The 121,896-nt window shown below is 47.2% G+C and overlaps 2 protein-coding genes across 4 annotated transcripts in view; one reads left to right on the forward strand and one right to left on the reverse strand.

Moving 5' to 3' along the window:
- Positions 1–22,559, reverse strand: part of Urb1 (URB1 ribosome biogenesis factor) — a 60,426-nt gene extending 37,867 nt beyond the window's left edge. The window contains exons 1-12 of the mRNA XM_021184858.2: positions 22,305–22,559; positions 18,397–18,536; positions 17,451–17,602; positions 16,328–16,460; positions 12,836–12,932; positions 10,492–10,577; positions 8,961–9,095; positions 7,905–8,029; positions 5,011–5,206; positions 3,388–3,525; positions 1,193–1,366; positions 365–494 (exon numbers count right to left, since the gene is read on the reverse strand). Coding sequence (XP_021040517.1) covers positions 365–494; positions 1,193–1,366; positions 3,388–3,525; positions 5,011–5,206; positions 7,905–8,029; positions 8,961–9,095; positions 10,492–10,577; positions 12,836–12,932; positions 16,328–16,460; positions 17,451–17,602; positions 18,397–18,536; positions 22,305–22,446 — 1,648 coding nt within the window. The 5' untranslated portion in view covers positions 22,447–22,559. The remainder of the gene's footprint in view (positions 1–364; positions 495–1,192; positions 1,367–3,387; positions 3,526–5,010; positions 5,207–7,904; positions 8,030–8,960; positions 9,096–10,491; positions 10,578–12,835; positions 12,933–16,327; positions 16,461–17,450; positions 17,603–18,396; positions 18,537–22,304) is intronic.
- Positions 22,560–41,767: 19,208 nt separating this feature from the next.
- Positions 41,768–117,518, forward strand: Eva1c (eva-1 homolog C). Of its 3 annotated transcripts, XM_021185198.3 has the most exons (8): positions 41,768–42,705; positions 80,005–80,201; positions 83,214–83,337; positions 89,765–89,917; positions 104,092–104,235; positions 107,968–108,045; positions 110,398–110,487; positions 116,946–117,518. In XM_021185198.3, the coding sequence occupies exons 1-8, from the start codon at positions 42,546–42,548 to the stop codon at positions 117,320–117,322; spliced, it is 1,323 nt and encodes a 440-aa protein (XP_021040857.1). In that variant the 5' UTR covers positions 41,768–42,545; the 3' UTR covers positions 117,323–117,518. The 3 variants fall into 3 exon arrangements, with proteins under 3 accessions (XP_021040857.1, XP_021040858.1, XP_021040859.1); XM_021185199.3 differs by lacking the exon at positions 104,092–104,235; XM_021185200.3 differs by lacking the exons at positions 80,005–80,201; positions 83,214–83,337.
- Positions 117,519–121,896: the final 4,378 nt, after the last annotated feature.

Here is a 121,896-nt window from a genome sequence, read left to right on the forward strand (position 1 = left end):
GTAAGGACTGCCCTGTAGTGTCTAAATATGGAAAATCATACCTGGCCAATACCATATTTTAACACAAGATGGGCCTTGTAGCCCACTCCATGTGCACAGCAACCAAGAGTCCTTACCCACTCACACAGCATGGGTGGTCAAATCTTCAGAGAGACATGGTGCTGGCATATAAAGACTGAAACTATTTCTGATACTAAAATTTACAATTCTACATAATGCTTCCCCCTAAGCAAAGAAGGATACAAGAATCTTTGTGCCCTCCCAGAGGAGCCTTGACACAGAACTGCTTGAGGATCCTCTGGGGAGCCATCCCGGCTGCCCGACATCTCTGTCCCAGGTCAGCAGAAACAGCTGAGGGTCTCACCATGCTGGACAGCTTTAGAGACAGCAGGCATCTTGCTACTGCTCTTCTTCCCTTTCTCGTGGTCCTCCTTAATCTCTTGCTTTTTAAATGACTGCCAGACCCAAATAACAGTGTTCAGATCTGGCAAAATCTAAGTGTAGAAGAGATGCAAAGATTAAAAATCAATCATCTGAAACACGGCAAGACATCAACGACCTGATGCATTAACAGGGAGAAAGCAAAAGCAAACCAGAGAAGGAACCAAGAGAGGGCGAGAACAGCGCATCCCTGGAAGCTTGCAGTGTATCCCACAACTGCACTCAGTCTTCACTCAAACCAGGCAGTGGGACAGGAGGGACTCTTCTCGGAAACACTGCCAACTACCAACAGGGGCTCCACACTGCTGCCGTGTGTAGAAGCCATGTCTTACAAGCAGAATTAGCCATGGAGAAAACAGATGTTCTCCAGCCACCAACACTCATTCCCTTCTAACTGGAGCCAGAGCACCATCGCACAACATCAGCGTGTGTGCACTTACAGGTAGGGAAAGAAGCACGGCACAGCCTCAAATGCGCCCCAGGTCCTGCTAGAATGAGAACCCCCCCGTTTCCGTGCAAAAGCAAGCCACACTCTGGCCCCTAGCTCGCGCACAGCTCTGTGAGGTCTAAGTGACATCTACAAGCAAACATTTTACCAGCTGCTCCTGGGCACTCCCTGCTAGCCTCTCTATCCAGCAGCTAAGAGGACACAGCCCTCGGCTCCCACCCAATGTCCCAGGATAACTCTTTCTTTCTTCTGTGCTTGGTGAAGGGGTCTGCAGTGAAAATTCAAACCTGGACCTCAACCCACCTTGCCCAAGGCTTCTCTGAAGAGCTGAACAAATTCTTCCATCATCTCAGCTGTGTACACGTCTGAATCTTGCCATGTCTCTTTGTCCAGACAGTGGTCAACTGTTTTTAATGCTCTCTTCAAAATGTCCGAAATAAGGGATAATGCTGAGTGTTTTACAGGTATGCTGTCCAACTGGGAAGAAAAGAGAATTAAAAGTCACATGTGTGTCTCAGGGACAACGGTGCTTGAAGGGCTCTTGCTCTTCAGGTTACTATTGGGGAAAAGCAAAAGAGACGGCAGGACTCTCCACTGAGAAGATGTGACCTGGGGACCTTAGACATCTACTCTATTACACGACAGCAGTTGCCAGCAAGCAGCCCCTGTAGGCAGAGCCCCACAGTAGACCTTGTTCTGCATGTACTTCTTAGTCAGTCCTCCCAGACAACACTCAGCTATTACGTATTATCTGCAGTGACAGCACAGGGTCTCTCCCTAGCAGCCACTTGAGGTCCATAAGAAGCACTCACATGAAGTAAGGCAGAAAGAAGTCAAGAAAACATGGCAGGTTGCTCATGATGAAGACTAAGCAACTTTGAGGACTTCAATAAAATCTGCCCCCAAAAGTATATGCTAAAAGTCTAGTTCCAATATGGTGGTAGTGAGAGGAGGTCGGGCCATTGCGTAGGCTTAAGCTGTGAGTTAACACAGTTCTCATGGCATGAGTTGATTTCTAGAAGCAAGTGTTGTTACAAAAAAAAACAAAAACAAAAACAAAACAAACCTGGGCCAGGATTGGTGGTGCATGCTGCATGCCTGTAGTTCTAGCACCCAGAAGACTGAGGCAAGAGGACCACGTGACCATCAAGAAATCACAAGTGAATAAACAAGTAAACCAGCCCCTCGGTAGTCGCCAGCTCCTTCCTCGCCATGTGTTCCCGCCCACTCGGCAAACACTGTGGCTCTTTTTGCTCATCCATTGCTGCTCATGACACAGTAAGTGGGGCCTCACTAAAGCCTAACTAAACACACGAGGTCACTCAACCTTGGACGTTAGCCCCTAAAAGTTATGCACAATTACACAACTTAAGGCGTTGGAATAGCGACAAAAGATGAGTAACACAAAAGCAACCCACACCACAGACTTCTGACACTAGCCCAGAGCTCCTTAGTTAGAGAACAACCATGAAGTCTGTCAAGGACCTCAATGACTTCAGAGACTCAGTGATTGATGTTCCAGGACCCACAGGTCCTATTAGCAAAAGAGGGTGGGCCCAGTACACTGTGGCAAAAAACAGGAACCCGCAGTGATGTTTCTGATGGAATATGGGGAACGCTACCAGAAATAAAATGTCAATTCTTTTCTAAAGTTTGGTTTGTGTGTGTGCTGTGTCTGTGTGTCTGAGTGTGAGTATAGGCACATGAGTGCAGGTGTCTGTAGGTCAGGAGACAGTATCAGATGTCCTGGAGGTGGAGCTACAGGCAGCTGTGAGCTGCCCAACATGGGTGCAGGGAACTAAAGTGAGTCTTCCAGAAGACGAGCAAGTGCTCTTAGCCACTAAATCATGAAACACACTATAAGTATCACTTTCCCCCAGCACTGCCTGAAAACAGCTGTTCCTCGATGTAAAAGGAAATCTAACCCTGGTCTATTAGGCCCTTGAAAGAATTAAGAGATTGGCTGAAACTTTTGCCACTATTTCCAGATATCCTGAATGAATGAAGTCTTACTGCAGCTTCTTCCCTTCCTCTAACATTTCCCACATCCACACACCCTACAGAAGTGCAGAGAGACAGGGGTCCCCACAGTATGCTGAAGCAGAGCTGAAGACACCATGCTAATCAGTGCCAGAAGAAATGGCTAACCCCAGGTGCACAGTTGCCCTCATTGGTGACTTCAAGCCAAAGCTCTGTCTGACAAAACAGTCATATACCATCAGCAGGTGTTTTCAGGGACCACACGCCGTAGATGGCTCTGCAAGAGAAAGCTGTGTGTGTGTGTGTGTGTGCTTTGCCTGAATGCATGTATATCTGGCACCACATGAACCACATGTACATACACTGACAGCAGAGGCCACAAGAGGGTGTCTGATCCCCTGAAACCGAAGTGACAGATGGTTGTAAGTCAACACTTGCTGGGAACTGAACTTATCTTCTCTGGAAGAGCCAGGCCTCTTAACCACTGACTGAGTCATCTCTCTTTCCCTGTGACTTACATTTAATGCCTGAGTGAACATGATCTTATTGCACACCAGAGGCACTGTGGTCACCATCACCATCGCCAGGAGCCTTGGCAATGGGATAAACTCTCTGGTCCAAAAGGCCGGGGAAATCTCTGGCTGGGCCTCATAGATCTACAAAAGGAAGAGAGAGACTGAGTTACAGATGGAAGAAATACTATGTGTAAGTCCCCCAAATCCACTATATATCACTACACAAACTGCTAGGATGTCAAAGCTGGACCTCCATGAGAATACTAGACACACAGTAACCAAGCTACACCGTAAGAATTCAAGCCAGTCTATAACATCACACAAGTGCCCCTTCAGCAGCATAGGGCTGGAGAGCAATAGAAGCAGTTCCCAGAACAGAGCTGGCACAGGGCAGCTTTTCTATGCTCGGCCAAGATGAGTGCTTCTCACGGGACTTAGGAGGCCTGTATTCACAGGTGCTCTAAGGAAACCATGAGTCAAAAGGCCAATCTGAGGCAGAAGCCAACCATCATGGAAATGTCCCCAACTGAAGACCATAAATCAGAGAGGAAGCGAAGCCACACTAGGTGTCACTACTATAGTTCTACTTGTTTCATTTATAGTTAAGTGTGATCTGCAAATCCAAGACCCACAACTCTCTGAACACCAATATGATGTTCAAGTTTCTTATCTTAGAGCATTTCAAACTTCAGATTTACAGAGCTGCCTCAGTGAGCAAGAGCACTGGATGCAAAATACCACGCATGACTGTGTGTACTGGCTGGTTTTGTGTGCCAACCTGACACAGCTGGAGTTATCACAGAGAAAGGAGCTTCAGTTGAGGAAATGCCTCCACGAGATCCAGCTGTGGGGCATTTTTTCAATTAGTGATTGAGTGCGGAGGTCCCCTTGTGGGTGGTGCCATTCCTGGACTGGTTGTCCTGGGTTCTATAAGAGAGCAAGCTGAGCAAGCCAGGGGAAGCAAGCCAGTAATGAACATCCCTCCGTGGCCTCTGCATCAGCTCCTGCTTCCTGACCTGCTTGAGTTCCAGTCCTGACTTCCTTTAGTGATAAACAGCGGTTTGGAGGTATAAGTTGAATAAATCCTTTCCTCCCCAAGTTGCTTCTGGGTCATGACGTTTGTGCAGGAATAGAAACCCTGACTAAGACAGCTGTGCATGTTCTGCAGCCCCAGTGGTGTGTGGGGAAGACACAGGAGGATTGCCATGCTCGCAAACAAGCTTGTAGAGATTATACTGAGTAACAAATCCCACTCCACCCCTACCCACACAACCCCTCCTGGTCACAAGCATTCAAGAATGGGCTAGCTACCCGGATAGTCACACCACTCAAACACTGCATTACTTCCTGCAAGTTCTAGTGTTCTGTTCAGATGCCACTGATATCAGCCTCAATTGTGACTCCCAAGGATCAGAAATGAGCTCAACTGAACCAAGAGGGAAAATTCCAAATCCTGCTCAGTGAGAAACCAATGCTGCCATAGCCAAGGCCACCAAATCCCATGGTCTCCAATACCCTGTCCCTGAGCCAGGCTTCAGTGCTCACCCCAGCAGACCAGCACGCGCACTGCACTGGCTCCAGTCCTCGGACGGCCCTACCCGCCAACAGCTTGGCTCAGCTCTGTACCTTGTTTAGCAGCTTCACGTTGTTTAGCCAAGTGGACTTCACTCTTGGGAGAAAGGAAAATGTGACTTCCTTGAAGTATTTGGTCAGCAGGTCCGGGCACACCTTCAGAATGCTCACCACAAGTGAGGCCACCAGCTCATCACCAGCTGCAGTTTTCAAACTCAACAAGAAGTGCAAGAGTGTCAGGTTGCCTCCTCTGTTAGGACAGAGACAAGACCAGAAAGGTCAACAAGACAAGTTTAAATACACTGAGCACTGGAGTCACTTTCAGAGACACACAGTCACATGACAGTGAGTACACTCTCTCCAGGGTACCCACCCGACAGGGTATGCCTTGGCCTGAGGGGACACAAAGGGCTTTAATCTCCCTCCTTTACTTCTGAATGGCTGAAAAGGTGTCTAGTTCACCTCACTTGGCAGTTGGAGCCCTAGGGAAGGAATCCTATGGGAAAAGAGTCATGGTGTCCCCAAATAGGCGGAGCATCTTCAAGCATAGGATGAGGATGAGAGTAAAGCCAGGCATGGCAGCACATTTCTGAAACTCACGCTGTTCAAGAGGCTGTAGTGGGAAGGCTGTTTTAAGTGTGCAAGCTCTAGACCAGCCTGGGCAGCAAACAAAAGCCAGCAGGAAACCCTGCTGACACTAAGCCTCCCAGGGAGCCCCGACCCAGGATCTTGTAAGCTGAAGCTTCAGGCTCCATGCTTCATCTGCCCTGAGCCTTAAGACTACTCTCCACAGCTGCCTGACCCTGGGTGGTCAGAGCAGCCAATGTACCCAGGCTTTGCTGTCTGCTCTTAAATGGCTCCCTAGATTGTCATACTATGGGCTACCACCTACCCTTGACAGTTATAGCCATCTGTCTTTGTCTATCATCACTTCAGGTCACAACAGCAGTGCTGGGCAGTCACAGAGACTGGCCTGTCAAGCTTGATCTACTACTTGGCTCCCACAGAAAAGGCTGCCATCCCTCGCTCTATGCTGGCCCCTTGTCTTCAGTGATCACTTACGGTATGGCAGCCACCATCCTGGACAATGAACAGTCTCTGCTCTTACTTCTCATCAATCAGACTATGAACAAAGAAATAACTACACCTGGTGGTGAAAAGCCACAGAAGTCTTGGCTAGGCAAAATGAGTGACAACAGAGGGGCTATCTTAACAACAGGATTATCAGGGTAAGCTTCCCTGAAGTGGTGGCACTTGTATGGGGACCAGAAGAAATAAGGGGATGAGTCCTATGACTGTCGGGGCAACCTGCTTTGAATTCCTCTGCTCTTTCCACTTCCAACAGCGCACTGTTCCCTCCTCAGCCCCTAAATACAACACTTAGTGTCTGCCAATAGCTTCAAAACTTCCACATCAACTACAGTTTTTGCAAACTTATAAGCACTTCAACTGATGCTCTAAATGCTTACTAAGTGACCATCTTTCTCAGGGCATAGTAATAAAAGGGGAATCACCTAGAGGCATGTAAGTAACAGTAACAGTTCTAACATCGTACCAAATCCTAAAATCCTTAAGTTGCACCTTAATAGGAAAATGACTTCATTCTGATGAGGAAAAAAAGCTCCTATTAAGTCAGGGCTAGAGATACACTCAGGTGTAGGGGCCTTGCCTGGAAGGCTTAATGCCCTAGGTGTGATTCCCAGCACACAGAATAAAATAAAAATAGAAAATAATATTAAAAGATAAAATAAATGTAGTAAATTTAATCAGAATACCCTTAAAACAAATCTATAGTCATAGGCAGATTTCCCACCATGCCACCAAGCTGAAGGTATCCGTTATGTCCCTACAGCTGTAACTCCAGTTACAAGTTAGAAGTAACTGAATTCTTTTGTGCTTGTTCGCTTGCTTTTTTCGAGACAGGGTTTCTCTGTGGAGCCCTGGCTGTCCTGGAACTCACCCTGTAGACCAGGTTGGCCTCGAACTCAGAAATCCGCCTGCCTCTGCCTCCCAAGTGCTGGGATTAAAGGCGTGCGCCATCACTGACCGGCTTGTTTGTTCAGACAGAGTCTCTTTACGATATAGTTCAGCCTATCCTGGAACTTCCTATGTAGTCCAGGCTGGGCTTGAACTCAGAGAGCCATCTGCCTCCCAAATGCTGGGATTAAAGACATGCCACCAGGCTAAATTCTTAAAAGAAATGCTCTGTAGCCAGGAGGGAGAAAATAAATCACTAAGGACTAGAAAGCATGCTCATCTTTTATTACTCAACAGAGGTGGGGCAAAAAAAAAAAAGGAGGTGTATATATATATATATATATATATATATATATATATATCTGACTAAAAAAATACACTAAAAAAGTAATACCATTAGATTTGGTCCTTACTGATAAAATCTTGTAACTATGAATGAGGAAATAAAAGCCACAACCCCCCCTTTGAAGTCCTCCCCACTGGCAGCATGCTGGAGGAGCAGGGGCTGTTTAGCTTTGGAATCAGATTTCCTGCACCCAGTGCAGTCTCTGCCACTCACAGGGTAAGTGCTTTGGCCCCTCTGTGGTTACCTTATGCAAAACTGGGCTAACAGAGCTCAGGGTTGCTAATAAGCCTGTGTCAACAGGAGCTTCCCTCCCTGGGAAGGTCCACTCTAGGGGCTCTTTCTCTGATCCAAGGACATTGTTGTCTTTAAATACACACATCCACTACCTTCTCCTTGGTAAATGGACCTTTATCTGTATGCCTGAATTGCAACTGTGAGTCTACTGCCTCCAAGGGCACTGATAAATACACACTCTCTAAATCTCCCCTAAATGAATTTAATCACGTCCATGATTCCGACCTGAAGCACCACAGTTCTATCACTTAGCTGGATTCCACTGGGCCGTCAGGATCTGCCTCCCTTTAAGAAACATACACACAGGGGTTCACAGAGCAATGTACTTTACCTGCCAGAAGTTCCCAAAGAGGCATCATAAAAACTAATCCCATGCTTTCGAGAACAGCAGAGATCTATCAGGAAGTTATGAACGAGGTCCCTCACCATGGCTTTCCCCGCCTCTTCAGCTGGTATCTAGAAGGATTTAATAAACCATCAATCCCAAGGTCCTTAGTGACAGCTACAAAATAAAAACTGGGCAATATCACATGATGATAACAACTCGGGATGTACTTTAAATCAATACTTGAGGTCAATTGAAAAGGCAAACAAGTACCCCAGGCAGTAGATATACACTGATCAGGATGACACAACACTCTTAAGAAGGATGAGATTCAGCTTGTAAGTTTAAACTTTAAAAGGTTAAAAATGGCTAAGATTTGTCTTGTGCTCTTGAATAAAAGCCCACGTTCACGAGTGCGGCTGTCAGCCTGTGGGAATTCCTGGTGAGGAACATACAACAGTGTTTAAAGCAGAGGAGAGGGCGAGTCACCGAGAGAGAAGCAAAAGCAGGCTCTAAAGAGGCAAATGGCCATCAACTTAACAGTGAGCCTGAGTCCTTGCCAGGCTAGCCAAGTCGGTGTTCAGAAGCATCCAAGGAAACCCAAAATGAATGCGGGGATCGGACCAATGTGAGGGGGACGGCTTTAATTTAGCTCATGAATTTACAATCACAACATAAGCAAAAATGTGGGGTCTTCTGGACAGAATTCTGAAATAAGAAAGTTACAAAAGCTGGATATCTTAAAAAGGAAAAGAGCCAAGCAAGAGGAGGAAGAGGCAGCCTGGAGGAGTCCTCTAAACCTACCACAATCAGGTACTTCAGGGCCAGCCAGGGAGTCACTCCACCAGGAGGTAATTGTCTTCTCATTAAAAACAAAATAGCAGTACTCTCATTGTTCCAAGACTAGAATAAAAATCTTACAGGAACTGTATTATACCTTGCAAAGAATTAACTTAACTATATAGCCATAAGTCAGAAAAAAATAGATCAAATGACATTCCCTCAGAGGTCTGAGACAGGGCTCAGAAGTTTTCGTATCCTGACTGTGACTCTGCGACTCACCGCAACGCTTTCTGGCTTTTCTGGAGTGACATCTGTGATCCCATTCCAGTTGTAGAGAGCAGCTATATGGTTCAGAAACTGCCCAGTAAAGAAACGCACCTTCTGGGTTTTCGTGATGTTTTTATTGTGAACCACCTGGATACAGTAAGAAGAGAAAGAAAATGAAAGTCAATCATCTCTATATGCTACCATGATAAACGTATGCGTGCCGAGGAAAGATACTTTACCAAAGAAAAGGAAAAACTGAAAAAGAAATAGAGAATCTGCCAAATTCCCAAGTATCTTAGTGTACCCATTGAGCATTTTGGTGTGTTTCGTTTTTAGCCCCTCCCTCCTACCACAATGCACACTGATTATATTTATTTGTGGTTTGGATGTTTCTTTTATTTACATGATTTAGCTTTTCTCAGAGCGTCATTTTGAAGAGCTAAGCGTCCTTCTGTGCTCTGACTGGACCATAACTGATATCACGGTTCCTGTGGTGTTGGTATTAGGTATTCCCACACTCAGGCTGTTCCCTGCAAAGCCATGACCAGCATAGGGCTACATAGTTTGTTTTGTTTTGTTTTTTAACCACATTTCTGTCTAGGGAGCAGGCATCGGTTCTTACGTATAAGGACCCACATCAAGATCTTAGCACCACCCAGGGCTACCCCCAAACCGCTGTTACTGAGCTTCAGGAAATTGTGTTCCAAATGGGTGGTTCAAGTATATAATGCAATGGCATAGCATGTAAGCATACATAAGACTGACGCTTCATGCCTCCCGCTCAGCACGCTCTCTCGGAAAGCACTCATTTCCGCTGCATCTTTGCTAGCACTGAGTACCATGTGGTGAGCTCAGATTACTTTAGGTGAAGGGTTTCTCAGCCTCTACTCTGGGAGCTGCCCCGCAGGATGTGTTGTAACGTCACTGGTCTTATCCATAAGGGACTGTTGGTACCATGCCACCGTGACAATCAGAACTATCTCCAGACATCTTCAGGTGCTCTCCCGTAGCAGAGAATGGGTCAGTCACCCTGAGTGAGGAGAATCCCTGATGTAAAGTCACCCGTGCTTCTTAGTCTTTTTTAAAGCACTGGGTTCTACCTTTTCTTTTCAGAGGGTCAGTGTGTTCACTGATCACTGAAGGTTTCTATCTATATACAATCCGTGATCCTTTTACCAAGTTTTAAATGTTTCTTAAGATATCTGAAACAGGCAGAATATGCAACATGACTCAAATGAACACTGGGGCAGGTTTGTAAAGAAAGTATCATTTGCAATTTACAGTCCAAACTGCTGCAGCTGCGTTCCTGTGACAGCTTCTCCCTTATCGTCGCAAAGCGGCCAGGCTGCTTGCGTTCCCGCTCTTCTTTAACCTTCCAGCCCCAAACTAACTCCCCACCAATGCCAAGTTTAAGCCTAAGCAGCTCTTGTCCAAGCTACCTCACTGCAGCTTCAGCCCTGAAGCACCCTGGGGGTCGGGGAGTGGGGACAGGCCTCTACTCATCCTCAAAGACAACAAGATGCTCGAGACAGCAGACACGTACCTTTGCTTTCAGTGTGGACAATAAAATGTTGATGGTAGAGATCTTATCCTCCTTTATACCTGAGCTAAAGATGCAGGGGATAAATTCTGAAAAATAAATGTTGCAAAGAACTAAATAAACGCATGGTACTTTGAAATGTAGAGTAAATAAAGCCACACCTGATTTAAGTTCTGTGCCAGGTACACAGTTTCAACAGTAAACTGGCTCCGTGGCACAGGGACTCAAGGACATCTCAAGGTAAAACAATCACAGAACTTTCAGGAAGGGTGGTAGTTGCCCAGCCCCATTTAGTGTTTCCTTGCATGAAGTAAAAGTCACGTGGTGCTATGGGGGGGGGGGGGGGTACAGAGCATGGCAGCAATCTCTTCCACCTCATGAGCTCAGGGGTGCTTGGGATGTCCTGGGCTCTGAGCTGCTTCACAGCGCAGAGGGGGTAGTCTGTTTGCCCTTCTCTCTACCAACAAGACAGCTGCAGACCCAACAATCTGTCTCACTGGCTACACACAAGCCTAAAGAACACACACAATCCTACAAAGAGAACTCGTTCTTTTTTTTGTTTGTTTTTAAAGTCAAAGCATAAATTTCAAGTTAACCATAACTTGACAGAGTTTCGTTGACAGAAACCGAGTCAACGCGGATGGCAAACACGGTGCCATCCGCGTTGACTCGGTTTCTGCCGGGTCCAGCTGCTCTGCCTGATGTTCCTGCTGCTTTTCTCTACTCACCCCCATCCCTGCAACACTGACTTCAGTGGGTACAGGGACACCTAATGCTCCGTCTGCTCACCCATCCCCTGCTAATGGTTAGCTGGAGAGCGATGGATGCTGGCACTCAGCCTGCTTTCTCACTATCACTGAGGCCCATGGGATGGTAATGTTTACATTCATCTCTCTGCTTCCTGACCATGGCTTCAATGTCACCAGCTACTTCACACTCTTGCCATCATGCCTTCCCTGGCATGAAAAACTGTTCCCTAAAATAACACAAGCCCAAATAAACCTCTCTATCCTTCAGTTGCTTCTGTCAGGTACTTTGTTACAGCAAAAAGAAAAGTCACTAATGTAGACCTTATGCAAATGCAATCCATCTCCTCCCCTCACGCTCTGACCAACAGCAACAGAGCCACCACACGGCCCAGGCTGACCACAGACAGTCTCACTTTTTACTCAGACCCTCATCCGTAGCACGAAGCTCAGTTCCCCTGCCCTGGCTGAGGCAGAAGGGTTGGTCACCAACCACTTAGGCTATAGCACATGGGGACTCTCCAAGGACTTAGCCCAGTGCTCTTCTAGGACATAGGGGTAAGATTCTGGAACTCTGAGCGACTGCCATATGTACCACAGGACAGTCATTTACTACCTTTCTGAAGCTCTTAATAAAACACTAATGCTCCTAATAACTGGCAAGCCTTGCTCTGAGGAGGCAGTCACCAGAGGTGGTCAGATTGAAGCTCCCTTACATTCTGTAATATTCTGATAACATGGAGCACAGCCATAATGGCAATCAATTCATCTGCCTATGTTAATTATTATGATGCAGAAATCAAACTCCTTGTATATGTTAAGTAGGCACTATACAACTGAGCTATATCCCAAACCCTTATACTTTTTTCTTTTTTTTTTTAATTATTGCAATTACTGGGTCTGGAGAGATGGCTCACTGGTTAAGAGCAATAGCTGCTCTTCCAGAGAACCCAGGTTTGATTCCCAGAACCTACATTAACAGATCAAAACTGCTTCTAGGGGCTGGTGAGATGGCTCAGTGGGTAAGAGCACCCGACTGCTCTTCCGAAGGTCCAGAGTTCAAATCCCAGCAACCACATAGTGGCTCACAACCATCCGTAACGAGATCTGGCGCCCTCTTCTGGAGTGTCTGAAGACAGCTACAGTGTACTTACATATAATAAATAAAAATAAACTTTAAAAAAAAAAAAAACTGCTTCTAACTGCAGTCCCAGGAGATGTGATGCCCTCCTCTGTCCTCTGCAGGGGCCACAAGCATGAGGTCTATAAATATACACACAGGGGAAACAACAGACACATAAAAAATAAATAAGTAAAAATGTTAAAATATATAAATACTAAGAAAAATCAGAGCTATGAATCTGTGTGTCCTTTGGAACAAAAGCCATAAAGCCTCCTGTCTGCGTCTCAAGGTTATGCTGGGCATTCCAGATGGCCTCAAGGGAACACCGACCAGTGCTGTCAACACACAACTGCTCAAAGACATCCTCCGAGCACTGTAGAACGCACTGCAGCTACAGAGGCTGCAGCGTCTTTTGGAAGAAACCCTTTCGGTAGGTTCCCTGAACTTCACACGTCCCCAAGGGACAGGGCACTCCCACCTTTTATCTCCAGGACTTGTCCAATGGTGTTGTCATCACCCGCAATTAGGAAGGAAAGGGCAAACTGGATGTAGGCCAGCCGGACGTCATGCACTCCCTGTAGGACAAAGGAGACTCACATGTCACATGCTGCCATTACAGAGAAGAACACAGAAGGCACGTACGCCTCTCAGCTCAGTGTCTGCAGCTGCCTGGTCTAATCTCAGGCACTGGCATTTGGAGTCCTCGCTCGCTCTTTATGGAAAGCAAATTCTCCTTGCACCCCATGTCTCTAAGTCTCTGCTTTCCTTCTAGCCAATCCTATTCTCAATATAACGCATGGCTGCAGACAGCTCTGCCCCTCCCCTGACTCACGGCCTAAGTGTCTTTAGTTCACTCTAGGATGGGGACAAACATCCTTTGCCTGCTGGGACCAATCCCCTCTGCTTGCTAATAAAAACAATTTACTGTGTTTTAGGAAAGCCAGAGATAATGGAGACATGGTGCTGCTTCTGATGAGAGGCCAACGTGGTGAGATCTGGTGTTTATTAGGAATTGTAAATAAGTTATTAACACTGACAAGCAAAGGACAGATGATGTTTCATGTTATGAACACATGGGCATCCGGGATACAGCTCACAGGCATGGGTGTGACCCAGGGAGGCAGGCATAAAAGCCAAAACTACACCCAACACTTGTGGAGAAGCCATGGGCCATCTCATCAGCTTTCCCTCCCAATGTTAAGGTATATTCATGTCTCAGCAGAAGGGAGTGAAGGCACAGGTCGCCTCAGCTGCTCCAGCATGGGAACATGTATTTAGAGCCTCCACCACTCAGACGGAAAACCTTTCCAATTCCCAGTTACTCCAACAATTGGAATGCATTGCAAGAATGAAGTTAATATGAGAGAAAGCATGTTCTTCAACACCTGGCAAGACCAAGGACTCAGCATCCCTGCCATCCAGGTCACCCTGGCCCACTCAGGAGTAACACAAGAGGTGGCAGCAGTCACTGTGAACGCAGTGAGGACAATGGTCGTGTGTAATGAGCACCTGCTTCATGCATGCCAGGCTCTATGACAAACTGAATCACTGGCATCTCCTTCAGCTCTCAACAGCCTATGGGAGCACTCACACTCTACAGATGAGTGGAAAAGGACTCATTATCACCATCACCACCATCACCGACCTTCTTCTTCTCCCAATTCAAGTATGCAGAGGCAGTCCGGGGCCCGGAATCCCAGTCCCCAGTTCTGTCACTTGAGATTTTTCTAGAGTATGAGTACAACAGTAAACTTGACAAGATCTTCCTGTAAGAGCTTCCAATAAAGAAATTCTAAATGAAAAAAAATATGGCTACCATATACTAGTTCCTATCCTAGATCACAACCAACCTCAACTCTCAAGTCCTACACTGCAGAGAAACTAGACTGACCAATCTCAGAGACAAGGCAGCCACCCTCCTTAGGCCAGCCACTGCCACAGGCTTCCAGCCTACCCTTCAAAGGCAGCCCACTCCCACTGAAGACAGCCTGTGCCTACTCCTCGTTCCCACCCTACGACCTCACAGGGACATCATCCCAGAAAGGAAACATTCTGAACTTCTCTAGACTTGTTCTGAAAAATACTTTCTAAAATAGACTGAAACATTTGGCAAAGCTGCTCTTTGGCACAAGATTTTAACAATGCTTTCTTTGGCTGAATAAACAGAGACATGATCTACTTTCTTCAAAAACATTAAAATATACCTTACAAAACAGCAAGGACTCCCCACCTCCAACAACTTGGGGTGGGGAACCTCAAATGCTTGAGATATTTAAAGACACCTGACAAACCTATTAACCAAATACAACAAAAATATGGACCTTGTTTAGACCCAGATTTGAACCAAAAAGTATAAAAATGTTTTTCAGACTGGAAGATCCAAAGACCAAATTGGCTGTTCATGGTGAGAAATTATTAATGGTGACTGTCCCATAATACCATTGTGGTTTTGTTTTTAAAGACATTATTTTGCTAAGAGTGCGTGCTGAAATATTTATACTGAAATATTATTCTCTTTTGAGATTTGCTATAAAAGTCAACTGGAAAGGTGGAGTGTAAAGTGGGTGAAGGTGACTGACACTAGCTAAAGCTGGAACTCGAGGTTCCGCGTGCTGCTCTATTTTTAATGCCTCTGGCTTTTGAAAAAGCTTAATGTCTGGCTGTCACTGACCACAATATACCTAAAGGAGCTTATGCAGATCACACAAGGCAAGTACAAGCACTTGCAATGGGACAGAGCCTTCCACTTTGCAGAGTTCAGGGGTAAAACAGCACCCCCTGGAGCCTGGCTGAGCAGTGGCTGTAGCCAGGGTATGGGAGGGAGAGCCCTAGCTGGGCTTTCCACATTGTCCAGGCTGTCTGGGTGGCCTGAATACACACACCTTACTCATTCAGCTTGGATCATTCTTTTCATTATAAGTGCATTTCATGTCCAAAGCCTTACCCACTGATGGGAATCTGTTGACATGTTAATAAAGTGTACCATCTAAGGGACACTGAGACCTGGACTTTCTTCCCTCAGACACTGCCTTATTTAAAATTCTATAAGCCCTTAACACCAGGCTAGACTGGAAACCATAAAAGTTTTGGCATTATTATGAACCTATCAGACTACTTTCTAGCAATTAAGAAATCTAATTGCCAGGCATATTAGGACAAGGAGCTAGCATATTGTCTGTTTTTAACAGAGGACATCCACAGCAACACAGTCGTCCACCTCAGCCAGGTCATAGTATGTGTTCACTGTGTTCTATTCTCAGGGGGAAAACACTCAGGCCTTGGCTGTGCACAGCACTGAGCACCATTAGGAGCCAATCTGGCAAGCAAGAACAGGTGCTACCAAAACCTGCAGCTGGCCCCTACGCTGGGAGCTGAGACATCTGTGGTGGGTTTTCTTCTCCAGAGCCCTGCCATGCCCAAGTGTCAGCTCTAGAGCTATAAAATGAACTCATACACGCTCCTGACATCCAAGCAGTCCTTCTCCACTCTCGCTGGTACGCCCAGCTTCTACCCATGGAGACGATACTGAGGAGCAAAGGTCAGTCCCCACACCTTCAGAAGCCCGCTCTGGTTTAGCGTTGCAAAGGATTTCTCTAAAGGGGACACAATGGCAAGAAGACTGGGACACTGTATAAACTCACAGCGGTGAGGCAGAGAGGGCTCTCCTATTCACTCAGAGGAGAGCTTAAATCTATCCTCCTAGGCAGAGAACAAAGCCACCAAGACAACCTCGTCCCCTTTGGATAGGCCCAGATCTTCTCAGATGTCCCAGTGGTTCAGGTTCTGCTGAGCCACTGGCCCTATCAAAGTCAGATTTGGGGTGAGGGGGTGAGGGAAAGGCTGCTGCCCTACTCAAAGACGTGGCCTTCTGCAGCTCTGTGAGGACCAAGGGAAGGGAGGGAGAGAAACCACCACCAAAGTCTCCCAAAGGGAAGGGAACTACGGACAACCATGACACTGGGGCTCTCACCTTTGAATCCCTCTTGGTCACCAAGGCAAACAAGGCTTTTTTATTCAAATCCAAAGAGCTGCACACCTCTCTGGCAGCTTCGGGACCCTGGGTCACCATGGCAGTCATCAGGTCCAGGCAGGCTCGAGCCATCCTGCACAGGGACAGGAAAGCACGTGTCAGGAATAGGAGCAGCAGTAGAAGGGACCCAGAGCATACCTGCTGTAGGATTTGCTACCCAAAACCAGGGAAGAGGAGAAAGCCTAATGCTCTTCTCTTTCATTTTTTAAAAGCATGACCAAAACATTATAAGGAACTAAAAAAGCCAAGGAAAGATTATAATACAAAAATGAAAAAAATTATTAAATATTATTATTTAAGACAGAGATTCACTATATATGTAGTAGCTCTGGCTAAAATGGAACTCACTATGTAGAGACTGGGCTGGCCCTGAACTCACAGATATCTGCTTGCATCTGTCTCTTGAATTCTGGGATTAAAGTGTAAGCTACCATACCCATTACTAAAGACAAACATTTTATCTGTCAAGTGAGCATCATTGTCCGAGCAGCCACATCCCAGTCACTGTGTTTTGGGGACATAAACTTTAAAGAGGTGTCTCCAAAAGTGCCCTCTAGGCAGCCTTCTTCTCTGAGCTTGCCAGACTTGGTGGTTCCATGCCAGGTGCTATTCTAGACCCTGGAAAATACGATGCTATGATCCTCTGCACACACACTTAGGGGAGAAGACAGTCAATAGATGTAGACCATTGTGTCAAATGCACAGGTATTTGTCTGCATGCAGAAAACTAAAGTGGGACATGGAGACAAAAAAGGACAGTGGGACCGTTACTGGCCTAAGATGGCCGGTGAAGACCATACAGGCCTTTCCTCTGCAAAGTATTGAGGAATACATAGACCATGGTTACTTAGAAATGAAGCATCTAGGCAGAACAGGCTATGTAAGGCATGGTTGAGTCCCAGGACAGTGAAGAGAACAGCCTAGAGCAGAAGGGACACTTGGTGTGAGAAGTCGGCGGTGGTCCCTGCAGGTCACTGATTAAGAATGGGCTGAGTCATGCTCTGAACAAGCTCAGTAACAGCCAACCTAGCGGCTGTCCCCTGGCCACCAACAGACAGCTCACCTGTAACCAGACGCATACAGGGACTCACAGAGGAGCTTCATGTGGTTGTACAACAGCTTCTTCACAATGTTGGCACCCACCACGTGGAAATGCGTAAGATCACTGGCTGTCCTCAGTAATATGGCCTCGAAGGCTTGAAATATTAACAGCATCTGCAAAGGCAGAATTGAACAGTGCCAATCATTTCACTCTCGCCTTAGCTGGGGTTACGACATTAGCCCTTCCCCAGATCTTGAGCCAAAATAACAAGAGGGAAGCAGGCAAGAGTTCACCAGCCTTACCCAGGCTCTGAACTACACACATACAAGAGGCTGCTTAGCTTCACAAGACAAAAGCAAAGGACAAAACTTTATTGAGGATGAAATTCAGTTCTCTGAAGACATTCAGTTCCACAGCCTTACAACTAGGGTCCAGCTCCATATGTGTTCTGAGTCTCTAACACACAGCATTTCCCTCAGCCAACCTAGCGCACTGTAAGAATCCATAATCCCGGGACTGGAAAGACGGCTCAGCAGTTGAAAGAACTGGCTGCTCTTGCAGAAAACCTGAGTTCAGTTCCCAGCACCCACTCAGCAGCTCCCAACTGTCTGGACCCAAGTCCCAAGGAACTCAATGCCTTCTTCTAGCCTCTGTGGCAATAAGCATGCGTGTGGTACACACACATACATGCATGCATGCATACATACATACATGCAAAATACTCATACACATAAAAATAAATGAATAAACACGTTTTAAAACCTCTAATCTTGGCTTACGACATTATCATAATCTATTAGAGAGAAGTTGCTGTTTCCACAAAGGTCACGGAAGCGAAGCACTGGAATAAGAGGTCACTTTCTAAAGGAAGCTGGTAATGACCAAGACATGGATATATCACACTTTGCCAAGCTCACTGCTACACAACACAGACTTTTTCTCATCATGCAAGTAAGAAACAACCTACTTCACTCTCAGGCCGCTTCTCCCCACTCAGGAGCTGGAAAATCTCTGCACATTCCATGGAAATCTTGATGTAGCCCTCGACAACATCACACATGTCTTCCTGCGGTAGCTTCTTGGCAGCAGAAACGAAGGCTTCCAAAGCTGAAATAGGAGTTAAGAGATCAACAGGACAGTCTCCTCAGAAGCCATCACAGCCACCACTACACCATACTCTCCTTGTTCAGTGACTCCCACACACCTCTAATATACCCAAAGAGGCAAAGAACCCACTGAACTGAGGGTTCATGTGAAGGCGGCAACTCCTACAAGGCTATCTGAAGACAGGACTTCTAAGAGACAATTAAGGATGAGTGAGGTCATCAGGTTGATGGCTTAGTTCCACAGGATTGATGTCCTAATAATAAGGGACACCAGAGAGATCTTGGAAGAGGTGAGGTCTTATGAGGACACAGTGAAAGGCAACTGTGTGCAGTTCAGGAGTAGCCTTCATGCACATTACGTTGGGTTCTTTCTACCTAGATCTGCAAGAACATAAATGCTGCTTAGCATCTAGTGTGCAGTCTTTAGTTACAGTAGCCCCTGGCAGATGACCCCATCTGTACATTATTAAAGCATTCAAATGAAGCCAGTGTAAGAAAGAAGCTGCTTGTGGGCAAACTCATGCTGAATGAAATTCTGGCTCTAGCCCTAGAAGATGACTTGATTCTGCAGGTGAGAGACATAAATTGTACAGAATCAACTATATCTTTCTTCTTGGACAGCAGCTCTATGTGGCTGACTCAAGCCAGTCTGCACCATCTGGTCAGGTATGAGGAGCAAGGAGCAAGGCCAGGCACTATGAACACAGCAGGTAAGAACACACCAATTAAAAACAGAAGTGTGTGGCAAACACGTGGACCTACATCCTAGAGTAACTGCCTATTAGCTCCATGGTGGTGGGCAGGTCACTGAATGCTGAGTTCTGATACCTTATCTACAACATGAGCTACAGCAAGGAGCCACCTAACTGGGCTTACATAAAGTCTAAAGGGGCTAATGCTGGTACTGCATACAGCACAAAGTAAACCCTTCAAAGCCCGCTGCACTTAGGTGGCATCTGCTCACATTCAGGCCTCTGCTAACCTCACAAGGCCTTCTCCAACCTCACTTCCTACTGAGTGTAGCGTTTCCCCTGCAACTGTACTGGCTCCTTAAACATTCTCAAGCAGTGCTGCTGCCCTAGGCTCCCGCAGCACAGCCAAGTGCAACAGTGAGCAAGTACCACACCATCTGACAGAGGTGGCCCAGAGTGACAGTGGCTCTATCCCTCAGGTCTCCAAGAGTCACTCGCGATACCAACTCCTCTTCTTCAAGGCAGCAAGCATAGACTCCAAGAAACAGTGAGGGCTGCCACGGCAGAGAGTGGTGCTAACACTTTCTTAAAGAGACACTTTCCAAACAAAACCTCCAGGTAGCGCAGGGTACTCTAAGATGGGAGCTTCTAGTCTATTATTACACTGCCAGCTCTACAGCCGTCTTTCCAGTCACTGTTTTCTGAGCTCTTACCACATACAACAGACCTAGGATGTGCTAGAGAATGAAGTGGAAATGGTCTCCACCAACGTGGTACAACCAATGGGATCCAAAGGTACACAGAGATGTACTAAGGACCTACTAGTTCCTTAGACACATACCACAAACTAGTGAGTACTTTGCAGACAAGAGGGGGAAGAAAAGATTGTTGAGAGGTTATAACTGTAGAATGTGGTTTTGACCAGGGGCTGGGGAGGTGTCCCTAAGTAAGGTTGCACCTGATACTAAAAGAATGAGTTGGGGGGCAGGGGTGAGACAGTGCTTCAAGTCACTGATGTGAAAAGTCCCAGGCCGGGGGGGGGGGGGGGGGGGCACAGTGTGAGTTGGTACACCAGGGTTGGTATCTGGGAGGGAGTAGGGAGGAAGTCTAAGATGGAAACAAAGAAGTAGAAAGGCAAAATGGACTAGTGGTGATAACTTTGGCTATTAAAGTGCACCACAGGATGCCACGAGAGGAGTGACATGAGCAGACTGGCAGTTTAAAAGGTCACCTCGTCTTGCATGTGTGATGGGACACAAGGAAACAAATGTAGAAAAGACACCAAGCCTGGACAGCTCTGGCCATTATCACAGAAAGGCTAATGGTGCCTGGGCTAGAGTGACCACCAAGGAAGTAGATGTGGAACTGCAGACTCCAGAGACACACACAGGAGACCACTGAGCCAAGGGATGACTGAGCACAAGGAGGGAGGAACATGTAGGAGACTGGGCCTGCCTGGTACTGCAATGAGGAACAGGGATAACACTTACCCGTCACCAGTGAAGGGCAAGCATGTTGAAGAACCAGACTTGAGCAGATCCTTTCTGATCTAGAATCCCGACTCACCAGTCGGTCATCTCTTTACTGCTGACACTACTCAACTGAACAGCCTTTGCCACTGAACCCCAAAGCTCCTCTCCACCACACAAAGGGAACAGCAACCTAAAAATCCCCAACACACACCCACCAATCCAATCCTTGATAGCATTCCCATGACAGGAACTCAATGTGTACCAAGGAGGGAAAGGGAGAGAAAAATCCTGACATTATAGTCAAATAAAAATCTCTAAACTCCCACATTCACCCACTGACTTCAGCTTCGCAACATCTTTCAATCACTTCATTAAATCATGTACCTGCCAACCTAGCTGTCCCCTAAAATGTAGAAGCCTTTCAGGAACCGAGTTAGCTCTTTTCTTCTGCCAGGAAGGCTCCTTTCCCTATACCATTCTACAGCTCATGAAAAACCTGCTTCCTTGGGGAAGCCTTCTTTGATTTCACAGATCAAGGTCCCAGGCCCATTAGGCACAATGGATAGCTGGCTCCTTCTGGAAGACCCGTGACTATGTGACTTTGCTGGTCACCTGCTTTCCCAAACTATCAGATTTGCAATGGCAAGACCTGTGCCAGGGTTTTATTCACCCATTATATCTCTACCTAACAAACAGCAGCTTCAATTAAATATCGAATAAGTAAGTGTGTGGGGCGCTAAATTCTGTGCTAACAAAGGTGTCATCTTCCAAGCAAACTACCAAGGCGAGGCACCAAACGTTTAAAAATAAAAATTGTAAGAAAAACATTAGCTGAGAATACTTTTTGAGTCAGGATCTCACTATATAGTGTTTACCGAGTCCCCTGGCTGTAAGTTAGCCCAGGACAGTTCAGGGAGACGGACAGCTTACTCTTGTTTGGACTGGCAGCAGCAGCAGCAGCCAGGAGTGCTCTGCCAACACTAACACTGTTAGGATGACACCAATTCTATCCTTAATCGTCAAGTATTTCTAATGTTGGAAGTCAAGGTGTACTTGGTCTAGAACTTTCTAAGAAGATAAGGCTGGCCTTCAACTGACAGAAATCCTCCTGCCTCTTCCTCCCTCTAAAGTGCTGAATTAAAGGCACGAACCATCAAGCCCTGTGATTAGTTTATTAACTTCGTAGTTTTGTTAACCTAAGAGAAATATTTCACTGTCTTGTTTTTACCACCGCGTTGACGTCTGAACATGGTAACATGTTCAACTGTGGTTCTCCTCACAACCTATGTACTCCTTGCACGATTAGAAGTCGTTGTGAAGTGGTGTCACACTCTGCAGCGAGTGAAATTAAATTACAGAATCTGGCCCCTCTCAGTCACCGCTCCGGACAATCCTAGTCACTCGATTTAGTTGTAGGTCCTTATGGAGCTTGTTACACGTGACATCCCGCCATTAACAGAGTTGACAGTTGGTTACTATGGGAACGGCTACTGACAGCCCAAGCAAGCTATCTCACTGAACTATTCTTGACTAACTCCGAGCGGGGCTCCGAGGCGCGGCTGTGCCGGTTACTGCCCCGAAGCTGAGGAGTCCGCTCCCACTCACCGGGTCCTGGGCCCTGCGCATCCTTCAGCAGGGTCTTGAACCGCACGCCCGTGAACTCCTCCGCTCGCGTTCGCTTGGCTGTGCCAGCGGGGGACGCCGCGCTGCTGGGACCCTCTGACGCCTTCCTCTTGGGGACCCCCATGGCCCAAACCACCCGGCCAGCAAAACGGCACCCTCGGAAAACCCACGCGACCGGAAGCACTGGCGGCAAGGAAGGGGCAGGACTGGAAGGAAAGGCGGAGCCTGAGAGGGGAAGCCGGTAAAAGAGCCGGTCTTCGGGTGAGAAAGGGCGGAAGGGGCGGGGCCTGCTGAAGGGGGCGTGGAGAAGGTAGAACACCTGGGGGCGGGGCCTTCTGGGGCGTGTCTCTGGGTGGTGTGGGCGTGGCTTGGTGCTTGGGCGGGGCCTGTAGGGCCTGGGATTTCCCCAAGGGTTTCTCTGGCTGTGCTCTGCCTACAAAGAAAAATCACGTACCCGCCCTTAGCTGCAACAATCTGGGGCAGATGGATCAAAGTGCTTCTCCTGCGCCCGCAGCTCCCTGAGCAGGAAGAACTCCCAGGCCCACAAAGAGCAGCACAAAGAGCTCAGATTTTTAAAAATCTCTGGGCATTTTAATGGTGTCCTTTGAACAACTCCATGAGATTGATACTTCCTCAGTTCAAGCCCCCTGCGTGAAAGAAGGGTGAATTCCCGAGGGCTTGACATCAGGTGGACTTACCTCTGAGAAGCCCTAGCTTGGGAATGTGCCTGTAACCCTGAATCCCCAATTTTTGTCACAACCCTAGCCAGAAGGCTTAGGCTGGTTAGATGTCATTTCAAGTAACCTCCATCCACGCTTGCTTCCCCCAAACCTTGATGCACTTCTTCTGTGGTGCTGAAGGCCAGGGGCAATCAAAGAAAGCAAGCATTTAAGAAAACCTCCTTGGACAGTGCCCGCATCTCAGCACCCTCGTTAAAAAGGAGACAACAAAGCCTGTTCGCCCCAGTCCTGGGCTGGAGAACGGCAAGTAATGTAATGTTTAAAGAACTGCTTTAAGGGGACAGAGAGTACGATACAGTTTTTATTTGTTGTAAGCTGTTGATTTACAGGCTGCAGTAAATGCTCTGGCAAAAATGTGGGAAAGTAAAAACAGTCAGTTGCATAATTAAAAAAAAAAACAGATCTTATCAATATCTGGGTATGTATTTAAAATTCCAAACTAGCCTGTTAGTTGGGAAATCGATGGTTTCTGAAATTCTCTGTCATATTCTTCTAGTCTAATAAGGCACACTTTTGGAAGCAAGTACCTTTTAAGCATCTAAGAATGTGGTCCCTGTCACTCCTATGATTTTAGAGTCCCTAAGAGAAAAACAAACAAACAAACAACAACAACAACACTTGCCTTTGACTCTGAGCCTGTAGCCTACAGAAACAACTGCATCTGTGGGAATCCCTAGGTCCCAGGCCTGTCAGAAAAATAAAGATGACTAAAACCATGAATAATTTTGAGAGAAGAGGCTAAAGACCGACTTGTGACCAATTGTCCACATTGACACTCACCAGGACCCAAACAAAAAGGCAGCAAGAAGAAGGAAGAAACAGTCTAAAGCCTTGAGTTTGGCTTATGTGATGTTGGGGGAAATTATCATCTCTCTGTACTAGTGGAAGTTATAAATAATTGGGGGTGGGGGTGTGGCTGGGAGAGTGATGGTCTCAGCTCAATCCCCAGAACTCACACAGTGGAAGGAGAGACCTCCTCTCACAAATTGTTTTCTGGCCTCTACATGCATGCTGTGGCAAGTCTCTCTCTCTCTCTCTCTCTCTCTCATACACACACACACACATACACACACACACACATACACACACTACACACACACACACACACACAGCTCACAAAATATTTTTTAAACCCACAAGAATTAGTGAGACCGGGAACTTACCAGGGTACTCAAGATCTTAGCCTCAATTACATAGAAGCTGCCCCTGTCCATCCTAGCCTTAGATAAAGGGATACCCAATGGCAAGTAATTACTCAGAATTACAGATGGATGTTTGAGACTGGCTCAGAGCAGTCCTCTAAATCACTAAGTCCAGGTCTTTGATACCTTGCCCAATGCCAAGCTCACCAGCCGACAGTGAGCTAGCCTGCCACGAGAAGCCCTGTGTTATTTGTCTCAGTGGCCATTACTCATCTTGTGACAGTGACTGAAAACCTGGCAGAAAGGGGAGAAGAATTTACTTTGGCCACAAGTTTCAAAAACTGTCAACGGGTTATGGTAGGGAGGACTCAGTATCTGGGGCAGCTCACCCATGGAGGTAGGGTCTTGCCTCACACTTTTCATACATTGGTAGAAACAAAATTTGGACCACATCCAATAGATGTCACCCTCAAAGCCCACTCCCCGCCTCATTTCGGCTACCTAGGCTACGCTCTCAAAGGTTCTACGTCCCCAGGTAGGGCCAGCATCTGGGGCCCAAACCCTCAAACAGTTCCCAAGTTTTCTCTGTTCTGTTGAAGGCTGAGCATCACTATTCTAGAACATTCTATCCGTTTCAGAGCCTTTGAAACTTCTTCCTGACTTGCTTCTTCAGTGACTCCGACGTTCACTTCGCCCAACTTCCTGTCCATTCTTCACTCTGGCTTTGTACCGTCCTTTATTTTGTTTTGTTTTTGCCTTTCTTACTTATTAGTGATACAGAATAGTCTCTGTTAATATGCACCAAACACAATGACACCAAGCTCAGATGCTCCACCTCCATTTCCTGGAACATATACTGGACCAACAAATGTTTGTTTAGTAAGTATCTGGATATGACTATGAATGAATGCACGAACCTGAGTTTTCACCTTGGTTTAAATTCTAGTTCTGCTCAGTCAGAATCCATAACAAGTTCACATTAAACTGTTTATCATGGATACAGAATAAGAGAGTTATAGCATCATCGTCCATGGGAGAATGCTTTCACGGTATTATCTCTGTTACTGCTTTGAAGTGCAGGAACTCAAAGCCAGAAAGTCAAACATGTTAGGTAAGACCTCTACCAACGACCTACATCCCCGGCCCTGAGCTGAGCTCCTCTTGATAAGCTCAGCTTTCACCTTGATGAGAGCTCACTGGCACAGTCAGAGTGTAGAAATCAGAGGCGTGATGCCTGTCTTCGTTTTGATTCCAGTCCTGGTCTCTTCAGTTGGTATATGTCTTAGTGCAATGTTTACTGAGATCAGGACAGATGGATTTTCTGCATGCTGAGCAAAGAGAACACACATGAGCAAACATCTGGATACTCATTCCAAGTCCACAAAAAGCCAACATCTGCCAATAGCGGCCATGGGCATTGCTTTTTATAATCGGTGATAATAGATTCAAGAAAGCATAACACAGTTCACTTACCCCACTAAAGGGTCACTAAGGATGTAACAAAGCTGGCAAGTTCTGTGAGGACAGACAGTTGACACCAAGAATCCAAGGTGAGAAGTTAAAACATCATATGGTAATTAAGTGAAATATCTGAACAATAAATGCATCATGCTCATAAACTCCAGGTTATTTCATCGTCGATATCTTACTGACATGGTAGTTAAAAAAGAAAGAAAAAAAGGAAAAAGCAGAAACAATTTGTCAATTTTTTTTCCTTCTCTGAGAAAGAAACTTGAGGAGGAATAGAAAATATTCCTATTGTTCTACGTAAATAAAATAACTATGTGAAGCTAGTCTTGGTTTGCTTTTAGAATACTTGTAGTGTAGGTGACGTTTGTCTTCTTAGATTCCTCCCAAGTCTGCTGTCTACTTGTTCTTGTTGCTGTGGTAAAACACTCTGAACAGAAGCCACTTAGGAGAAGAAAGAGTCTGTTTGTCTTACACTTCTAGGTTGCATCCATTACTGAGGAGAGCAAAGACAAGAACCCAGACTAGAACCTGAAGCCCAAGCCATGGAGGAATGTTGCCTGCTGGCTCCACCACAGGCTCACCCAGGGCCACCTTCCTAGAGGCAGTGCCTCTCACCATAGGCTGGGGCATCCTATATCAATTAACACTAAGACAATACTCCACAAACCTGCCCACAGGCCAGTCTTACCCAGGCAAGTTCTCAACTGAGGTTGTCTTCTCAGGTGACTCTAGGCTGTGTCAACCTGACAGTGAAAGCTAACTAGGACTCTACTCACCCGCCCATCTCTGCCCAGACACAGCATCTTCCGGATGCCCTGATTATCTGAGCAGAGCTGACACAGCTTTCCCAGAACTGATCCTTCTGGGGAGTGCCTGGACCGATTCCTGCTTCCACCTCCCTTCCAGTGCTGAGCCTGCATTGTTTCTCCCCATCCCAAACCTCATGTCTTATAAACGTTCTTTGGGATGATTTATCAGAAAATAAGGACATTTGGTATGTTTGCCATCAGGTACAGGCACACAATAACCCTTGGAAACCTATCCACAATTATTTCTCTACTTTAAAAGAACATTTGGAGTACACTACCCCCAGTGAATTTTGAGTGAGTGTGTTTCAGCCACTGTGTCGTTAGGGGAGGTGTAGGTGAGAATGTGGAGCCAAAGAAGAAAAATAACCTCAGAACATTGACATCAACCTACCTGAGTTCTGCCCACATGTTACATGTTTTACCATCTTGAGACTTTTCATAGATGGACTTTAAAATCCATTCAGAGAGTCCACAAGTCTTCTACTACATCCATCTTTCTGGATGTTACATCCTTAGTTAACACATATCCTGTTGATGGCCCTTGTCTTAGACAGGGATGTTCAGAAATGCTAGGTCTTCCAGTTCATGGCCAGAATCTTTGAATGCCAAAGCAGAGCAAAAGCTATAGTAAACTTAAAGATTAAAATAGCAGATACGCTGGGCAGTGGTGGTGCATGCCTTTAATCCTAGCACTTGGGAGGCATAGACAGGCAGATTTCTGAGGTCAAGGCCAGCCTGGTCTACAGAGTGAGTTCCAGGACAGCCAGGGCTACACAGAGAAGCCCTGTCTCAAAAACCCAAACAAACAACAACAAAGAAACCCCACAATTAAATAGCAGATATATTTCAAAGCTATTATATAAACTGTGTTGACATCTTAATTATTAGATAGAAATCTTAAAAACACAGGGGGGCATATAAATAACAGTTTTAAAATAATAGATTGCAAGCGATTTTGTTCCCCCACAGAGAATACACGTTGTTTTTAAGTGAACAAGGAATGGTCGTAAAATCAGACCCTTTTAGGCCAGAGCGTAGGCTTTATAAATTCCAGGATACCCACATCATTACAGGCCATGTTCTTGGACCATCACCTAATAAAATTAGACCTTGATAATTTTTTTCGTTTTAAATCCCATTAGTCTTGGGTGAGGGATACAATTTCTGCTACATCATCTTTGGGAAGTGTAATGAAAGCCGTGTGAGTTGGAATGCAGCGAGTGAACCTTGGAGAGCGATGTCCACTGAGCACAAGTGTGCATGGGAACTCTTTCTGCCTGAAAGCACACCATCAGAAGGCAGGGAAGACCGGTAATGAGTGTGCACTGTGACAACGGGTCAAACCATAAGACTGCAGAACGGGTAAATGGAAATGAGAAAGACAAAGAATAAATTAGTGGAGGAACAAACGTCTTAAAAATATTCACAAGCTCTCAAGGAGGCTGGATGCTTCCCATTTTTATAACAAGTATGCAAACCTGTGACAAGATTAATTAGGAGAATAAAATGGGAGAATAGAAATGATGGGACTAAATGAGGAAATCAGCACACAGACAACATCGGTATTTAAAAGCACGACTCTTTTATTTTATGGGTGTAGCTGTTTTGCCCGCATGTGTGTCTGTGCATCTCGAGCAAGCCTGGTGCCTGCAGGAGCTAGAGGAGGGTACCAGGCCCCTGGATTATAGACCCCCTGGTTATAGACAGCTGTGAGATGTCATATGGGCTCTGGGAATTGAACCCTTGTCCTCTGCAAGAGCAGTCAGTCCTTACAAATGGTTAAAACCACTGAGCCACTTCTCCAAACTCAATATAGGCCTTAAAATGACAAATAATTACTCAAAAAATATTAAAGCTAAAAGAATGGGGTGAACATGCCATTCTGCTAAATGGATGCAGGATCAAATCTTCCTCCAAATGTATATCTCTATATAAATTTATAGCACGGCTCTCAGACCTTATCAGAGAGGCTTCTCTGTGCAGTCGGCAACAGTTGATGCAGACGCTCACAGTTATTCAAAGTGCAGAGGATAAGTGTCAGGGGGTGCTCCATTGGAAATGGGGTAACCACACGACATGGTCTTCTCCTAAGACCATCAAGGAAGAGAGGCTGCAAAGACTGTAAGAGCCAGAGGTTGGGGAGAACCAAGGTGAAACAGTAGCTCCTGGACCTGACAGGATAGAGATCCTGATGAACTCTCAGCAGCTGTGGTCAGCTGCCCAGGATTAATCCAGTTAGCATTCCAGCACAGAAGTGGGATTCATGACACCCCCAACACACACACACACACACACACACACACCTGAGAAACTATTGACTTTTGGTGGCTGCTTGAGAGAGAGAAAGGAAAGTCAGTTTTTGTTAAGGGTGTGGCCCTTGGTCGATTAGCCATGCTCTAGTGAACGGCTCCCATCCACTACACACTCTAGTGGATAGCCCACTCCACCCCCATCCACTTCTCACACGCTCATGTAGGCAGCACAGATTGGACTTAGTAAATTAGAGAGACAGAAATAAGGGAGGGAGGGGGAGAGAGGGAGGGAAAAAATGGAGGGAAGAGGAGGAAGAAAATAAGGAGAGAGAGAGAGAGAAGTCAGGGCAATGAATGGCATATGCTTTAATCCTAGCACTTGAAATGCAGATGAAAGCAGGTATTTGTGAGTTCAAGGTCATCCTAGTCTACGTAGTGAGTTCTAGACTGTCTGGGGTTACATAATGAGACTCTATTAATAAATAAATAAATAAATAAATAAATAAATAAATAAGAACATAAAGTCAGGAGGGGTTATGGGGCAGGGGTAGATCTCAGAGGAGGATTTAGGGGAGGAGTGGGTGGTAAATGATCAAAATACAATGTGTGTGTTTATGAAATTCTCAAAGAATTAATCAAAACATTGTATACATTTTTAAAATCCATCTAAAGGAAATTCAGAGTTGAAAAACAATGTTCTTACTTCAATTATGGACAAAGATTTGTATAAATAAAGCATTAGCTAACTGAGTCCAAGACTGCACTTTAGAAACAGGGGATGATTTAATATCTTGTTTCTATGATTTGCCACATTAATGGACTGAGAAAAACAACTGTATTGAGGGGCAACAAGGATAAGCATTTGAAAAACTGTGACTATTTCCAGAACTCACACAGGACTACGGCTTAGAGGAGCTTCCTGTGTTTGAATGTGATTCTATATCCCCAAACATATATCAGCCATCATGAATAATGGAAACCCTTGAGAAGCACTTGAATTTTGATCCAGGATAATAGAAAAGACACTGCTGTATACGGCCCGTGCTATTGCCTATCACCAGCAGTCCTAGCTAACGAGATAAGCCAAGAGAGACACGTGAGAGAACTAAGACCCAACACCATCACCTGCCCCTGAATTTCAAGAGAGATACAAGCTAAGGGTTCATCAAAGTTGTCATATACCAGGTCAAATTTCTAAAATTGGTAGCAATGCCTCTTTTCTGGCATTTCAACTCATAACAGTAGCAAAATTATAGTTATGAAGTAGCAACAAGAATAATTTTATGGTTGGGGGTCAGCACAACATGAGGAACTGTGTTAAAGGGTCGGGGCATTAGGAAGGTTGAGAACCAGTCCAGAGGACCCAAGTTCAGTTCCCAGCACCTATGTCAGATGCATCACAACCTCCTATAACTCCAGATCCAGGGATCTGACACCCTCTTCTGTGCTCCAGAGACAATGCACCCATGTGCCCAGATAAACATATGCATGCCATTTTTAAATAACACAGACGAAGGCTGAAGAGATGGCTCAGCGGCTCAGAGCATGGCTGCTCTTCCAGAGGAGCTGAGCATCCTTGTGGTGGCTCACAACTATCTGTAACTCCAGTCCCAGATAAAAATAAGTAAAGTTTTAAACAATAAAAACATTTTAAAAGTATACTAGAAACCAAGACAGCATTAACAAAAGATGAAAGCTACAACCTGTAAATTGACTCTGAACTTAAGAATACTACATGCCACTTATAAAGAGAAAATTGTATAAGAAACTCTGATTAGATAGATATACTACATTTATGGAAAATGTCTCCACATTATAAACTTGTAAATTCTTTCTAAATACAGCCATAATTTTCCCTATCAAAGTAATGAAACAAAAAAAACCCCACATTGATTTAACTTATATGGAAAAATAAAGGTTTATGAATGGCCCAAGTCAACTTCAAAAGAGTAAAAGACATTTTGTCTCATCACGCAAGAGGAATGGAACATGTCTTAAAACCACGAAGCTAGAATGTCATGGCAAAGAAATAGAGAGATAGTTTAAAAGAACGAAATATAGACACAATGTCATGGAAATGTGGGTTCGTGACTTGGAAACATGCCATGTATTCTGGGACCGAAAAACTAAGTCAACAGCTAGAGGGTGGAGAGAGCCACCTTCCTCACTGTGGGTAGACACCCCTGAGCCAGAGAGCAAGGTTGGAATTTACCCTTTATACTGAATTACAGGAGAGATTTAGCATGGTGACCACGTGTTCACCTTAACATAGCAAGAGCTGTGTCGACAGAAATAAATACAGCTATGCCTTCTGCCTAGGTTTATGCCTATGTGCATATTCTCTTTTGGTTTGGTAGACCTAGGAGCGGAGACATCCCAGTAGCAGACCATGGTCTCTGTTTTTGTTTTGTTTTGTTTTGTTTTGTTTTGTTTTGTTTTGTTTTGTTTTGTTTTGTTTTGTTTTGTTTTTCCAACACAGGGTTTCTCTGTATAGCCCTGGCTGTCCTGGAACTCACTCTGTAGACCAGGCTGGCCTTGAACTCAGAAATCCGCCTGCCTCTGCCTCCCAAGTGCTGGGATTAAAGGCGTGTGCCACCACCACCCGGCCGGTCTCTGTTTTTATAACTGTACATTTATTTATCTATTGCATGTATATGTAGGGGGACATGCATGTCATGGCTTGCATGTTGAAGTCAGAGGACAACTGTAGGAATCCTCTGTTAAAGTATAATTGATACGTAGTCAATTGCACATAGTGACCATGCAAATGAATTTTGAGCATTAAGCCATCTTACCCACTGTGATGGTTTGTATATCCTTGGACCAGGGAGTGGCACCATCTGAAGGTGTGGCCTTGTTGGAATAGGTGTGACCTGGTTGGAATGGGTGTGACACTGTGGGTGTGGGCATAAGATCCTCACCCTAGTTGCCTGTTCCACTAGCAGTCTTTGGATGAAGACATAGAACTCTCAGCTCTGCCTGCACCATGTTTGCCTGGATGCTGCCATGCTCCCACCTTGATGATAATGGACTAAACCTCTGAACCTGTAAGCCATCCCCAATTAAATGTTGTTTTTATAAGACTTGCCTTGGTCATGGTGTCTGTTCACAGCAGTAAAATCCTGACTAAGACACCCACCAAGGTAAAGCATGTCTGCCACCTCTCAGCTTCCCTGTGCCCCTGAAGGGTGGTGAGGGCTGTGGGAATTTTAAAACTGACTTTCATAACCCCAGCTTTATAAACAATCACATCACAAACTCCCATTTCCTCTTCTGCCTGTGAGACAGTCTCCCTAAGCAGTTCATCCTTGCCTGAAACCCAGTGTGCATCATAGGCTGGCCTCAAATTCATGGCGATTCTCCAGTCTCAGCTCCGGAGTGCAGGGATTTCGAGTGTGTGTCACTACATCAGGCACGGACTTAGGCTTGGTTGTGTAAGCTTTACCATTTCAAATACTGCATGCAAGTTTAATAGCAGTGCGGCATCTGTCCTTTAGTGGCTGGCTTATTACTCAAGAATGGAAGTCAGGATCGTGAGGCCAGATCTATACTCCTGGGTTCATGATAATAATATCACTTACAACTCGCCCTTCAGAAGCCAATGGCTGGATGATCGTATAAAGACAATATAACAGACACATTCAATGAGATATTATTCAGCCTTTTAAAAGAAGGAAATCTTGTCATATTTGAGGACAGAGAAGACCCTGGAGGACATTCCAGGTGTTTGGTAGATGATAAAGACAGCGCTCAAAGTCCAAAGAAGTTGCTGTGGGTGATGACAAGACACAGACATAAAGTCCTCCCACCAGGTCACATATCTCTTTGCATCTTTACCTCAGAGTTCTTCCTTTAGGGTGTGGCAACATCTCTTCACTTGTAGGGAAGCAGCCTGGACTTGTGGCTCTCTGGGAGTCGCTCAGCAGCAGCCCCAACACTGCCAGCATCTCTCCTTTGGCTTCTTTCGACGCTCCTGGCTTGTTTATTTAAATTCCTAGGATCCCGTGAATTTACATCATCTTCTGTGTTTACTATGGTCTTTACTGTTCTGCTTCCCTTTTGTGCACTGATATTTTAATAGCATCAAGTTTGCCTTGTTATACTGAAGAAACCCTGAACTTCTAAGTCCAACTGTAACTGTGCTTCCAGGCGGGGTTGGGCAAGGTGCAGGAAGGTTGCTAGAACAGATGGGCGGGTCACTATGAGTGCTCTATAGACAGAGAACGTAGTCAGGGTGACTAGGATGAGCAGCCATCAGACACCACAAGTAGTTTAGGGAGACAGACGATGGCAACCCAGAAAGCAAGAGATCAAGATGGAGCATGACCAGACTGGGGCAGCATACAAAAAGACCAATGTGTTTTTATGTTGCTATAACAAAATACTTGAGGCTGAATAGCCTATAAAGAGGTTTCTTTAGCCAACTGTTTTAGAGACTGGAAGTCCAAGCACCATGACACAGATTCTGGCAGGGGTTCCTAGACCGGAGCCCACCATACAGGTAGCCCATGTCACGGGTGCACGTAAGATGAGAGTTCACCTGTTGACACAGATTGGTGAGAGAAGCAGACATGAGATGGCTCACACAGCATCTTTGGGAGAAGATAAGGCCTTGGTAACATTTGAATTATTTCGATTTCTATTTCCCAACCTGAGAACCATAAGGAAAAACCGCATAGACTGTCCTAAAATATTTGTGCATATCAAAAGAGACTCAGCAGCTCTTTGACATCTCCTTGTCCTGCACGCACTGCTAGTCCAAGCTGGCTCTGTTTCCACACCCTGAACTACTTCCCTGCCAGCAGTGCCACAACCACCAATCTGGAATTCAGTGGTGACTGTGATTCAAAAGGAAGGGGGAGGCAGACAGAAGTCAACATGGAACAGGAAATAGGAGAGTACTATTGCTCCATAGGACCATGATGTCCCCAACAGGCACACACACACCCCAAGAGTAAATAACTATGATTGTTTAAGAATGAAATAAAAATATCTCTCCTTTCAATTTACTCTACAGTAACATTTTTCAGATTGCTACATAGTTATTATAACACAAACACTCACTAAGCTCTTTGGATCTGTTTCCTAAGCATAAAAAGTTCAGTTTGTCGTTGGGTGTCTGTGTGTTTGACTAGGGGCACCATGAAGAATTATCAAGACACAAAGAGCAATTGGGACCTGGGAAAATGTGAAGCCTTCTGCTCCGTGCCCTTTGCCCGACCAGAGATCATGCATTTGCTTTTGAGTTGCCTTTGTCAGGCTTTGACTGACTTTGTTCTATGTACTTTAAAGTCTTCCATTGAGAACAACCACTTATAATTTACATTTTTTTGTACACCCAGTTCCATAGCAGGATTAGTCACAGTGATCAAAATGCAGAAACACCCCACTTTGCCAGTGAGGGATGGATGGGAAACACAGTGCGGTAACAGATCCAAGGGATGCTTCTCAGACTACGTGTGTAACGGCTGTTGTCCACCTTGCAAAGGAATGAAGCTCTAGTATGCTATAGAATGGATGGCTCCTGAAGACACTGTGTTTGGTGGGAGAGGGGCTACTTACAAAAGGACAACCATTTAAATGGGGTCCATAAAGTATTATCTCAAATTTATAGACATAGGAAGTATTGACTAGGGACTGGCATTTAGAGGCATGTGGCATTATTACTTTATTGCTTGTTATGGTTTGAATGTAAATGTCCCCCGCAGGCTCATGTGATTGGATGCTCAGTTTCCAGCTTGGTGGTGCTGTTTTAGGATGCGACAAAGCCTTTCAGATATGGGACCTTCCTAGAGCAGAAGTTGGATGAGGATTTAGGAGTTAGAGGCAGGCTCAGATTCCCGCCAAACTCTCTGCTGACTGATTCTCAAAGATGTGAGGGGAGCTGCCCGCCACTCAGACATTTAGTGACCTGGATGAGAAAGGCAGGGAATGCAATAGGCACAGATCTAGGGAGATGAGGAGCCATGGAGGCAGACTGTAGCTCTGGGTACTACTCAGTGTGCACGGACTGAACACATGTCAAAGAGTTTGGGTGGATAATTTTATACTATACGTATGCTGCCATCATGTTTGAACTCATGGCCGCTGTAAACATCTGTGAGACAGAGATTAAGATCCCCACCCACGTAGAGCCCCGCTGGAGGTTCTTGACAGCATTCACGTCCCTGCTGTGTGCAGGACCCGCCTGAAAGTCATCTTCACCTACTACATCCTACCTGAATCAGTCACAGCACTGTTAATGGCGTCCTACACTGTGTGGCTATCATCAGTAGCACCATGCATATTGTTTATCCCTTAGGAAGGAAAGGAATCCCAGAATGCACTGTAACAGGGGTGAGCTGAGAAATGACACCAGTCAAGGATAGGCAAACCTTGGGTGGATTCTGTTTACATGAGGCTGCTAGAGTTGTTACGTGTAGAGAGACAGAGAGGGGTGGCGATTGCCTCGGGCTAGAAGGGAGAGCAAAGCTACTTTCCATTCTGCATGATGAGTCATGGTGTGGTTTGCATATCGATATAATTTAAATACCTTTGGGGCTACTTTTCTCTTTAAGACAGGGTCTTGGGTATCCAAGGCAGGTCTTGAACTTGCTGGGCTGCCCAAGGATGGTATTGAACCCTAATCCTCCTGCCTCTACCTCCCAAGAGCTAAGAGTATAGACACGCATACTTAAACTGTTTCTGTGGTGCTGTGAACGGAACCCAGAGCTTAGGAGTGAAAGACAAGCCCTCTCCAAACTGAGCCGCAATCGCAAATATTCATGATCAAATAAAGATTTCTCTTCTTAGGCAGTTATGGAAACAGCTTCCAGATGGCTCCTCTGTGCGCAACAGCCCTGATTCTCTGCTGGACACGGGGAGTTTTGTTGTCTTTCTGGTTCACTCTCTGGGAACCCTGCCTGACCCTGTTTCTCAATTCCCAGTTCTGACCCCCTCCTTCCCTCCTCCCCTGCTGTCTTCCTCGGTCCAGACACACTTCTCAACCTGCTCCTTTCCCCAGCAGCTTCCCTGTCACCTAGATTTCTGAGTTTCTAGACCCTAGCTTTTCTTTGAAATGTCAGTTTTCAAGTCCCACAAAACCTGAAAAAAAATAATACTACACCTTAATTTTTTAAAAGATGCATTTGATTTTATTTCACGTGTTTCTCTGAAGGTGTGGGTGTATACTCCGTGTGTGCCTGGTGTACTCAGAGGCCAGAAGAGGTCATCAGATGCTCTGAAACTGGAGTTACAGAAAGTTGTCAGCCACCAGGTGGATGCTGGCAAGTCCACGTGGATCCAAGAGTGGCAGGGCTTTGAACCACTGAGCCATCTCTCCAGCCCCTAAACCTTTAAAGCAATGTTTTCATTACCTGTATGTGCATGTGTCTGTATGTGAGAACATGTCCTCGTGAGTTCAGGGGCCTGCACTGGAGCTAGAATTCCAGGTGGCTATGAACCACTTGATGTGGGTGTTAAGAACTGAACTTGGATCCTCTGAAAGAACAGTGTCTGTTCTTAATTGCTGACCCATTACCTCAGCTCCACAAAATGGATTTTTATAATTAAAAAAAAAACAAAAACTAAACAAACAAAAAAACGAGTCTGTTGTAATCCAGGATGGCCTTAAACTCATGTTGTCGCTGAGAGCGACCTTTAACTTCTGTTATTCCTAAATTCACTTCCTGGCTGCTGGGATTATACACACACACACACACACACACACACACACACACACTGTTTTTAAAGCAGTGCTGGGTAGTAAATCCATACATGCTAGGCACGAACTGTACCAACCGAACTACAACTTTGACTCAAAATAGACCTTTTGTTTTGCACATTTAAAAATACAAGGTGTGGGCAGTGGTGGCACATTCCTTTAATCCCAGCACTTGGGAGGCAAAGGTGGGGGATTTCTTGAGTTCGAGGCCAGCCTGGTCTACAGAGTGAGTTCCAGGACAGCCAGGGTTACACAGAGAAACACAAACAAACAAACAAACAAAAAACCCAAAACCCAAAAAACCAAAAACCAACCAACCAAACAAACAAAAACAAGGTGTGATGGGCATAGATGCCACGGTTGGTGTTCAGTATCACAGCTGGGAATGAATGCACTGATGGCCTCTAGAAGGGCTATTTGATATCAGTAGATGCTATACTTTTGGGCCCTATGCATTTGGCTCTAGATAGACTATAGGTACAAATACCAATTAGCCACTACATACATATGTTCTTTCTTTCTTTTCTTTCATTTTACATGTATGGGACATTTGTCTTCGGGTACATCTGTGCACCAGGTACATCCTAGTGCCCGAGGAGGTAGTATGAGGGCTCAGGGTCCCTTGGGACTGTAACATTTGTGAGCTGTTTATGAGAGTGCTAGAAATTGAACCCTGGGTCTCTGGAAAAGCAGCCAAAGTGCTCTCTCTTAACTGCTGATCTATTTTTCTAGCCCCAATATGTACCTTCTTTAAGACCTCCTTCAGTAGACTTTGAGGCTAAACATTGTCTCAACAAACTTTCTAGTGCTTTCTAGCTTCTGTAGTCCCCACTACTCAGGCTGTCTGCTACTGATGTGGTGCAGCTCTAAAACAAACCACCATTTGTTGCTTTCTAAAAATAAGCCCTTTTAGGCCTGGAGGATATGTGGCCTTTCCCTCCTGAGCTGAAAGTTTGGTTTCTTCAAGGCTGACAAACAGCTGCTTATATCTTCTCAGAAGAGCCACAGCCCAGCTTTATTGGAAACAGGAAGCTTGAACTTGACAGCCCAGGTGAAAGGACTCGATTAGACCTGAAGTTCAAAGCCCTCGACCTATTCTGAAGCAGATTTAGATATGTGTGGAGCTAAATAGCCAAGATCTCAAAGGAGCTGAGCAACAGTGCTGCACCTCAGAGCGAGGAAGAAGCACAGACGAAGAGACACCCAACGTTCAAGGACCCTTACAGATGCCTCGCCCCATGAAGGTCTTGGATACAAAGTAGCATCTCAAACTCACTCAGACTGAGGCAAGCTTGCCCGCTGGCACACAGCATACAGAGGGGGCGCTGTTATGTCAGCATCTATTCCTAAAGGCTATGCCTGTTAGTGCAGGGGGTTTCCTTCAGCTCCTGGCTCTGTCTGAGCTAGTATCCGCAGTGTCTCTAGTTATCATTTTATAATGGGCAGATAAACTATGTCTTTTATTAGTAACTGTGTATCTCAAAGGGTGCGGAACAGTTTATCCTTTAGCTCATTCTTCCTCAGACTGCACTCACTCTTCTTCTCTCCAAGCCTAGGGGGAAACTCAGGTTCTTGTACACAGTAGGCAAGCGCTGGAGCACTGAGATGCAGCCCCTGCCATTCACACTGGATTAATGTTTATTGCAGTGCCTGTAATCTGGCTGGATAAGCAAATGGTTGGAGCCACTTCTTAGCTTCCAAGTTCTATCATAGAAGAAAGAGCATGGGGGAGTGCTACCTCAGCTAGTTCATTTATTTGTATGTTTTCTTGTTCCTTTGTTATTTATTTATTACTTATTTATAAATGAGTAAGCAAGTGGCTTACTGAAGAGTTTACTTGGCTTGTTGTTCCACAGGGAGAATTGAAAATGGCCGGGAGCTGTGACAGCAGGCAGCCGGAGAAGGAAGCTGAAGGGTCACATCTTCAACCACATGCAGAAAGCAGAGTGAGGAAACCAGAAGCTGGGCCAGAGGATGGATGGAATTTAATTTTTTCCAGGGCTGGCCTGGTAATCTAGGGAGCACGAGAGTAGGGAGTCTCCTGCACTGGCCCAGGCTGTGCTCCCTTCTTCTAAGGCAGTCACTCACAGGTCCCTCTTGGGGGACAAATAGAGAGTGGAGCCATTAACTGGAAATCTGGACGGACCTTCACACGTGCCTTTTGGCCCACTTGGGAATCATACATGTGTCACAGAAGACTGGCTCCCTATCTAGAAAAGAGCAGCTGAACACTGGTGCCCATGGAACCAGCTAGGGCTGCCCTTTGACAGATGTCCACCATTGTCAAGAGCAAAGCTCGTGGGACAGTGGGATAGCTTAGTGGGTAAAAGATCAATCACCAGGACTCCCGGGGTAGAAGTTGAGCAAGAGCTCCCCCAAGTTGTCCTCTGACTTCCACATGTATCCATGACACGTGTGTGTGCGTGCACAGACACACACACACACACACATGTAAATTTACTTTTTCTGCAAATTAATGTTTAAAAAAGATGTATTTATGGTTAAAACAATTCAGTGTGCCTTTGTTCCTGTGTGTGGGTGCAGTTGCTCACAGAACCCAGAAGAGGGCGTTGGACGCCATGGAGTGGAAAGGATAACAGTTGTTCGATGCGGGATGTGAGTGCTGGGAGCCAACCTCTGCAAGAGCAGTACTTGCTGTTAACTGCTAAGCCATGTCTCCAGCCTCTTGAAAAGGAAATGGAATATTCCATCTTACCAAAAAAAAAAAAAAAAAAAAAAAAAAGGCCAAGAGGCAAAGCAAAAGAAGCCAGGGACTCACCTTCAGCCCCTCCCTCCTCTTCCTCCTCACAACTGCCTATTCCCATGTGTGATCGTCCATCCTCAGAAAAGTCTTCTGTTCCGTTGATGAAGTGCTTGCTGTGTAAGTATGAAAACTCACACACCATCCCAAAAATGTGTGTGTGTGTGTGTGTGTGTGTGTGTGTGTGTGTGTGGTGGGGTGAAGACAGGAGGACCCCTAGGGCTCACTGGGTAGCCAGTCTAGCTGAATCATGAGCTCCAGGCTAATGTGGGGCCTTGTCAAAAAATAATGGTGAATGGCACCTGAGGAGCAACACTCAAGGTTGACCTCTGAACTCCTCATGACTACACATACGTGCACTCATATGAACACACTCCTACAAAATACACACAATATTTTCAATTCTTCTATGGCTCTTTTTCCCTCTAGACTCTCTCATGCCAGCCTGAAGCAGCTCTGTGCTTTCCTCTTGACCATCTCCCTAGACCCACTATCTCTGTATGATTTTCAAAACAGCTTCATTGAGAGATATTATGCATACTATTTACTCACTGGTTTACAATGTGTAATCCAATGGCTCAGGGAGTATTACATCATCATGTTTTAAAACTATGATGCACTGATATATTCTTTTTTTTTCTCATTTTAACTGTTTTTCAGTGTACAACTCAGTGCCTTTAATTATGCTGTTACTACATATCCCAGAACTTACAAAAACAAACAAAAACAAAAAACTTAGACTTAGACTTCCCATTCTTCTGTGGAAGCATGCTCCTCTCAGAGTTTAACCTTCAGGTCCCTCTTTCTTCCTTTTTTTCATTATTATTATTGTTGTTGTTATTATTATTAATGTGTACATGTATATGTATGCACGTGAGTGAGGAAACAGAGAGATATCCAATTCCCTGCAGTTATAAGCAGTTGTGAGCTGCCAGATGTGGGTGCTGGGAACTGAACTCAGGTCCTCTGTAAAAAACAGTCAGTGCTCTTAACCACTGAGCATCTCTCCAGCTCAGGTTTCTCTTTCCAAGATCACACACCTCAGATCGCTGGTCTTGCTGGCTCGAATGTTGTAGTCAACTCTTCCTATCTTTTCCATCTGTCTAATGATAAACATTTCTCTAATGTCTACACTCCCCGCCCCCAGCCTGCCTCTCACTCTCCTGTGCAAGATCTTTAAGCTCCTTGTCTTTTGTGAGCATTCATTCACTTGGTGTGGTGGGTCCAAGGTCTTGTCTTCCCTGGTATAGCGATGACTCCCGTGGACCGAATACCTTCTGTGTGTCTCAGGCTGTTTCACACACATCTCCTGCATCACCTGGTCACAGCCTGACAATATGGACACATGGAGATGCACTCACAGTGTCAGAGGCATCTGGAAGCTTCTACAGCCCCAACAGCACAATGCTGCCTGCCCCCATCCCTCAGGGAGCACGGTTCCCTTACTGGGCCCGCATCTTCATGCCCTGCCAAAGAACCTGACACACACTGGTAGCCAATCTAGATCTAGATGAGGGGATAAGATAGATGAATAAGAGGGACCTGAGGTCTGCACACTCTTTCTCCAGTGGTCTTTGTGAATTAAGCAACCTTACCTACTCTTCCAGCCTTAGTTTATCCAACATAAGACGTTCATATTAAACTTATATCCCATGATTATTGAGGCTGTGTTTTTAAAAAAGATTGTGTGTGTGTGTGTGTGTGTGTGTGTGTGTGTGTGTGTGTGTAGGCCAGAGTAGAGTTCGAGTTCGGGGGTCCCCTGAGAGAGATTCAGGGTGGTTGCAAGCTTCCAGCGCTGGGTACTGGAATCTGAACTAGTGTCCTCTGGAAAAGCAGCAAGTTCAATTAACCGCTGAGCCATCTCTCCAGCCCAAGGCTATGCAAACTGGATCTCTCCATACAAACACCAATATTTAGCATTTTCTTCCCATCCTCAGGATTTCAATTTGGGCGACCTAGCCCCTGAAGGATGTGTGGCTGTCATCCTCCTTGAATCTAGTGGTCCAGCTCTGAGACAGTGCCACAGGGAGGCAGAGTGTCCTCTTGTTCTGCTGGCCTGGCCTCCGCACTCTGAGCTCTGCTCCCAGAGCCGGGCGGGGCTGGAAACCTAGACCCGCCCTTGGGCCTCGTTATCTACGTTTCCGCGTCAGGCGCTGGGTGAACTTGGCAAGCCCTCCCGGCGGTGGATGGGGAACACTTTGTGCCGAGCGCCCGCCCGCCCGCCCGCCCGCCGGGCCCTTCTCCTTCCCGCCGGCGCCGCGGGGCCTGGATGCCTGCGCTGTTCTTAGGTCTGGGGTCTCTCGGAGTGCCTAGCACCTGGCCCAGCAGCTCTGGACTCCCCCTCATGGTCCCTAGTGTCATCAACGATCTATTGGTCTACGGGTGTCCAAATGCGTAGACACCTCATGTAGTCAACAGGGTCATATAGATGCCATGGCCCATTTTAAAACAAAGCTCGATTATAAGCGCTCAGCCGCTGTTTATTCCAGCCCAGTTTCAGATCCCCGAGGGCTGCTGTCAACTAGCACCCACAGGAAGCTCCATCCGGGCAAAAGGAACCTGGCTCGGAGCCTCGTGACTGGTTTGAGACTATCAGCTCGCTCAGGTCCGGACTGCTAGAGCCTAGGCAGATTTCTATGGTGGAAAGAAAGTTGAGGACCCAGTCTCCCATTCAGTGGGATAAGATGTACTGCGTGCTTGGTGGCTGAACATCAAGCCCTGAAGGTGGCAGAGACGGTAATGCTTCTATTTCCCGGACCTCACCTCCCACCTCCCTTCCCACGATCTCCGCTTCCCTCTAGCCAGGGCAGTACGCTGCTGCCTTGGTTCTAAAGTGCGTCACGGACGGGCACCAGCCGCGCTGCTCCACCAGCCTGGGTGAGGTTGGCGCCGGGCCAGCGCAGGCTGAGCCAGCAGCTCTTGACCATCACCCCGCTTAGAGACACCGGCGTGGAAAGCGCTCAAGCTGCGCAGCATCGGGGTCGCTGCTGGAGACGCTCTCCGCTTTGGGCTCGGCGCCCCCCGATCGGCCTCGGTCATGCTCCGGAGCACGAGGTGACACCCCCTAAACTCCCTAGGCTCCCTAGGTTCATGGAGCCAGGAAGATTTCTTCTGAAGAAACTACGCCTCGGCCTCCCTGGAATCCTCGCCCCGCCCCGGGTCTCCGCCCCCTCCCCTTGGCTGGGGATCCCGGACCCGGCGGCGACCGCCTAAGAAGCTCCAGCAGCCTGGACAAGGAGGCGGCAGGGGGCCGGGAGCCGGTGGCTACGGACTTGCCCCGCCATGTGACGCGGTCCTCCTGCCTGCGATCCCAGCGCCAGCGCCCGCGCCCAGCCGCGCCGCGCATCATGCTCCTGCCGGGACACCCGCGTCCGCCACCCGCGCCCCAATCGGCGCAGAATCAGGGCCTCCGCAGGCAGGTAGAGCCTCCGGGGCAGCTTCTGCGCCTGTTCTACTGCACGGTCCTAGTGTGCTCCAAAGAGACCTCCGCGCTCACCGATTTCTCTGGTAAGAGCGCTCTTGCTTGCCTTGAGCTCGCGTTCCCCTAGCTGTTGCCCAGGTGAATGGCCTCTGCATGGGGCACTACCTGGTTGGATTAAAGTTGAAGTGTTCTCCCTAACTAGTTGTCTTGCCTCATGGGAGCCCTTGGCATCTAGGTGGTGGTAGCAGGGAAGCCAGCCCTTATTAAGGCTGGACTTATTTCGAGTTTCTCGAGGCTCTCTTGACTTTTGTTAGTTTCCTGGGCATCAGCGACTCAGCCCTGACCTTTGTATGTTCACCAGAGGACCCCTAAGCTGAGCCCGGTACCACGCCCAAGTCTGGAAGATTGCCGTGTTCTGGACGAAGAGTTTCATTTGGCTGGCCACCCACACGATAAGGGTGCGTCCCAACTAGACTCCAGGGTACCCATGTAAGGAGACTAGTCCAGGGCACGTTGGACAGAAAGTCCAAGCCAGCCTCGAGGGAGGGAGCCTGGGAAGATTGGAGGTCTGGTGGAGATGTCCTGAGACTGATAGAAGCTGACAGAACAGAGACTATACTCAGAGGCATGACTCTCCAACAAAAGGTGGCAGCAGCACCCCCCCCAACACACACACACACACACACACACACACACACACACACACACACGACTTTCTCCTGCCAAGTCAAAGATCAATGTGCTCTTTGGCGAATTCCTACCTGACCTCTGAGCAAAATATCTTAGCAAGGTGTGAGGCAAGGCTGCAGGTGGCAGTTGTGGGGATGGTTTTTAGAACCCATGCTCAAAGTGACAAATGTCTTTACCACTGCCACCGCCCCGGATCTCCATCTGCTCGGCATCTTTCTCCATCAACCCCAGGAAGCATCTCTACCTACATCCTTTCTCTTGGGACCTTCTGCCTAGTTCAGGCTGGGCACAGACTCTAGCAACCCCCTTGCTACCGTTTTTTTCTTTTCTTTTTCAGCATAATTGTGGTAACGTCACCTGTCTGCTCCGCTCTGCTCTGCTCCTGTGACAGACTACTAGGCAAAGAAACTGGAAGTGCAGACTTGAGCTGGGTTTCTGGTTTGCTTAGAGAATGTCATTCATTGTTAGCTGAGGTCAGAGGTTCTTTGCTTAGAATATTTAATATCAAGGCAGTGTTCTTGCCCGGCCAAGGAAGCCAAGATATGCCTGTTTGGCAAGCAAACCACAGTCCTTAAAACCAAGCTGCAGAGAATCCAAACTCTGGTAAATGTGCTGAGGAAATTCATGGGTTTTTTTTCTAAGCACTGTGGACTTTTTTTTTCTGTGACAGAACTGTCTTGGCTTCCAGAAACTTTCTGTGTTTGCTGATTTAAGCTATAGCAAGCAGCTCCGAGTTCAGCCACTCTCTTGCCCTGATTATTGTACGGAAAGAATTAAAAGCTGACAACCCCTCCCCACCCCCAACCCCCCCCCCACCCTCATCCCATGACATCATTGCAACTGAACAAATATTGCTTTAGACAAATTGTAATGAAACTCCCCCGCCGGCAGATTATAGACTCTTAAGCGTTTGTTTCTGGAGGGAAGCAGTTACAGTACTAACAGTGTGCAGTTTAACACACGAGTCTGGAAATTAACTGTGCTTAGCACCTTGACATAGAACAGATCTAATCTACAAACCGGGAGGCAGCATCCTGTGAGAAGCAGGTGCTTTGGTTCTTAAGTGGTGAGATTGATGGATGGCTTTTCCTGCTGTTTTCCGTGGTTTCTAAGTCTCAGAGCCAACAGCAGGTGGTGGCATTGCCGGGCCATTTCAGCCTTCCTCCTTACTCTCTAGGGACAGAAAGAAACATGTGGTCCTGTCTTCCCAAACTGTAGGCCCGCTCAGGTTTAAACCCAGGTTCTATATAATGTGGGACAGGGAAAAAAAAGTCCATAGTCTCAGCGAGAAAAGTTGGCCCATTTAACTTTAAATTGCAGCTGCGGGAGCAGACCATGCAATCATGTGGTAGCATACAGGGAAAACCTACGCTCCCAAATGGACAGTTCGAGTGTTCAGTTGAGAGTGTTGGCCTCTTCTTGTGATTTATTTCCTGTGGCCTCTAAGGGTACTGCCTGATTTCCTGGGGACAGGCAGGCCTGTTCCCTTTTGGGAGTTTGGCAAGTGTGTAGCCAGGGAGCAGACACAGCAGGCTCTGCCCTGCAGAGCCTTACCACAATAGCCCAGGGCTGGGAGCATGTTTGACTGTTTTCTGAATAAAAGAAACATCAAAAAGGTGTGGAAGAGAGAGGGGGTTCCCCCTGGGCTTGTGAAGAAGGACAGAGGAAGTGTCCATGTGAGAGAACATCCCAGAAAGTAGTGGGGCCCCACCAGAGGGCCCCTGTCAGAGTCATTGAGTGCAAAGAAAGACTCACGGTTCATCCCTGCAGTTTGAGAACATTACTTATGTCCCCTCTCCTTTGCAGCTTTCCCAGGCTTACGCCTTAGGCTGTCAGCTGGTGTCGTTTTTTCCTGGGTCATTGATTCCCCCCACCCCTAGAGATTCTACCATCAGATCTCTTCATAATCCAGAGGCTCCATAGCATCCTGTCCTTCCCCTGTGTGCTTGTGACTTTGGCTAATCACTCCAAGACTGCTGAGGCCCAGGCTCTCCCACGCCCTCTTCTCACTGAAGATTTTGGGCTTCCCAACTGTGATGGCCATGGAAAGGCTACCATCCCTGCATTACAAATGTATCCCAGGGTGGGCAAATGGCTCAGTGGGTAAAGAAGCTCACCACCAAGCTTGATGGCCTCAGTTTGATGTCTGGACCCACGTGGTTGAAGGACAGTTGTCCTCTGATCTCCACACACACATACACATTGTGGAATGTGTGTATGTGCACAAACACACAAAATAAACAAATGTGTACATTTTTCTCTACATAAATATATATTTATTTTTATAAATTTATTTTCGTATGTATTATATATACATATATATACATGTATGTATATACACACACACACGTGCATGCACACATACACACACGAGCGTGCATATATATGTATATGTATATGTATATGTATATGTATATGTATATGTATATGTATATGTATATGTATATGTATATGTGTATGTATATGTGTATATATATATATATATGTATGTATGTATATATATATATATATTCTCCATTAAAAAACAAGGCATTTGCCTACTGAGGAACTCCATCTAGTTCATGGGGCTTCCGGGTGTCTCTCTCAGAGAGAGTGAACAGAATATATATATATATATTCTCAGGGAAAACAAGATCAGTGCCCATGACCCTCAGCTCCAGCCTTAAGTGCCTGGCTTTTGTCCATTTTTTCCTCCTTCAGGTGAAGTCCTGAACTTTATTCTAAAGCCCTCAAATACAGGAACAGGCTCAAGATGTCCAAAGTGACCCCAGATTATCTCCTTTTCCTTTCTTAGGAAGCAAACAGAAATGAGATGTCTTTCTAACACTTTCTTTCTTTAGAGAACAAAGCAGGGGGCTGGGGTGTAGGGTGGTGGGGTGCCTTTTGGAGTCTCAACCATTAAAAAACAAGGCATTTGCCTACTGAGGAACTCCATCTAGTTCATGGGGCTTCCGGGTGTCTCTCTCAGAGAGAGTGAACAGTGCCCTTCTGCACTTAATGAGTTGGTTTTTTTTCTTTGAGTTTTATGGATCATTGTTTGTATACATGTGTGTATGTGTGTGTGGTGTGTGTGTGAGGGCACACAGAGGCTAAAGTGCATCTGTGGAGGTCAGAGAGCAGTCCCCCGCGCCCCACCCCCCCGTCCCCACCCCCTGTCCCCACTCCAGGTTCTGGGGATCAATCACAGCAAACACTTGAACCTTGAAGACAATCCATAGGGTAATTAGAGGAACTCTAACTCTCCGTCACTGGGAGACAAGTATGCTCCTTAAAATCAGGAGGAATATGGACCGCCTGTCTGGGCCATTTGTTGAGCTGTTTTGCGTGGCCTTTCTGTTGTTTCTCTGCTGAGGACAGACAGGGACGGGGTTCCTTTCATCTTAATTTCTTTCCTTTCCCATTTTCTTTTCCCTTTCTCCTTAAAGAAGTTCGGAGGCTTGGGCTGGGGCCAAGTGTGGAGAGAAAGAGAAGCCAGAGTCTTGGTTGATACAGTGTATAGGTTTGTTTCCCCTGAGCTTTGGTATGTTGTTCTTGGAACTAGAGCTTGTTCATCTGCTCAGGTGACCATAACTAATTACTGCAGAATGGGTTTCATGAACACAGACATATGCTCACAGTTTGGAAGGTTGGGGTCCTGGGGTAAGATCCGTGGGGTAAAGACACTTGGTACAAAGCCGGATGACTTAGGTTCAACCACCTGGACCTGCATGGTGGAACGAGAGAACAGACTTTACCAGTGAGTTTTCTGACCTGCAATTCTCAGATGCAGTGACACGTACGCACGTCCTCCATAAACTGTATCAAAAATGTAAAAAAAAAAATTAGGGGCTCAAGAGTTTGCAAAACAGTTAACAGCTCTGACTGTTGGTAACACCTACCTTTGATCCCAGCACTTGGAAGGCAGAGGCAGGTGAATCTCTGAGTTCAGGGCCAGCCTGGTCTACAGAGTGAGTTCCAGGACAGCCAGGATTACATAGAGAAACCCTGTCTCAAAAAGCAAAAGCAAAACAAAACAAATCACACAAAGAAAAACAAAACAATCAAAAAAGAACACTGCTCTTTAGAGGACCTGGGTTCAGTTTCTCATACCTACATGTTGTAACCGCAGTTCCAGGGCACCCAGTGTACTCTGTTAGCCTCTTCGAGAGTCAGACATGCGTGTGGTACACACACATACATGAGGAAAACACATATACACAAAACACTTTTCAAAATCCCTTTTAAAGCTCTTAAAACAAATAAAACAAATAAAATAAAAATTAAATAAATAAAGAAGCAGTTTGAGAGGCTGGGCCTCTAACACCAACATTTGGCTCTGTCCTTGATTTAGAGGCAGCTGGCTTCTCATCTATGCGTTCATCCTTCTGTGTGTCTGTCCGTGTGCTCATTTCTTCTTCTAAAGCCACCAGTCACACGGATCAGGGCCCACAGAGTGCCCTTGTCTTAACCTAACACCCATTTTAAAAACCATATACCCACTTGGGAGGCAAAGGCAGGCAGATTTCTGAGTTCGAGGCCAGCCTGGTCTACAGAGTGAGTTCCAGGACAGCCAGGGCTACACAGAGAAACCCTGTCTTGAAAAACCAAAAAAAAAAAACCCAAAAAATCCTTATACCTCCTAGTTTACTCCCATTCTAACGGGAATCCAGGTGGCACGCAAATCAGTCTGTAACACACATCATCTGGAATCCAACCAATCGTCCTGCCTGGGTGCTTCATGTTTCACTGGCCAGAATTTCAGGATGTAATAACGGCGGGTCTTAGAGGCCAAGTCCTGAGAAGGAGATAGGGCACACATAATTGTCCATTTTTAGGAAGCAAAATTGTCCTGTTTTGTTCCCAGACAAGCAATGTGTAACCCTAACTGTATAGAATAGCCTTTATACCCAGGGATACAATTCTAGGAGAGCCGAATGTCTGGTGTCTGGCTGCATTCTAGGCTTTCGGGTTGAACTAACCCGTAGAGTGCCAGGCACTGGGTTCTTTTAAGGGCTCCCTAGGCAATTCCAAGGTGCAGCCAGTTGAGAAGCACTATGTCAATAGTCACAGGACAGACCTACTTCCTGTTCATGTATCAGTCCACCAGAACATGGCTGAATGGGTTCCCCTTCCCCATTAGCCCAAGGTGACCCGCCAGGGATATCGGGCCTGTGTTTCTCCAGCATATCACCATCTCACAATACACATATTCTCTATTCCTCCATCTCTCTCTCTCTCTCTCTCTCTCTCTCTCTCTCTCTCCCTCTCCCTCTCCCTCTCCCTCTCCCTCTCCCTCTCCCTCTCCCTCTCCCTCCCCCTCCCCTTCTCTCTCTCTCTCTCACACACACACACACACACACACATACACACATGTACACACTCATACTCAAATACAAGTACACACACGCACATGTACACATACTCACTCGTACACACACACGAACACACACACACAAACACATGCCATCTGCATTTTATCATGCTTCAGTTACTTTACCCTTTTACCTAGGAGTTATTGTCACTTAAAAAAAAATTGTTACCTCGTGAGACGCCAGCCCATACCAGAAGGACACCAAACTGAATGTCTGAAGTTGTCTGGCTCTCACAGAAAGAGAGAGGAGGAACGAGGCTCTCGAACTGCCTGTCCGTTTCCGTGGAAAGCAACTGCACTTGAAAAATGTCCTGCTGGCCCCTTCTGCAGGGAAGAGATGTCTCAGCTCACAAGTGGGCCCCTTATGGATGGCTGTGGTCTCCCTGGTGCTGTATGAAAAGGGCAGCCTAGCAGCGGTACCGGGGAAGAAACAGCAAGAAGGGATTGAAATTAATTGAGCTCAGTGCTATTTGATTTCAGCCCTGTAGCAACCCCATGGCGAGTATTAGTCTCATTTACAGACAAGAACTCAGCCTCGTACAGGGAAACTAACTTACCCTAATGCCTCACTGGCAGAACGGGAGCTACCTCCAACACTGAACTTCGGCTAGCCTAGGGACATGACCTTTGATGGTGTCAAGGGAACAAGGCCAACAAAAACGTGTCTACGTTCACCCAGCCTTTTTAGACAGCTCGTGGAGTGACACTTCCCTTCACAGCTTCTCATGACACTCATTGGAAAGAGGCTGTGGTCATGGGTGACACAGATGATCATGCTCGTCATCTCTCAGTATCTCTTGAGGAGTCACCCCAGGACCTCCATGGACATCAAATGTTCCTTTCTGAGTAAATGACACATGGTCTGAGTGTTAACCACACAGCTCCTGTTGTAGGCTTTCAGCCATTGCTTATTATACCTAAAACAGCCCAGAGCTATATGCAGATAGTTGCTATATTGTTTAGCAAATGGACCCAAGGAAAAGGAGCCTGTACCAATTCAGAGCAGGTACAAATTGTGTATGAGTTTGAGAGAGAGAAAGAGAGAGAGATAGAGAGACAGAAGAGACATGCATGTGTGTGCATGCATGTGTGAATGTATGTGAGTACATGTGCGTGTGCACATGAGTGCTTGTGTGCATACACATGTGTGTGTGTGTGTGTGTGTGTGTGTGTGTGTGTGTGTGTGTGTGTGTAAGAGTCTCATGTAGCTCAACTTGCCTCCAGCTCACTGTGGAGCTAGCTGAAGATGCCACTGAACTCCTGCAGTCCTTATCTCTGCCTCTTGAGTGCTGGAATGACCCAAGCTGGCAACGGCAGTGAACTTCAGGGGTGCACAGGCATAATTGAAGGCCAGGTGTGGTAGGGAACCCCTTTTATCCTGGCACTCAGGAGCAGAGGTAGGCAGACTCCTTTGAGTTTGAGGCCAGCCTGGTCTATATAGTGTGATCTGGGCCAGCCAAAGCTCCATAACAAAGAAACAAATAAAAATTAAAACCTTTCGATCTGGAGTATGTCCATAGGCAGTGGTTCCCGTGCACAGGGAGCGCAGGTCATATTTGCTGTTTTGTCATTGGCATGTACATTCACAGTGGAACAGTGTATAATTTATAAATAAATGTACACATGTTAGAGGTGGTTTATTTTAGATATTTTGATAGATGGGTCATTACAATAAAATGTGGACATCACTTATCTTCTCTCTCATTTTGTCAGCCCAGGACTTAGCATCCCTGAAAAGGAGCCAGCTGTAGGTTAATGAGACAGCATCTTCCCCTGGACCATCACTCATCCCTTACTGCTTGCTTTGCCTACTTCTCCCCTCCTGTCAATAAAACTTAGAGTCAGGATTTGAGCCCAGTACTCATCTGGTTTCAGAAATCCACACACTTATCATTTGAGCTAAGGAATGGCTTGAAGAAAGAAGGACAAAGGTTTTTGAACTTTTATGGATGGCGGTTACTGTTTAAATGAAGTTGGGATGTCTGTGTCTCTCGGTAAGGAAGTAGCTTGCAGTAGGAGCATTGATCATGGAGTCTCTAAGATTGTTAAGACTGTAGCACTAGCCGGGCGTGGTGGCGCACGCCTTTAATCCCAGCACTCGGGAGGCAGAGGCAGGCGGATTTCTGAGTTCGAGGCCAGCCTGGTCTACAAAGTGCGCCAGGACAGCCAGGGCTACACAGAGAAACCCTGTCTCGAAAAACCAAAAAAAAAAAAAAAAAAGACTGTAGCACTATGAGGAGATGCCCAGATTGGCCCAGCTATCTCTCAATTTTGCCTGCCCTTAGAAGGGGAGCCTGTTACTGGTCCCTAGGTATGGCCAACTGCAGTTAAAACTCTGCCTTAGCACATAGAGTAGCCTCCTCACGTGGTCTCCTCATGTGGCCTCTTCACATGGCCTCCCTCAGTGGCCTCCTCATGTGGCCTCCCCACGTGGCCTCCCTCAGTGGCCTCCTCACGTGGCCTCCCTCAGCACAAGTGAGAAACACGGATGAGTTGGAAACACCTCTGGTTTATCAGATGAGAAGCGAGTCAGAGACCTCTATCTCAGATGCTATTCCACGAGTTTCACATTCAAGTCTCATTTACTCCTTATAATTCCATTTTAAAATGAAGAGGTTTTAATCTTGACAATTTTCTAATATCAAGGGAAGAAAAATAACATAAATTCCAAGTGACTTAAAGTAAAACCACTTCCATAATGTTCATTGCTGATTTTCCCAGAGCCAGCATTTACCCGTGTTCTTAATCCATGTTGTACCTAGAAAAAAATAAATACATAGATGTCCCCTACATGGAAACATTAGCAACACAAGTCACTCAAGATTCATATGAACGCCCCCTCAATACACATACAATTTAATTAAAAAAGATTCGTGTAGGTGAGAGTCTGCCGGTTGTGAGCACACAATTGAAAACGGCATTATACAAGCGATACTCAGCAGTAGCAAGAGAGCTCCCGAGAAGTGAAAGATGGGATTCCCTGAATCAGAAAAGAACAAAAGTCCATCAAGAAGAAGAATGTCCAGAGGAAGGGTAGCTAAGTGTAGCTCCGGATGTGAAGAATACACTGACGGAGATGAACATCCTTGTAGACAGCTTGGTGAGCAGAGACGCAGCTGAAGAGAGAAACAGCGATATGGAAATACTAGAGAAATTACTTAAGATGAAGCAGGAAGGATGGAAGGGAAAGTTAGCACACTGGAAAATTCTCCAGAAAGGGAGAAAACAAGACAGGTGCACACTGAACATCACAAAACCGTAGTATGATGGGTATTCAGGAATTTTTGTGTTTGCTTTTTGTTTTCCGAGACAGGGCTTCTCTGTGTAGCCCTGGCTGTCCTGGAACTCACTCTGTAGACCAGGTTGGCCTCGAACTCAGAAATCCGCCTGCCTCTGCCTCCCGAGTGCTGGGATCAAAGGCGTGCGCCACCACACCCGGCAGGAACTTTTGAAAGATTCCGTTTTAAGCAACTCATGCAAGGTAATTGACAGACATATCAAACCTGTAAAATACTAAAAACAAGCAAACTGAGGGGAAAATATTATCTATAAAGTCCCTCTCCCCATCAGCAGCACCGGGAGACAGAGACAGGGAGATAAATCGGGGTGCTTCTAAGGAAATGAAAACCCAAATGACCGTCAGTCTAGGGCTGTAGATACGTCAGAGTAGTTACAAAGATGAATATGAAGTGAAGACCTTCGCCAGTGATGAAGCTTCGCTGAAAGGGCTTCTACAGGGTGCCCTTCGCAGAGGACATTAGGTCCAGGGAGGATGCCTGAGAAAGAGCAGTGACACAGAACACAGACGCCTTGCAGCATTCGATCCATTCCCAGGGGACCTGCTCTGTCTTCACACTCTGTGGTGGTGTCTGAGTTACTGTTGTAGGGCTGTGAGGCGATACCACAGCCAAGATGACTTGTAAAAGAAAGCATTTAATTGGGGGCTGGCTCACAGTTTCAGAGAGTTCGTTCATTATCATCGTGGTGGGAAAGATGGTAGCACCCAGGCAGGCACTGCATGATGCTGGATGCTGGGGTACTATCTTCACATCCTGATGCAGAAGCAGCAGGGGTGGGAGGAGGGAGGGGAGAGGGAGGGAGACTGGCATGGGCTTTTGAAACCTCAAAGCTACAGTGACACACCTCCTAATCCTTCTCAAAACAGTTTACCAGCTGGGGATTAAACATGCGAATATAAAGGGCCTATGGGGATAATTTTTATTCAAACCACCACAAGTGGCTCCTCCCCCTTTTTCTCCTCCTCCCCCCTCCTCTTCCTCCTCCCCACTCCTCTTCTTCAACAAAGTCTCACTAAGTAGATCTATTGGCCTGGAACTCATTGTGCAGGTCCGTCTTGCCTCACAGAGACCTGCCTGCATCTGGCTCCTAAGTGCTGTGGTGAAAATTGTGCGAGACCATGCCTGCCTTGCATATCTTTATCATAAGAGAGATGTTCTTCTGGGTCTCTCTCTCTCTCTCTCTCTCTCTCTCTCTCTCTCTCTCTCTCTCTCTCTCTCCCCCGGATATTAAATCCAGGACTTCACACATGCCAGGCAGGCAGGTACTCTGCCTCCAGGTTGCATCCTCAGCCCAGATATTTTCTTCTTTTGTCTAAATTCACTGGACCCTTTCGTGACAAACTCTAGCTCTTCCACTGACTACCAGCCCGAGACACTCACACATCCCTCCAGGGGAGGCTCAGTTCCAGGGGGACCCAAGGGAAAGGAAAAGTCTCTCAGGTTCCAGCGGTGACACATGACTGCCCACTCTTGTGAGCCAACCACTCTTGTCCTGTTCTTGGTTTTGATGGATTCATGGACACGCACATCCTTAGGGAGGAGTTTAGGGGATAGTCAATAGAATTGCCAGGCCTCTGAAGTCATAATCAAACCACAGAGCTACACATGAGTGTTTCATTCTGTGCCACAGATAGATAATAGAATTTCCATAGCCTCTGAAGCAATAACCAAACCGCAGAGCTATACACGAGTGTTTCATTCCATGCCACGGACCTGGCAGACGACTCCGCCTGTGCACAGGTTTACATGTTCATAACACCTGACTCACCCCATCTCCAACACCTGTACCCCTACAGTACTCAGGCCCCAACACCGCACCTTCTCTGCATTAACAAGTTAGAGGCTGGCGTGGCGTGGTGCTTGAGGCCCGTAGTTTCAGCCCCGCTGCCAAGCTTTGCAAACACAGTGCAATGTAAGTCCAGGCAACCAGGCACCATTGAAATTCACAACTCGGGCCGCTGAATCTGAACCATGTTTGCGAATGGTCTGATTTCATGCGTGCCTCAGATGCCCCGTGAATACAAATAGCCTCATTTGGGCTCAGAGGAACAGGGAGGAGGGAATCGAAGAATGATCTCCAAAACAAATCTTGAACTCGCATGAGTATAATAGAGTGTATTCTGTCAGCATTCCTTTGATGATTACAAACGAGTTTCTTTTCCCGGGCCATGTGGGGAGGAATCTGGATAAAATAACCCTTTTTGTCTGCAAAGGACCGTGTGGCGCTTACGTGTGACAGCTGTCACAGGAGTGTTTCGGAGTCTAAGGGCACTCACCGGGCCACTGAGCCATTTCCTTTCTTCCTCATGACTCAGACAACTTTTCATGTTTGGCCGCTTCTAAAATTCTCAGGCTTGAAATCATAAATCATTAATTATACTGTCCCGAGGAACAAGAGACCTGTCACTGGCCCCACCCCTCCCCCTCCCCTGCCTGTTGGACGGACAACAGGTGGAAATGAGAGCGAACGATCTTATCTGGAAAGCCAATTTGTACAGCCACTGAGGGATCTGCTTAAAGAGATGCAGACAGTGTGGCAGCCCCTTTCCATTAGAAGAAAAAAGAAAGGATGTCCAGCCTTGTAGGTCTCTTTGGTCTCTTTGGATGTGAAATAGAAGGCACACCCATGTGTAACCCTGCTTTCAGCTTTCTGAGACTTGAATGACTAAACACTTGTTCCAAAGCAGGTGACCGAAATGACCTGTGGGCAGGTCAGAGTGGAGGCAGAAGCTGCCCCCAGCATAGGAAGGAGGAGGAGGGATGCTGCAGGCCCCTCTCTGTGGAACACTACACATCTGTGAGCAGAGTAGATCTTGTGGTCTCTTGGGCCTGATTTATCTCTTCCACTTCCAGGGTCAAGTTCAGAGATCCTTCTGTTCTGAATCCCCCTTTTAAGTCAGAGTCCACGGCTGTTCAGCTTTTTGAGGTGGTTTAGATAAGAAATGTCTCCTCTGATGCAGGTATCTGAGCACCTGGTCTCCAGCTGGTGGGGCTGTTTGGGAGGTTTAGGGAGGTTTAGGACGAGTGTCACTTTCTGGTTCCCCACTCTGCCTCACACATGGCTTTAAAGATGTGAGCCCTCCATGTTCCTGCTGCCATGCCTGCAAATTGCCATCCCGTCAAGGTGGACTCATCTCTCTGGAACCATAAGTCAAAATAAACTGTCTCTTCCGTACTGTTGCTTATGCTTATAGTGTTTTATCACAGCAGCAGAAAAGTCACTGCCACACCCCTTGAAAGCATTCGCAGATCCCCATAAGGCCGAAGGACTCCCCTTGCCTGGGGCCTCTGTGGTGCTGGGATTCACAGCAGGTTGTTTGAGGTCCCCAGCACTCACGGAGGTGCTGCATAGTCACATGGTTGCAGCCAGTGCTTATGTATGCAGGGAAAGTGTGCCTCCCTAGAAGTTTAATGGAAACCAGAAAGATTTTGTGACTAAGTGATGTTTGGCAGAGTCTGGAAGGGCGCTTGTGGAGCTGAGCCAAGACACCCAAGGATGCTGCTAAGCAACTTCCAACGCACAAGGTAGCTGTGGGGATGAAGAGTCACCAGTGTCCACCCCACCCCACCCCACCCTGTGTCTATCCCTCCCCTATTACCCCTCCCCCTTGCAGGCCTAGGAAACTGGAGCAGCGCGGTAGCCTTGTCCCTGTCCCCGTTGGAACTTGAAGAAACTAAAACTGTTAAAAATTTTGTTTTACATTATTTACTTATTACTGTGTGTGAACGCATGTGTGTGCTATGCATGCAAAGGTTAGAGGTCAATTTATAGGAATTGGGATCTTTCTACCTATGGGTTCCTGGGGATCGAACTCAGGTCACCAGATTTGGTTGCAGGTGCCTTTATCTGCTAAGCCATTTTGCTGGCCCTTAAAATATTTGAACGAAGAGTTCTAATACACTCTCATGGCCTGTGTCCTGAAGCCCAGAATGCCTTCTTAGACCAGGGAACTTTCAGGTCCTCCACAGGAGGAATGGAGAGCCTTCTGTGAGGGCGTTTCTCCATTCTGTCCGGGGCGGGGATTTTACTCAGCCCCCCCACCCCAACCCCCTTCCTTCCCTCTGAGGGACTGGCTTGAGCCTTTTCCCCTCCTCATTCAAACGTAACCATTTTCCATAAGCAGGAGTCAGCTACAGTCCTGTGCTGCAGAGATGTCCGGGCTTGAAGCCTCTACTTGCTCAGAGCAAGGATGAGTTTGCAGCATACCTTGGCTATCTTAAAATCTCAGGGATCAATGGCATGCAGGGTTCCGTTCCATCTGAGTCTTTAAGTGGAGAAGGAGAGGAAGCCAAAGAAATGGGTGCAGGTCTGCTTTTCCCTAGGGTCTCCTTGTGGGCTTCCTTCCTCGTTCCCCTGTGGCCATCCCTCCTGTCTCTCTGCCCACGACCCCACTCACCTCTGCACACCCACGTGCAGTCAGCCCCTGGCACTCACACACAAACACACTGCTTTTAGACAGCAGCATCTTTACTATTGTGAGGCCTGGCACTAAGCACTAAGCGACAAAGTAGGGCCCACCTTGAGTAGAGGGGAGCCCTCCACCACCTCCTACCCAGAAAGATGGTTCCCGCTTTCAGACCACTCTCAGCCCTGTCGCTACTTTTGTAGGCAAGTCACAACGCTACCCAAAATATTTCCTTCTGCCAGACACTGAAAATCAACTATTGTTTCAGAGAGAGAGAGAGAAAGAGAGAGAGAGAGAGAGAGAGAGAGAGAGAGAGCCAGCCACTGGCAGGAACTGGTGTGTAGCATTTGCACAGCTCCATGACTCAGTCCATCTGAATTTCCAAGTATTTTAAGAGCTTTGTCCAAAGAGGGGGGAAAAAGGTCTATTGTATGGTTCCTGGCACCAAGGAAAATAGCAAGCCTGTCAGAACTCTGTTTCAGATTTGATTTTCAAGTGGGTGATGTAAGAATGCCGTCCGGCAGTGGGGAGGCTGCTCATTTTTCTCGTTCCTATTCTTTTAAGGCCCAGTAACTTAAGTTTTCAGAACCAACTCATCTTGGGATCGAAACATCTCTTGTTAATAAAAAAAGCATTGTGTCCTTAGGCAAAGATGAGGATGTTTTTAGATGCATGTGGCTTACTGGGCAAAAGGAAACACACATTTGAGTGTGTATCCAATGGGTATTTATATTTATATAGTGTAGCTCCCTCTCGGCAGCCTTCCTCAGACCAACCCTGAGGATACTCACATTTCTTCTGTAATGTACCAGAGGCTTCCCATGTAACCTGCACACACACCCCCGTCTGCTTACAGATCATTCAACAACACGTAGTGCAACGGAATGCTGCAAACAACTGCCATCCCTTATTATTTGGAAAACCAGTCTCTAATATTCAGTTTAGACACTATTCACCCCGCCCCCGAGTGTTTGCCCTGCACGGTTGGTTGAGCCCATGAGTGTGGGATCCATGGTTACAGAAGGCTGGCTGCATATATTTTCAGAGTTGGGGCTTGTACAACTTTATACTTTGTTTCTCCCTCGGGGCCATTGGAAGTCGCCTGCCCTGCGCTTTCCTGATGCCTCGTAAGTTCAGTGTCCACTTCTGGATATAGACATCGTAAACATAAACAGGACAAACCTGGTGTGAAAGCGAGCTCTTTATTTTCTTCCCTGGATTGGAAGAGTGAGTGACTAGTGATTGTTTTCAGTGTGTGTACATTTGTGAGTACATATGTAGCCTCTCTCTGCTCTGCCTTTTATTGCTGTTAACTGTTATGTACAAAGAAATAGCACTCCACGCTCAGCCTCCAGTCCCTCTGAGCCGTGAGGAACTGGTGACATGCTGGATGGGGAATCTTGTCACAGCGGGGCTGGGAACCTATCCTTGTGACAGGAGTAGAAGGGGTGTCTCTCTGTTCACTTGAGCCTTCCGTTTAGCAAAACAACTTGGACATCCTTCTTCCTGATTTTCCAGAATGTTCCTTATAGCTTCAAAGGAGGTTTTAATTTTGTTTCTACAATAGAAAATGTAACGTGGTGTAATATGAAAAACCCACGATACATCAAGAATTGCTCCAGACTGATTCTCAGATAGAATAAGACCTTGGACAAGATGAGTGCGTGGAAGGAGACACACACACACACAGCCCTCCTGGCTGAGGTCATTTACTGCCAGACAGGCCTGACCACAAAAAGTGCCTCCGGCCACTACTCCTATGTGAGCAGATAAACATGATGAAGCCTGTATCTTTAGAAGACGTCCAGTGATGAGCTACTGATCCTACAGCCTTCTCTGGAACTCTGTGGAACTTTCTGGAATGTGACTTATTACTGATGAAAGCCTAGTCTGTACCACTTACCTTCACGGCCCACGCACCTTCTTTTCAGTGAGAAGGTAAATTATTAGGCAGGGCTTAGGCAGACTGATGTACTCATTGAGAGTTCTACTTTAAAGAATGTTAAGTGTTTGTGATTCAGCCTCACAGGCTGGGATGAAATTGCAGTGTTCGAAGGCAAGGTGTGCATTAGCATAATTATCATCATTATTACTATTCAAGCAGGCGGTGAGAAAGGAGCCCTAGCTGACCCTGTGTGAACTTCAGCGAACTGTCAGCAAGGGCGAACTTGCTATAGTTATGGAGGGCAGAGGACCACAGGGGCAATCCGCAGAACAGTCGCAGCCTTGGCAAGTTTCATCAGCCACTAAACCCTTTATCGAAGCTAGATTTTAATAAAACCATCACCGAGGGAATCATACGTTAGAAATGTAGCCAGCTAGCGGAGGTACAGAACAATCTGTTGATGGAAAATCAGATATTATAATGACCACTATAGGCAAAGTAAAACAAGAATGAGCATCCACAGTAAATGTCCTTTAACTCGGTATATGTAAAATACAGTCGCCTCGACATGTGTCTCGTACCATGTAGCATGCAGCATGCCTGCTCCAGCAGCACACATGGGAAGGTCAGAGGGTAACGTCTATGGTAGTCCTTGCCTTCACAAGTGTCTTTCTAGTTGTCTGTGGCTCTGTACACCAGGCTAATTGGCCCACGAGCTTCCTGGGAAGTCTTCTGTCTCTATGCTATAGAACTACTGGGATTACCAACATGTGCGACTACTCTTGGCTTTGACCTGGCTTCTGGGATCCAAACTCTGGCCTGCATGCCTCCCCAGAAAGCACTGAACCTATTGACCTACCTCCTTGTGCTGGTCCTGGTGTCTCTCGAGCATTTCTGTAACCACGAATAGCCTTGACCATCTATAACACTGGCATTTGCGACTGTCCCCTAGAGTCCCCTGTGCTGACAGCCGTTGTCTCCCTGTCACCCTGAAGAGAACAGTGTTTGATTAGGGCTGGGAACGAAGTCTCAAAGGGTCAAGAAGCATCACCAGCTGTTTTCACTCCAATGAACTGACCCTTTTCCTTAGACTAGACTGGAACTGTTTCGTTTAGGAAGCATTAAAGAAGAGGAGAAAGGAAGACAGCTCCAGAAGTTGAGGTTTTGGGTTTGGGGAGAGCGAGTGAGGAGTCGACCTCTGATTCTCTGTGGCTCTGCCGAGGGCTGTACTGTGCCCACAGAGTCCACTGCCTACTTTAATTAAAATAATTATTACTTAACTTGCCTACTGTGCACGTGTGCACACATGTATTCTGTGGAGGTCAGAGGTCAACCCTGGGCACCGTTTCTCAGGAAACATCACCTTAGTTTTCCTGGCTTGTGTGTGTGTGTGTGTGTGTGTGTGTGTGTATGTGTGTGTGTGTGTGTGTGTATGTGTGTGTGTATGTGTGTGTGTGTGTGTGTATGTGTGTGTGTGTGTATGTGTGTGTGTATGTGTGTGTGTATGTGTGTGTGTATGTGTGTGTATGTGTGTGTGTGTATGTGTGTGTGTGTATGTGTGTGTGTATGTGTGTGTGTGTGTTGTTCTTTTTTTTTTTTTTTTGAGACAATTTCTTTCCGTGGGACCTGGGACTTGCCAGTTTGGTTTTAGGAGCCTTCTGCCTCTGCTTCCTCAGTGCTGGGATTGCCAGCACGTGCCACCTGCCTGGCTTTCCCGCAGTGTTTCATGTGGGTGCAGGAGAGCAAGTTCAGGTCCTCACGTCAGCTTGGCAAGCTCTCCCCCACGAGGCAGCCCCTCACGGCTCTCTTTCAATGTCTCAGTCCTCTCATCAATTGAGCACAGCAGCTCCCTCTTTCTGAGTCTTGCCTCACCCCACAGCTCCATCCATCTTTTCCTATTGGAAAAACAGCTTCCGGATCCAAGGAAGATTTCTGTTAAGGTGATGTCTGACTGGGCGCGTTTGATAAACCGACCTGTTAACTCCTACTGCTCAGCCTCAGGTCAAATGCCAGTTCATGGTTTCCAAGAGCCCTCGAACTTGTCAACAGGAGGCAAAGACGATCACCCCTATACAGGGACTTGGATCAGTAACTGATCCAACCTGGCTTTCCTTCTGTGCGGGCGGCGCTGTGTGTCCGTCCGTGCGGTGCTTTTCAGGTCTGCACACTTGGCGTCCCAAGCCTCCTGCTGGCCCCTGAGAGGCTGCAGAGGCCGACTGGCTGCGAGCAGTTTCCCTCTCTGCACATTGCTGCTGGCATGCCTGCCCGTTGTCTTAGCAGCTTGGCGGAATGCGTTTGTTCCCCTTTCCGTGTTCCCTCTTCTTACTCCATTTGTTTACCCTCACCTGGGCCCCAGGTGCTGCTGGGAAACCCTGGTTGATTGACTGTGGAGATTGTAACCACAACAGATTCAGGCTCATGGCCTCGGCTGTCCTCCAGTGGCCTCTCCCACATGCCTGTGAAGAAATCGACAAGCAATTGGGGGCCAAAACAACAAAGATGAGCCCTTCCACAGAGCTGGGGCAGGCAGGCAGCTGCTAGGCACTGGATGGTGTCTCTCCAAAGAGTCACGGTCTCCTACTGCCCAGTGCCGCAGAACGTGGCCTTATGTGGAGATGGAGCCTTGGCAAAGGTTAGACTGATGTCATTGGGGTGGGCCTTCCTCTGACAAGACTGATGCCCTCACACAAGGGAAACCTAGAGACACACATGCACACGGGAACACGGGAATTGTACTACCATGAACAAAGGACCTTCCAGAAGGTGGAAGAAAGGCTCAGAAGTGACTCTCCCTTAGAGCCTTGAAAAGAAGCATGGCTCAATCACACCATCTCAGACTGCTAGTCATAAGCCATGCCCACCCACCCTCCCTCCTTTTCTAGTACCTTGTTACAGTAGTGAAGGAACGCGAATACTGTAAATTTCTGAGGACTGTACGTAGCTGCTCGTTTGCTTTCCATGATCGACTGAGACACATGCTGTTGTCTTTCTTTGATAACTTACGTCACTGTTGCAAGGGTTGAGCATTTTGTCCGAGGTTACATGAGCTGATGGTCACGCGACCCCCACCCTTTGTTCCTTCCCGGCCCTCTCATCACCTATTCCCCTTACAGTCTTCTTACAGTCTTCTCTGCTGAAGCCATCTTTGTTGTCCTATCTCACACATTGCCTTCCCAAGTGTCCCACCCAAGTCGTCACAGTAGCTATCCATCCGCCATGGCCCAACAATCACTAAGATCCATCATCATCTGTCTCAGAGCTTGGGACTCTGGACCTCATGGAACATCCTACAGGCTCAGCCTGGGCAGGACAGACTCGCAAAGCTTGGTCCTTGTGTTCGGGCTTTCAAGCGCAAATGATACCACTGAGTTAACCCAGCAGCTGTCCTGCCTGAAGGCTTCTCTCTCCCTTACGCCCAGGTTCCCACTATCCCCTCCAGATTCGAGGGCTAAGTTGCCGTCTTTACAGTCAGGACCAGCTGTGTAATTTATGGGACACTGTGCAGAATTAAAATATAAACTCCACATTCCTAAACTAGAGAAAAGAGACGATTTTTTTCTTTTCTTTTGTCTTTGTCTTGTATATAATATATATATAAGTATATATAAAATATATTTTAAAATATATAACATACATACATAAACACACAATCACACGGTTTCACTACGTAAACCAGGCTGGGCTTGAATCCACAGAAATCTGCCTGCCTCTTCCTGGAGCTCACTAAGTAGGCTAGGTTGGCTGGCCAGAAGGCTCCAGGGATGCCACTGCCTCTGACTCTCCAGCGCTGGGATTACAAGTGTGTGCCTGCCATGCCTGTGGCTCGAACTCAAGTACCCATGTTTGTGAGACAAGCATTTTACCCACCAAACTATCTCTCCAGCTTTAGATGCAGTTTCCCTCCAGCTTGATTCATTTGTGCATGATCCCTATCCCCCACCCACTTGCTGAGCATCAGAGATGCTCTGGTCATGCCATTGAAACAATCTGTAAAGGCAGAGAGAGGTAGCTGGCGACTCCTATTAGGAAATCCTACTCCCGGACCTCTGTGAGGAGGCTGGACCAGAAGTCAGAATTCATTAGAACCTTGTCTACATGAGGCTGCTTGAACCTGTAGCCCCTGCCAGTCGTGCCATTGTTGTTTGTCTGCTATGCCGGCGGGGTTGGCTTCTTGACATCACTTGGGATGTGTGCATCACTTGGGATGTGTGCATCAGGAGGTTCTGAGTTGTCATCTCTCTTCCCATGACTAGGAAATCCCTGGAAGTAATTCAGTGAGTGCTAGAGTTTGTGAAAGACAAATCCATGAACACCGTAGCATTATGGGGCTCACCTGAATATTTATTGGCAGAAAGGATCTGGTGTTCATTCAACATATCCAGCCTGAAGGCGGCCAAGAACCAAGACTTGAAAACAAACTCCTTGGAGTTGGTAGTGGATAGAGCTGTCAAGGCAGGCAGGGGCTCAGAGGGGAGGGGTGTTGGTCACTCAGCTGTCACAAAGTGAGGCGACAGGTGGAGAACAGTGAGCATTGATGAGGACAGCCAGGGGAGCTGAGCAAGACTGAAAGAAGTGTAGGATCCCGGGGCCAGCTCTAGTTTGTGTGCCAGGGAATCAATTAAGGCTGAATACAGAGCTCCAGGCCAGCCCCGCCTAATTACTGTGCAGGCGCCCGTATTTCTTTTCATTTGGTGACTACCAATCTAGCCGCCCAAGGTCTATGAAATACGGGTGGGGGTGGAGGATGGGGGGGGTGAGGGGTGGAGAATGGTGGGGGTGGGGGGGAGGTGGGAATGCAGTGGGTTACCCAGGTTCTAAAATGAAACAAAAGAACTGAAGGCTGGATGGTCTACCCAGGTCATCCATTGAGGGAGCCCAGGTGGCAGGTGTGCCAAACGCAGCTGGCCATCTAAGTTGTACTGAGGCACCCTCTTTCGGATGACACCACTTAGGTCAGATTCAAGCCTTAGGAGCCACGGGATGTTGGGTTTTCATGGTGTGTCTGGTCAGGAGAACAGGAAACTTGACTTGCATCTCTCATTCAATAGCCTTTTGAGGTTTATAATGCAACGGTCTAAGCATCATCATCCCTGACATGCAAAGACAAAAAAGAAAACCCAAAACAAAACAAAACAAAAAAACTACTGACATTAACTTGGGAAGTGAGATAAATTTTCAGTTAACTGAATGAAGCCCAAAATCCAAGCGAGTAAGTCTGACTGTCTCTCTTGATCATCTTACCCATCCTGAGAGTGGGCAGAGGAAGAAGACCCATCAGAACGGAGAGCGCCTAGGAGATCGGGGTGAGCGGGGGTGGGGGTGGGGGGGTGGGGGTGGGTTGAGGCTGAGCCTCCCAGCCATGGCGTCTGGCTATTAGGCTCTGCGGGTCTTGCTGATTGGCCAGTGACCCAGAGCGTTGCTTCTGAGAGCTTTTTGTTGAACACAGAGAGAGGGCTGCAAGTTCGGCCAACTCCAAGCAGAAAATGATCGAGGGTAGATTTCATATCTGGGTTTTAAGTGCTGGTAAAAGGTTGCATTAAGTTATCAAGTGCACTACGAACCCGGCTTCCTGGCCAAGTGGCTCTGTAGCTGGGGGGATTACTCGGCGACCCGAAGAAAAGAAAAAGTGTTTTGTTTAGATGCTGCGGGGGGGGGGGGGGAGAAGTGGGGGGTTGATCCAGTTTCTCTTAAACTAATCAAACCCAGATGGTGCTTGCTGAATAACTCTCTGGGGTTGGTACCTGGTAGAAAACAAGGTGTTCATTTTATAGGGACTAAAGCCTTCCATTGGAGAGGTGCCGGGGGGGGGGGGGGCTCCTACCAGGCCTCTAGGGATCCAATAGTGAGCGTAATCTAAAGATGGTAATTTCAAACTAACACAGTATGTTGAGAGTAATTGTTTAGGGTAATAATTTAATTGATTGATTCATATCCTCTCCCCTGCCACTCAGAGGCATTCCTCCACATTCATAGTTCCCTCGTCTGTGGCTTCCACTAACACTAGATTGAAGATAAAACAAAACAAAACAAAACAAAACACCAACCCCAAAATCCGAGTATGTACTGAGCATGCACAGGCTCTTTGTCCCATACCTCTTAGATGACACAGTATAACAACTAGATACAAAGCACCTTGGTTCTGTCCTATAGTCAGCATCCTAAGTGATCAAGAGGTGGTTTATCACATACGGGAAGACTGCAAGTGTTATACAAAGATACACGGTTTTGTTTGTTGCTTTGCTTTTGGAGTCCCGTCTTGCTACATAGTTGTAACTCCCTGGCTTTAACGCCGCTCTGTGGCCCTGGCTGAAGAACTCATGACCAGTTTCCTTAGCTCTCCGTGGTTTCAAATAAAGACCCCGAGTTCTGAGGACTTTCATATCTGCAGACCTTTCTGGAGCTATTATCCCGTGTACACCCAGGGATGGGTGTTCGCACATACATGCAGCACACTGTAGAGAGAACTCTGCAAGTTGTGACGGCTCACGAGGACTCGGCCTGCTGTGCGTTCAGCTCTGGCTTGGCTAGTCTTCCTCCCTGGCTCTCTTACTCTTAACCAAAAATAATTCACTGGGGCTGGAGAGATGGCTCAGCCAGTGAGAGCACTGGCTGCTCTTCCAGAGAACTCAGGTAAAAGTCCTAACACCCACATAGCAGCTTACAACTGTTTGTAACTCTGGTTCCAGAGGACACAGAAATACACGTAGGCCAAACACCAATGTACATAAAAATAATAAATACATAAATAAATAGAAAATTAATTCATACACCTTACATTTCTAGGCACTAGAAACCATGGCCATATGACAAAGGGAAAAACTAACTGTGTCCTCAGTTGTAATTATAGCAGATTTGGGGTTGTGGCTAACACTGACCATATGCAGAATAACTATGGCAGAGTTGGGGTCATGGCTAACAAACAAGCATAAGGATCTGCTCTCCACACAGATGAATGCACTCACATTTCACTAGATGACGTCAGTCAGCAGTGGCCTGCAGATAGGACAGTGGTGCTGTGGCTAGGTTGTCGGAGCTACGCATGCTGTGTATAGGTATACTCTATGATGTTTGTACAACTCCGAAAGCACCAAACGACACGATCCTCAGTGTGTACACCTGTATCCACAGAGGCTTTGGGTTAAATTTAAGTTATGTATATTTGTTGAGGGTAGGGTGTGTATGGGCACATCTGGTTTGGGTGGCTGAGGAGTTCAAAAGAAGGCATCAGATCCTGGGAGCTGAAGTCACAGGCAGATACGAGGCACCCTACTATACAGTGCTGAGGACTGAGCTCGAATCCCCTGCATGGGCAGCACATGGTTGTGACCAATGAGCCATCTCTCTATCCACATTTTAGAGTGATGCATAATTGCATATATGTGGCTGTCCATGCAGAAAAAACATCCACTTAAGACATATGTGAGAACAGAGGGGAAGCATGTCCTTAAACCAGTGGGTCAGTGCACACAGACACAGAAGAAGAAACCGACAGAAGTGTTAGAAAGCCTCCGGGTGGGGAGGCAGTGCGGCTGGCTGTGGCATGCTGCCCCCTCGGCAAAAGCCACAGAACCAAGAGCTCCCATCACGGGGAAGCCGGTAATTGTTACGATTATTCTTTCCACATTGAGACATTTGGGAATACTTGAATTTTGAGTGTTATTGAGCAGCATATGGGGAAGGTCCGTGCCTTTGGCAATAGGATTGTTTGGTTTTAAGACAACCAAGCAGTTTTATTGTCAAAGGAAATAGTTGTTGTGTTGAAGAAGGGTGCCAGAGAACTGACATCAGCCATTTGAAAACCTCATACCTCTCTCCCTCTCCCTCTCCCTCTCCCTCTCCCTCTCCCTCTCCCTCTCCCTCTCCCTCTCCCTCTCCCTCTCCCTCTCCCTCTCCCTCTCCCTCTCCCTCTCCCTCTCCCTCTCCCTCTCCCTGTCCCTGTCCCTCTCCCTCTCCCTCTCCCGCTCTCTCTCTTTCTCTCCCTCTCCCACAATCCCCCTCTCTGTGTGTGTATGTGTGTATGTGTGAATATGCATGTCTTCTCAGCATCCCTAAACTGGAGGCAAGTGGCCCTTGACATCATTCCCTTGTGAAGCTGAGCCTCTCCTCCTCTCTAAGATGCTGTGTTCCTGAGTTCACACTAAGCCTGAAAGCAGAACATTTAGGATATTGGTTGTTCTTCCCCCTCTTAGGTTTTCTCTTTTCAACAAATCTTGGCTGGCCAATCTCTTTGTTTTTCAGTCTTTATCTTACTAGTTCATTTTTAAATATTGTCACCAAAATATCTCAAACTGGGTATAAACATATACAGAAAAAAAAATTTAGATCGATCGTAGTTTCAGTTCGAGGTCAAAGGCCAACATCTGGTGCTAACATCTCCTTTCTAGAGGAAGCTTGAGTTGCCATCGGGCATCCCAGGTGCAGGTGCATCTGCTCCATCGAGCCTCATTGCCTTCTTATATAGCGGCCAGTATTGCATTCAGGAGGCGCTACTGTGATGAGATTACCTAAGCTTAGTAGCTGGCCTCTGAACACTGTGGTCTGATTCAGTTTCTAATCCCCTAAACCCTGCAAATCATAATTTAGGTTTCACTTGAACCCACGGAGGCACATACAGACCCTGTGCAAACCATTGCCCTCATGTGCTGGGCCCCTGTCACTCGCCTTTCTCACCACCTGTGGGCAGCTGTAGAGGAAGCACACCCCTCACATTATGCGGAGGAGGGAGTGGAGAGTCACAACAGCAGTAGTGAATCTTCTCATCAGAGCTGACTGGAGAAGGTTCTAGAGCTTTTATTCCCTCCATGGAACTCACAGCCTCACTGCTCCCTGTCTGACTCCTTATATTCAGGACTGGGGCTCTCCAGAGAGTCACCCTAGCCAGTCCTCAGTCCCCACTCCTCTCCATGCTCAGCATGTTTCCTTGGCATTCCATCAGAGGTTCAGGTCATGATTATACTCAGCTGCATAGTGAATATCGAGACTGGAGGCTAACATGTGAAACCTCGTCCCTTCTCCCTCCGCTGTAACTTAACTCCTTTCATCTGTGGCTCCCCCGCAGTACGGTCTTTGTTGCTGTTGTCTGTTCTTTTCGGTTTTATTTTCAGAAGGGAGCTTGCTGCGTGGCCCCAGATGGTCTGGGCCTCACTGTGTATACCTGGCTGGCCTCAAGCTTGCCGAGTTCCTCCCATTCAAGCAGGGTCTACGGGCATATGCCAACACGACCCAGAAGCAAGCTGTTTTAAAAATTCACTTTTACTTTTCATAGATGTATATGTGGTTGTCTCTGTGTATGCGTGTGGGCATCTGAGGAGGCCAGAAGAGGGAGTCAGATCTCCTGGAGCTGCAGTTACAGAGGTTGTGGACTGACCAGTGTGTGTGCTGGGAGCCAAACTTATGTCCTCCACAGGAGCAGCCTGTGCTCTTTAGCCAATGAGCCATCTCTGCAGCCCCCTGTCACAAGTCCTTAGTTCAAAGAAAAGTCTTCCCCAATGAGGCTTTGGAAAGTGTTAATCCTGAGATTTGCCGGAGAAAACCCAGTTCCACAATTTGGAGTCAATTTTGAAGCAAGCTTTAGTTAAATACTGACCAGGATGGGTTTTGTTAAGGACCACTCCCTGGAATTTCCAGTTGAGTGGCCCTGGGACATGTGTTACGGAGGCTTTTAAGGACAAACTAACATGGCCACCCTATTTTCCCACGTGGCTTTGTTATTTCCTAAGAACTACAACTCCCAGCATTCCAGGAAGTTACTAGTCCTTGGGCATCCCAGGAAGTTACCTGGTCGTTGGGTGGGTTATTGGTTAACGTCTGGGCTTGACAGGAGTTAGTGGAATGGGGATCTAGAACACCATTACAAAACAGTAACTTTTCAAAGTCTCACCTATCTTTCTGTTACTTTTCAAAATCCGGCCAGCGGCTTACTTAAGGTAAGCGGCTGCTGTAAGGATTCCAGATTCTTGATACAAAGTAAGCTAGCTGTTGCAACCGAGGACCCCTGATGGCAGTACAGAGTGGAGGGTTAGTTCCTGCTCCGCCATTGCTCTGTGAGACTGGAAAATCAAGGAAACTTTACTCTGTGTAATCAATCACTTAAGGATCCAGGCTCCTTCCCTCTTGGTACAGCCCCATCCTTTGGGGTCCCAGTTAGCTTTTGTCCATGTAGGACAGCAAGTAGGAAAGCAAGAACAGGGGTGTCCCATCAAGACAGGTTTCGTGGCTCAGCTTTCCAAGTGGCAAACATCTCCTTTGCCCTCTTCCCATTGCCCCAATGTTTGCTGGCCAGTTTGATGACAGACCCCCTGACCCCTAGAAACCACAAGGCGGGTTTCCTCTCATGCCGAAAGCACCTGTCTGTGCTCCAAGCTTCAGGTGTCCTCTTCTTATCTGGTCAGCTTTTTGGCCAGGACTGAATTTAAGAATTGTAATTGCTACTGTTGCTGCCCATGGCCTCGTGTGACATCTCCTTCAGGTAGCTAAGAAACAAGCAGATGGATGTAGTTTCTTTATCTTCGGACCTTCTTTCTAAAGGGTTCAGAGATGGCTCCCAAATGGCTTCAACCATGCTAGGCAAGTACTCTGCCACGTAGCCACGGTTTTTGTTTGTTTGGGGTGATGCTGGAACTTGAAGCCATGGCTCTCTGTGTGTGTGTGTGTGTGTGTACGAGCAGCAAACACTACCTCTAAGTAGACATTCCTAGTCCACCCCTCCCCCCAAGCTTCCTCTTTGGTCTTGCTGCTCTTGGCATGTAGGGCCTAATGGTGGTCTCTTTACCTGTGGAGGAGCCTTCCAACACCCAAAAGACGCCAACTCTTGGCTCTAAACACACTCAACAAACATGAAAGGAAAACTATGTTTTTCTGGAAATGAACTTCAAACATGCAGAGACACCTCTGGATTGTGTGACTAGAAGGGTGTGGTCTCTTATCAGGAGAGGAGGGGACCACTTCAATTGCTTTTTTTTAAAGAGATGAGAGGAAGGCCAGGATAGAACAATTGAATTCCTTTCTCTTTCCAGAACTGTTGTGAAATTGTGACATTGTCCTCTGGTGACTCAGGACTTTAGCACCTGGATGTGGAGCCAATGACATTGCTCACTGAGTGACTTAGGCAACTTTAGCCCTCAGAAAACTTGGAGTATCTCTGACTTCAAAGGAGAAAGAGGGAAAAAGGCTTGACAGCCCATTTGGCCCCCTCTGCATATGTGTGTGATAATTATTTTTGATTCCAAATCGACATAATCTAGAATTACCTCCGGTGTCTACGTCACAGTTTGTATTGCTGTGGTCAAACACCATGACCAAAAGCAAGTTGGGGAGGAAAGGGCTTATTCAGCTTACAGCTCCACATTATAGTCCATCATTGAAGGAAGTCAGGACAGGAACTCAAGCAGGGCAGGAACCTGGAGGCAGGGGCTGCTGCAGAGGCCATGGTAGAGTGCTGCTTACTGGCTTGTGTGCCTCATGGCTTGCTCAGCCTGCTTTCTTACAGAACTCAGGACTGCCAGCCCAGAGATGGCACCACCCACAATAGGCTGGACCCTTTCCCATCAATCACTAATTAAGAAAATGCCCTACAGCTGGATCTTATGGAAGCATTTTTCTCAATGGAGTCCCCCTCCATGCAGATGACTCTAGCTTGTGTCAAGCTGACATAAAACTCTATACCCTGTGAGCATGTCTGTGGGGTTTGTCTTGACGGTGTTAACCGGTGTGGAAACACCCAGCCTGAAAGTGGAGCTCCCATTCTCTGGCTTTAGGCCCTGAACTACAGAAAGTAGAGAAAAACCGTAGAGAACCTAAGCGCACTTTACTTGTTTCTCTTGGCTGGTGACTATGGCTGTCCTGTGACCTGAGGCTTTAGGTTGCAGGGTCCCCGATTTCTCTGCAGTGACCCACTGGAACCTGGAACGCAAGCAGAAACAAACATTTCTTCCTAAGTGACTTTTGGTCAGTTTTTGTTTTCTTTAGCCACAGCAACAGAAAGGAAACTATATAGCAATTAGGAATGTTTAGACAAGACTTGAATACTGGACCAAGAAGGGGGAAAGCAATGGAGAATAGAGAGAGGGCAATCATGTCTTCATAGCTCAGTGGCTAAGGTTCTGACCCACAAGGGCAGCTTCTGGGCTGAGTGCTTATCTCTGAGCTGTCTAAAGACCAGAGGGACAGTGAAAGGCTGCTCTGGATTCCACCAATGAGAACTCTTCAAGGCGGATGTGAACAGAAACGCGCCAGAGTCACACAGCAGCTTATGACAGGTAAAGGATGCTTATACCCGAGATACTGTTAGATTCTCACAACAAATCTTGGGCATCAGTATTGAGAGGTGAGCATCACAGCCAGACGCTGTTTAAACCTTTGACTTGACTTAAATCCTCTGCCTCCTCCCACCTTCACTGGCCCGCTCACAAGGGTTCCAAAGCTTTACGGGACTCTGCAGTCATCCCAGTTAGATAGATGTAGGTCTTGGCCCAGACTGCGCTTTAGGGCATGCAAGTGAAAAGCATTTAAGAATGATGTGTTCCATACACTAGCATAAGAATGGTGCATTTAACTCACACATATACCCGTGTTTACACACACACACACACACAATGTATTTGATGCACAAACACACATACGTGTGCACACACAAGAATGATGTGTTTAATTGAGTCCTCAGACACTTCCTGCAGCTGGTGTGGTTGTGTGTCTGCTCTGATCAGGAATCTCAGAGCATGTCGCATACCTGGCTCTGAGGAGTTCTGCAAAGGAGCACTGTTTTGACCCTGGTTTTGCCCATGATGCCCAAGCTTTCCCTGTGAACCCCATCCCCTGCTACCCCATATAACCCCTGTAGAAATCAGCCATTCCTATGATGCTGGTCTCTGTCGATGCGTTCTTTATAGAGAAGTGAGTCTTCCCTGTCAGTGTGAAGAGGATGCTCTCAAGAGTGACTTTCAATAATGAAGGCCTGACTGCTTCATATCTTTACTTAGTATTTTCACTACATTTATTTCTTAGTGTGTGAGAGGCATGGGAGCGCCACGGTGCTTATGTGGCCATCAGAGGACGGCTGGCAGGAGCTGGCTCTCCCTGTCCACCACATGAGTTCTAGGTGTGGAACTCAGGTCATTAGGTTTTGTGGTGGAAGTCTTTTTATTTTTTGATTTTTATTTTTTTCAGCTGCCTTCCTCAAGGAAGACGCATTTACTCTTTTTGTCTTTTTTTTTCTTTATGAGATATTTTCTTTATTTACATTTCAAATGTTATCCCCTTTCCTATTTTCCCCTTTGAAAACCACCTATCCTCTTCCCCTACCCCTGCTCACCAACCCACCCACTCCCACTTCCTGACCGTGGCATTCCCCTATAATGGGGCATAGACCAAGGGCCTCTCCGCCCATTGATGCCAACTAGGACATCCTCTGCTACATATGCAGTTAGGTACATGAGTCCCACCATATGTTTTCTTTGGTTGGTGCTTTAGTCCCAGGGAGCTCTGAGGTACTGGTTTGTTCATATTGATGTTCTTCATATGGGGTTGCAAACCCCTTCAACTCCTTGGGTCCTTTCTCTAGCTCCTTCATTGGGGACCCTGTGGTCTGTCTAATGGATGGCTGTGAGCATCCACTTCTGTATTTGTCAGGCACTGGCAGAGTCTCTCAGGAGACAGCTATATCAGGCTCCTGTCAGCAAGCTCTTGTTGGCTTCCACAATAGTGTCTGGGTTTGGTGGTTGTATATGGGATGGATCTCCAGGTGGGGCAGTCTCTATATGGTCATTCCTTTAGTGTCTGCTACATACTTTGTCTCTGTAACTCCTTCCATGGGTATTTTGTTCCCCCTTCTAAGAAGGAATGAAGTATCCACACTTTGGCTTCCTTCTTCTTGAGTTTCATGTGCTTCTGGGCTAATATCCACTTATCAGTGAGTGCATATCATGTGTATTCTTTTGTGATTGGGTTACCTCACTCAGGACGATATCTTCCAGATCCATCCATTTGTCTAAGAATTTCATAAATCCATTGTTTTTAATTGCTGCGTAGTACTCCATTGTGTAAATGTACCGCATTTTCTCTATCCATTCCTCTGTTGAGGGACATCTGGGTTCTTTCCAGCTTCTGGCTATTATAAATAAGGCTGCTATGAACATAGTGGAGCATGTGTCCTTATTACATGTTGGAGCATCTTCTGGGTATATGCCCAGGAGAGGTATTGCGGGATCCTCTGGTAGTACTATGTCCAGTTTTCTGAGGAACCACCAAACTGATTTCCAGAGTGGTTGTACCAGCTTGCAATCCCACCAGCAATGGAGGAGTGTTCCTCTTTCTCCACATCCCTGCCAGCATCTGCTGTCACCTGAAATTTTGATCTTAGCCATTCTGACTGGTGTGAGGTGGAATCTCAGGGTTGTTTTGATTTGCATTTCCCTGATGACGAAGGATGTTGAACATTTTTTTCAGGTGCTTCTCAGCCATTCGGTATTCCTCGGGTGAGAATTCTTTATTTAGCTCTGTGCCCCATTTTTAAATAGGGTTATTTGGTTTTCTGGAGTCTAACTTCTTGAGTTCTTTTTATATATTGGATATTAGCCCTCTATCAGATGTAGGATTGGTAAAGATCTTTTCCCAATCTGTTGGTTGCCTTTTTGTCCTATTGACAGTGTCCTTTGCCTTACAGAAGTTTTGCCATTTTATGAAGTCTCATCTGTCAATTCTTGATCTTACATCACAAGCCATTGGTATTCTGTTCAGGATATTTTCCCTTGTGCCCATGTCTTCGAGGCTTTTCCCCACTTTCTCCTCCATAAGCTTCACTGTCTCTGGTTTATGTGGAGGTCCTTGTTCCACTTAGACTTGAGCTTTGTACAAGGAGATAAGAATGGATCGTTTCACATTCTTCTACATGTGGCAGGTGTCTTTATCAACTGAGTCATCTCATCTCCATCCTCTACTTCTGCCCAAAGATGGAGGGCAACTCCCAGCTCCGTGGCTCTTTAGCAAACTCCCCATCTCTATTTATAGTACAAAAACATAAAAGCCCTTTATCTAGTCTCACTCTTAGGTCTCCTCAAGACCAGCCTTTCAGTTGTTCCTTTGAGGAAGATTCTGGCTGGAGAAGTGGCCAGAGTTCTGGTAATATTGGGTGGCCCTTTGCCAGGGATAAGAGTCTGAATGATAATCACAAGCTGTGGCCAGGCTCCCAGCCAGCAGGAAGGTCTGCACCTACCTTATGGTAAGCCCTCACTCACCAGTTTAACCAGCAAAGTCTCTCAGGTAACTTACGCTGGACTTTAAAGACAGATTTTTAAAAAGAAAACACATGTCTACTTATGCTGGGCATTGTTGCTCATACTGTAAAACCCAAAATTTGGGTAGCTGAGGCAGGAGGATTACCAGAAGTTCTAGACCAGCCTGGGCAACATGGTAGGTTATGGACCAGGGTGCTGGGATACAACGTAAGAGACCTGTCTCAGCAGGGGGGGGGTGGCCTCCCCTGTGATCTCAGCACTTAGACTGGGAGTTCAACATCAGTCTCATGGAAATAGCAAGGTGGAAGCCATCCTGGGCTGCTTGGGGCATTGTCTGAAGAAACAGGACAAAGCAGTTCACTTCAGTCTAAGATGGTAAGCAGAGTTAGATTGTAAAACCCTGGGTAGGGACCATGACAATATAAAGCATTTGACTCATCCAGTATGATCCAGAGAGAAGTCATGACCAAAGCCAGCACCCGTAACTGTTTCTTGACGAGTGTTAGCTTTTGAAGCAGCTGAGAAAGCAAGGTGTGGGGAAGCCAAATGTGATCACGGAACAGCACATGCACATTGGTGAGAGCGGGCTCTCCCTCACCCCAGAGAACTGGATGCAGGTGGACAACCCCGGCAGCAGGCTGCTCTGCTCCTCTCTCTTTTGAGGTGCACTTGATTCTGAGGGGATCCCCACTTATTGTACAGAAACCTCTCCACGTTTAGTAGCTCTTCTAGACTGCTCTGTGATATTTCTTTTTCTATTATTATTACATTTATTTATAGTGTGTGTGTGTGTGTGTGTGTGGTCTGTGTGTGTGTTGTTGCAGGTATGTGTTGTGTGTGCCGTGTATGTATGTGGTGTGTGTATGGTATATGTGTGTGTATGTGGTGTATGTATGTGTGTGATTGTGTATGGTATGTGTGTATCTATGTGTATGTGTGTGATATGTGTGGTGTGGATATGGTTTTGTGTGTGTGTGTGTGTGTGTACACCCACGTGTGTGCATTCTTGCTATGGCATTTGCAGTAGAGGTCAGAGGTCAAGCTGTGGGATTACTTCTCTCCTCCTTCCACCTTGTGGTCCCCAGGGATTGAACTCAGGTTGTCAGGCTTGGTGGCAAGCACATGTATACACTGAGCCACCTTCTTGTTCCCTCTGGGGCATCCTATTGCTCTGCCTTCAAGGGACTTTTGGCTCACAGTTGTACTTCCCCTCTGAGCTTATGATGCCTCCCGGCGGGACCTTATTAGTTCCCCTGGACTTTGGTTCCTCCCACACACATCTCCTTTGCTGTATTTACACTGGGACCCATGATCTCTCATTCTAAGCAGTTTCTTGTCAATATTCACTTTCAAACTTATTGGCCACATCTCACAGTAAGAAGCATAATTTGCACATGATCTAGAACTTATTCGATGTCTGTTGACATATACAAATACATCCATCCATAGGTTTTCCTCACTTTAATCCAAACATACTTATCTTTAAAATCTTTTCCTAAAAAACCATCCTTAAACCTCCAACTCCGGGTCTCTCGTGTGTACCAGGTCGTTCAACAGTCACCGAAGAAACCAAATTGCCACAAACTTTAGCCTCAAAACAGCACAGAGGGGCTTCTGGGAATGTCAGCTGTAAAGCTCTCGCTTAATTCCTGAGCAGGCATGGAAGAACAGAGGCATGGTAGAACGGCTTGTATTCTGGTGATGGAGAGGTGGATCCGCAGGCAGATTGGCTGGCCGTCTAACTAGTAGCCCACTTGGAAAGCTCTGGGCAATGAGGGACCTGTTCTCAGTGAGAAAGGTGGCCAACACCCAAGAGAAGACATCAGAGGTTGCTCTCTGGCCTGCATGAACATGTGAGCAGACGTGCATGCACTTGTGCATGTGTGTGCACACACATGTATGTATGCATACGCATGCACCCACACAGAACACAGATCTGTATTTCTAGAGGATTAAAGTCGGATGTGGAGGTGGCTCCATTCTGAAGCCTGTGGGCTTCTCTTCTCTAGCTTCTCCAGTTTCTTAAGGCCACCGTCACCCGTAGGCCAATGACTATATGTCTTCATTCCTGGACTCACTGTCTCAGCATCTGTTTCTGCTGTTGTCCCGCCCCCATGCTTCCCTCCTAATAACAGTTCTTGAGGGTCAATAATAACTATGTTGGGCTGTCATAGATACTATGTAGCTCAGGCTGGCCTTGAATTCTCGATGCTCCTGCTTCTGCCTCTGTAGTGCCAAGGCCACAGCTGGGTTCCCCCAGTATCCATAGCATCTGTAGGATTCACTCTCAGTGGTGTACATAAGAGTTTGGGCCAGTGTGAGTGACATACATCTACAATCATAATTTCAGCATCAGGTAGTAGTTTTACAACCCCGGGTGTTCACTGTGCTCTGCCTGTTCCTCCCTCCCTTCCTGTAACTCCTGTCAGTGGTGATCTTTTGTATCCGCATTTTAATCTCTCCCAGAACATCATATAATTATAACTGCATGGTATACAGTATGTTACTTTTCAGACTAGTTTCTTTCATTCAGTGATGCAGAATTAAGTTAAGGTACCCCTGTGTCTTTGTGTGTGTGTGTGTGTGTGTGTGTGTATGTGTGTGGTTTGATAATTCATTTTCAAAGACAAGAGTTCAAACCTAATGTCTCTAGACCTTGGTTTAAAAACCAAGTCTGTGGACCCAGTTTTGAAACAGGGACTGGGCTAAATATAAGACAGACTTTACTATACAAATGTCCTCTTTATAGCTCAGAGTAAGAGGGCCTGGATTATCTTTCATTAGTCCATTCTGAGCACTGCCAGGATAAAAATGTGGGTCAGAGCACGTAGTTTGGGTGTGGCATATACATGTGTGTTTTGATGGAAATGGTCCCACAGAGGTCAAGCTCTGTTTCACAGGAAGAGAACATGGTTCATAGATTGAGGAGAGGTGCTAACCCAGCATGGGCAGGGTTCCCCTGTTGCTCCTGTGATGATCTGTGCGGCAAGCAGTTTGGATTTGTGTCTTTCCTCATTCCTGTGGCCAGCGACCCAAGGAGGAGCAAGGCCAGGAGGGAAGGTTTATCTTGGCTCATGGTTTGAGGCTAGAGTCCACTATGTCAGGAGTGCACACTGTGTCTGGTCAGGAGGCAAAGAGATGTTCTAGACCCATCTTGCTTTCTCTTCTTTCCTCAATTTAAATTTATTATTATTATTATTATTATCAGTATTGTTGTTTTGTTTCCTTCTTTGTTTCTGTCTTTTTGTGGAGGGTCTGGTTCTGTGTGAGTTTATGTGTGTATGTGCATTGGTGCATAAATATGTGTGTACGTGGAGCCCCACGGAAGAGGGCATCAGGTTGCCCCCTCTACCTCTCTCTACTTACCACTCTGAGGTAGGGGACACAGGGCTCACATTTTCTCAGCTACCCTGGAAGTCAGCAAGCACCAGGGATCCTCTGGGCTCTGCCCCACTTTGACCTTTGGTTACAGCATGCACGGAACTCTGGCTCCTTACACGGGTGATGGCATCTGTGCTCTGATCCTCACGATGGCACAGCCAGGGCTCATCATCACCGAGCCATCTCCCCAGCCCCTCCTTATCCACTTTTCAGTCTGGGACCCCGCGGCCATGGAATGGTGCCATCTGCATTTAGGGCGGGTCTTCCCTCCTCAGGTAAACCTTCCTGGTAACTTCACAGACAGCCCTTCAAATGATCTCAGTTAGCATCAAGATGAACTATTACAGAGCGCTCTGTACAGGCATCCAGGACCAGAGCTCTTCTGTCTCAAGACTCCACCATCCTTAGAACCCTGTCCTGACCTGTAACTATCAGAGTAGCAAACCATCGTTTGCATTAAACAATGAGCCTTAAGCCAAAGGCATCCTCTGAGAGTTACTCTGAAGTTGCAGTCAACTGGCCACTCAGCAGGGTTCTGGGAACTGGATGGACAGGAAGTTTTAAGGAGACATCTAAAGGGATCAAGTGGAGGGGGTCCCTGCCTAGCAAATTTCAGAATAAATGCTGGCCCTTCCAAAGTAACCACCCTGATTTCCTGCAGACAGAGTGTTGTACCCTGTAGTGTGTTGAAACCCATAAAGAAACCCTGAATTACTGGTGCTTGTCACTAGGTCAGAGGCTCCCCCTTCCCTGCGTGCTGTGCAAGGAGACACTGACCCCCACAGCCTATGAAGTTGAGGGCTGGTGGTAGAGAAGCAAGAATCAGATTCAAACTTATGCCTGATTTCCTTTTGCTGTTCCTATTAGGCATTGCTTCTCTGAGCAAGGTAGCTTCCCAAAAGGAAGAGGAGGAGGAAGAGGAGGAGGAGGAGGAGGAGGAGGAAGGGGACACTATGACTAGGGTATGCCTTCCAGAGGGCACTTGCAGCCTTCCTCAGAACACTCACGTATGAAGAGAATGACGCAGGCCAGACTGCATGTGAGTGTCCAGGAAGCCTAGCTACTTTTAGCCGGGAATTACACATCTGAGAGATTTTGAAACCGGAATGAGACCACATAGGCATGGGTCGGCTGTGTGGGAATCCGAGACTTTAGGGACTGCCCTTCTTCCCCTGAGGCTTCTCTGTCAGTCTGTCCAGCAGATCCCACACACACCTCAGCAGAAAGCCCCTGGCTCTGATCCCAGGAGCCTCGCTGTTCACCTCATGAGGTGTGAGAAGGAGGGAGAGCTACACTCTGGCCAGATCTTACTTCTTCCTTTCTGAGAACCAGCCCAAGCTCCGGGCATGCCAGGTTGTTGGTCCCCAGAGCTTCTCAGAGCCCAGGCCCAGCCTGACTCCCACCCCCACCCCCACTGCTTGAGAAGTCACCCGGGGAGAAGGGCATGTGGGGTGTACTTTTGTTCCTGTGGCTGCTGGGAACAGTTTCCAAGATGGGTGGCTGTGTACCTCAGAATCCCCCATTCCTATAGTCCCAGGGGTCTGAAATCAAGATGTTGGCAAAGCTATGAACCTCAGTTTCTCCTGATGGCTGGCCATTGTCTTGGCGCGTGTACATCCATCCCCTGTCACTTGGCTCTTCACATCATTGTCTGCTGCCTGCTTTCTTTCTTCCTTCCTCCTTTCTTTCTTTCTTTCTTTCTTTCTTTCTTTCTTTCTTTCTTTCTTTCTTTCTTTCTTCCTTCCTTCCTTCCTTCTCTTTCTTTCTTTCTTTCTTCCTTCCTTCCTTCCTTCCTTCCTTCCTTTCTTTCTTTCTTCCTTCCTTCCTTCCTTCTTTCTTCCTTTCTTTGGTTTGTTCTTTCTTTCCTTCTTTCTCTCTTTTTCTCTCCCTCTCTTTTTCTTTCTCTCTCTCTCCTTTTCTTTCTTTCTTTCTTTCTTTCTTTCTTTCTTTCTTTCTCTCTCTCTCTTCCTTCCTCCTTCCTTCCTTCTCCCTCCCTCCCTCCCTCCCTCCCTCCCTCCCTCCCTCCCCCCTCCCTCTCTCTCTCTCTCTCTCTCTTTCTTTCTTTCTTCCTTCCTTCCTTCCTTCTCTTTCTTTCTTCCTTCCTTCCTTCCTTCCTTCCTTCCTTTCTTTCTTCCTTCCTTCCTTCCTTCCTTCTTTCTTCCTTTCTTTGGTTTGTTCTTTCTTTCCTTCTTTCTCTCTTTTTCTCTCCCTCTCTTTTTCTTTCTCTCTCTCTCCTTTTCTTTCTTTCTTTCTTTCTTTCTCTCTCTCTCTTCCTTCCTCCTTCCTTCCTTCTCCCTCCCTCCCTCCCTCCCTCCCTCCCTCCCTCCCTCCCCCCCTCCCTCTCTCTCTCTCTCTCTCTCTCTCTCTCTCTCTCTCTCTCTTTCTTTCTTTCTTTCTTTCTTTCTTGTCTTGTCTCCTGATGGGGACACTCACCATACAGCATTACAGGTTTCCCCTGAGCTCCAGATGCCCTCCTTTTAACTACTTATAACTGCGTTCCAGTTTTCAAATCAAGTCACATTCTGAGCTACAGTAGGAACACGGAGATACATTATTCAGTCCACAACAAAGCTCTACTGTATTTCCCACCACCTCCTTCCGCCTGCCCCGCTGAACTTCTTCCCGGCAGGCCTTACCCTATGCAGGCTGCCCCCCACCCCCCAGCTTTCCTCTCTGGGGTGAGGCAGGCCCAGGAGTGGTTTCCTGAAGTTTAATGCCATCCCCTTACTCCAGGAAGGCCTGGAGATTAGAGAACTCTAGTCGTCCTCGGGACGGGTGTCCACACGCCCAGGGACACCCACTCAGCATGCTTTACTACTTCTTAGGCTCTTCCAGATTCCCTGGGCTCATGTCCAACCCCTTAGTGTGCTGCCTGAAGGGAATGGAGCCATCCAGCCTTGCACCAGGCCATCACAGACCAAGGTACCTGGCCCAGGCAGGAAAGCCAGCATCGGGCCCCACAGCCCCCTGTGGCCTCCTTTGGTCACCAGCCCCAGGTCTTCTGCAGAGGCTATATATGCCCACACCTTCTTAACTCAGCAGCCCCTGCCTCAGGGCCACTAGCATCTCCTTGCTCTGAAATCTGTGCAGGGACGGGGAAGGGGGCTTCCTGGGGCTCCTGTAACCCAGCTGAATATTTTCCAGGTTACTTAACCAAACTCCTGCAAAACCACACTGCCTATGCCTGTGACGGGGACTATCTGAATCTACAGTGCCCTCGGCATTCAACAATAAGTGTCCAGTCGGCATTTTATGGGCAAGATTACCAAATGTGTAGTTCCCAGGAGCCCACCTCCCAGAGGGAAGACAACCTGACCTGTGTGGCATCCACCACTTTGCAGGTATTGCGTTTTGTGGGTGTTCTAAGATCATGAAATAGGTTTTTTCCCATCTCTCTTTTCTCTACCTCTGTCTATCTCTTTCTCCCCTTCTTCCCTGCATTCATGTGTGTGTGTGTGTGTGTGTGTGTGTGTGATTTTTACAGTTTATTCAAAGCAAATATCCATGAAAACCCCAATTACTATACATCATTCATTTTTGCAGGTGAGCTACTACTTGCTTCTCAAAATGAGTCTTTGTCATAGAGTACAAATGGAATCCCTGTGAGATAAAGCGTTCCCTCTGCACACGCTCAATATGAAGTTGGTCACAGGTGCACTCATTACTGCAGTGAAGCAAAACAGCCATGCTGGACTTCAACCTACAGGCCCATATCACTGATAAATGCCCCCGTGGGAAAGGTGGAAACCCCACATGTCTTTCTGATACCAGGATTGGCGGTCACGAGCTTCCTAAAGATTGGCCCAAGAGTCGTCACTAGTTGTCTTCTGTGTCTCATGGTTTGCTTCTCCATCTGTAGACGACCATGTTATTCTCACTTGGAGAATATTTTGAGTGGTCTTGGCTGAATTTGTTTTTCTTTTGAACAATGCCAGGGAAAACAACAACAACAATTTCACAACAACAACTTCTTCTTCTTCTTCTTCTTCTTCTTCTTCTTCTTCTTCTTCTTCTTCTTCTTCTTCTTCTTCCTCCTCCTCCTCCTCCTCTTCCTCCTCCTCCTCTTTCTCCTCCTCCTCCTCCTCTTTCTCCTCCTCTTCCTCCTCCTCCTCCTTTTCTTCCTCCTTCTTCACTCCCTTCTTCATTCTCTTCCTCCTACTCTTCTTCCTCTTCAACCCCCTCCTCTTTTCTCTCCCTTCTCCTCCCCTTCTTTTTTCTTTTCCTCCCCCTTGGGTAATTTTGAGAAAAGAATGGTACACACACACACACAGATCAATTTTTTTCACTGGTGGAATTAGCCCATTTGTGGCTTATACGTGCAACTTTTTTTCAGTACTGGGGATTGGCTGAACCTAGGATCTCCTGCACACTGGACAAGCATTATAGCCTTAGGCAAGCTATAGTCTCAGCTCCCTTCCCCCCACCCCTTTTTCATATTTGAGACAGTGTCTTGCTAAGTTGCCCAGGCTAGCTTTGAACTTGCTCTGTAGCCCAGGTAGGCCATGAACCTCCACCCTGCTGTCTTTGTACAAAAGCTTGGATTACAGGCCAACTTTATCCAAGTAATTTATAACCTGTTACCCCAACTGCCTGGCTAAGATTACTAAGTCACTGTCGTGGGATGATTTTAATGCCTCTTGAGTTCTTTGCAACAAATGGTGTTAGAAGTCAGCTTGATCATGCTCAGCATAGAATATGTGGTTGAAGGTAAATTTACCAGAAGGTCTAAGGAGCCTTCCGTATAACTTTTCTAATGCCCACAGAGAAGAAGCAAAAATATGAGATGACACAAAAGTTCTTCCATTTTTTATACCATGTATTCAGTCCAAAAACCATAGCATCTGGGTGTGTGACTGGTGAACAACAGAAAAGAATGTCTGGCTGATGAGTCCCTCGTCATGGCTTCTGTGCTGTGATGAGCGACAACATGTTTCTTTGCAAGTCAAGCGTAGAGTCTTGGAGTGCCCCACCCTGCCCCAGTCCCTCCCTCCCAGCCTCCCTTCCAAGAACCACAGTCCTGTCGCCCATTCCCCTCCCTCCTTACCCAACCCGGTGGCCAGGCCCTCTGCTGCCCTCCAAGGTGCATGAGAGGAAAGCTGGCCAGCACCAGGAGCACAGAAGTACCCAAGGTTGAAAGTGTGAACTGCTGGCACCCGCATCCTTGCTCCAGCCCGAGGGAAGAGGAAGTTCATTTAGGCTGACTTGTTAGCATCTGCGAACACAATCAGAGGCTGAGGCTGCCAGGAACAGCCCTGCGCAGCTCAGCAAGTTCCTGCCCCCTGGGGCTTCACACTATACTGAGTCAGCCAGTGTCCCCGAGGGGCAGCAGTGTTTAAGATAGGGACAGGTTAACATCTGCCAAGGTAGCCACCATGGCGCCTCTCTGCATTTTGCAGTTGGTAACGTGGTTTGAGCACAGTCTGCCTCAGAGCCTGCTCCAAGGCCATGATGGAAGAACCTTACAGAAACATCCAAAGATTCTGTAGTTTACCAAGACCAGTAGCCATGCCAGGGTGTGCCATCATCCGAGAGCTGTGCCTCCCAGGGGGATAAAGGGTCCCCCCTGGGAGTTCTTTCTGATCCATATCTCCTAAAGTCCTAAAGTTAAGTCCTTGAGTACAGTTCCCTTTCTGGGTTTGGTCTCTCTTTCATTAGAACCAAGGCTAGGACCTGAGTTTATTCCGGGTAGGGCGTTCTCTGGGAGCCAGAGCCCAGAGGAGCAGCAGAACGGTGTGGATCTTTCCATGAACAGTGTAGGGTTTTCCACAAGCTTCCAGAGGGGCTGGGGGAGAAGTTTGTTGACTGAGTATTCCACTACAGAAACCATTCAGCAGCAAGGTCACAGGCTAATGCCCTTGAGTTCGTTAAGAGTGGGAATCGCCTTTATTTTATTTGGTGGAACAAGCTTTGGGTGTTTGAAGCTTTCCCCAGGTTCCTAAAGCCTGTCCGTGGCCTTTCTAACAGTAAGGAGGTATGGCCATAATTCCTGGCCATAATGTCTCAGCTTTAAAACTTGAATTGCCCCCTTGCTGAACAATCAAAAAGTGACTTGATCACACTCACGTGCCCTGGATTCTCTGAGGGACCGCACTTTTAAAAGAGTCCATCACATTGCCCACTGTGGCTGGTTGGGCGTGGCTCTCCCATGGACCTGCTTCTCTGGACCAAGCCCTTTCTTCTGGATGTTATGGGGAGATGCTCCACCCCCACCCACCTCATGTGATTCCATCCAGGACACAGCTCAGGCCAGGCAGGGAAGCCTCATTCCCCTAGGGCCCAGATCAAGGCAAGTTTGGGGTCCAGCAGACACCTGTGCAGTTTACAAGCCTATCTTTTTCTACCCCTCCTTCCAGAAGGTGCTGGATGAGTGCCAGAACCAGCGGGCCTGCCACCTCCTGGTCAATAGCCGAGTCTTCGGACCTGACCTTTGTCCAGGAAGCAGTAAATACCTCCTGGTCTCCTTTAAATGCCAACCTAGTAAGTAACTTCTGGGGGGGGGGGCAGTGTGTTTGGGGTTGGCCCCTGATTTCATGGACACTCCTGACCAAAGTCCTCTGCCTATCCAACCCTAAATCCCCTAACATGAAAATCAGAGAGAAAGACGCACACGCACACATGTGTGCTCCTACTTACAAATCTTTCAAATGTAAAAATCTTTCTCAAGGTATAGAAGTCAATTGCATGGATCCTGAAAGTATCCACGGGGTAGAGGAGACACAAGTGTTACTAGGCTTGATTTTCGCTGGGCTCAGAGGCATGGGTTCCACCAGAGCCACCAACCACCACCTCAGGTGTGTGTGAATTGGCTGTCCCCAGTTTCATGGATGTGAGGTGTGTGTGCTGGAGTAATCTCCACCATTTTGGTTCTTGTGTTTTTTCCCTTTGACTTTCGCCATCCACAGTGCCCAGGACGTTATGATCAGCCCTCTGAAAGCTCTTTGTAGTCTCTCTACATGGAGCGGGTCTCATTTTCAGACACTTGGGATGCACAGCAACAAGCCCAGGGAATAGGCCACTGGAGACTTTCTTTTCTTTGTTTTAAATTAACATACAAAGTAACAGCATTTTCATGCATACTTTTTATTGATCTTCTCCCACTGCTCTGTCCCCCATCCCCAATCCCCCATCCTCCATCTCCCATCCCCTCTACCCCCTCTCTCACCTCTCCACTCCCAGTCGTTCCCTTTCCAACTTCACATCACATGAATTATTATTCATTTTCCTTTACTTCCTTGAAATCTCTGCTTTTCTCTCTTAAGACCCTGTCTTCGTTACTGTTTCTATTCCTGCACAAACATCATGACCAAGAAGCAAGTTGGGGAGGAAAGGGTTTATTCGGCTTACACTTCCACATTACTGTTCATCACCAAGGAAGTCAGGACTGGAACTCAAGCAGGTCAGGAAGCAGGAGTTGAGGCAGAGGCCATGGAGGGATGTTCTTTACTGGCTTGCCTCCCCTGGCTTGCTCAGCCTGCTCTCTTATAGAACCAAGACTACCAGCCCAGAGATGGCACCACCCACAAGGGGCCTTTCCCCCTTGATCACTAATTGAGAAAATGCCTTACAGTTGTATCTCATGGAGGCATTTCCTCAACTGAAGCTCCTTTCTCTATGATAACTCCAGCTGTGTCAAGTTGACACAAAACTAGCCAGTACAGGCCCCCTCTCTACTTTCACATCCACACAGACACACTAACATAAAAATTAACAGCTGGATTCTCACACCAGGCTTCTCACACCTTCCTTCTAGCAGGCTTTGCCTGAACAACGGGTTGAAAAGAAATTGTAGCAATAATATGTAACAGGATGTCAGGAAAGATAGTTTGTTTCTACAGCTCCCTCTCTGCCAGCCTAACTCAACTGTTTGATTTTTTGCTTTTGATCTCTGTCCATTGTAAGACACTAGTGGTCTAAGACTCGGCTCTATTGCCTGTTGGGAAAGCAGTCCCCAGACCCTCTCAGCAGACAGCAGACTTCTCTCCAACAATCTCCCAGAAACAGCAGGAGTAAGATAGAATGGCCCCTTGGTTCTGTACCTGCAAACACACTCACACCCAGACTTGTACATGCACACATCTGTACACTCACAGCATGCAAGAGACTCTCCTATGCCTCATCACATACACCTTGCTGTAGCCTTATACCCCCTTATACATACATACATACATACATACCCACTCACATGCATGCATGCTGTCTCACACTCTATCGTACATGCACACTGCACACACACTGTCTTACACACTCACACGTACACGATTGTAGAGTGTAAGAGCCACAAAGAAGCCTAGACATTGAAGAGCGCCTGATGAGCCCCTCACAACCCCCCCCCCCAGCCCAACAACAGAGTCCTCTCTCAGGCAACAGAGAAGGACCATCATCACTTTGGGGTCTCTGCATCCTTCATCCTTCATGGGCCTCCTGAGCTGACTCTGAAAACCTTGACTGGGCCCTTGGTTGCCCTTAGGTTTGGCTTCCTTTTCTCTACCCCTAGTTCCCACCTCCGTAATGAAAGCAAATATTCCTTTCAAAAGCAGTCATTCCGACTGCCTGCAACCGGAGAACTGGGTGGTGAGACTGTGAGTGGTATAGACTGGACACACAGAACACGGATGTGTCCCAGCCTCGCACCACGGTGGTTAAGCCTTTTCTAGTCCTAATACTTAAAGGTCCCCTCTCTAAACACCACAGTTACATTAAGTTCCCGCCGTCCTATAATCCCAATGGGAATTGTACACAAGCATGAATTCAGAGGAGACAAACCAGGGCAATGTTTACACCAGGAGGTGCAGGGTAGGTAAAGCCCCACTCTGGCTGCCCCAGGGGGATGCATGAAGCCTGGAGACTATGTGGCCTGGTCCTTGCTCTGCTTTGATCCTTGCATCACAGCTGCACCCGATGCTGTCGTGCAGAGCGATCCATGAGTCTGGTGCTGCTATACAGAGCAGTCCGTCTCTCCCCAGTTTCGTGTTCTGAGAAGTCCACATGACAAGGTTATTGACATCAGGGAAACTGGCAAATGCTACACACCAGTGTTGCTTTTCTTTTCTTTTCTTTTTTTTTTTTCTTCTTCTTTTTTTTTTGTTGTTGTTTTTTTGTTTTTTGTTTGTTTGTTTGTTTGTTGAGACAGGGTTTCTCTGTATAGCCCTGGCTGTCCTGGAACTCACTTTGTAGACCAGGCTGGCCTCGAACTCAGAAATCCACCTGCCTCTGCCTCCCAAACGCTGGGATTAAAGGTGTGCGCCACCACACCCAGCTCGGTGTTGGTTTTCTAGATGGGTTTTGGAGTTAGTTTACCGGCAGGCCTGCAGAGTGTGCCACCTCCCCCAGCTCCCCCCCCACCTGCCCCTTCCTTCACTCCTTCAGGGAATTTGGCCGCAGGGCAGCCTTATATCTAAGCAGTTCTGGATAGGTTGCTGTGTGATCTTGGGCAGTTGCTTTCAGAAGACTCCATTGCTCAGCTGTGCAGTGGAGAAATGTCCCTGACGTGCAGGCTGCTGTTGTTTGTAACATGCCTAGCACAGGCCTGTGATGGAGTTGAGCAGAGTCACGGCTGGCTAGGATGCCAATAAACAGGCTAATTAGTTCTGGTTGCTGATGTGCATTCAGACAAGCAGTGAGGTTCCTAGGGCAGAGATGGGGATGTGTCCTGGGAGCTGGTGATGACGTGGTACACTGTCAGGACAGAGGAGTCGGAGGACACACTCTGAGTCACCAAGCGCCCGCCCGTTTCAATTTTAACATCCCCTTGCAGGGGCGGTTGTGAGCAAGGCCAGGATCAAGCTAGTCCTGTCAACTGCAGATTGCTGCCCCTCCGACCTTTGACAGCCCAGTGCTGAGATGTGAACGTGAACTGGTCCAGACGCTAAGTGATGTGCGTTAGGGGAGGGCGAGACTTGAATATGTATCTATTATGTATCTATTATGTATCTATTATGTATCTATTATGTATCTATTATGTATCTATTATGTATCTATTATGTATCTATTATATATCTATTATGGTGGTAGGTGATTGAACCCAGAGAACTGTAAATTTTTGTGTTTCCCTGAGCTATCTACATGCAACATTTTCCTTCCTAGCAACACTTGGCAGGAGCTTCTGGCTGCAGCTTCCAGTTGGCCCTTTAAAACCATCACTGGAGCGAGGGGGAAGGGAGCATGCCAGGGTAGGTATGTGGAGGGCAGAGAATGATTTGCAAGAGTCGGCTCTCTCCCTCCAATGCATGGGTACCAGGGATCCATCTCAGGTCATCAGGCTTAGCATCTCACTGGCCTCCAATTGGTCATTTGATCGAGAGGAGAAGCTACAATGTGTTTGTAGCTTAGGTGTGTTAAATGTATCTTTTTTTTTTTTTAAGGAAAAAAAACTCTGGCAAAAAAAAAGTGACATCTGTATTTTCAACCTGATGACTTTTTAACTCGCCGTGGGTTTATTTGGACATAGTTCTTTTTAGGCCAGGGCTGTTTAGAAGAAAGGGGGTGCGGGCATGGCTCTCTACTTGGCTCTGAGCAGAGTCCTGCCTCTGCCTTCCCAGGCTCCTGCAGGCTCTTAGCAGGTGTGTCGGTGACTCACCCTTGGGAGGCTGTTCAGATCTCAGAGCAGCTCCAACCGGAACTCTGTTCCTCTTAGAGAGCAGCAGTCATGCTAGGAGGCCCCTGCTCCTTTAGAACCCAAAACTGTGCTCTTAGGTGACAGCCTACACATTAGCAAAGAATCGGGAAACTCCATACAACACAGTAGGAAGCAACATGACATGCACCGGTCTTCTCTGCTGTAGGACATGTGGTTGGAGCAGGGCATCTGGTGGCCTTACACATGGGTATCCTGTTGCCTCCAGTGGGGTTTGCTGCCATTGAATGACCGAGCTTTTGTTAATCAAAGAGCCATGGCTAATATTTATTCCATGGTGTGCTTTTAAAAGTATTGTAATAGCCGGGATTGGAGAAATGGCTCCACAATTAAAAGCACTGTTGTTCTTCCAGAGGTCCTGGGTTCAATTTCCAGCACCCATATGGAGACTCAGGACAGTCTGTAACTCCAGTATCAAGGGATCTTCTGGACTCTGCCGGCTCTAAGTACACATGTAGTGCACATACATGCATGCATACATACATACATAATACATGCATACATGCATACATACATACATACATGCAGGCAAAGCACTCATACACATTAAATAAATAAAATAAACACTTTGTAATATTTTTAAATGCTAACTTATAGAAAAAGAGTCAGAGATATGAAAGAGAGGGAGGGAGAGAAGGGAAGAGAGAGAGAGAGAGAATGAATTAGTCTTATTTTTAAAGCTGATATGGTAACACAGGCCTTGCATCTCAGTACTTGGGTGGTTGAGGCACAATTCAAGGCCAGCCTGAGGTACACAGTGTGTTTAAGTCTAGCCTGACCTATATAGTAACTATCTCAAAGAAAAAACAAACAAGCAAACAAAAAGGTTCATGTTGAAGTTTGGTGGTGCCAGTTTCTTCCACCTCTGCTTTGGAGGCTCTTTGTTCCTGGCAGGCATTCTGAACACGTTCTGACTGCAAAAGCTCTCAGACGTGGCTCCCATGTTTTATGCATCAAATGTCAGCTGTCACCCTGGGTCTTTGACGTCAAGTGAAACGTCAGTGTTAGTAAGATTGAGCACGTACTCAGACACAGTGCAGAAAATACCTACCACTGGAGAGAGACTCGGCTCACCAAAAAGACAGCACCCCAAGTCCGAGAGTCAGTGGTCTCTTTATGTAGAAGGAGACAAACTTTTCCTCAGATTTCAGTGTAAAATCTCACGCTGAGACTGCAGTGAGCCGGTCAGGGGTCTTTCAAACCTGTGCTATGACCTTGCATTCCTCTGCCCTTATTCACTGGTTCTTCCTGGAGAAGATGGGAATCTTGTGCACACCGACAGCCTGGCTATTGCTCTAATTGTGTGTCAATCACACTCATAGGCATGCTCAACCTTTTACAACTGCAGCATGACATTATCATCTGCAAAGTGAGCCCTGGTTTTGTGTCGGCTGCATTCGTAACTAGCTACGTGTGGCCTGTAGGGATCAGGCTGGACAACTGCCTGGAATGCCCTCCCCGCTAAAATTTATAATCCTTTCCTCTTATCCGGAGGGGCATGCTCCAAGTGGACTTGTGGATACCTGAAGCCACAGATATTATCAAACCCTATGTAGACTATGACTTTTATATAGATACACAACAATGATAAAGTTTGTAAATTAGGCACAGTGAGAGATCTGTAACAACTAATAAAAAAAGTTATAACCATGGTTATAATAAAATTGCCACCATTAACATTTTTGTACTTTGGGGCTGTTAGGAAGTAAAATCAGGGTCATTTGAATATAAATATTTCAATATTTTGATAATAGATCTGATAAGTAAGACACTAAACCAAGGGACTAATGGTCAGGTAGCATACACAGGGTGGAGCTGCTGGGCAAAGGCAGGACTCATGTCTTGTCTAGACAGAGCCCAATTGCAGAAGAGTGTGGCATACCACTGGGAATAGGGATGTTTGTAATTTAGGAAACGTTTACTTCTAGAATTTTCTGTTTATTATTACCAAGCTGTCGTACCAATCATTGGTTGTGGATTACCTAAAATCACAGAAATCCACCTGCAGGTGAATTAGGGGGTTGATTATATTAAAAGCCATCCCCCCACTTTAAAAAAAAAAAAGCAGAGTCTCATATATTCCCACGGTCTCACGCGTGCTGTACATCTGGGAGTGTGAGGATTTTCCTGGGCTTCCGGTCCTCCTGCAGGCACCTCCCTAGTGCCGAGACAGTGGGCATGCGCCGCCAGCCCCGCTGCGCTTGCTGTTGGGTTCGCTGCCATCCCTCCTCAACGAGGCTAATCTGTCACCGGGTTCTGCTTCCTCTCCAGATGAGTTGAAAAACAAGACAGTGTGTGAAAACCAGGAGCTGAAGCTACATTGCCATGAGTCCAAGTTCCTCAACATCTACTCCGCCGCCTATGGCCGGAGGACCCAGCAAAGAGACATCTGCTCCTCTGGGGCAGAGCTGCTGCCCCCCTTCGGTAGGTGATTATATTTGGCTGTAATTAGGTTGTTGTCTGAGTGGATTGTGTTCCTGGGTCAGTAATGAAATGTGGCTTGTACCGGCATGAGAGGGGAAGTCAGGGGGCTATAAGGGCCTCTCTACCCCATAGTCCTGAATCTCTTAGTGGTTCAGTCATGCTACACAGAGAAAATAGTGAGCACCTGCTGTATGCAGGGCCTGTTCTAGGCACTGGGAACTCATCGGCCAATAATCTACACCGTCACAGAGTGGCCTTCCAGCACTGCAGAAGGAGGCCATAAGTAAACAGAAGAGGAAGGAGCGGATAAGGCTGGCTCTCCGTGTGCACAAGTTCTGCAGTTGCGAGTTAGCCCAAACGCAAGTGGGAAATACCTAGGGGGAAAGTTCCTCTCTTCAACAGGTGAAGGTATAGTTCCTTTGTTACCAGGAGTGTCCACCTTGATGTCCATCAGCCACACACATCCTAATATAGATGTGAAAAGGGCCGAACACATCTGTGGACATCAATGCCATGTCCCAGTGTCAAAAGATTGTTTATAATACCTTCTATAATATTACACCTATAATATATGCTATAAACATATAGCATACTGTATTGTTGCTAGGAGCACATGCCTTGAAGGCCTTTATGGTATGGTGTTTGGATGTAGCTTGTAAGTCTTCCAAGGATCATTTGCTAAAGTTTAATCTCTGATGGGAAAAAATATCCATATTAAAATGCTAGGAATATGTTAATAGAGGCATTTGGAGGCCTGAATTTTGGAGGTGATTAAAAGCAGATAAGGTTATCATTATGGAGCCCCCTGCATCCTTTATAAGAAAGGTGAGAGGGGCTGGAGAGATGGCTCAGGGGTTAAGAGCACTGACTGGTCTTCCAAAGGTCCTGAGTTCAAATCCCAGCAACCACATAGTGGCTCACAACCATCTGTAATGGAATCCAATGCCCTCTTCTGGTGTGTCTGAAGACAGCTACAGTGTACTCACATTCATAAAATAAATAAATAAAAAACAAGAGGTGAGAGCAGAAGAGACATTCCTGTCTCTTGTTATGTGGTACCCCGTGCTGTCTAGAAACTGCCAGCAAGATCATTGTTAGATACAGGCTGCTGCCCTGGGACTGAAGCCATGAGCCACAATAAGCCTTTTTTCTTTACAATGTTACTTGGTTCAGGTATTTTGTTACAATAAAATATGAAGCTAATGCAGAAACTCTGCACTGAAAGTATATGGGGTTTTTACTGTATCTATATCTGAGAATGTGGAAGTAGTGTTGAAACTGGATAATGGGCAGAGGTCAGAGGAGTCTGGAGAAATGGGTTGGAGAGAGTTTATATTGATATAAGGAAAATACTACTGGCCTGTTCTTGGAGATGGTTCAAAAGAGACTAGCAAATTAGTTCTAGATGGAATCGGGGAGCCTCTTAGAAAATAAGGATGTAATTCTTATATGAAATAGCAAAGGGGGCTGGAGAGATGGCTCAGCGATTAAGAGCACTGACTGTTCTTCCAAAGGTTCTGAGTTCAAATCCCAGAAACTATGTGGTGGCTCACAACCATCTGTAATGACTGACTCCCTCTTCTGTTTTGTCTGAAGACAGCTACAGTGTATTTACATATAACAATATATCTTTGAAAGAAAGAAAGAAAGAAAGAAAGAAAGAAAGAAAGAAAGAAAGAAAGAAAGGAAGGAAGGAAGAAAGGAAGGAAGAAAGGAAGGAAGAAAGGAAGGAAGAGAGAGAAAGAGAGAAAGAAAGAGAGAGAGAGAGAGAGAGAGAGAAAGAAAGAAAGAAAGAAAGAAAGAAAGAAAGAAAGAAAGGAAGGAAGGAAGGAAGGAAGGGAAGAAAAAAGGAAGGAAGGAAGGAAGGAAGGAAGGAAGGAAGGAAGGAAAGAAAGAAAAAAGGAAGGAAGGAAGGAGGGAGGGAAGGAAGGAAGGAAGGAGGGAGGGAGGGAGGGAGGGAGGGAGGGAAGGAAGGAAGGAAGGAAGGAAGGAAGGAAGGAAGGAAGGAAGGAAGGAAGGAAGGAAAGAAGGAAGGAAAGAGCAAAGAACCCCGCTGTATGGGGTCCACCCCCTAAAACTCCATGGAGCACCATGTGTAAAGATGATCGTTTATTTGCTGGGATTTCAGATCAACAAAGATTCTTGCTGCTGTGTGGCCATTACTAGCTGCTTTTAGTCAGATTTATAGTAAAACTCAGGACCAAAGGGAAAGATTTTTAAAACTCTCAGTCTGGCCAAGGAAGAACCAAAGAACAAGCTATAAAGGTGTGGCTGGAAAAACACTTGCTAGAGAGATTAGTGTGGACAGAAGCCAGCCAATTGCTGATGTCAGAACAACTGGAAAAAGGCCTGGAGTCAAACAGGTCTGTGTGCAGCTCCTGGGTGCTGGCCCTTGGCATCCGGGCCAGGCTGGCATTTCAGGAGTGCAGCTGTGGCGCCATGGTGGCTTCCCCTGAGGTTTCAGAGGGAACCCTGGGAGAAGTGACCCATGGGGTTGGAGCCCCCGTGGAAAGCCCCCAGGTGAGGCATGGTCTAATGTAGCTGATATTGATGGGTGCAGGAGTTTGGTGGGTATCTGCTGGGGTGCCCTGCCTCTCATGTCTGGAACAAGGATTTGGGTGTGGTTAGAAGCAAGCAAAGTGAAGGAATTGATTAAGAATGCATTCAACTGAGCAGGGGCAGTGCACGCCTTTGATCCCAGCACTTGAGAGACAAAGGCAGACAGGTTTCTGTGAGTTCAAGGCCAGCCAGGGCTACACAGAGAAACCCTGCCTCGAAAAAAAAAAATGTATTCACAAGAGAGGAAGCCAGGAGGAGCCTCAACTGTACAAGTCATGTGGACCTTTACACCTCACCATTGAGAGCTCTGTTAATTTGCAGACTTTCTCACACACTGTCTGTTAGGGGTAGCTTATAAAAAGCCGCAGTTCATCTCAGACTTTCTGGAGTGCCTGTAGGCAGTTCTAGAGGGCCTCCTCTGGTCTAAGTTTTTGTCTACCCTGTTTTTTCCTCCTTTGCATAGGCCTCCCAGGTCTCATTCAGTTCTACTCTCCCTCGCCTTCCTCAGAGTTTGGGCTGTGCGTATCTGAGAAAGGTATATTCATGGGTACCTGCAGCGTTCAGTGAGGAAGGCTGCAGGAGAGCAGTCCTGTGGGCAAGAAGCCATGGCAAGGCGCAGGAACCTCCTCCCCTCACAGTATGTGAGAGAGGCTGGTCTTGGCACGTTAGGGTTTAGTGTTTGCCCTGCAGGATTTCAGTCTTGCTTTGGGCTGAGTATTCTTCCCCACTTTTCCATCCCTTCCTTTGGAACAGCAACACTACCCCTGTTTCACCCTTGGAAAATGGAACTTGTTCTGACTGTACAGGTTTACAACTGCAGAGAGTCAGTGTGAGTCTCGGCTGAGCCTTGGGGCTTTTAAACGACTGTCAGACTAAGCTAAGGCTATAGGACTCTTGTGGACAGGAGCATGGGATTTTGCATTGTGAGGTGGACAGGGAAGGGTTGCTGTGGTTTACATATAATTTCAGTGTGCCCCCTCAGGGCTCATATGCTGAAACTCCCCACTGGAGGGGGTCAAGAAGGAAGAGGGTGAATCTCACTATGCTATTTAGAAGTGGACCTTTGGACAGTGTTTAGGGTTAGGTAGAGTCATTGGAGTAGAGAGAGTATATGATTCAAGGCTGGTGGCTGTGGAAGAGGAAGGGGAGAGAGAAAGAGAGAGAGAGAGAGAGAGATCAGAAGAGGCACACACTTGTGTGTGAAGCTGTGTGAAGCCCCATGCTTCTTCATGCCATTAAGAAGGCTATAATTCAGTATGTACCTTGCAGTTGGGCTGTGAATCAAAATAGACCTCTTTTCTTTAAAGTTACACCATCTATATTTCATTATAGTCGCTAAAAATTGTAATAAGAGTGGCACATATGCAATGTCCTGGGAAATCCCCCTTTCTTTCTTATTGTGTCTAGTTATATGGGAAGGGCTATTTGCATGGGCCCCAGTAACTAAGCTCAGGTTGGCAGGCTGGGCAGCAAGAGCCTTTACTTGCTGAGCCATTTCATTGACCCATATGCTTTCCTCTTGAGAATGGTGGACATCTGTCACGGGGCAGTCCTGGCAGGTCACAAAGGCACCAGCGCTCTCAGCTATTCTTTTCTAGATAAGGAGCCAGCCTTCTGTGTCACCTGCGTGATTCCCAAGTGGGCCAAAAGGCACCTGTAAGGGTCAGTTCCGATTGTTAATGGCTCCACTCGCTACTCCATTGCCGAGTGATCCCTGAGTGACTGATTCAGCCCTCTCTCTCAAATCACTTTGACCATGAGACAGGAGATGTGGGAGTTTCTCTCTTCAATGTCTCCATGCCTATTGAATTAGAAGATGGGACCATGGCCTGGGCTGTGTAGGCACCTTCCATTCTTAGGCTTGCTGTTAAGGATGAGCTACATCCTGTGGCTGGACAAGGGTACCCTTAATATCAAAATCCTCTCAGCTTTTTTGCTGTTCAAGAGAGGATTCACAGGCAGGATGCCGTGGGCTCTACCTTTATGCGTTCTCCCAGGCCTCTTTCCATACACCGTTTCTTTTAAAGAACATTTTCTACATTTGTTTATTCATTGTATAATTGTGCATTTGCAGTGGTAAGGAGCGGCGCGTGGGCGTTGACTCCCTCCTCCTACCCAGCGGGTCCCAGGAATCAAACTCTGGTCATCAGGCTTGGTGACAGGCCCCTTCACTCCCTCAGCTACTCCAATGGCTCGACATCATTTCTTAACCTGGGTGAAGGATGCCCTGTTTCTCAGGCTTATTAAATCTAACATGTGTCTTAGGGATCCACAGCAAGCAACTGCCCCAGCTGTTCTTCAGAGCACACAAATATTCAGCCAAAAAGGCAGATCCACTGGCTGAAGGCTCTGTGCTCGCTAGGTGGCTACAGACATTCAGACATTCCCGTTCCAAGGGAGCTAGGTGGGAAGCACACTGCCTGGGAAGAGAAACCAACCAATTGAAACAGTAGACCCCAGGTTCCCCTTAAGAGCCGGAGGAATCCTCAGGGCAGCCCAGAGCTGCAACACCAATGATAACCTGGCAGATACAGAAGATCTGTGGCTTGAAGATCTTGCCCCTGTTTAGAGTATGAGAACAAAGACTTTAAGCTCTGGCCAAAGTGACCCGTTGACCCTGTCCCTCACCAAGTTCTTGGGCACAGTGTCCCCAGCACATGCAGCAATGAAGATGAAGCTCGCAGCTGCACCAATGACCCCTAAAGCCTTTCTTCTCTCAGTGCTACAGTGGGAAGGTCTCCAAGGAAGGTAGGAGCTCCTGAGGACTAAACATGGAAGCCTCAAGTCTGTACTCATCCCTCGGGGCAGAGCCAGGCATGCAAAGCTGGGGAGAAGGCTTGGTGGTGAAATGATACGCAAGCCTGAGGACCTGAGAGGGCCTGAGTTCTGGTCCCTAGTAATCTCATTAGAAAAAGTCAAATGTGAGGGTGCACCTCTGAAAGCCCAGGACTGGGAGGCAGAGACAGGAGGGTACCTGGGCGTTGGGGGCCAGCCAGTCTAGCTAACTGATGAGATCTGGATTTAGAGAGAGAGATTTTGTCAGAAAGACACCTAATGTTGACCTCTGCCTTTTCAGGCGTGCATCTCACCCCTCTGCCCACCTTCCCCAAATTTAAAAATGGTGTTCATACATGTATTCATTTTGACTCACATTCGTAAAGTAAGAATAAATAAATCTCTTAGAAGACACTAGCCTTTGCTGGCTAATACATTTCTTTGACAATCTGGATGCTAAGAAACCTTTGCTTTTCGGACAGGTGTACTGTTCATCACAGTTCATCACAGTTGCTGCATGCACCTGGAAGATACTCCCTAGAAACTTCTCAGTTTGTCCCTTTTGTATAAATAAACTTTGTCACCCAACTGACAAAACACACTTCCTGTCCCCAGGTGGCCCATCCACCTCCTACCTGACCCTAGTGACTGCTTATCTCCAGTCTGGCCTCTTGACTCCCAGCCCACTCTGGGCTTCTCTCATCTGGACCATGGGGTTCCCTCCCTTCTCCAGTGAGCAGCATCTGGAAGGTTTCACCTAAGTTAAGCAGGCCACACCCCCACTGTGTAAAATCCTGTACTCTGCCCATTGTAACTAGACACAGAAGCCAGCTGTGGTCCTGTACCTCTCTATCCCCTTCCCTCATGACTTCTGGCTGTTCTGTCACCATATGTAGCCAGCTCTGTCACACCTCTTTGGAGCCACCTTGACGGACACCAGAGAGATCTCCCTACCACCTGCCCGAACAGAGCCTTGTTGTTACGAACTCTGCCTTCACAGTAAAAACTTCCATGGAATAAGTAGGTGGCTCTTCGTCCCAGAGGCTGAGCTCTGCAGGGACTGTGTCAGCAACCAGAGTGTCGCCTGTCACAGGATGGGTGCCCTGTGAACCTTTGGTGGGTGAATGAATCAGGGCCCCTTGTAAGCCTGGCTCGGTGCCCATTCTTGGCTCTGGATTACAGGCTGGGATGTGGGCTCTGTGTTATCACAGCCTCTAAGCTCTTCTAAGATGCTGGAAATCCAGTTGTTGTTTTTTAATGTGAAATGTTCCAACTTTTAAAACACCGAATAAGCCAAAGACAACATGCCTACAAGGCCACATCCGGGCCACAGGCTGTCAGTGTGTGTGTGTGTGGTGTGTGTGTGTGTGTGTGTGTGAGTGTGTGTGTGTGATCTCCGCTCTGTTCCCAGACATTCCTGCAGCCCAGGCACATGGCTTTGAAGAAGGGGGAAGGCGCATTTGGCCTTTACCCTAGACCTGGCGCTGGCTCAGAAGGATGAGTGCAGGAGAGCTGAGAGCTGGTTCTCATCAGGGCCCTGTAAAGGGGAGCTCTGGGGTTGGCGTCCCAGAGCATCTGGCTTTCCAGATTCATTTGTGTATTTTCCTATGCATATGAGCTGAAGTCTGGCAGGTCCATGTGCTTTAGACTCAGCACACCCCTCTGCGAGCCCGTGCTTTGGTGGAGATGCGATGGCCTGTCAGGCACATAGTGGTCACAGACCATTCTGGCTTCCCCAATAGCTCAGCATGGCTTCAGCATTCAAAGACTCAGAGGAAGATACTTCTCAGACTTTTAAAAACATCGTCATTGTCTTTGGCACAAACACAATAGCAACATCAAACAGTAATAAATAGTAATAATAAGACTCAGCTACAGCTTTGACCATCAAATGACAAGATACTTATTTTTCTGGATTTCTTCTAAGTCCAGATGGCTAAGAATAAAGTTTGTAATTATCTTTTGGCCTCCTTTCCCTTAACTTTATAGCAAGGGTCTTTGTCCATGGGGCCAAGAAGGCACCAACACTGCCTACCATCTTGCTTAGAGGGTTGATTCCTTGTGGGGAGGGTTTTGTGTTTCTGAGTTTCAGAACACATTTTGTAGGCGAGTGTGTGCTGGTAGGGTTTTTTTTTAATGGGCTATTTCTTTGGAATAAATTCCCACATGTTTTATATCAGAAGTGGGTGGGGCTTGTTTATATCATCACAGTGTTTCCTGCCTTATATGTATAAACTTACCAGTTTGTTCTGACAAGCACTAGTGTACCAATTTGCATATGTAAATAGTGAGGCACAACTTTTGGGTTGCCCTGCAACTTTGGTGGTCGGATTTTCCTGAAGGTTTCCATAGTATCGCTTTAATTTGCTTTCTTTGGATTATGGATGTATATACAATGTGTACATTGTACTGGTATACATTGTTTCTAGCCTTTCTCCTGGTTCCTCCCCTTGATTGACTGATTGACTGATTAATTGACTGAGTTCATAATTTTTTAAGCTCTTGGCAGAGTAGAGAGTAAATGACCCTTGAATGGTTTTTCTACTATAAATATCCCACATGCTACATTGACCAGGCTATTGGCTTCTTTAAATAGCATTTTTTTTAATTATTTCTAATGTTCATACCCTTGTATACAGTACATTCTGATCTTATCCACCCCATGCTGCCTCCATTCAACTCCCGCTGGATCTCCCAACAGTCTCACTCCCAACTCAAGTCTCCTTTTTAAAAATACTATTATTAGTAGCCCTAAGTTTTATTTGTGCTGACCACTTTGGTTCTGCGTGTGTCATTTGTAGACTGGTTTTTAGAGGAGCTGATTGGGTGACTGAGAGAGACCTCCCCACCCCCATGGTAGATTTCAGTATGTGTGTGTGCCACACTTAAAGCCATAGGATTGCTTCCACTGTGCTGTGATACGCACCCGCAGGGATGCCCAGTACCTGGCAATCAATGGAACACACTCTCTTAGTGAGTACAGGGGCATGAGAGTGCTCACTCCTGCAACTGTGCTCTGGGACCACAGAGAAGATGGTGGCCAAGCATGGAAAGGCAGGGGCCGAGGTGGTCAGAGTTGGTTGCATAGCCCGGGTTTGTATGGGACAGAACTTCCCACTACTATGTGTTTCATGCACACAGATAGTTGTATTCATTTGGCATAGCATAGAGAAGGGAAACCGGGTATTGCTTGATGCCAAATCAATGGCTGGGGCATGTCAGGCGGGGACATCTAGCCTACTGTATCCATCCAGGGTTAAACTGGGGCAGCCCACACTGGAGCCTCTCTTGACTTGAGGGTATGAGGTCGCTGGAGACTGAGTTTTTTTTTTACCAAACCCTTTTAATTTTCTCCAAAATTCTCTGCAACATCTCTCTAAGTCCTGCCCACCGCTCAGTCCCAAATCCACTACCTCAACCACACATTCCTAAAAATCAACCTGCATATTCACTTCCGATTGCTCTGTAATAAAACACTCCACCTCTTAATGGGCTTCGATAAAACACGTATCATCTTGCAGCCTCGGTGGGGCAGGGATTCAGGGGCAGCTGAGAGCAGAGTTTCTGGCTTTTAGTGCGGGGAGACCTCCCGAGGTTACGTCTCTGGTTGGAGGGCTGTACTCCCAAGGTGGCCAACTGATAGGGGGAAGTTGGCACCGATGGGGGAGAGGTTGGCACTGGTTGTTGGTCACAGGCCCAGGGTGCTTTCGTGAAGGGGTAGCTGCTGGCTTCTTCTGGGAATGGGTGTCTATGACCAACCACCTCCCTTCTGCCATACTGTGTAGACCAGGCTTGGTGCCTGTGGGAAGAGGGCGTTCATGGACATAAATTCCTGGCGAGTACTCTGGCTGCAAACTTGAGGACTATTTGGAAGACTCACTCTGAAACCCCTCCTGCCAGTACCTGAGATGTGCCTATATTTACGGAGAGGACCTTTAAAGGAAAGGTTAAGTTCATGTGGGGTCATTCAAGCGGGTCCTGAACAATCTGATTTGTGCCTTTATAATAAGAGGAAACCAAGATCCCAGCATGTGCAGTGTGACAGCCACATGAAGACAGACAAGCCAGCCAGAGGCTCCATGGAGCCAGCCCTGATGGCACCTCAGTCGTGGACTTCCAACTTCCACAACTGTCAAAAAGCAGGCTTCCGGGTGTGTGCCTGGGGGGAGAGGTGCACTGCTGCTACCCTAGCAAATGAATATTAAAGAAGGAAGTTGCAGCTAATAACTGACAATGGAAAGTGACATCTTAACAGTTCTGTGGGGTCAGACAGAATGAGGTCTGAGTTCTCTGTGTTGAGGGTGGCCCAGCCAGAGGCATTTCTGAAAGATCTTGGAGTGAGCCAGTTACCACTAAAATTCATCTGGTAGAAGGGAAAAGGAAAGACAGGGGTGAGTTCAATGAGCCATCGCTGGCCTTCTGAGCGCCAGCCAAAGCAGCCCTTTAACTTGAGCTGGGCTGGGGATAGGGGAGCCTTCCCAAAGAACGGGCACCAGGGTGTGCCTCCGCCTCGGTGTGTCATTTCCTGCTATGGTCACATTTTCTGGGTGGGCTCCAGGCATTTTGCTACTTCCTTAATAAGAGAATGAAAAACCACACAATGGACCTCAAAGGCTGGGCTAAGGCTGTCCCAAGGCCAAGTGTGGGCAGGCCTGGACTTTTTAGCCAAGATCAAGGTGCCAGGAACTCTCCACTGCCAAGACAGGGCCACTTAAGAGCAGCCAGCCCAATTATCTAAATAAACACAGGCTTGCAAGAGTGATTAACTTCAGACCCAGTGTTAAACAATTGCCAAAAAAAGTAAGAATTTAAATGGTGGAATATCTTGTTATCACATGTATTGGGGAGGAGGGGACCTGGCAGCAACAGAAGCAAAACCCATGTGGGCGGGAAATAACCACCTTTAAAGAAACGACAAAATCCTGGGAATGGTTCGGAGCTCAGCATCAAGAAAGGCACAGCCAGCCAGCCCTGAGTCAGACCTGAATTACCTTGGCCACTTCCTGAGGTCACGGCTAGGATAAAGTCTCTGGAGATGAGATAAAGTCTTTGGGGGAAAGTTCTGTGGCCTAAGCACCGAGGACGTTGAGAGTCTGTCAGCAGTGGTCCTCACTGCTTAGATCTGGGGGGTTGTTTTCTTTCTTCTACCAGTCTAAAAGTCTATATCCAGGATGGACGACGGATGGAGCTCAGTGAGGGGAGCTTGCCCAGCACGCACCACGCTCTGGCTTTGATTCCAGCATTGCATAAACTGGGCACGTTGGTGCATGTCTGTAATAACAGGACTTGGAGAGATGGAGGCAGTAGGGGCAGAAGTTCAAGGCCATCCTTAGCTGCACACTGAGTTTTATGCCAGCCAAGGCAACATGCAACCCTGGCCAAAGAAAACTCTAGGTTTTTTTTCCCCACAGATGGTCAGGCATCCATGTCTTCATCGCTCTAAGAGAACATACACTTTCTAGAATATTCATTTCCATCAGCAGTACACAATGGTCCTGTCTCCCTAAATAATAGCCTGTCAATGTGTCACAGCATTCATGCCTTAGATCTTTGACAGAGCAATCGATGAGCACGAATTCCCATGGAAAGTCCCGTATCTGCCTACAAATATTTAGCTCTAAGCAGGTTCAACGTGACATTGCTTACTGTGTTAAAAATTGGGAAAACCCCCAGATGTTTCCCCTGGGTGTTACTAGTGGATGAAAATCAGGGAAGCCTTTAAAAGCAACGCTGATGAGGTTAGAGAGAGTGCCCAGTGGTTTGAGCGTGTAAGGACTCAAGCCCCAGGACCAGCCCAACCCCTCTGGCCGCCACAGGCACCAGCGTTTACACGCACATACCTACACGCTGACCTTCACACATCCACATAATTCAAAGTAAAAGCCTGAAATTAAATAAAGCTTATTTGCATATTCCCAAACATGTTAATAAAGGGGACGAGCCACATGCAAAGTTACATATGTGTAACCCCATTGAGGGGGACAGATATTTACACAGAGAAAAGTGGCAAAGAGAGTGCTTTAATCTTTTTATATTTATCTATTTTAGTTTATGTGCACAAGAGCTTTGCTTGTGTATATAGACATGTTTGCTTGGTACCTGTAAAGATCAGAAGAAGGCATTAGATCCCTGGAACTGGACTTACAGATAGTTGTGAGCCACTGTGTGGATGCTGTGGGAACACAACCAAGCTCCCCTGCAAAAGCAGCCAGTGCTGTTAACTGCTGATCTGGCTCTCCAGCTCCACCTCCAGGGTGCTGGGATTGTGAGCCTATGCCTTTACACATGGCTCAGAAAGATGCTCTTAAAGATGAACTGGCGGGGAAGGTCTCCTTCCTGACCAGTAGTATTTGCTGGGGATTTTCCTCTCCAGTGTTGTTTTGTTTTTATTTTAAAATATGAACTCTTGTATAACTTGTAAAAGAAATAATGAGACTAGTATATTTAAAACCTCTGATTAAGATTTTAAGCTCATACAGGCACAGTCTTCCTTGTATAGGCAACTTCTGCAAGGATCACATCTCTCTGTGCCCTCTGGAGAGTCATAGCCATTCATGTTCTCTGGAAAATCAAGGACTTTACTAGTGAGAGAGGGGAAGTTAGAGGAAAGGGGTCTGGTTTTAGTCTTTTGTGTATACATGTGAATTGTGGCTTCGAAGAAACAACTTCAATTTTTTAAAATTTATGTGTATCTCTCTCTGTCTCTGTGTGTGTGTGTATGTGTGTGTGTGTGTGTGTGTGTGTGGTGCCATGTGTGTGCAATATCCAAGAAGACCAGAAGAGGGTGTCAAGGTCTCAGTGTGAGCAACCAAACTTAGGTCCTCTGGAAGAGCAGCAGAGACTCTTAGTTGTTGAGCCATTTCTCCAGTCCTTGAACAATGTTTTTAATCTACCTACTAAGCTTCATGCACACAACTCACAAAGCAACAAGAAAGTAGTATGGAAAAACACTGAGAGGGTTGGAGTTATTCTCCAGACAAATGCTCTATAGTGACTGGGAAAGCTAAGTTGTCCCAAGAATAGTTTGAATAATGCTACAGAAACTTCTACATTCTTAAAAAACATACCTGAATACTCTCACCATTTAAACGCTGGCTTCTGTTTCAATACAGATTTGATTTTTACACTTATGGAAGTGAGCCAAGCCTATAAAAGCCAAGATTCAGGAGGCTGAGGCAGGAGGATTACCAGTTCTAATCTAGCTTGCCATATACAGTGAAACCTTGTCTCAACTATGGAATAAGCAGAACATGTAAAGAACGTCACCAAGCCTGAGGACTCACCCTTAAAACCTCAGCATTCAGGAGGACTGAGTCAGGAGGATTGCCACAAGTTCAAGGCTAACCTGGGCTACAGAGTGAGGCACTATCTTAAAAAAAATTGTTGTTGTTGTTGTTGTTGTTGTTAAACCAAGCAAGTTTGCTTATACTTTCCATTTAAAAACTATGTTATGTCATATCATGTTGGAAAGGATTAAGTATGTTGGGGTGACAAACCCTACTTTCCCCTACTAATCACAATGGCCTCTGCCACCATCCTTGTGACATCATGACCACGGCTCCAAAAAGGGTGGAAGAGGAAGAGACCAGGGTCCAACACCCCCATCGAGGTCACATCCTTAATGCCTGAAAGAACTTTCTCTAGGCCTGTCTACTTCCCAGGAGCACCAAGCTGAGGAGAAATTCTGTACCAAGGTTGTGGGAGGACACTACTGATGGTGACCAGGTCCCTTGGATGCCAACACTAGACACTGTCCATGAAGGGTTTCAGATGATAACCACACTGGCCCATGGACCAGGGCATTTGTTGTCTGGCTGGGGAAACTGAGGCTTTGCAAGGACACTGGCTCACCTGACGTCATGCTTTTACTCACGACTCCTCCCCCTAAGGCTGATATTGTGTGGCATCTTAATTAACCACGGCAGCTGGGTTAGCCTATGATTTTAGCTGTAGTCAGTGTTCTGTCGCTACTAACGAAAGAGCAGCAACAAAGTAACATAAAGAATGGGAGTTTATTGAGCTCTAAGTTGCTAGGGCCGAGACATCTAAGAGCACCGCCCTGGCCTCCCAACAGCATTGGGGGCTTGCGTTTTGTCATTGTTCAGGACATCACAAGGAGAGACGGAGCCAGCAGCTCTTCAGGTCCTCTTCTATTATTTTTTGTGTGTATATTTATGTGCCTGTGTGTGTGTGTGCGTGCGCACACGTGCTGTGTGTGGGTGCACATATACATGTGTGTGTGTGTGAATACACATGTGTGCATGTGTGTATATGGGCCAGAGGACAACTTCCTGTGCTGCTCCTTAGATGCCAGCCACCTTGTTTCTTGAGACAGAGTCTCCCTGGCCAGGAGTTTACTAAGTAGGTAAGGCTGGTTGGCCAGTGAGCACCAGGGACTTACCTGTCTCCTCTTCCCAGAGCTAGGATGGTTTACCCTGGAGGCCAGAAGAGGACACCAGATCCCTGGGACTCTGAGCTGTTCCGTGTGGGTGCTGGGAACAACTCAGATGCCCTGGAAGAGCCATGCTCTCCAGCCCTTGAACTTCTGGGAGAGCATCAGAGCGTAGCATAGCATATCCATCCACTCTAGCGATGGTATCGTGAGCATCTATTTACTAAAAGCAGGACCTTGAACTCACTAGTTCATTCAAACTCAGGGCTCCCTAGGTACTGATGGCTAAGCTGGCGCAAAGCATCTTGGGTGATTCCATGAGATAGATCAGCAGAGAACTGGACTCTGTTTGATCAGCCCTGTGTGTTTATATATAGCAAGTGCTCTAAACTGTGTGGGGTGCCAAGTGCAGACCAGCCTGACGCTCTCGCTGCCCCTTCCCTTCCAGACTGCCTGTCTTACACGGCTTTACAAGTCCTGTCCAGGAGGTGCTATGGGAAGCAGAGATGTAAGGTCCTCGTCGATAATTACCACTTCGGAAGCCCCTGTCTTCCAGGAGTGAAAAAATACCTCACTGTTGCCTACGCATGTGGTAAGAATAAACCCTCAACCAGCTCTGGGAACACGTACCTGGTAGGGAATTGGTAGCCGTGTGCAAACGGAAGTGTGTGACACTTTTAATTGTACATAGTGGGCAGGGCACAGCCAACAAGCAGGACCAAGAGAGGGAAGAACGGAGAAAGGTTTATTGCAGTGAGTCAGGAGTGCATTAGAGTCATTCATGCCTACACACAGCCACCTAGAAAAGTGCCATGGGGGGGGGGGGGGCGGTCTGCAGTGCTGCGCATGCTCAGTTTAAGTTCCTCATGCAAGCAGAAAAGGTAGCTGAAAACATTCATAGGTTCAGCTCAGAGTCGTGGAGTAGACATTTAAAAGGTGAAAATGATGGACGAGGACTCCTCTGGGCATGCTCAGTTTATGTCAGACAGGAAATGGGCATATCAGGGCACACTTGCAATCCCAGCTCTCAGGCGGCTGAGGCAGAAGGATTGCTGGGAATTCAAGAGTTGGCCTGGGCTATATAGAAGTTCTTATCTCAAAAGAACAGCAATGATAATGACCAGCAAGAATATTATTGGATGTACATGGTATCTCTTTCTCAGAATGGTTTCAGCTGAAACCAAAGGGACGGACACTATGAAAGTCTAGTAACATAAGCGCTTGCCCCTAAGGGTGCCTGCCCTACTGTGCTGCTGACAGAAAGAGCCCATCAGCTCAGTTAGTTCCTGCTGGCTTGCCTCATACACCCCAGACGCTTTCTCTCCATTGTCCTAGTTTATGGCATCCACATCAGATAAGCAATAGGGTTTTCTTGGGCCAAATTTGTTTTGAGAGCACCTCAGGCAATCAGATTAGCAGCGGATGGAGAGAATAGGGATAGGACAAGCATCCTGGGACAATGCTGAGGTTACAGAGAACAAATGATTTCTATCTTGCTTCTTATGAAGCCCTGAAATTCACTGGCGTCGTTGTGCGAGTTCACAGAAGTATTGTTTGGCTCCTTTTTAGCCCTCTGGGTCCATTTAGAGGCCCTCAGTGACTAGCCCACTGTGCTACCCACAGCTGTCGTGTCTGCACGCCCTCAGCAGGCATGCAATGTAGTACGGGCTACCACGTGCTGTTCCCGTGTCTTGAGAAATCTCTGCTCCACTTGGCTTCTGTCTTCAGGAAGCTACTTAAGAGCAAGTCAGCAGCTGTGTGCAGGGGACCATGGTGGCCTGATGTGAAATCTTGACACATGTGTGCTCTTCTGAAATGAGTATGGAGTTGGAGGGAAAGCTGGATGTTCAACAACGAACTGGCTGCCTTCCCCCTCCCCGCCCCCCCGCAGAATAGCATTCATTAGACTTTGCCCAATTTTATCTCAAGATAAAATTTGTGGAGTGCCTGGTCAAGCATACAATCTAGGCTTTTTATTTTTTAAAATATCCATCTAATTGTGCAGGCATTACTATTGCCAGCTCAAGAATATTACCTTCACCACAATCCATTCTGAAGCAGTTTGAAGAAAGTTTTTGTAAACAGGGTCTCGTGTAGTCCGGGGTGGCCTTAAAGTTACCGTGTAGTCAGAGATGACTGTGAACTTTTGCTCTTCCTGTCCCGACTCTCAGGTGCTAGAATTATAGGCATATTCTGTCTCACATAGTAAACAGACAGGTTCCTATGGTGACCGATGTCTCACAGCTCCATGATCTGGTGGGTTGCTTGACAGTTCGTCCCAGAATGCCAGTCTGCTGCAAGAGTCTCTCTACAATTCTGAATCTATAAAGCCTCTCAAATTTGTGCAGAGCAGGAGTCTCATCTCAACTCATCTCATCTCATCTCATCTCATCTCATCTCATCTCATCTCATCTCATCTCATCTCATCTCATCTCATCTCCTCTCGAGAATTTGTTGCGAGAGAGACAGAGAGAGAGAGGAGAGAGAGAGAGAAGAGAGAAAGAGAGAGAGAGAGAGAGAGCTCAGGGAAAGACAACACAGAACACTGCCTGGGCTTTACTTCTGTCAGGGACTCGGAGAGAACGTTCTTGGAGCCCAGGGAGAGCGAAGGTTATTGAGCTAGGAAGCATTTGTCCTGGTGCAGCTGTATTCTGGGGTCAATGCAGTGTCTCTCCAGCACCTCTGCTGCATCTCTCCGGAAAGCCACCCTCATCTTGGTGGCACAAAGGCGCCCGCCAGGGTCTCCTGGATTTGGGGGATTCACAATTTATGGCTTGTTCTCTGCTTGTTGGCCCTGGGATATTTCCAGAAGAGTGTAGTTAAGCACCCGGAGACGGAAGTGGGGTTTGCCTGTAGCTGGGTGACTTACAGAGTCTCTGCGCCGCGAATGTTGCTGCGTTTGTGTTGGCTTCACTTGCTCTTCCTGATGCCGCTTCTCCCCGATACCATCTGGGTTGAGGCAAAAAGAAAAATAAGCAATTTTCTGCAGCTAGAGTACTTGGCATCCTCCCCCTTCTCCCAGCTGGCAGCTGTGTGCTTCGCCTCTGTAACTGTATCTCCTTTCTCTCGTCTCTCTATATCTCTGTCTCTTTTTGTGTCTGTGTCTGCCTTACTCTCTGTCTCTCTCTCTCTCTCTGTGTGTCTCTGTGTCTCTATGTCTCTCTCCCTCTCCTGCTCTTTCTTCTAGCCCAGGCTAGTCCTGAACTCCTTACATAGCCAAGGATGACCTTACACCTCTGATCTTTCTTTCATGCACCATCCTTCCTTATATTTGGTGAACCATGTGAGCCCTGATTGCTGGCTCCTCTGGGTTTATAGTAAAGACGTGGTGTTCAGAGAAAAATTGGAAGAGGACGGAGCAGGAGGGGGCGGTGAGGTGGGGCGGGGGGTGGTGAGGTTAAAGCTGGTCCTGACTGGTTCGCTTGCTTCACTGTCTCTCAGATATGCTAGGATTCCCCTGAACAGCTTTCTAAGGCGCTCCCGACTGCGCTCACCCATGTGAGATGCCTCAGTGGCCTTCATTACACTGAAAGCTGTGTAACTGCCCTCACATTTTTGTGACCCCCCCAAAGTTTCTCATGCTCTCTAGCCCCCCCACACACACACACTAATCAATTTCAGTCTCTAGATTTATCTTTTTAGGCAGTTCATATAAATATCATTATGCACTAGATGGGGTTTGGTAACTGCCTTCTCCCACGGAGCGTGCTGTTTTGAGATTCATTCTTGAGTCCTTCTCATTACTCACATTTTCCATTAGACGTGTGTGCTGCGGCTTGTTTACTTTCCTCGTTGTCTGAGATGGGGTCTTGCTGTGTAGCCTGAGCTAGCTTGAAAGTCGAAGCCCTGCTACCTCAGCTTTCTCCATTTGAAGATCCTTTGAAAGAAAATATTTGCTTTGTATTAAATTTATGTGCATAAAAAGAAATATGTCTGTGCAGAGGTATGTGAATACAGGTGCCTACAGAGACCAGAAAAGAGAGGTGGGTCCCCTGGAGCTGAGTTTACAGGCAGTTGTAAGCTACCCAATGTATTGCTAGAAGCAAACTCGGGTCCTCTGCAGCAGCTGATGCTCTGTGCAATCTCTACAACCCCAGCTCCTTAAAAAAATAGTGCAAATAACATGCCTAAGAGTTCACCTATCTTGAGCAATTGATGATCTCATATTGCCATCTGTGTCAGTGTGTGTGTGTGTGATAGGCCATAAGTCATTTAAAAGTATTTTGTAAATCTTTATCTACATTGTAACTTAAATATATATTAAATGCAAAGGTGTTTTTTTTTAATATACCATGTTTTAAAAATACTTCTTTTTGGTTTTTAGTTCCCAAGTACATACTCACGGCAGTTGATCCAGCTGTTGCTAATCTAAATCCTTCTCTGAAGAAAGACGATGAATACGGTAATTTCTATGGCTTACCCCAGCATTTCCTTTGAAATGAAATCAAATAGGCACAGAAGACCAAGGTGGTAGGAGGCCACAGAGATGTCGGGATGCTCTGCTGATACAACGGGGTTATGGCTGGTGGTTACATACATGTGGCAGCCAGTGCTTTGTTTTAAAGAGAGAGAGAGAGAGAGAGAGAGAGAGAGAGAGAGAGAGAGAGAGAGAGAGAGAGAGAGAGAGAGAGAGTTAAAATCACAAGCAGAATAAGGTTACCCCCATTCTCTTACATTCTTCATTCATTCTTTCTTTCTTTCTTTTTTTTTTCCTAATGTAAAAACCACTTTGAACAACAGGTCTTCTCAGAAACAACTTGGGTTCTTGGTGGTACAAGGAGCTTGCTACAGAGCTGGGCTGGAGCCAGCTGACTATGTCGTCCCTTCCTTCCCTGCTTCCCACGTACCTTATACGAATATGGGCACAGCTGTTCTGAGTTTATTTTGTAAATGTTGTATTTATGTGTATATGTATGTGGGTGTGGCCGCATGTGAGCATGGGGTCAAGGGACAGCCTGCAGGATCCACTTCTCTTCTTTTGCTCTCTGGATCCTGGGGAGTGATCTCCATCATCGGGCTTAACAGCCTTTACCCACTGAGCCTTCCTGTCAGCCTGGATTATTTATTTTTTTTAGTGACACATAGAACAAATTTAGCCCATGAAATTCCTGATAGAAACTGTAGAAATCCCACAGAATATACAACTTTGGGTAGCAAGGGTTTGTCTTGTGCTATTTTGTTTTATTTATACACACACACACAAACACACACACACGCACACACACATGCACACACGCACACACACATACTGCACACGCACACACACATGCACACACGCACACACACATACTGCACATGCACACACACATGCACACGCACACACACACACACACACTTGTGAAAGTAAAGTATAGCTGCTCTCTATCTTAGGGATTGAGGCTAAAACTGCCCATGCACTGTTGAATCAGCAGGTGTTCAAGCCCTGTAAACAAAGCAGCTTGGTATTGGCACAGAACCCACACGGTCCCCCTGTGCACTTTAATCTCTAGGGGGACTTGCAGTCCTTAACACAGCATCAATGCCATGCACATGGTCACTGTACTGTGTAGTTTAAGAAACAGTGACAAGAAAGAAGTCTGTACACTTTCCAATTTCTGCTGAGCAATCCTTCCATCTGTGGGTGAATCCATGGATGTGGGCCTCGCTGACACTGAGGACTGGCTCTGTGCTTGGCTTCTCTGTGGACTTCTTGCTATAGAAAACACAGCGTCTAAGACATAAGAGCCCTTACCCGGAAGCTAGGGCTGAGGACTGGAAACGTCCTCCACATTCCAGTTCACGGCCACCCTGTCTACCAGGCTCTGCATCCCAGCCTCCCTCTGCCTCTCACTTGGCTCCCCCCAGGTCCTGAAGGATTCCCATCATCCTTCAGTGCAACCCTGAGAGCCACAACAACTCTCTTAGAGTCATCTGCCCTGGTGATATTCTCAGGGCTCCCTGAACTCCAATACTGCTCCATCAGCACTTGCCAAGCGTCCACCAGGGTCCTGGCCTCTCACATCTGAAAGCAGACCAGCCACACAGTGTGTGTGTGTGTGTGTGTGTGTGTGTGTGTGATCAGAAAATCTCACACACTGCACCCAGGCCTGTCCTGTCTCTGGTCCACAGAGCAGACATCAGTTCCACGGTAAATTGAGGGATTATTTACTCGGCCTGACAGAGGTCATTGTTGGGACGGAATAGAGGCTTCTGTTCTGGACGAGGGCACATGAACTACACCTGAAGTTGGAATTGAGACTTGGAACTGTTTTGGGTCCCTTTAATGATTTGATATTTTCAGAGATGGTTTCGGCATCAGCTGCTTTTCCTGTTACTGGGACAACACGCCAGAGAAAAGCAATGTCAGAGAGAAAGGATTTGTTTTGGCTCCTGGTTTAGGAAGGGAAATGGGCCATCATGGTGGCCGGGCAGTGAGACAGTTAAGAACCAGAGGACACATAGGAAGTGGGCCCAGGTTACAAACCTCAAGGCCCATCCTCCATGACTCCCTTCCTCCAGTGAAGACCCACAGCCTCCCAAAGTGAACTGAAAGTCTTCAGACACGTGAGCCCACGGGGACACGTCACTTTCAGGCCTCAGCACTGGGTGTTCTGATCTCCTATAGCTTAGTCAGAAGCCCGATGGTTTGACATCTGGGACTTTCTATTCCTAAGGCAGGCCTGGGCGGACATCGGCGGGACACTCGGGACAGGCACGCAGCTCTGACCCTCAGGACAGGCACACAGCTCTGACCCACTGCCTTTGCACATTGCAGGTATAACATTCAACCCAAGCGGATCAAGGGTTGTGCGGAAAGATGGTGTTATCGTCAGCAACTCTCTGGCCGCGTTCGCTTACATTCGAGGTAGGTGAATGAGTGGGAACTGCTGGGGGATGCAAAGGGGTTTACCCACCACCTCACTCACAAGCACTCCGGTGACTAAAGGAGCATGGCTTTAGCTGTCCTGGCAACTGCAGCATCAAGATATCCCGAAGGTACAGGCCTGGGGTTCTAATACAGTGGCAGCCACAAAACTAGGGGACCTACAAGAATGAAGTTGAGTGACTGAGGGTTTCGTCTCCAAGGGTAGCTCCCCCTCGTGAAGTAGAAGTGCTTTCATCGTGTCTAAAACTCTGGATGACTGAATCTGCCCAACAACTGGAAACAAAACAAGGCAGATCACACAGAAGTGAAACAGGTTCTGCCATGGGATGGCGCCGTGACCTCAGGAGGCCTGAGAGTTACTATGGCTGCCAAGATTTCCTGGTGACTGTGCCCAGGGCTGAAGGCTGGCACCAGGCCTGGCTGAGTACAGTCCTCTCTGTGGAGGAATGCCCTTGTCACCTTCTGAGTTTCCTAGGATGGATTTTATCTCGGAATGTTGACTGTCGTCTCAACACTGCTCCAGGAGGGCTTGCTCTGTCAGTCAGCTTCCCTTCGTCATTACTTAATCCAAGTCCCAGGCTACTCCTGAAGTAAAACGAGGTATATTTTGGCTCATAGTTCTGGAGATCAAGTTCAAGATCCAGTGACTCAGTCAACCAGGGGGTTGAGGGGACAGTGAGGCATCGAGAGTGATCACATTTTGAGCCAATGGAGAGGGAGAGAAATTTATAGAGCCGAGTCCTACAGCTAACTCCCGTGGATGGCACAGGCCTAAATGACATAAATACTCCTCCTCTTAAAAGTCCACGCCATCCCCCAGGGCCACCACCATCAAACCAAACTCATACTTATAGCTCTTAGGGGAAGCAACACTTATCAAAACCGTACAGAGGCCAGAAACTCTGAGACCTTGGGTAACGTGCACTCTGACAGGTGCATGGATGCTGCTATTCAGGCCAGCTGGAGCTGGGCTTGTGTGGGATAGAGCTTCCTCGTAGGGAAATTAAGACTTAGCCCTGGCTGTCCTGGAACTCATTTTGTAGACCAGGCTGGCCTCGAACTCAGAAATCCGCCTGCTTCTGCCTCCCAAGTGCTGGGATTAACGGCGTGCGCCACCACTGACCTTTGAGAGACATCTTAATACAGGAGCTGGAATGCCTGGCCCAGCACTCTGTCACGGCACCGTCATCCCATCTCAGCCTCCAGTGGGCTTGCCATGTGCTGTATAGTTATTGGCCTCTTTTTTTCTTACCACCTCTCCCCCGTTTCCATTCTTGAGGCTCCCTATGACTGCCAAAGTTAAAGAATACGAAGATTTAGGTTTTAGAAGTGTGTCCACGGTTTCAAAGCCCCTTCAAGTGGAGGACAACGGTGAAGAGGATCAGAGGTGCTGCTGACTGAGGGGCAGCCACACTGGGCCCTCTGTTGTTGACCTAACTTAGCCTCCACAACAAAACGCTGGAGACTGGAGCTTAAGAAACAGTTTCTATTTTGTAACAGTTCTGGAGTAGGCTGGAGTCCATGATCAAGAGCTTCCTTCTGTGTGTGTGTATGTGTGTGTGTCTGTGTGTGTGTAGGACAGTGGTGGTGGAAAGAGACTAAGAAAGAAAAGAGAGAGTGTGTACTTTTCTAATACCTCCAGTCCTATCAGATGAGGACCCTCTGGTGAACACAGTTAAACGTAATTAGCCCTAGAAAGTTCCACCAACAAAGTCATATTAGAATTTAGGGCACCAGCATGAGTTTTTTTTTGGGGGGGGACACGGTCAGTACAGAGCAACAACTCTGAGGGATGGGGTTTTGATCCCAGATTCTGTGCTTAAGGGAGCTGAAGGTCAGAGGAGCTGGACATTTGCCAAGGGCACCACGGACAGCGGCTGGGTCCAGCTTCACGCTGGGCGAAGGGCAAAGCTGTCCATCAACTTCTACAAAGAACCTTGTCTTCAGGATTTGAATGGCTGGAACCTCTTGACCCTGCATTATGTAAATACCCCTTCCTCCAGCCTCCATGTGTTCATCCTGCTACACGTCTAGACAATGTGTTTGCCTCTCTAAGCACCGAGAGTCTCGGCTCCTTAAGGACAGATGACTGTCATCTTGTTTATCTCTGTCATATCTCTGTGTCTAGGAGAGTTCTGGAGCAGACAAGGTTACAGAGAGTAGGCAACAGATGGCTAAACAATAAATCTGAGTTGACATTATGACTGTCTTATACTCCGTTATCATCCATGATTTATGCATTTTATTTATGCATCTGGAAAGATTGCTCAGTGGTTAGGGGCGTTTGCTGCTCTTGCAGAGGACCCTAGCCAGTTCTCAGCACCATGTCTGGAGGCTTACCGCTGCCTGTAATTCTAGTTCAGGGGACCTGACACCTTCCTTTGGTCTCTGCAGATATCTATACACATGTGGTATACATTCACATGGACACACATACATGTGAAACGTGTCTGTGTGTGCACGCATGTCATGGCATGCATGTCAGAGGACGACTTTGTGCAGCTGATTCTCTTCTACCATGGTTTACATTGGTTTGGGGATCAAATCTGGGTTGTCAGGCTTATGTGACAAATGCCTTTCTCCACTGAGCCATCTGGCCAGCCATCCACAAGCCAGAACTGTGCTCCGTCCTTTTGATATGAGGACTGGATGGGATGTCATATGATTTTTATCGTGAGATATTCCAACATGTTCACCCTGGACATGGACCCCTGGCACTCTCTGACAGCGAGGCCACTGGCCAGAACAGCCGGGGAACCAACAACTTGAGCAGAGGATATTCCTGGGAAATTGAGGGAAGCCGAAAGACAGTCCTTCATCAGGCTACCAAGTGCCTTTGACCCATGAATGCAGTCACACTGATGGGGGACAAGCAGACAGACAACCCAAGGCAAAGGGCTCTGTCCTCCACAGGGAAACTTGAAGGTGAGCAGAAAGGATATGTTCAAGGCTCTCAGATAAACCATATCTCCTATGCATATTTGCCTGATCTGCAAGGGTATTTCTCATAGAAAGGGGAAGAGCGTGTGTGTTGTGTGTGTGTGTGTATGTATACTATGTGCGTGATATGTGTTATAGGTGTGTGATATGCTTGGTGTGTATGGTACGTGTGTAGTGCATGCACATTTGTGGTGTGTGGCAGAGTGGTATATGTCTATAGTGCATGGTATGTGTGTGTGTGTTATGTGTTATAGGTGTGTGATATGCTTGGTGTGTATGGTATGTGTATAGTGCATGCACATGTGTGTGCTGCATTTGTGGTGTGTGGCAGAGTGGTATATGTCTATAGTGCATGGTATGTGTGTGTGTGTTATGTGTTATAGGTGTGTGATATGCTTGGTGTGTATGGTATGTGTGTGTTGCATTTGCGGTGTGTGGCAGAGTGGTATATGTCTACGGTGCATGGTGTGTGTGTGTGTCTAGGCCGGTGGCGCTCGTTTATGGTATGGGGCCTATGGGTGGAGGTTGGCATGTGTTTATGTCTGTATGTATAGTTCTGGGGAACACAGTTTGTTAGCTGCTTCAGCAGAGGCCATTGCGCCTTGGCTGAGGGACTTCTTAATTTAGTTTTGTTGTCTAAATAAATAACATGACTCCTCCCAGACCACCAAATTAGTGTCATATTGGCATCTGGCTTTCTGTGTTTTCCTCATCTGTGCCTACGGGCCTGCCGATGTGACTCAATACTCTGTCACTACCTCTGTTGTTTGGGAGTGTATGTGTGTGTAGTGTGTGTGTTTGTGTGTGTGTGTGTGTTTGAGTGTGTCCAGTCTCAGGCAAACCTGAGAACTTTGGGACCATGGCCAGAGCAGCCTCGGTGGTTCTAAGACAGGAACTCTAGGATATCCTATGAGCTGTGCGAAGGAGATTTTAACACACACACACACACACACACACACACACACACACACACACACACACACGACAAAGTCGGTCACATGACCCTTACAGGGAGGACAATCAGAACAGCACAGCCCTGTCACGTGGGTGGGCTCTGACATGTTCCCAGGGTCTGCAACTCTGACAGGAAGCCCTGTCATACTCTAAGAACCATCAGAACTAGTTAGTTCCAAATACGTTGTGCTTCTTCCTCCTGGAGGACTCTGGCCACAGTCCCCCCGCCCCCCCCAAGAGATAGACCTTTGCTGGTGGCTTCTGGTGTCTTATCTGGGTGTGACTAAATTTGAACTGGAGCTTGTATTGGCCCCAGACCAGGATCTAAAGAGCAAATGGGGCCTAAAGGCCACTGGCCACCCATCCTGAGGCTCCTGGAATCGTAGTACAGGTGATAAGTCGTTCCCTCTCAACCGTGATGAACCGAAACTAAAGTTAGAATAACAACAAAAAACACTGTGGGAACTCTGCTCAACCACAGCAAAACAAATGCCTTGTGTGTTCAAAAGAGATGACAGGAAAGGGGTCACAACGGTGCAAAGTGGTCCAGTTGGCTCTAGAAAACGGGGTAAACATTATTTTGCGTAAATTCAGGGGCAGTGGGCGGAGCCCTGGCCTAAGCCCAAGTTCCAGTTGGTGATGGCTTTGGAAAGTGTCATCAGTAAAGATACCGGCTCATCCCTTATGTGCCGTCTACCTACAATCTGGTGACTGTGTGACAGTCACTTCCTCTGAATAGGAAGTTTTCATCCCATGGGACTGCTGAGCACTGTTTGGCTTCCTGGACCACTGGGTCTCAGTGGCAGTGACGTGAACGCCCCCACGGAGTGACCCTGTGGCAAGAGTTACCTCTGAACCCCAGGAGTTGAACCAGGAGCCTGATACCTGGAGAAGGGGGTGGGGATGCTGACTCTATGGTAGCATGTGATGTGCCCTAAGGTAGCATGCGATGTACCCTAAGGTAGCATGTGATGTACCTTAAGGTAGCATGTGATGTGCCCTAAGGTAGCATGCGATGTACCCTAAGGTAGCATGTGATGTACCCTCACTTAATTAAGGATTATGACTCACTTAATTCAATTAATCTAAGTTCTTCAAAAATGGAGCTGAGGTATATGTGTGCCGCCCTAACGTTCAGACTTGAGCATGGAAAAAAATCCTTACGAATAGAGAAAGAGATAAAGTAAACAAATCAGTGGTGTGTTTAGAGCAAAACCCTGATCCAGAGTAGATGGAGCCTGAGGATCTGGTCCACCGCTACTCCCTCCTTGGACAGGGCAGGGGCAGGGTGGGGTACTGGACAACAACTGTGAGTGTGCTTCGTTCCTCAGAGACTTGATGTCGCAGTGAGTTTCTGCCTGGAGCTGGCCCTGTCCCCCACACAAGTGGTCAGAAAACGACTAAGGCTCTGGCCTCTTCATACCTCACAGGAGGTATCAACTGCAAGACATAAAACTATAAAGGGCGCACAGTCTGAACTATGTCAGAAGTGAGAGTGGACCAGTAGAACAGGCTGTGATCTGCAAGAGAGGGGAGGTTTGACTAGATGTCCTGGGCTTTGTATCACAGTTTAGTGACTTTGGTACAGTGTCAGTGTAGTCTCCGGATAGCCCATTCCCACCCCCACCCCCCTACTCCTCGTGAAAAGGGCGTGTGGCTCTATGAGTCCTTTACATAATTCGTCTCTTCAACATTGTACTGATTGGATGACAGGAACAATCTGCTGTCCCTCCCGAAGCCAAAATAAATGTTAATTCAGACATCTGCATCTTAAAGAGAGCGGGGAAACATCAGGCTGCGGTCAGGACATGCAGCACAGATGAGTAGAGCCACTCTAGGGACAGCTTGGGCTGTGGGAAGGAAGCTGGCCAGGGAGGTATCCACTTTCAGAAAGATAAAGTGTCCTGGTTCCATCTCTCCCTTCAGATCTCAGCTGTGAGGTCCCTCCCTGCAGAGGAATGGAGTTTTGAGACTCCAGCCTAGACCCCTGGGGAGAAACAGCAGTGGTAAAGACAACAGCTTTCATTGTCTCTCCCAGAATGAAAGACTTGACAGTGTGCCCTGAAGGAGGCTCCCTGAAGTTGACATCTACTGAGAAAATGTTGGGGACAGCAAAGTATATCCCACAAGGAGCTCCAAGATCCAGCCTGCTTCTACCCGGAGAGGCTGCGGGCCTCTGCAGCTTTCCTTCTGGGCCTCAGTTTGTTCATCTATAGGTGTGCTCAACCAATGGCCCCCAGCTCCAATCTATAAATAAAGTTTTATTGGGACACAGTCAGGTCTCATGCTATGAACATGATCAGTGGCTGCTTGTTATAATTTGAATCTGGAATGTCCTTCATAAGGTCATGTTTTGAATGTATGTTCCCCACTAGTAATGCCATTTGGGGAAGAACCTTGGGTCCTGGTCCACTGTGATGAAAACAGACTTTACCACATGAGCCTATCGCCATGCCTCCTCTGACAGGAAAGAGGACAAGTCTTCAAAACTGTGATCCCAAATTAACTCTTTCACACCCTCACATGTTGTCTTCTTCTTGCAGCCCACCCCGAGAGAGCCGCTCTGCTGTTCATGTCCAGTGTCTGCATCGGCCTGCTCCTCACGCTGTGCGCCCTGGTCATCAGGGTGTCCTGTAGGAAGGACTTCCGGGAGCTGAGGCAGGGGAGGGAGCACCTGGTGCTAGGGAGCGACAAGGCGGAGGAGGACAGTGAGGAGGACATGGAAGAGGAGGACTCCTCGGATTCTGAGTTTCCCGAGGAGTTGTCCAGGTTTTGTAGGACTTCATATCCAGCCTATAGCTCTATAGAAGCCGCCGAGCTGGCGGAAAGGATTGAACGCAGGGAGCAAGTCATTCAAGAGATATGGATGAACAGTGGCCTGGACTCCTCGCTCCCCAGGAACGTCGGCCACTTCTACTGACAACAGAGGCATCTGGAGGAGATCAGACTCTCTGAAGAAGGAAGGGTCCAGAATGCGCTGTCTCCCCAACCCTCTCCAGTTCCACTTGTACCTTCTGTGAAGGAGAATCTGTCTTGTCACCCGAGATGGGTGAAGCCAGAAAGCTGTCAAAGGGACGTCTCACTGTTTACAGCACACCCTGGAATAAATTGGGAGGAAGCCGTGGTGTCTTGCAATCCTATCTGTACATTAATAATTCTATACAGACTTGAGATTCTCATTTACTCAACATTTACAATGCCAGGTGTCATCTATACTTGTGACCTAAGTAAATGGGGGCGGGGCACACATATTCATTAAAAATTATGCTGGCGGGAAGCAGTGAGATGGGTCAGTGGGTGAAAGGTGAGTGCTAGCAAGGCTGGCCACCTGAGTTCACTCCACAGTGTGGATGGAGGGAAGCAACTCCTTCAAGCTGCCCTCTGACCTTCTTACATGTGTCATGATACGGAGACAAAAACCTAAGCAAGGAGTAATAGTGGTATGTGATCGCAAAATCCACAAACGGCCTGGGAGTGTAGAGAAAGCAGGGAAGAAATTCTGCATGTCAGAATCAAGGAGGATAAATGCCGGCCGTGATGCTTGAAGAGAGTTGGTTGTTTAACTGGGGTATTGGTCACTAGTCTAGTTTCTATAGCGAAATGTCTGATGGTGCATGTGTGTGCCATGCACACACACACAGACACACACATGAGCACACAGGCACACACAGAGACACACACACAGACACATACAAACACAGACACACAGACATATATAGTCACACACACACAGACACACAGAGAGGCACACATACACACACGCATACACAGACACATATACACAGATACACAGACACACACAGATACACACAAACATACACAGGCACACACACAGAGACATACACACATTCACTCACACAAGCACACACACAGACACACAGGCACACACAGGCATACACACAGACACACACAGATACACACATGAACACACAGACACATACACACAGACACATGGACACAGGCACACACACAAACACAGACATACACAGACACACACAGAGGCACACAGACACACACATGAGTACACAGGCACACACAGAGACACACCCACAGACATATATAGACACACACACACACAGACACACAGGCACACATACACACACAGATACACACACACACACACAGACACACACACATACACATACACACAGAGTCAGACACACACACACACACACACAGATACACACAAACATACACAGGCACACACAGAGAAACACACACACAGATACACAGACACACACACAGACACATATAGACACACACAGTAAATAAATATGCCATAAGACTTTGATAAAACTGATAGGGAAGAAAACATGAGCTCAGAGGTAGTTTATTGTTTATTTATTTATTTAAAATATTTATTTATTTATTTATTTTATTCAGATGAGCACACTGCAGCTGTCTTCAGACACACCAGAAGAGGGCATCAGATCCCATTACAGATGGTTGTGAGCCACCATGTGGTTGCTGGGAATTGAACTCAGGACCTCTGGTAAAGCAATCAGTTCTCCTAACCACTGAGCCATCTCTCCAGCCCTCTAATTTATTTATTTTTGAGGCACAACCACTTTGTGTGTACCAGACTGGCTTTGAATATGTGATCTGAGATCTGATCACCTCAGCCTCTTGAGCACCTGGGTTGCAGCCATGTTACAGTCGTGTGTCACCATGCCTGGCACACAAGCAATTTTTAATTCTCAGTATTATCAGCGTAGAACAGAGACTCACAGGATTTTCTTAGAGGAAAAATAAGAAACTGCTCAGACATGGGAGGCCTTGATTATTTTCCTGCCACATCTGTGTCTGTAGGGGGCCAGTGTGATGACTTCCTTCCCATAAGAATGTCTGTTTCGAGGCCCCGTCCCTGTGGACACTGGGACTTGGATTCTGTTTATTTTCACACTACATTTGATCTAGTCTCACAATCTTTGTTGTTTGTTGTTTTTTGAGACAGGATCTCACCTGTAGCTCAGGCTGGCCTCAAACTCATGACAACCGTCCCCCTAAAGAGTGCTGGGAGTATAGGTGTGAGTGTGGGGCACCCAGATTTACCTGCTTTAAAAAACAACAACAACAACAGCAAAAACCATTTTGGGGGCTTGAGAGATGGCTTAATTGCTAAGGATCCTATGTTGCAAGCTTTGATTTGAATTTGCTCTGCAGAACACTTGTAAGAAAGCATGATGCTTCTCCAGGCTAAGCACCCCCAACCCTAGCCAGCCTTAGCCCTCTTGGAAAGCTCTAGGTCAGTGAGAGACTCTGTATTTAAAGGGATGGGGGTACCTGTCTTAGTCGGGGTTTCTATTCCTGCACAAACATCGTGACCAAGAAGCAAGTTGGGGAGGAAAGGGTTGATTCAGCTTACACTTCCACGCTGCTGTTCATCACCAAAGGAAGTCAGGACTGGAACTCAAGCAGGTCAGAAAGCAGGAGCTGATGCAGAGGCCATAGAGGGATGTTCTTTACTGGCTTGCTTCCCCTGGCTTGCTCAGCCTGCTCTCTTATAGAACCCAGGACTACCAGCCCAGAGGTGGTCCCACCACAAGGGACCTTTCCCCGTTGATCACTAATTGAGAAAATGCCTTACAGCTGGATCTCGTGGAGGCATTTCCTCAACTGAAGCTCCTTTCTCTGTGATAACTCCAGCTGTGTCAAGTTGACACACAAAACTAGCCAGTACAGTCCCTAAGGACTGACGCCCAAGGTTACCACTTTAACAGTATGAAAGCTACCGTTAGCTCAAGGGCTACGAAAACCTTGAAAGAGTCAGGATTTGGCCCATGCCCTGGTTTTGTTCCCCACAGTAAAAGTTTGCAGACTCCTGGGTTTGGGTTTAAAACCACAGCACTTCTGGTGGTAAAATCCTGAGTAACCAAGGACACGAATAGGGAACAGGGTGCGACCACAATTCAAATCACTGCAAAGCATGGGTTCCTCCACTGGAAGCTGCCCACCCCACCCCACCCCCACACCACCCCGTTGGAGCCAGTGAAGAGGAGAAAGAGAGGGCTCAGGAAACAAGCCAGACAGAGCAGAGGTTGGTTGGGCATCTCTAGGGAACAAGAGGCCCACAGCAGAGGAGTGCTGTGACAAAAGAAACTTTCTCTAGGGTCCCATGGGGGCTTTGTAATGTTGTATGTCATGTGTTTAAACATTTGGTCCTCAGCTGGTCATGTTGAAACCTGGGAACCTAGCAGGAAGCAGTGCATTACGAGGGGTGGGCAGGCTCTTGAGATCCAACTGTCAGCTTCCTTTGATGCTATCGGAACAAGAGACCCTATCTTCTGGTGATGTGCACGAAGCTTCTGCAACCACTGTGACTGAGCCAGAATAGCCCTTCCTCCTGGACACTGTCTCTGTCAGGCATTGGGTTGTTGATGCTGTCTCTGTTGGACATTGGGGTTGTTCTTGTAGCGTGAGACATTACTAATACAGACTTAGAGCATCGGAAGGATCCTGCTGCATCTGTCACCTGCACAAGTCAGACCATCTGGGACTTCAATTGACCCTGTCAAATCGGCCTCTAGGCAAGCCTGTGGGGGCGCTTTCTTGAATAATGATTGATGTAAAAAGGTGCTCACCCCTTGGGCAGGTGGCCCTGGGTAGGATAAGAAAGCAGGCTGGTCCAGTCATGAAGAACAAGCCAGTGAGCAGCTCTGTCATCTTGCCTTCTGCAGTGACAGAGTGCTGTGATTGGTTTGTGCAAGCGTAGCATGCCCGTGCCTGTCCTCCCCGTGCCCGTCCTCCAAGTGCCCGTCCTCCCCGTGCCCGTCCTCCCCGTGCCCATTCTCCCCGTGCCCATTCTCCCCGTGCCCATTCTCCCCGTGCCCGTCCTCCCCGTGCCCGTCCTCCCCGTGCCCATTCTCCCCGTGCCCATTCTCCCCGTGCCCGTCCTCCCCGTGCCCGTCCTCCCCGTGCCCATTCTCCCCGTGCCCGTCCTCCCCGTGCCCGTCCTCCCCGTGCCCGTCCTCCCCGTGCCCGTCCTCCCCGTGCCCGTCCTCCCCGTGCCCGTCCTCCCCGTGCCCGTCCTCCCTGTGCCCATTCTCCCCGTGCCCGTCCTCCCCGTGCCCATTCTCCCTGTGCCCATTCTCCCTGTGCCCATTCTCCCCGTGCCCGTCCTCCCCGTGCCCATTCTCCCCGTGCCCGTCCTCCCTGTGCCCATTCTCCCCGTGCCCATTCTCCCCGTGCCCGTCCTCCCCGTGCCCATTCTCCCCGTGCCCGTCCTCCCCGTGCCCGTCCTCCCTAAGCTGCTTTGGGCTGTGGTGTTCATCACAACAGAAAGCAAACCAGGCATGAGCCTCCTGAAGCCAGCTCTGCTGGCTCTCACCCCACCCTCACATGTCTGTCTTCAACCTCACAGTAGTTCTTCATTGCATGTAGACGAGGGAACTGCAGGGTCACAGGCTAAGTACTGAGGCTCACAGAACATGTCTTTGTCACGAAAGATGCCCTGTTGTTTGAGTGTCAACAGAACTTCTTCAGTGTTCCCAGATG

This window comes from Mus caroli, unplaced genomic scaffold (assembly GCF_978045245.1).
Source record: "Mus caroli unplaced genomic scaffold, Mus_caroli_1 scaffold_17, whole genome shotgun sequence".
NCBI lineage: Eukaryota > Metazoa > Chordata > Mammalia > Rodentia > Muridae > Mus > Mus caroli.

What these genes read in the sequence shown, in the direction of transcription:
- Eva1c (XM_021185198.3), top strand. Translation starts at nt 42,546, where the DNA reads ATGCTCCTGCCGGGACACCCGCGTCCGCCACCCGCGCCCCAATCGGCG. An exon ending in TGGCATCCACCACTTTGCAG is followed by an intron (nt 80,202 to 83,213) that starts GTATTGCGTTTT and finishes CCCTCCTTCCAG; the next exon opens with AAGGTGCTGGATGAGTGCCA. An exon ending in GAAGAAAGACGATGAATACG is followed by an intron (nt 108,046 to 110,397) that starts GTAATTTCTATG and finishes TGCACATTGCAG; the next exon opens with GTATAACATTCAACCCAAGC.